The sequence below is a fragment of the Ailuropoda melanoleuca genome, chromosome 8, assembly GCF_002007445.2.
Source record: "Ailuropoda melanoleuca isolate Jingjing chromosome 8, ASM200744v2, whole genome shotgun sequence".
Lineage (NCBI taxonomy): Eukaryota > Metazoa > Chordata > Mammalia > Carnivora > Ursidae > Ailuropoda > Ailuropoda melanoleuca.
The window spans coordinates 54,644,717-54,771,932 of NC_048225.1; the positions used below are offsets into that span (position 1 = coordinate 54,644,717).

General features: G+C 40.4%; 3 protein-coding genes and 1 pseudogene across 11 annotated transcripts; 1 reads left to right on the forward strand and 3 right to left on the reverse strand.

The window, feature by feature from the left end:
• Nucleotides 1-726: 726 nt before the first annotated feature.
• On the reverse strand, nt 727-40,699 carry PAAF1 (proteasomal ATPase associated factor 1). 5 transcript variants are annotated; one of them, XM_002915314.4, is made up of 12 exons: nt 40,617-40,699; nt 38,815-38,855; nt 37,701-37,804; nt 34,008-34,097; nt 22,140-22,238; nt 21,328-21,478; nt 14,487-14,681; nt 10,354-10,445; nt 8,900-9,015; nt 7,108-7,190; nt 4,168-4,250; nt 727-1,153 (listed from the first exon to the last, which is right to left on the reverse strand). In XM_002915314.4, the coding sequence occupies exons 1-12, from the start codon at nt 40,661-40,663 to the stop codon at nt 1,076-1,078; spliced, it is 1,179 nt and encodes a 392-aa protein (XP_002915360.1). In that variant the 5' UTR covers nt 40,664-40,699; the 3' UTR covers nt 727-1,075. The 5 variants fall into 5 exon arrangements, with proteins under 5 accessions (XP_002915360.1, XP_011218157.1, XP_034522245.1 ...); XM_011219855.3 differs by having other exon boundaries at nt 40,584-40,693; XM_034666352.1 differs by lacking the exon at nt 727-1,153 and adding an exon at nt 1,187-2,380.
• LOC117803366 lies at nt 25,778-28,837 on the reverse strand (annotated as a pseudogene).
• A 97-nt stretch (nt 40,700-40,796) lies between the features above and the next one.
• On the forward strand, nt 40,797-43,457 carry LOC100474111 (cytochrome c oxidase assembly factor 4 homolog, mitochondrial). 3 transcript variants are annotated; one of them, XM_002915315.4, is made up of 2 exons: nt 40,797-40,927; nt 42,795-43,457. In XM_002915315.4, the coding sequence occupies exon 2, from the start codon at nt 42,807-42,809 to the stop codon at nt 43,059-43,061; it is 255 nt and encodes an 84-aa protein (XP_002915361.1). In that variant the 5' UTR covers nt 40,797-40,927; nt 42,795-42,806; the 3' UTR covers nt 43,062-43,457. The 3 variants fall into 3 exon arrangements, with proteins under 3 accessions (XP_002915361.1, XP_034522249.1, XP_011218161.1); XM_034666358.1 differs by having other exon boundaries at nt 40,824-40,956; XM_011219859.3 differs by lacking the exon at nt 40,797-40,927 and adding an exon at nt 40,979-41,117.
• Nucleotides 43,458-53,455: 9,998 nt separating this feature from the next.
• Nucleotides 53,456-107,885, reverse strand: MRPL48 (mitochondrial ribosomal protein L48). Of its 3 annotated transcripts, none has more exons than XM_002915316.4 (8): nt 107,746-107,885; nt 98,473-98,525; nt 91,959-91,996; nt 80,020-80,108; nt 67,150-67,319; nt 57,712-57,814; nt 54,752-54,841; nt 53,456-53,767 (listed from the first exon to the last, which is right to left on the reverse strand). In XM_002915316.4, exons 1-8 carry the CDS (start codon nt 107,764-107,766, stop codon nt 53,693-53,695), a joined length of 639 nt encoding a protein of 212 aa, XP_002915362.1. In that variant the 5' UTR covers nt 107,767-107,885; the 3' UTR covers nt 53,456-53,692. The 3 variants fall into 3 exon arrangements, with proteins under 3 accessions (XP_002915362.1, XP_034522250.1, XP_034522251.1); XM_034666359.1 differs by lacking the exon at nt 98,473-98,525 and adding an exon at nt 95,655-95,707 and having other exon boundaries at nt 107,746-107,857; XM_034666360.1 differs by lacking the exon at nt 54,752-54,841.
• Nucleotides 107,886-127,216: the final 19,331 nt, after the last annotated feature.

Sequence of the window (127,216 nt, forward strand, 5' to 3'; positions counted from 1 at the left end):
TAAAAATAAAACACGGAATACATGCATTATAACTCCCGTTTTATATTTAGGGGAAAAAAGAGTGACCATGTTAAAACCCTTGCTTAAAACTCTTCTGTGGGTTTCTTACCAACCAAATGAAATTCAAGCTCCTTACCTGGCACACAATCCCCTTCACTATTTGGGCCCTGCCAACCTCTCCAGCCTCATCTTCTATAGACCAGCCTCACCATCCAAAGAGCGCTGGGTTCCAGCTATTACTAAAGGGCCCTTTACTATCTCTTCCTCTAGGTCTCAAACTTAAGCATGCACCAGAATCACCTGGCTGGCTCTACCCACAGAATTTCTGATTTAGGGCTGAGGTGGGGCCCAGGAATTTCTAGTTCTAACAAGCTCCCAGGTGATACTGATACGGCTGTTAAGGGACCACGCTCGGATGGCCACAGCCTTTATAATGATAGGATTCAACTTCATCCCCTGTACATGGACCGATCAACCATATCAGTTTGCCTAGGACTGAAAGTCTCATGTAGCAGAAAATCGCTCAGTCCAAGGAAAACTGAGACAGTTGGCTTCCCTACCTGTATAAGAATCTTTCCCAGGTTGCTGCTTAAGGGACAGTTACTGCTAACGAGCAGTCTTTCTCTATGGACAGGCCAAAAGAAAGGGCCTGAGAAAGGAGTTCCATCAACCTGAATGGCTTTTTGCTGGAGTAAGAATATTTAACAAACTTTTTAAAATTCAGACTCCTCCAAACACATTCTCTTTATTTCCTTCAGAGCACAGGATTTAGTCCTCTGGTCCTTGTAAACATTTAACACAATGGTGTGAGATCAAACTAAGCATCCATACCCTTGCCCTGTGCTGCTGCGGTGAGTGTATATAGGGAGCACATGTGAGCTTCTTACTCCGTTCACAGTAGGTCTTGTCATGGAATGATACTTCCACATGGGCCAATGCAGCTGATTTTCTGTGACTTCCAAAGGGTGCCCAAAACAATAAAGGGCCATGGTCCTTGAGGAGGACTGATGATTATTTTGCTCTTTGTCGATTAGGGACAATCTTTTTCATTAACTGGGAATCCTTTTCCAAGGAGTCAGAGATCAGAGAGCTGATAGCGTCGCACAAGACCATCTCGACAGCATGTGTAGATCTGCTTCTCCCATGTGGCTACCTGCAACACAAGAGTTTCCAGCTCAGAGGAAGCCTGGGAGTCTTCCATTTCAAAAAGATAGAGCCACTGATCTCCATTAGTACAAGTGAGTCTAAGAAGGTCTACTGACTCCAAAGACAAGAGAAGAATTAGATCCATGATAGGGATTTTAAAAATAGCTGGCTAGGATCCAGGGCACTTATGACTACAGAACAGAGAAACGAATTAGCCAAGTAGAGAGCAAACCCACTAGCGTGGTGCATAATTGAGGGCAGAGGGTCTGGACCTGGGAAAGATGATCCATAGATGGGCTGGCGTATCTCTGAACCTTGTAAAATTATATTCAAAGAAGTTCTCAAAATGCGCCTGTCTGAGGCAGCAGCTGCATGGAGGAGCGAGGCACTGGCTGGGGCTGGAGCGGTGGCAGCAGCGGCTGAGGTGAGTGCTGCCCCAGCTACTAGGCTTCCAGTGCGGAGGCTCCACCGCCATTGCCACCATGCTTGGTGAGCGCATGGTGCCAGGAGGCTGCCAGCCCCACGGACGGTCCACTGCAGTATCACCTCCTCCACGACTTCTGGAGTTTCTCAACCAATCTTTGGGGTGGGAGGCAGCTGGCACCCTGGCATTTTAGGCTATGTGGGAGCGCATGACTTCATCACTTATGACAAGTACCACCACTTCTCTGAAGATGTGCACCCTCTCGTCCCTGCTCTAACAATCGTCACTGTGGAGCCCCACTTTTCATTTCTGGGCTGACTGGCGACTGTGCCACAATCAGGGAAAGCTGCTACAGACTTGCCATTTTTGCCATCATCCTACTCCTGGTTTTTGTCACAGAAGCTGTTGTAGTGGTTTGGGGATATGTTTACAGAGCAAAGGTGGAAAAAGGAAGTTGATCACAGCATTCAAAAAGTGTGTAAGACCTACAGTGGAACCAACCCTACAACGGAACCAACCAGTCAGACTGGAAAAATAGGGACTGGTTCAAAGAAACCAAAAACCACAGTGTCCCTCTCAGCTGCAGCAGAGACAGCCAGCAGCTCTACTGCTAGGTTGGCCCACTCCTCTGACCTTTATATTGAGGGACGTGATGCTCTCGGTGTGAAGAAGCTATAAAAAAATCACGGCACATGTTATCTGGGCAGCGCTGGCACGTGCAGCTCTTCAGCTGCTAGACATGCTCGGTGCACGCATCGTATTGTGCACGAGTAGAGATCCTGCTTATGAGCTCCTCACCACTGGTGGAACCTATGCAGAGTAGAAAATCCAAGTCTCAGCTTTTCAGTCTTACTCTGATTTGGAAGGTGAATCAAGCAGGTTTACTTTTAGTAGTTAAACCACATTTAGTTAAAACCACACATTACACAGGTGTTGGACAGAGCAACTTGGCTCTGCATGTGCCCACCCTATGATTTTCTTTTCCCTTGTTCTGACTCTCCATGTCTCTAAGTTTTAGGTACGACAGTGATTGTTCTCATCAGTGTGGGAGAATGAGAGGAGGACCTGGGCCTGCTTCTATTACCTCCACGCAGTCATAGGACAGCTGCCAAAGTATCACTGGTCTTTTCAGTCTTCACAATGGAGAACTCTTGGCCAAGGGATTTTGGGGAAAGAAGGAGGAAGCTGCCAACTAATGTTAAAGTTAATACGAGCTGGTACCCTTCATCAGTGTCCTTTTAAAAAGCATACATTGTAGTTCAACAACATAGCACTGTACAAAATGACCAAACAGATTTTAGAACCATACGGTGTACTTCGGTTCATCTTCAAAATCAGACTGATCTTTGAAACTAGAGGTTTTTAATCAAAACTGGCTTTATAGGAGCATAACATATGCACTACTCTTTTAAAGCAATTTCTGTGTATGTGTGTATGTTGTTATATGATTGAGCCCACTCATCATAAATCTGAACTCATTAGGATTAATGTACCCATACAGACTAGTAAAATGGTATGTAGATGAGATCTCAGTTGTAAACAGAAAAACCTAATTCAATAAGGTCTGTATCATCCCTCAAAAAAAAAAGAAAGAAAGAAAGAAAAGAAAAAGCCTGAGACTCAAAGGTTAAGAATCACTAATTTGGTGGAGGAAGCATGAATTCTGGAGGTAACTTAATCTCCGGTTTGCTAATGTGTAGCTACATGACTTATGGCAACTTTCTCAACCACTCTGGACTCCAGTTTCCTCACTTATAAAATGAAAATGGTACGCTAATTCACAATATAGAACACTATAAAGGAAATTTAAAAAATGAAGTGGATCTATATGCATTTATCTGAAAAGAGCTCTAAGATCTTAATAAAAAAAGTCATAGAATATAGAATGATTTCAGTTATGCACAAACTAAAGATAAAACTATATTATTTACATAGATACATAAACACAAAGATGTAAGTACAAATTCTCCAAAAACAGTCTTGAAAGATACATGCCAAACTGTTACTGCTCGTTACTTCTGGAAAGAAGAGTGGAACTAAAAAAGGTCTTAAAGGGGACTTTAAAGTCTGTATAATTTTGTATTGTTTGAATTGTTATAGGTATGTATTAACTGTATAACTTCTAAAAAATTATAAAAACAATAGAAATAATAATACCTATACCTCAAGAATAGTAACAACAAAATAAGATGATGCATGTAAAACATCCAGCACCATGTCTAGTCAATAAATATTATTTCCCCTTTTGTTTTTCTCTTTCTAACCAAATGAGATAACAAGTCTTTAACTTTAAATAATAATAATGATGACAGCTAATATTTATAGAAGATTTAAAATTTACAACTATTTTTCATATACATTATCTTATTAATACTTTCATTTTACAGAAGAATTGACAGACTGGGGAGGTGAAGTGATCTTTCAAGTTTCTAGAGCTAATAAGTAGTGAAATCACTTCTGACTCAAAATTCTCACTTTCTTTTATCTCATACATAAGTATTTTATCATCCAGAATGCCCACAAAATAGCTGGATTCAGTCCCCTCAAAAGCCCTAGATCCCAGGTAAGAATCACCCAGGCACGTCTCAGGCCTGTACCTTGAACACAGGGTCACAGTCAGCCCCAGTGAGTTCAATGAGATAGTCTAGGTCTTGCTGGACAATGAAACAGCTTCCATCACCTAAAAGGCAAAAAGAAAAATTTAGATAACTAAAGAAAAAGCTGTGCGCAAAGGAGCTTTAAAAAAAAAAAAATCAGTATTTTAGTTTATTTCTGTACATCACGAGCCTAAAGAAGATCATCCCAAGACCCAGAATGGCAAACAGGTCTCATTATGTGGGTCAAATATGAGGACCTACAGCGGCTGCCTAGAATGCTGGGTTAGAGGATTTGAAGGACAAGTGCAAGCTCAGTGAGAAGGGCTGTCTTTGATTAGCAATTCCTGCCAAGGGCACAGAGCAAGCAACTGCAGGCTTATGCATCTGATTGCAAACTTACCCTGGACAACGATTTTTTTTTTTTTTTAAGGTTCTACCTATTTATTTAACAGAGAGACAGACAGCCAGCGAGAGAGGGACCACAGGCAGGGCGAGTGGGAGAGGAAGAAGCAGGCTCCCAGCGGAGGAGCCTGATGTGGACCTTGATCCCAGAACGCCGGGATCACGCCCTGAGCCGAAGGCAGACGCTCAACGACTGAGACACCCAGGCGCCCCGGGACAATGATTTTTAACAGGGAATTGTCTATATAAATGTTTTAATGTGCTCCCAAATTATTCAATCAATAAACTTGACCAGATATACGAGGCAAAGGAGCAAAGTTATTATACCAAGAAAATAAAAGAATATTTATTTTTAAACTTAATTTTCTCAAAAGAGCATGGACAAATAAGACTTGGGATGATCTATAAACTGCTGAATAAGGTAAATTTTTTGGTTATTGTTTTACTTAATATGAAATTAGTATATGCTAATTGAAGAAAACTTAAAAACAAACAGAAGTAAAAAAAATCACTCATAATCTACAACTCAAAGATAACATTAACATTTTAATATTTTTCCAATCTTTTTTGTGCAAATTTTTATTTTACATGGTTGAGAACACACTGCATAAAAGAATATCTTTTGGGGCGCCTGGGTGGCACAGCGGTTAAGCGTCTGCCTTCAGCTCAGGGCGTGATCCCGGCGTTCTGGGATCGAGTCCCACATCAGGCTTCTCTGCTATGAGCCTGCTTCTTCCTCTCCCACTCCCCCTGCTTGTGTTCCCTCTCTTGCTGGCTGTCTCTATCTCTGTCAAATAAATAAATAAAATCTTTAAAAAAAGAAAAAGAATATCTTTTGCATTAAGTTATTCTGCATCAACATTGTGACTTTAAAAAATTTTTAATTTAATTAATCTTTTCAAGCTTTTTAAAATTTGAAAAACTGCTGTCCAAAACAACTGTTAATTAATTTTATTTTAATTTATCTGTTAATCTATATCCCAACTAGCAGCATACAGGAAGACCTTATCCTTTCTTGTATTATTAAAAAATCATCTTTTTTTAATGTAAATTTTATTAAATAATCTCTACACCGGTGCAACATGGGGCTCAAACTCACAACCCAAGATCAAGAGTTGCATGCTCTACCAACTGAGCCAGGCAGACACCCCAAAAATCATCTTTTCAATAAAAGAATTATTATTTTTTAGAGATACTTATATAAATATTGACAGGTGAAATAATACAATGTCTGTGGTATGTTTCAAAATACTACAAAGGTTGCGGATTGTAAGGGAATGTGTAAAACAATATGAAACAGGATTAGCCATAAATTGGTAAGAGCTGAAGCCAGATGATGGGTATGTCAAGTTCATTATGCTATTCTCTCTACCTCTGTATCTCTTTGACAATTTCCATAATAAAAAGTTTCAAAATTGTTTAATCTGACAATTTCAATCTCTTCTCTAGTGAAAGAGTCCCGAAGGACCTCAAAGATCATCTATACCCAACTTCTAAACTAGTACAGAATTCCCGTCACAACACCTTGCAGAGTAGCCAACCAGCCTATGCTTCTCCAATCCCCAGAGTCAGTGGTGCTTTCTACAATGCCAGCTTCTCTCTTACGAAATAGAACGTTTTCCTTATATTCAACTGAAATGTGGCTCCTGGTAACTTTCTTTTCTTGGTCTTAGTTTCGTCCTCTGAAAATAGTTATATTAAGATGAATAAGGCACAGTCACTACTTTCAAGGAACCCAGAGTACAGGGAGATACAGACAATCACGGTGTAGGGTGATAAACATAATATGATATATACAATACACCAAAGAATCATGGAGGACCATGCCCCTGGCCCCGCCATAGATCATGCATTTATTTTATTTTTTTTAAAGATTTTATTTATTTATTTGACAGAGAGAGAAAGAGCGAGAGAGGAACACAAGCAGGGGGAGTGGGAGAGGCAGAAGCAGGCCCCCTGCCAAGCAGGGAGCCCGACGCAGGGCTCGATACCAGGACCCCGGGATCATGACCTAAGCCGAAGGCAGACGCTTAACAACTGAGCCATCCAGGCGCCCCATAGATCATGCATTTAAACCTATGTTTATTTATTTATTTTTTAGAGAGAGAGAGGGCATGAATGGCACGGGAGTGGGAGTGGGGTGGGGGGTGAGGGGTAGGGGGTAGAGGGAAAATCTTTTTTTTTTTAAGGAGAGAGAGAGGAGGGACGGAGGGAGAGAGAATCTCAAACAGGCTCCACGCCCAGCATGGAGTCCAACGTGGGGCTCCTTCTCACAACCCCAAGATCATGACCTGAGCCGAAATCAAGAGTCAGACACTCAACCAACTGAGCCACCCATGCATCCCACGAGACAGAATCTTAAGTAGGCTCCACACAGCGTGGAGCCTGATGCGGGGCTCAATCTCATGACCCTAAGGATCATGACCTGAGCAGAAATCAAGAGTCAGATGCTTAACGGACTGAGCCACCCAGGCGCCCCAAACCTATCTTTAAATGAACTATAGGAAGCCATCTCTCTCAAGGGGCCCCTGGACCCACCTTGGCTAGCAATGAACCCATCTCTGAAATTCAGCAGGGACAGAACTGGTGCTCCGGATCTGTGGATGACTTGTACTGGAGCCCTGGAATTCAAAGAAGAAGGGCAATTGTACTTTTTTCTTCAAAAGCAACACTTAACTATATTCAACATATAGTACTAACCACACAAAAGCAAACAGGACAAATGTAGACAGAGATTAAACATTCATACAGTTTCTTTCCTGGCAAGCTCCTTAAATGGTAGATCAAGGTAATCCACTCAAAACCACCTTGGAGTGAATCTAAACATGTCTCTAACTAACACGTCATTGAGCTGAATGAACTAGGTCACCACCAATAACTCCAGTTTTTAGGGGAGGCCTGACATGAGTTTAAGATAACAATGTTAACAATATGTTAATTGTTTTGCTTACAGACAGAATTAAGACAGTTGTGAGAGATTAAAAAAAAAAGATAGTTGTGAGATATTACAAATGTCAGGACTCTTTGAAATGAAAGAGAGAGGTGAGAATCAATTTAATATATATGTAAAGCTTATTTTCTTTCTTTCTTTCTTTCCTTCTTTTAATCTTAAGTAGGCTCCACACCCAACGTGGGGCTCAAACTCATGACCTTGAGATCAAGAGTCACACACACTACCAACTGAGCCAGCCAGGCGCCCCTGTAAGGCTGATTTTCTAATAGTGATGAGATTCCCTACTCCACAGAGGCAAAAACAAGAACAAAAGTAATTTAAATTATGGAAGAAAAGGTCTAAGGTAGTCACTTTTCACTGGAATTTCTTTACTGCTCTTGGAATAATATCCAAACTCCTTCAGATGGTATGCAAGTTCTTTCTAAACAAACTCCTGCTTTCCGGTCTGGCATCACTTCTCACTGCTACCCTGTCTGAAGGGTATATATTTGTCGTATTAAACTACTCAGGGATCCCTGAAAGTGCCATACTTCCACACATCTTCATGCTTCTCTGTACACTCTTCTACCTAGGGCAGACCCCTCTCTTCATTTGGTAACTTCCTACTGGACAAGATCCAATTAAATCTTCATTTCCTTGGAGAAGCACTCCCACCTTCTTCTTTCTCCTTCTCAGTACTTTTTCAAATTCCTGTGTAGAGCCCTGTCAGCCCACTGATCACACTGTATCACTGACATCTTTACTGTTAGACTCCAAATGCCTCAAAGGCAGAATCTGTATCTTTTATTTCTGTTTTTCAGTGCCCTGCACAATGTTTGGTCCCCACAAAAGCCGTTCAGTAAATATCAACTGAACAAAAGGAAGGAAATGGGAGGAGGAAGGGACAGAATTGGAGAAATAGTTAAATCCTGGGATGGAGAGGTTGTGTGATTCTGGGTATCTTTAAGACCAGAATAAAGCCTGTTTCAGATAGGTTCTGATCAAAGCCAAACCAAGAAACACAGCTGGCTTACCTGAACTAAAAACGATCAATCTTAGGCCAGCCCAGATTTAATACCGCTGAGAAATTACTGAGCTCCTCAAAATTAAAAGTTCTATATAATCATTTTAAGCGAAATGTTAGTTCATTATTTAAGCTTAGATTCCAAAGTCATCACTACAATAGGACAATCATAACAGCATGAATCAAATTACCTTTTAATATGATTCCAGGAATAATAAGAACAATCAGACAACTCACACCGGAAAACCTTTATAAATGGAAAAATATACCCTTGATTCAACAGTCATCTACATGCTATGCTAAATCACTGTTAAAGCTAATAAAAATTTCCACTCTGTAGAAGACCTGCATCATGCAAATGAAGGGTGACTCACCTTGGACTCCTCACGTCCAGCTGATAAATGTTTCCATCCTGTGTCCCAGCCAGCAGCAAGAAGCCAGAGAGAAAAGTGCAGCAGTTGAAGGCATCTGAGCCAACAAAGAGGAACACCTGGGAACAAGCAGGAGCCAAAACTGCTGCTTAAAGATTAGTTTGTTCTCAGAAATAAACGGGCACCAAAAAAAAGAAAACTTTCCTATTTTTAGAGACATTTTCTTTCTTCTCTCTTTAAGCACTCTGCAACTAAACAAAGTACTCAGCAACGACCGAGGAGGAACCCCTGCCAGGATTTTGGGAACCTGAGGCTCGCCACGAACTTCAGCAGTGTATGTACTACCACCCCAGAGGCAGCAGTTTTCAGACTATTGCCCCTCAACACACTGACTCATAGGACCCTCAGTACCCAACATCTTTCTTCTCCCGCTTCTCATTACAACCCTCCATTTGAGAAACACCTGCAATTCACACATTTAAATTTTGCTTCATGTCACTTCTGACAACCTTTTAAAGGGAGACTCTATGTCGGAAAAGAAACAAGCTCAAATAAAGTGGCAATTTAAAGAATTATAATTCTCCCCACGTGCCTGAAAAAAAAGGAATTATCAGATTTTTATTTGTTCTCTACTATTAGCTCAATCTGATCATTTCTACCTCAAATGTTCTAAAAAGGAAAGAAAAAAAACCAAACCTGGCCAAACAAACAAAACCTGTGATTTCCCTTTGGGAGGAAAAGCAGTGCAGAGGCACTACGATCATAAAGAGTGATGGAAACATCACTAGAACAATGAAGCTAACAAGGAGAAATGAACTGTGGCCAACCCAAATCATTAAAGTTGTCTGGGTGAGGTTGACAGGAGCTGGAAAGAAATTTTAAAAATCAAATCCCAGGGAACTCCAGGCTTAATGGAGTACACTGTGCCCAGCAAATCCTCAGAGGCTGACGGAAGAAAATTCAACTACTTCTTCCATAAAAGACATTCTGGTCACTAACTGATCAAGAGCCCCAAATGCATGAATCCTTGACTCAGAACTCCTTCACATTACCTTGGATATGGAAGGGAATCTACACCTCAACATTTTATACATAGCACACTAAAGCCCAGACAGAAAGTGACTTAACAAAAGTCACAAAGCAGTAGAGCATTAAATCCTCATCATATAACCCTACAAGGTGAGTACTACTATGCCCAGGTTAGTGATGAGGAAACTGAGCCTCAGAATGGTTAAATAACCTATTAAATGTCACAGCCATTGTGGAAGAGCTAGGACGTGAATGTTGCCCTTACTCCAAATTCCATGCTCTTAACACTACCCTCTACTGCCCCTTACTCCTGCAGCTTTCTCAAAAGCTGAACACAGGGAGCAAGCGGAAATGTTTCCAAAACCGCTTTCCAAAAATCAGAGTGATCCAGGATGCCCCAGAGTTCCAGTCTTAGAGGAACCACTTGCCGGCTGCCTGCTCTGCAGTCCCAAGCACTGAAGTTTCTTATCTTCCCGTGCCAACAGCAGCATTTTCGACTCTGTTCCAACCTCCCGTTCACCTGCACGACAGATAAACCATGTCAACAATGGGCTGGGCCGATCAGCTGGCAGTGCCAGAAAGCACAGATCCCAATGACTGTTTATTGAATTACTGTTAGTGATTAAACTTTTATTATGTTCTGTATCTTGACTGTTTGTATTGTTTATATGACTGCACACATTTGTCAAAACTCACAGAACTGATCATTTAAAAGGGTGATTTTTGGGGCACCTGGCTGGCTCAGTTGCTAGTGCATGCAACTCTTGATCTCAGGGCCGTAAGTTCAAGCTCCATGTTAAGGGTAAAAGATTACTTAACAAAATAAGTGTTGTATTTTTTAGATCTTATTTATTTGAGAGAGAGAAAGAGTGCACATGGGGAAGGGGAGAGGGAGAGGGAGAAAGAATCTGAAGCAGACTCCACACTGAGTGCAGAGCCCAGTGTGGGGCTTGATCCCACGACCTCGAGATCATGACCTGAGCTGAAACCAAGAGTCAGATGGTCAACCGACCGAGCCACCCAGGCGCCCCTAAATAAGTTAATTAAAAAACATAAAATAAGATAAAACGGGTAACTTTTACTACATGTAAAATACATGCCAATAAACCCAACTTAAGAATATTAAGTCCTTTGCTATGTGACATGATACCATGTTAGGAGCAGGGGTACAATGTTGAACAAAACAGTCTCTGCCCTCAAAGCTCTTATGGTCTGGAGTAAATGAAATTTATTCATTCACTAAACAAATCTTTAATGAGGGTCTACTATATATTGGACACTATTCTAGGTACTAAGGAAACAGTCATATACAAACAGACAAGGTCCTTACTCTCAAGAATTCTAGTGGAAATAGGAAATAGTGGAATAGGTAAATAAACAAATAGGATATTCTCAGATAGTGATGACTTCTACAAAGGAAATAGAACAGGAAAATCAATAGTGAGTAGATGGTGGAAGGCTGAGTGAGGAAAGGTAATTTTAAATTTAAACTTCAACTGTAAAAAAACTCCATGGACGGGCACCTGGGTGGTGCAGTCAGTTAAGCATCTGACTCTTGGTTTCAACTTAGGTCGTGATCTCAGGGTCATGAGATTGTGCCCCGAGTCAGCTCTGCACTCAGCATGTAGTCTGCTTAAGATTCTCCCTCCCTCTGCCCGCCCTACCCTGCCCAGCCTCTCTAAAATAAATAAATAAATATTTTAAAAAACCCCATGGAGGCCACTTTTCAACTGAGACCTGAATGGTAACCAGAAACTAGTCATGCAAAAAGCTTTGCAAAGTATGGGCAGTATGACAGGAGGCTGGAAAGGAATGCAGAGGTCAGAGAGTGTGTTTGTGATAAGCCAAGTGAAGGGGATAGGATTTTAATATAGGTATAAAAGGAGGTCACTGGAGGAAAGCAGGGACAAAGGAGAGCAACATGACTTGATCTGTGTTTTTTTAAATGGCCACAAATAGTTGCTCTGAGGAGAATGGATTATAGGAGCTAATACAGGGGCACCTGGGTGGCTCAGTCAGTTAAGCATCTGCCTTCGGCTCGGGTCATGATCTCGGGGTCCTGGGATCAGGTCCCAAGTCAGGCTCTCTGCTCAGCAGGAAGTCTGCTTCTCCCCCTCACTCTACGTTCTCTCTCTCTCAAATAAATAAATAAAATCTTTAAAAAAATTTTTTTCATTTAAATTACTTTAAATCGGGATGCCTGGGTGGCTCAGTTGGTTGAGTGTCTGCCTTCAACTCGGGTCGTGATCCCAAGGTCCAGGGATCGAGCCCCGCATGGGGCTCCTTGCTCAGCAGGGAGCCTGCTTCTCCCTCTGCCTGCTGATCCCCCTGCTTGTGCTCTTTCTCTGACAAATAAATAAAATCTTTTTAAAAAATCACTTTAAATCAACAAATTTTAAAAATCTTAACCTTGTTTTAAGTAATATTCGTGGAATATCTTAGGTTTGAAGTAAAATGTGTGTGTATTAAATATATAACTATTAAAGATGTGTACTGCCTGAAATGATCTTGGTTATCACTAATGGCACGTGTATCACACTTTGGAAAAAAGACTCCTCCTATTAATTCCAAAGAGAGTTCAGGGAACATCTGGTGGTTAGCAGTAGTTTTAGTTCTTGGACCACAGTACATCTAAACAGAAAGTTTAAGACAGGAGAGTACCTACAGTGTGTCCAAAGAGAAGGGCAAAATTAACCCAAATCAGTTGAAAACATATGTCCACATAAAAACATGCACATAGATATTTATAGCAGCTTTGTTCATATTTGCCAAAACTTGGAAGCAACCAAGATGTCCTTTAGTAGGTGAATGGATAAATAATAAACTGAGGTATATCCAGACGATGGAATATTATTCAGTGCTAAAAAGCCATAAAAAGATATGGAGGAACCTTAAATGTTTATTACTAAATGAAAGAAACCAATCTGAAAAGACTACTACATAGTTTATGATTCCAACTGTGACATTCTGGAAAAGGCAAAATCATGGACACAGTAAAAATATCAGTGGTTGCCAAGGGTTTTAGGAGAGGAAGGGATGAATTGGTGGAACACAAAGGATTTTTTAGGCAGTGAATCTTCTGTACGATACTATAATAGATACGTCATTATACATTTGTCCAAATCCATAAAATATACAACACCAAGAATGAACCTAATATAAATTATTTGAGTGATAATGATATGTCAATGTAGGTTTATCATTTGTAACACATATACCACTCTGGTGAGGGATGTTGATAAAATGATAATCAGGGAGGATGTCTGGGGCAGAAGGTATACAAAAACTGTACTTTCTTTCTTTCTTTTAGATTATTTATTTATTAGAGAGAGAGAGTGTGTGTGTGTGCAAGTGTGGGCGGGAGGAGGGGAAGGGGGAGAGGGAGGCAGAGATTTCTTAAGCAGACTGCACTGAGCGTGGAGCCTGAAATGGGGCTCAATCTCACGACCCTGAGATCACAAACTGACCCAAAACTAAGAGTTGGATACTTAACCAACTGAGCCATCCATGCACCCCAAAAACTGCACTTGCTGCCCAATTTTGCTGTGAACCTAAAATTGCTCTAAATAATGAAGTGTTTTCTTGAAAATTTTATTTTTAAGTAATCCTTACACCCAATATGGGGCTTGAATCCACAACCCCAATATCAAGAGTCACATATTCCACTGACTGAGCCAGCCAGGTGCCCCCTAAAGATTTTTTTTAAAGATTTTATTTATTCATTTGAGAGAGAGAGAGAGAGAGAGAGACCAAGAGAGCACAAGCAGGGAGAGAGGCAGAGGGAGAGGGAGAAGCAGACTCCCCGCTAAGCTGGGAAACTGACGTAGGGCTCGAACTCAAACCTGGAGATCATGACCCAAGCCGAAGGCAGACACTTAACCATCTGAGCCACCCAGGAGCCCCTGCCCCTAAAGATTTTTTTAAACTAATCTCTACACCCAACATGGGGCTCAAACTTGTAACTCTGAGATCAAGAGTCACATACTCTACCAACTGACCCAGCCAGGTGCCCCCCACTACTAACTACTCTAATCCAACCTCTGACCCAGCCAAACATATCTTTCTACCCAACAGTCAATTTCACCTCCAAACTACTTTAATGTGAACTGCCCCCAGACTTACCCCCAGCTCCCATTCTCCCCCATCCTTCCCATTCTTGTCTATTCAACTCAAATTCATCCTCCAAGGTTCAAGTCAACTTCTTTGTGACGGCTTTCTCATCTATACTAACCTCAAAATATAAAATACTCTCTTCTTCCAAAAAACTATTTTATTTATATTAAGAATAATTAAGTTGTTTCAGCTAAATTTTTCTTGTTGTTTTATAGGCATCAGTTTCATCTGCTAAACTAGATTGAACTTACTCAAACGTAATTAACAATGACATATACTTCTTTTATCGATTCCAAAGCAACAGAAACATAGTAGGTATGCAATTATGCTGAAAATACAAATACCAGCCAAAAAGCAGGGAAAGATGAGGAAGAAAAGGAGAAGCTAAGGCAAACACTGAAGGTGCCTAAGGAAACAAAACAAGTTCAATATATCATTATCAACTTACTGGGCGACTGCTCGGGGGAGCCGAGGTTTATGGAGTTGTCAGCAGCGCCCACAGCCACTCCATTGATGGAAGAACCACAGTCTGCAATGACTCCCAGGCAGGCTGAGCGCCCACAATCCCAAAGTCGTGCTGTCCCATCTCGAGAACCAGACACCACATTCCTCCCCCGATCAACAATGGCTGTATCCAGAATACCTGGCAAGAGAAAAAAAAAAAAAGATCCTAAGATGGAGTGGGTCGTAAAGGAACTACAGGAGCAGAGAAGATGGATCTGCATCAATGACTCCATTGCCTCACAAACATGTACTGGATATGTACTACATGCTGGGCCAGTTCAAGTGCTAGAAAAACAGAAATAGAACAGAGTCCTTGCTTCCCAATGGTTCAAAGACTAGCCCTTAGAGACAGACATGGAAAAGGTTTAGACTTAATTCTTAGTGGAGTGTCCTAGAACAGTGGTTTTCAAGTTTTAATTTTGGCTTTAAAACATGTTTTTTAAATAAAAATTAAGAAGACATCTTAGTGCAGTTTGAAAATCACTGTCTTATTGCTTCCACTGAGAACTGAAAGGATTAATCTTCCTGTCTTAAAAAAAGATGTGACTTCTGGTCTGGCCAAGAGACAGCAGCCCCATTTCTCCCAGGTCCTTCCCCTTATAAATGAAAAAAATCTGGACATAAGACAGAAAGTATAAGAATACTGGAAAGATGGAAAGAAGGTCACCCAGGGATCTGAAGACTTAAGAACAACAGGGTAACAAATTCCCTGGATTTCCTTATTGTTTCCCATACATCCTGGATAGGATACTGCAGAAGCCTCCATCAAGGAATTGATTTTTTTTTTAAAGTGCACAAATTTAAAAAACAAAAACAAACAACCCAACTCCAAGAAATGTCTGTTGCAAAAGACTGGGAAAGAGGTGGCCTAACAGAAAATTTTGGCAATTTACTCAAATAGCAAGAGAAAAACTGCTACTTCCCCTTCCCCAAGGTCAGTGAGGCTAAACAGGGAGTGATCTTCTACCCTACTCCCACTGAAGCAGGAGGCAGCAGTCCAATTCCCTTGACCCTTGACAGTGATCAGGCCCAGCAGGGTACTGCCAGCAGGGGCCAGTGGTGAGCTGAGCCTCTACCCTGACCTGGCAACAAGTGGAAAAAGGAAAAACAAAGTTATGGGAAACAGCACTCTACTTTCCCCCAACGCCCCCCCTCATAATATGGTGGCAACTAGTATGGGTCTCTTCACTCTTAGATGACAAAAATAAAAGAAAGAGGAACCCTACAGGAGCTGGAACCTATGACAAATTACTCTAGAAAGAAGCTATGAAAATAGTAGGCAGCCCTTGAAAGAGAAGCAGCCAGAGCAAAGACCTACCAGAAGCCACAAAGGCTTTAGATATCAAACCAAACTGATAGAGTCCTCAACATAAAAACCAAGATGAAAAAGCATTTGCCTTCAAGAAAAGATTCAGCTGAATCACATATAAACATCCTAGCCAATGTCTGGGAAATAAGAATGCTAAGTGAAACTATGACCAAAATAAGCATTAGTTAAGAAGTAGAGCAACACTCACACATCTAGGCATGCTTTTAACAAGTTTACTCTATTAAAATTATCTCGTTTTACTATTACATTAAGCTGGTTTAATGTTGCTAGGAAGCAAACACACACATATGAGGGAAGGGGAAATGTATGCGTGTACACACGCACTTGTGTGTGTCTGTGTACATGGAAAGTAATGGCTGCGATTCAGATCTCAGAAAAAATGAGCTTTGAAGCACCTACTATTACTTGGAGGCAGAATATCCTATTTCAAAGAAAATTTGGAGAAGTTGAAAATAATGGCCCAAGTGCTGAAAATGCAACCTGACCTCCTAAAATTATTCCACAAATGTAAGCAGCGTTCCTACCATGGTGAGCAAAAAACTCAACCAATCAACTACCATGGTGTTTTATTTGGCCTCAACATTTTCATAGATTATGAATGATCTGGTGCTTATTAGAAAGAACTGTGATTATTAAGTTGTTATTATTCAAAGGATTGTATTATATATACCTCCAAATTCACCAACCTTAATTAAATGGCCTGGGCAATTTAAAAACTTCAAACTGAAGTATACCTTAGAGCTACATAGAAGACTCACATACAATAGTCTCCCCTTATCCACAGTGTCACTTTCTGTGGTCAAACACGGTCTGAAAATATTAAATGGAAAATTCCAGAAATAAATAATCATGTGTTTTAAATTGCAAGCTGTTCTGAGTAGCATGATGATGATAGACTTCCACTATCCCACACCATCATGCCCAGGACGTAAATCACATCACTTTACCCAGCATACCGACGCGGTATCCATTTGCCTGTCACATATCATAGGTTTGTACATACAGGAAAAGATAGTATATAAACACTTCAGTACTAGCCGCAGTTTCAGGCATCCACTGGAGGTCTTGGAAGGTATCCCCCATGGATAAAGGGGGACTACTATATTACAAAGACAAAACTACTTTCAGTTTATCTTTCATCAGAAAGATTTAAAAACATACACAAATCTCATCTCCACTTGTTAATTAAAGAACACGCTAATCCTTTATTTATATATAAAATATGTATCTAAAAATGTAGGGGAAAACCAATTACATATTAACTAGGATCATATTTGTTGCTACTGGAAAAATTCAATTAGAGCGAGTCTATTCTATTAGAAATAACTATTTCTGCTTTTCACATATAACAAGTATGTTAAAACATCACAAAGCTCACCCTCCCTGGCAGGGATTTAGCTTTATATTTTATATGAACAATAACATTTATTGTGCATTTTTATAATACCAGGGATTATGCTAAATTCTTCATATGTACCATCTCATTTAATATTGCTATTCCCATTTCACATGAGGAAACTAAGGCTCAGAATAGTTAAGCAACTTTCTGCAGTCATACAGATTATATATAGGTGGAAGAATTAAGATTTAAACCAAGATTTATACGTCTCCAAATCCCATGTTTAAATACTCTACATACTGCCTCACTTACTATCATATTTTCATATACTAGAAGCAATAAGCAAGCCAGGTACCTATTTAAACTAACAAAAGTTTATCCTTTACACAAGATCTTTATACAGAGCTACTTTGTTAGTGTCCTAATGGTTCTCTGCAATAAGCATCAGGCTATGTTCAGTCCGGTGTTCCTGGTGGTTTCTTTAATGTCTCGCTTGCCAAGACTTAACCTAGGCAATAAAAGACCATGTTCACTTTCAACACACACTATCTTCTTTTGGGGGGGGCAGGCAGCAAAACAAGGTTTATTGAGTGATAGCAAAGTGATCATACAAAGCTCCCGAAGAGGGAGGGGACCCCAGAGGGTTGCCCAACACTCACTATCTTCTGTTTCTCTTTAGTCACCACTCGTGAAACCACTAAAGATCACACATGCAGGTAATAATTCTTTTTTTTTTTTTTTAAATATGAGATCATTCTTTTTTTTTTTTTTATTTATTTATTTATTCGACAGAGATAAAGACAGCCAGCGAGAGAGGGAACACAAGCAGGGGGAGTGGGAGAGGAAGAAGCAGGCTCATATCAGAGGAGCCTGATGTGGGGCTCGATCCCATAACGCCAGGATCACGCCCTGAGCCGAAGGCAGATGCTTAACCGCTATGCCACCCAGGCGCCCCTGCAGGTAATAATTCTTTATTCTGTTTTTTATGTAGTTCATGGCCTCTGCTAATAAACATGCTTCAAAATCTTGTAACTAAAGAGATTAAAAAAGGAGCCATACAACACAATTGGAATTCATGTGGTTGGAGACAGTGAACCATATGCTGCTAAACTACCAGAGATTACTTTTGATTTTCGGTACTGTGGAAGAATGGGCAACACCAAATCTGGCCCTACTTTACAGAAATACCTGGGGAGGAGCATTCAAGACCTGACAGACATTAGCCTGGATCTGACTTCATGTCATTTCTCCCAGTTTATCACTTCTATTCAACCTAATAAAATTCCTCCTCTCAATTAAAAAAACAAACAAAAAACTTGAGAGTTGTTATATCCAGAGAAGCTCCCACCCCATCCCAGGACTTTCTCATAAGGCCAAAGAATGAATAAAAGATTTAATCAGATTAACAAACATTATGTAATTCATTCTAAGCTAAGTGACACCCATGTATTCTTAGGAAGAAATGAAGAACACTGGGCAATTGAGGACTCCCGTGGTGGGCACACTCAACTGCAGTTGCCCAAAGGAATTCCTAAGTTGCGTGTGCATTGACACTGAATACGCATTTTGTTAAGTTCATGAACAATCTGGGGCGCCTGGGTGGCACAGCGGTTGGGCATCTGCCTTCGGCTCAGGGCGTGATCCAGGCGTTATGGGATTGAGCCCCACATCAGGCTCCTCCGCTATGAGCCTGCTTCTTCCTCTCCTACTCCCCCTGCTTGTGTTCCCTCTCTCGCTGGCTGTCTCTATCTCTGTCAAATAAATAAATAAAATCTTTAAAAAAAAAAAAAAAAGTTCATGAACAATCATGTCTTGATCCACTGAAAACTTCCCCGTGCCTCACAAATTCAGAAGGATGGACAGATGTGAGGTGAGTACCTCAGGGTTCCTCTAGACCTATATGGCTCCTGGACTCCCCATCTATGCAGGCCACTTTGACTGCAGGTAATAATTCTTTATTCTGTTTTTTATGTAGTTCATGGCCTCTGCTAATAAACATGCTTCAAAATCTTGTAACTAAAGAGATTAAAAAAGGAGCCATACAACACAATTGGAATTCATGTGGTTGGAGACAGTGAACCATATGCTGCTAAACTACCAGAGATTACTTTTGATTTTCGGTACTGTGGAAGAATGGGCAACACCAAATCTGGCCCTACTTTACAGAAATACCTGGGGAGGAGCATTCAAGACCTGACAGACATTAGCCTGGATCTGACTTCATGTCATTTCTCCCAGTTTATCACTTCTATTCAACCTAATAAAATTCCTCCTCTCAATTAAAAAAACAAACAAAAAACTTGAGAGTTGTTATATCCAGAGAAGCTCCCACCCCATCCCAGGACTTTCTCATAAGGCCAAAGAATGAATAAAAGATTTAATCAGATTAACAAACATTATGTAATTCATTCTAAGCTAAGTGACACCCATGTATTCTTAGGAAGAAATGAAGAACACTGGGCAATTGAGGACTCCCGTGGTGGGCACACTCAACTGCAGTTGCCCAAAGGAATTCCTAAGTTGCGTGTGCATTGACACTGAATACGCATTTTGTTAAGTTCATGAACAATCTGGGGCGCCTGGGTGGCACAGCGGTTGGGCATCTGCCTTCGGCTCAGGGCGTGATCCAGGCGTTATGGGATTGAGCCCCACATCAGGCTCCTCCGCTATGAGCCTGCTTCTTCCTCTCCTACTCCCCCTGCTTGTGTTCCCTCTCTCGCTGGCTGTCTCTATCTCTGTCAAATAAATAAATAAAATCTTTAAAAAAAAAAAAAAAAGTTCATGAACAATCATGTCTTGATCCACTGAAAACTTCCCCGTGCCTCACAAATTCAGAAGGATGGACAGATGTGAGGTGAGTACCTCAGGGTTCCTCTAGACCTATATGGCTCCTGGACTCCCCATCTATGCAGGCCACTTTGACTCCTTAGACCAGTCAGTTCTTCAGGGTGAATGTGAGGAAGGCTCCAAATATCTTTACTACTATTCCTTCTCAGTGCACCTATGTACTGACAGTGTTAGAAATAACCTTGCTGGGGCGCCTGGGTGGCACAGCGGTTAAGCGTCTGCCTTCGGCTCAGGGCGTGATTCCGGCGTTATGGGATCGAGCCCCACATCAGGCTCCTCCGCTGGGAGCCTGCTTCTTCCTCTCTCTCCCCCTGCTTGTGTTCCCTCTCTCGCTGGCTGTCTCTATCCTCTGTCGAATAAATAAATAAAAATCTTTAAAAAAAAAAAAAAAAAAAAGAAATAACCTTGCTAAGGTTAACATATATTTGCTAGGTGATCTGTATGTAACCTAACAAATCACTATAAAGAAATATTAAAACTTAAAACTCAACCACAAGTTATTTGTAATATAGTCAGGTACACAGAGCAAAAGACTAGTTTAAACCGTAAGTATAGGGCAATGCATAATTACATGTCAAATGAGTGGCACAGATGATGTGTACTATGGTTCCAAAGGAGGGAACAAGGTAAGGAATTATTTGGGGTTGTTAATACTTTTTCAAAAATATCCAAACCTGTAAAATATGAATAACATTTATCACCTTTTTTAACCTTCTGATTAAAGAGAAAACATCTCTAAATCATAATTTTTTCTCACAAACCAACCAGTTACAAAGGGAAAATGTTCTCATTCTGTCTCTATAACCTGATATCAACTGGCTATATGGCTATTCCATTTTTAAAATCTGAACTGTGACTTAAATCCATAAGAACTCACAGTCAGTACCAAGCTCTATCTTTGATATCTAGTGATACAGCCATTTGCCACCCAGCTTCTACTATCACCTCAGTCAAAGGACTAATCATGAGAAAATGTTGGTACGCATCTCTCTCTCCTGGCACACTAGCAGATAACCTTCTGGGGAGGACCTTTTTTTCACTTATCAATTGTGGAAAACAACTATCTGTGTAAGGAAGTTAGTTCTAGATAGCAATAACAAGACTCAGTGTCAAAGGAATTTCTAATCCTTGAGGAAACAGCTCATTTAAATGGCCAGTTAGAGGAATTATTTGTGTTTTTAATAGATACGTAGCTTCTGTTTCTACCTTTTTGGTGATTTGTCTCTGGGGATCATTAGAGAAGCCTTTTGGAGAAATCACCCTTCATACCTCCTTTGTGACCTTTGAAGGTCACCACACAGCTAGCATCTTCAGCTGACCAGATCTTCAGCTGGGCATCCATTCCCCCACTCAGAACCACAAGGCCTGATGGGAAAAACCTGCAACAATTCACATCAAACACATGTCCTTCCAATACTCTCTGGAAAAACAAAAGAAAATTCCATGCTAGTTCTCTTGTCCATCCCCTGATATTCTCTTACCTCTCACATCCTTGGTCCCTTAAATGAAATATCTACATACTACCCCTACATGTCGGGTTTTAAAACTATGGAGGTCCAAAAGGATCTCTTTAGCTCATCTGTATACCAGGTAGTGTTCTAAGAGCTACCGACTCCCCTTCCTATAGCTCTGGCTACAGATGTTTGGATTTGAACTCCAAGGTTCTCACAGCCATCCTTAAGTCTAGTTCTACTTATAAGGAGCTGAGGAGGCTTGAGGACTCTTTTACTCACCTCTTCTTAAAATCTCTGTATAGATGAGAGGGGCTCAGCCATATAATGAGTATAACAGCCTAGCTAATCTGTCTTAGAAGCTGATCACTGAAGACAGTTCATACCAAGGGACCACCCACTTAGACATTCACTGGCCTGGCTTCCCCACTGTTCCAGCCCCAATCTGTTCTGGCAAATCACCAAGACTGAGGATAGTTTTAAGATTAACAAATGGGAGAACAAAGATCAATTGAAGTGCAGTGGTCCTATAAGTTTAGAATGCACCACTCTTCTTTCTGTGACCCAGTCTAAGGCTTCTCAGACCACCCTTCATGTATAAGACCCTAAAAGCATATCCAAAGCCTTTACTCTGAGCTCGCCATTGGAAGCTTGCCAGATCTTCATGCTCCCGTCAGTACTAGAAGACACACCAAGGCCACCTCCACTGGAAATGTCGAGGCATGTTATCTGTTCAAAAGACAAAATAACTAATGTTAAAATAATGAAATGCTCTCTTCCCCTGAAATATGTTAAAGATCTCCCCTGTTTCACACTGCTCCAAGACTTCTTCAAGTCTAGGCTTTCCAGCACCAAGGACATGTGTTTTCACATGAGGATTGAGGTGTCATCACCTATCTCCTAACAAGGCTAGCACCAACACCTTTTATTTCTCAAAACAAAAAGATGTTCTTGTAATCATCTATAGTCTCCTACTTCAACTAAAAAGTTTTTACTATCCCCATATCATGTCCATCGTTTCCATCTTTTGCTATTTTTTTTAATTCTTTAAGATTTTATTTATTTATTTGACAGAGAGAGAGAGCACAAGCGGGGGAGCGGCAAGCAGAGGGAGAGGAAGAAGCAGGCTCCCTACGGTGGAGGAGGGAGCTCAATGCGGGGCTCGATCCCAGGACCCTGGGATCATAACCCGAGCTAAAGGCAGACACTTAACCGACTGAGCCACGCAGGCACCCCTCTTTTGCTATTTTAAAATTAAGATACCTGATTCTTAGGAACCCATGTACACAAAAGACAGTCAACTAAAATATACCAGAAGGATTCAAGAAAAAGCAAAGATACTTCCAATTTACTACTTCACATTCCCTCTATAAAATCCTAATTGTGTGTATGTGTGTATTTCAGAATAAGTAACAAAAAATTCTGATTCATGTATGCAGTTTCAACATTAGCAATCACTTCATGCATAAGCAATGATCATACGCATGCATACATACATACCCTTTTTATTAAAAAACACCCAGCTGCAAATATTCCAGAAATGTAGGACTGAGATATATAATCCCAGACATATTCCCAGCAACAATGATTCCCATAAGACCTAAATTATTAAGGGAAAAGTAGGGTAGGCTTTAATTATCCAACTTTCCATTTTTCTTTGTTCTACGACATTTAAGCCATAATGAGTAAGTTTGGCAAGAACTAAAGGGATATATCTGTCACCTTTAATACTTCTAAGACTTCTTCTTATTTTGGTTCCTCAGAAGAAAAGTACTGTCTTTTTTTTTTTTTTAAGATTTATTTATTTATTTTAGAGAGAGCGAGAGCACGTGCATGCACAAGGGGAGAGGCAAAGGGAGAGAGAGAATCCTTAAGCAGACTCCCTGCTGAGCATGGAGCCTGATGTGAGCTTAATCTCACGACCCTGAAATCATGACCTGAGCCACAACCAAGAGCCGGATGTTTAGGCAACTGAGCCACCCAGGCGTCCCAGAATAAAAGTACTACTAATTTAATTGTGGATCCTTTAATTTTAAGGATTATGACAACAATTAACCTTTATATCATGTTTTATCACTTATAAAACATTTTCAAATACATTATATCACTTGATTTTCATATTAATCCTATTCTGCTCCTAGCTTCCTTCCCATTGCTAGGTACTGGAAACACGGCAGTAAATGTGACATAGCCCTGCCTTCACATTCTAGCACAGGAGTACCCATCTCTCAGATCTACCTTTCTTCTCCAAACCACTGCTACCACCCTTAATCCTGGGGCCTTAAGCTTGAATACTAGTATCATCAATTAACTTTTCAATTCTGTCTGGCTCCCCAACTACATAACAAGCTCTGTAAGTGTCAGAAAAATGTCCAGCACTTTTTTTTTGAAAGATCTATTTTTAAGTAATCTCTACACCCAACACAGGGCTCAAACTTACAACCCCAGGGGCGCCTGGGTGGCATAGCGGTTAAGCGTCTGCCTTCGGCTCAGGGCGTGATCCCAGCGTTGTGGGATCGAGCCCCACAAGGCTCCTCTGCTATGAGCCTGCTTCTTCCTCTCCCTCTCCCCCTGCTTGTGTTCCCTCTCTCGCTGGCTGTCTCTATCTCTGTNAAAAAAAATTTTAAAAAAAAAAAAAAAAAAAAAAAACTTACAACCCCAAGATCAAGAGTTGCATGCTCTACCGCTAGGCATCCCTGTCCAGCGCTTTCTTAACACAACCACAGACGACGTACATAGTAACTACTCAACAAATACCAAATGACAGCAGTTTGGTAATTAGGATGAGGTACCTTAACAATACTAGGTAGGTGAATAAAGCCATCTGACCCACAGCAATAAGTGCAACTACTGTCCCCATTTGCAGGACCCCAGAAACAAGATATTTGAACACTTTCCTGAAACACTCACTCTGAAACAGACTTAATCCCTAAAGCAAAATAGCTCAACTCCTCTCCTGACTCGGGTGTGATCTATTCAACTGCTAGCTAGGCACTACCTTTGGCTTTATAGTGGTCACCTCAAACTTAACATGTTCAGAACAGAACTCTCATTTCCCTCAGCTTCAAACCAATACAACTACTTGACCTCAATCAGTAAATGGCACCACAATTTACCCACTTCTTTGGAAAATTCTGGAATGATCCCAACTCCTCATTTCCTCTCACATTTCACATCCAAGTCATTAGCAAATCCCGTCTGGTCCCACACCCCCAAGAATGTAGGCGCTACACAACAGTTTTATTCATTGCTATAGTCCCAGTGCCCAGAGTACGTGGATTATAATAAGTGATTAATAAATGGATAAATCACCTAATAATGAACTGAAATAAGAGGAAAGGAGAATAAGAAATAGAAAAAGGGTGGGGCGCCTGGGTGGCACAGCGGTTAAGCATCTGCCTTCGGCTCAGGGCGTGATCCTGGCGTTATGGGATCGAGCCCCACATCAGGCTCCTCCGCTATGAGCCTGCTTCTTCCTCTCCCACTCCCCCTGCTTGTGGTTCCCTCTCTCACTGGCTGTCTCTATCTCTGTCGAATAAATAAATAAAATCTTAAAAAAAAAAAAAAGAAAGAAAGAAATAGAAAAAGGGCACAATTAGGGCGCCTGCGTGGCTAAGTCAGTTAAGCATCTTCCTTCGGCTCAGGTTATGATCCCAGGGTCCTGGGATCAATCCTTGTGTCAGGCTCCCTGCTCAGAGGGAAGTCTGCTTCTCTCTCTGACCCTCCCACCTGCTTATGCTGTCTCTCACTCTATCTCTTGAATAAATTTTTTTTTAAAAAAGGCACAATTAATAATTTTTTAAATGACCTATTTCTCTCAACTATACTCAAATAAGTAAATTTGGGGCGCCTGGCTGGCTCTGTCAATAGAGCAAGTGACTCTTGGGGTGCCCAGGTGGCTCAGTCGTTAAGCGTCTGCCTTCAGCTCAGGGTGTGATCCCGGCGTTCTGGGATCAAGCCCCACATCAGGCCTCTCTGCTGGGAGCCTGCTTCTTCCTCTCCCACTCCCCCTGCCTGTGTTCCCTCCCTCTCTGGCTGTCTCTATCTCTGTCAAATAAATAAATAAAATCTTTAAAAAAAAAAATAGAGCAAGTGACTCTTGACCTCAGGGTTGTGAGTTCAAGCTCCACTTTGGGCATAGAGCTTACTTAAAAATATATTAATAATTTAATTTAACTTAAAAATGTTTTTATGTTATATGTATTATATATACTGTATTCTTACAATAAAGTAAGCTGGAGAAAAGAAAAAAAAATGACCTATTTCTCAAAAGGTTTCCCCAATTCTGCCAAAAAGTTCATCACTTCCTCCCTACTTCCTAGTAGTCTTCAGCACTATATTCATATATTGTAGTGGTTGTCAACCAGGGGCAAATTAGCTCATCACATTTGATGATGTGGAAACATTTTTAGTTGTCACAACTGGGGAAGAGCCCCCTACAATAAAGAATTACCCAGCTCAAAATGTCAGTAGTACCATGACTGGGAAACTTTGATATATTCTATTGTATCCTCTCAGTTAATATATTGTCCCTGGAGGGGACAGAGATATTGTTACCTTATCTGTTTTACATATCTTTGGAGCCCTAGTTTCTAGGTCTAAAAAATAATGAAATCTGAACTATCCAGTTCTTCCAAAGTGACAGAACACTGAAGAGTAGATTATAGGTCATACCAGCTATCTCGTTTCTCCAAACTTGTATTAAAGAGAAAAGGAAACTAACAGTTATTGAATAGCTATTATATATCAGACAAGTAACAGACACTACCCTCATATAATACCCTCAAAAATCTATTAAGATAGGTATTCTTTCTATTTTTCAGTTGAGAAATCTGAGGTTTAAGAAGTGATTAAGTAATATCCCCAAGGTGACACAACAGAGCCAGGATGCAAACCTAGGTCAGAGTTTAAAGCTAAAGATCCATTTCTTAGTTCCAGCAAAAAACAGATCAACAAGATAATCCTAATTATAAGATAAATTTGACAATTCAAGAGAGTGAGATAAAGGATGGATTACTTTATAGTGCCTTGATATGCTAATCATTTAAAAAGAGTTAAGGTAGATCCCTATTTTAAACTAAGTAACAAAAATAAAGTTTGAAATATAAAAAAAATTAAACATAAAAATTCAAAGAAAATACTATATTTATAATTTTACTTAACACCTGTATCATGCTTATTATGTTTTACACCAAATTCTGTTTCAATCCTGTAACAACCCCATGACATATTACCTTTACCCCTATTTTACAAATAAAGAACCTGTGACACAGAGGGTAAGCACCTGCCTTAGGTCACAGTAAGAGGTCAAACCAAAATTCAAATCCAAAGAGTCAAATCCAATGAGTCTATCACTTGAGTCCGTGCTCTTACCTATTATGCTGTACAATTAAAAGTGAATATATATAAGGACACCTGGGTGGCTCAGTCAATTAACTGTCTGACTCTTGATTTTGGCTCAGGCCATGATCTCAGGGCTCTGAGACTGAGTCCCACATCAGGCTCCATGCTGGGCATGGAGCCTGCTTAAGATTTTCTCTCTCCCTGTGCCTTTCCCCCCACCTATCTCCCTCTCTTAGAAAAAAAAAAGTGAATATATATAAAATCATGGACTACTCTCAGCAGGACCCCAAAAGTAATTACCATAAAGGAATAAATCGATGGGCTTTATTATCTACAAATAGACCAAAATACACCCCAAATCTAGTATATTCCTCTGTTCTTTTCACCTGATATTTTTTTCTTCTTTTTTTGTTAAAGTTTTTTAAAATTTTCATTGTTACAGTTATATTCTATCCTTTCAATATATTTATTTTTGTATACAAATGAGTTTTTCTTTCTCTTTCTTTTTTCCTTTTTGAAACTAAATTTAAAATTTATTCCATCTTCATGGGTAAAGACACTACAGGGCAGGGTGGGTACACAAGGCAAAGAAAACAAACTCTTCTCCCATTTAGCCAGATGCAGCATTTTGGCAGTTTTATGATAATACAGGTTGGCTTCATTAATTGACTCGGGCTGAAAGCTGGCAATGGCAAATGTTTGCAATTTAGGATCTTCCTCCATTGTTACTCCAAGGATCTTAATTCCTAAACTACACTATTAGCTCTGAAATGGTGTATACTGTAACATTCTTCAAGCTCTCACATCTTATTCAGAATCTGACACTCTTCTTAAGGGAGAGAACTCTTAAAGCTGTCTTCCTCTTGGCTAACCCAGTCCACTAGCAATCCTAAAAATTATCATATGAAAATAAAACTGTTCTCCCAAGCATTGATTGAAACTGTTGTGCTGGGATCCTTTTTCAGAGCCTTAGCTCCTTGAGTGAAAAGAGAGATCCTAACCAATTGCTTCCATGAATAATAACCCTAGTTCAATGAACCTAATGTCCTTCGCAGCAAAACTCAAGAGGTCAGGCAAACCCTGATCATCCTGACAAGTTTATCAGTATTTACATACAAAGAATATTTAAAACTGATCCCAGACTAAGTATTGCAACCATAATCCCAAGAAATCTTTCAGTTTTAGCAAATGGAGCTCCTGCAAGATGCCAGAGCAAGTGAAAAATCATCTCAAAGCAAAGAGTGATGCATGCATCTTTTCCAAATGAGAGGAAATCAAGGAGGAAAGAAAAATCCTCCCTTCTAAACTCATCAAATCAATGGCTATTTTCACAGCCTTAACTGACAAAATCCAGTGTCCTCAATATCCTGATTGAGGGAGTCTCTTTTCAGGGTGACTGTCGAGGTCAAGAAGAGCTTTCAGGCTTTTTTTGCCATGGCCCATGAATTCCAGTCCTTCAATGGGAATCTCCTTCTCCTCTATTGCTTTCTGAACACACTGCTGATACTGCTTGAAGAGGCTGGTGCATGGGTCTTGGGAGCTGTCCCCCTTGAGGAACTTCTCGGCAAACAAGCGATTGAAGCACTTGGTCATACTCGCGCTTCATCTCAGTGCAGGCCTGCCCTATGCTATTCATGGCGGCAGGAGTTAAGTTTTTCATTCTTTACAATTTTGGGATATAGTTTCTTCCAATAAACAGACCAAAACACACCCAGAATATAATGTATTGCTCTGCTCTGTTCACCTGTCTGCTTATATTGCCTCTTTTTTTTTTTAGCTTTTAATTTTCATTTTTACAGTACATTCTAACCTTTCATTGTATTTCATTTTAGTTTTGTACATATATAAGTTTTTCTTTCTTTACAATTTTGGGATTTAGCTTTCTAACAAACAAACAAAATACATGCAGGATCCAGTATATTACTCTATTCTGTTCACCTGTCTGATTATATTGTTTTGTTTTTCGGTTTCAGGTCTCGTCTGATTTGTTTAGTGTATATTTCTCTGGGGTCTTTGTTGCCATTTTAGTATTTCATTCTCTCATTCATCTATTCTTCTCTGAAAAGAATGGAAAGGGAAAGAGGGAAAAGAGGGAAAAACTCACCTCAAAAAAGAGAATAAGAGGCAGTACTGACTGCCAGGGACCTAATCAGTATGGACTTAGGTAAGATGTCAGAACTAGAGTTCAGAATAACGATTATAAAGATCCTAGCTGGGCTTGTAAAAAGCATAGTAGACACAAGAGAATCCCTTTCTGGAGAAATAAAAGAACTAAAATCTAATCAAGTCTAAAAAAAAAGTCTATTAATGAGATACAATAAAAAATGGAGGCTGTAACTGCTAGGATAAATGAGGCAGAAGAGAGAATCAGTGATACAGAAGATGAAACGATGGAGAATAAAGAAGTTGAGAAAAAGAGAAAAACAACTACTGGATGGGGGGGAATTCGAGAGATAAGTGATACCATAAGGTGAAACAATATTAGAATAATTGGGAATCCCAGAAGAAGAGGAGAGACAGAAAGACAGGGCAGAAGGTATACTGGAGCATATTATACCAGAGAACTTCCCTAATCTGGAGAAGGAAACAGGCATTCAGTCCAGGAGGCACAGAGTACCCCCCTCAAAATCAATAAAAATAGGTCAACACCCCGACATATAATAGTGAAACTTGCATATCTAAGAAACAAAGAGAAAATCCTGAAAGCAGCTAGGGGACAAGAGGTCTGTAACGTACAAGGGTAGAAACATTAAAACACAGTTCTAGAAGTCCTAGCCTCAGCAATCAGACAACAAAAAAATAAAAGGCATCCTAATCACGAAAGAAGAAGTCAAACTCTCACTCTTTGCAGATGACATAATACTCTATGTGGAAAACCCAAAATACTCCACCTCAAATTGCTAGAAGTACTCATACAGGAATTCACCAAAGTAGAGGATAGAAAATCAATGCACATCAATCAGTTGCATTTCTATACACTAATAATTACACAGAAGAAAGAGAAATTAAGGAGTTGATCCCATTTACAATTGTGCCAAAAACCATAACATACCCAGGAATAAACTTAACCAAAGAGGCAAAGGATCTGTACTCAGAAAACTATTGAACACTCATGAAAGAAATTGAGGAAGACACAAAGAAATGAAAAAACATTCCACACGCTCATGGATTGGAAGAAATATCGTTAAAATGTCTATGCTACCTACAGCAATCTACATATTCAATATAATCCCTATCAAAACACCACATTTTCACAGAGCTGGAACAAATAATCCTAAAATTTGTATGAAACCAGAAAAGACCCCAAATAGACAAAGGAATGTTGAAAAAGAAAACCAAAGCTGGTGGCATCACAATTCCAGACTTCAACCTCTACTACAAAGTTGTAATCATCAAGACAGTATGGTGCTGGCACAAAAACCAACACACAGGTCAATGGAACAGAATAGAGAACCCAGAAATGGATCCTCAACTCTATGTTCAACTCATCTTTGACAAAGCAGGAAAGATTATCCAATGGAAAAAAAAAAAAAAAGAGTCTCTTTAACAAATGGTTTTGGGAAAATTGGACAGCCACATGCAGAAGAATGAAATTGGACCATTTCCCTACACCATACACAAAAATAAAATCAAAATGGATCGAAGATCTAAATGTGAGACAGGAATCCATCAAAATCCTAGAGGAGAACACAGGCAGCAATCTCTGTAAACTTGGCCACAGCTACTTCTTGCTAGACACGTCTCCAAAGGCAAGGGAAAAAAGGCAACAATGAACTGTTGGGACTTCATCAAGATAAAAAACTTTTGCACAGCAAAGGAAACAGTCAACAAAACCAAAACACAACCGACAGAATTGGAGAAGATATTTGCAAATGACATATCAGATAAAGGGATAGTCTCCAAAATCTATAAAGAATTTAATCAAACTCAATACCCTAAGAACAAATAATCCAGTCAAGAAACAGGCAGAAGACATGAACAGACATTCTCCAAAGAAGACATACAAATGGCCAAAAAACACATGAAAAATTGCTCAATATCACTCAGCATCAGGGAAATACAAATTAAAACCACAGTGAGGTACCACTTCACACTGGTCAGAATGGCTAAAACTAACAAGTCAGGAAACAACAGATGTTGGTGAGAATGTGGAGAAAGGGGAACCCTCCTACACTGTTGGTAGGAATGCAAGCTGGTACAGACATTCTGGAAAACACTACGGTGGTTCCTCAAAAAGTTAAAAATAGAGATAGCCTATGACTCAGCAATTGCACCACTAGGTATTTATCCAAAGGATACAAAAATGCTGATTCAAAAGGGCACATGCACCCCAATGTTTATAGCAGCAATGTCTGCAATTATCAAATAATCTTACTCATAAGTGGAATTTAAGAAACAAAACAGAGGATTATAGGAGAAGAGAGGGATAAATAGAACAACATGAAATCAGTGAGACAAACCATAAGAGACTTAATTAATCATAGGAAACAAACTGAGGCTTGCTGGAGAGGAGGGGATGGAGGGATGGGGTAACTGGGTGATGGACATTAGGAGGGCAAGATGTAATGAGCACCGGGTAGTATATAAGACTGATGAATCACTGAACTCTACCTCTGAAACTAATAATACATTATATGTTAATTAAATGAATTTAAAATTTAAAAATTGTAAAAATAAAGTATATACATTATATATATATGAAGTCAAAAAAGGAAGTTTCGGGGCGCCTGGGTGGCACAGCGGTTAAGCGTCTGCCTTCGGCTCAGGGCGTGATCCCAGCGTTACGGGATCGAGCCACATCAGGCTCCTCTGCTGTGAGCCTGCTTCTTCCTCTCCCACTCCCCCTGCTTGTGTTCCCCCTCTTGCTGGCTGTCTCTATCTCTGTCAAATAAATAAATAAAATCTTTAAAAAAAAAAAAAAAGGAAGTTTCACCTTGACATTCTTGTAATAAACTATTAATCAAAAGGCACAATTCATAACTTGATTCCTTTAAAGCAAGGCAAGCCTTTATTCACATTTATAAAGCAATCTAAGAGCAAAATTCACCTAGGATTTATTTTTTTAAAAAATCTTTTCCCTAACAGTTTGCATTTATCTTGCCCACACATACTACTGTAGCAGTTTTTTAAAATTTTATTTATTTTAGAGAGAGCATTAGCAGGGGAAGGGGCAGAGGGAGAGAGAGAATCTCAAGAGGACTCCCTGCTGAGTCAGGAGCCCAACATGGGGCTCAATTCCAAGACCCTGAGATTATGACCTGAGCCGAAATCAACAGCCGGACGCTGAACAAACTGAGCCACCCAGCTGCCTCTGTTATAGCAATTTTTTAAAAAAACTTCTCCCTTATCAAGTCTTCACAAAGCAATCAATTTAGTTTTCAAAGACATAATCACTCTGTCTTTTAATATTCATATTACATTGGTTTACTGTATTTAATTAACAAAACTTCAAAACAATATAACTGATACTGTAACTTATCCTTGGTAAGCATTCAACTCAACCGTAGTGTCGCAATATGCAGATCTGAGAGAAGAGCTTACAAGCTGTGAATGTGCTGCGAGCATCAGTCAGTACGTTTCTACACAGGAAATGCAGAGCAACAGTTAACTCAATACATTAGTTAAGTGGAAGTCAGTTAGAACATACCAAATGCCTTATAACTTGCATTCCCTGTGACTCAGCAACTCTATTTTATAAATGTATTCTAATTTCTTCCTATCTTTGTGAATAAAGGGTTAGCCAAATCATCAAAGTATAAAATCAGGAAATCAAAAATACCTGAAAGTCCATAATACAAGATTGGAAAAATGAACTGTAGTAAAATCGTACAGTAGGAATACTATGCAGCTCTTAAAAGAATATGCAGAGGGGCGCCTGGGTGGCACAGCGGTTAGGCTTCTGCCTTCGGCTCAGGGCGTGATCCCAGTGTTACGGGATCGAGCCCCACATCAGGGTCCTCCGCTATAAGCCTGCTTCTTCCTCTCCCACTCCCCCTGCTTGTGTTCCCTCTCTCGCTGGCTGTCTCTATCTCTGTCGAATAAATAAATAAAATCTTTATAAATAAATAAATAAAAGAATATGCAGAAAGATGACATACAATGATATACATCATATATTATAAGGAATAAAAAGCAAGTTATAAACAGCATGTGCTACAAAAACCTATTTGGTAAAATAGTTAAAGAAAAAAGACAGAGCAGGGTGCCTGGGTGTCTCAGTCGGTTAAGGGTCTGCCTTCGACTCAGGTCATGATCCTAGTGTTCTGGGATCAAGTCCATCATCAGGCTCCCTGTTCAGCACGGAGTCTGCTTTTCCCTCTCTCCCTGCCCTCCCCCCGTGCTCATGCGCTCTCTCTCTGTCACATAAATAAATAAAATCTTAAAAGAAAGAAAGAAAAAAAAAAGAAAAAAGACAGGGAGAATCAAGTGAAATAATACATAAGCTTAGCATGGTGCAGACACCTAGTAGGCAATCAATAAACGCTAGCTATTACTACTACAATTATTAATATAGACTTTGTAACTAAAGTTCACAGTAGTTATCTTTAGGTTGTAGAATGTGAATGATTTTCTACCTTTTTATATTTCCTAAATTTTTATCACTAAAACTATGTCTGTTTTATAATAAGGATTAAAAAATGGCTATTTTGTAAAATGTACCACACAATAAAATGGAAGGCTTTAATATAATCAGTTTATCCATATATTTCTCATTTATGTTTCCAAAAAGATCATGGTAGTAGAAAGGGCATTATCACAGAGACCTCTAAAAATTATTCCTCAATATGCTGTACTTGGAATTTTGAGAAAACATCCCTGTCCTGTAGGCAATGAGACAGAAATATGAGCAATGACGAATTATGCAAACACAGCTACTATCATTATCCAAAAGCCACGAAGCAGCTCTGCTAAAACACAAATAGGTAAACTTCAGACAATTCCACTCTCAAGATTACCAGTGAGTGGATTTGTATACATATTCTATGTGGATCCAAACACCAGTTTTCTCAAACATGTCACCCTTCAGCTATGGTACCTTAACAATACAGAGTAAATGAAAGACACATTATATGAATATGTTTATAGCACTCAAGCAGATAAAATGAAAAATTAACATGCTATTATAGTCTCTCCTCGTTTTATCAAAATACTTACACTCTTTGAATGAATTCTGGAAAAGGTAGTGTATGGTGCCAAAAACTTTGAGGATGCATTCTCCTTCGGACAAGAAATATGAATGCTTTTCTAAATAGAGAGAGAAAGATGGAATTCATCAGTGAAATTACTCCAGTGGAATGAAAGGCTCTTAAAGAAAATATTAGGATGATAAGAAATTCTCATTTTTTAAATGTACCCTCTCTAATCCTCCTTTGCCAGGTCACAACACTACCACTCCCCTACAGAACAGCAGCCCTTTTACCGCAGAGGGCTGCAATGTAATTTGGTATTGCTTAGCTGCCCTTTTCTTTTTATATTAAAGTAAACTCCCACAGAAGATAAACCAAAAGTAATGCCAAATATGAGAGCATTAATTTTTAAAAGAAAATCTAATACCAGCACTCTCAATTAGCAGTGGGGCAAGGAACAGGATTAACAGATGGAAACAGCACCAGACTGCAAGTCTAGCACCTAAAAGACTAGTCTAAAAGTTAACTTACTGCCTATAGAACTTTTAGAAAAAATGTTAAGACTACTGACATCTACACTTACCAGAGAAAATTGGTAAATTATGGTACCCTTATACAATCTGTAGGCCCTGGTCAGGCTTGCAGTGCCCATGCCTACCTAGGACTTAAACTGACCATCCATGTTCATAGGCGGCTGCTCTTCACCCCACAGCTGTATTAATTCCCCACGTGTTTTGCTAGTCATTAAAACATAGCTTTCAACCACTGTAGCAAGAAACACTGGTGACATAGTTGAATGGGGACGTTCAAATTATACCTAGAAAAAGATGTCAGGTTCAGGTGACATGACTTGCACAAGGCAGCCTTTGAAACCATGTAAGATTAAGTATGTTGGTGTTTCAAGGTAGCATGTATAGAGGCATAAAAGGCTTGGTAAACCCTTCAGGGATTCTTGCAATATGAAAGTCCTCTAATCTAACTGGCTGAATACCAACACCACCACCTAAGTGTGTATCTCCTACAGGGAGCTGAGGAGCTACGATCACCAAACGGCCCCTAACCTGTTACCTCTTCTGCGGCAGTACTTCAAAATTTCTGGAAATTCTGCTGAACAATGAAAATGTCTTCAAAAGTCAAGATTTTCTAAACCTCTTTCTAAGACTAATCGATATACACAGCAAACACAGGTCCTCACAGTTCTTTAGAAATAACAATTTCAAAGTAATAACATTCTCATCACTAAAAATCAAAATGCTCTTATTAAAGTCCTCTACTCCTTTAAAAAGACATTTAGAATATCTGTCTTTATAAACAGCACTTTCTTAGCCAGCATATCCATATGTGGCTGCCTGCAGGCTTTTCATTAAATGAGTTTTTGCTTCTAACCCCATGAGAAAGCCCATACAGCTGCAAGAGAGTTGACCTGGATTTGGAATTGCCTCCTATACCCAGAACTAAAGTGTCACCTAAACTGTCCTGGCTTAAATATTCCTACCAGCAAGGATTCAAGGAACTCTAAGAACTTAAGTGTTCAGGCATCTGTAAAAATTGAGTTTGTTCTCGGAAGACTTCATTTCCTTGGGACTAATTATGTAAAAGATTTCAAGAATTAGTAGTTTTCTCCTGCTTATCAATTGAGCAAATCAACCTTTAATCTATAAACAAATTATGAAGGAACAGAAATGTTGAACTACATTCCAACATCAGCGGTCACACTGTTAATGAAAATATTTTAATGAAAAGCTGCAGGAGATATCAAAACATAAAATTCAGGGCGTGGGTGGGGGTCGGAGGAGGAGTGTGGGCATTCCACACAAAGATAAAATTCAAAGTCAAACTTTTTTATCCTCCAGGATTAGGTATTTAAGTATAATCTACTGTTCAACAGAACAATGCAGCAACATCAAATAGCAAAGTGACTCGTGGCAATTAGGAAACAAATGATTGCTCAACCATAAGCACTTATTGTCTGACTCAGCAGGTAAAAGGCAGAAATCAGCAATGTTAAGAGATAAGGACTGTATTAGGGCCTAAGTATGAAGGGAAGAAAGGAAGTCAGCATAGACGGATACTGGCAAAACACCTGGGAAAAATGTAGGCTTGCAAGGTAGCGTTCCTACTTGGAAGTGTATAGAAGTGGTTTCAATTCTGGCACACAGTCTAACCAGCTTTGATTACTAGGGTTAATTAACCTCTCTGAGTCTGTTTGCTTATGTGCAAAATGGAAATTTAAAACGCCAACCCCACAGGATTGTTATGATGAACAACAACTCACTTGTAAGATTTTAATTTCCACATACGCAGTCTCACCCCCTGTTAATCAGTCTATAGGTAGAATATCATCTCCATTTTATAGATGAGGAAACTGAGGTTCAGAGAACTAAGTTATTTGTCCAAAATCATATTACTTGGGGCACCTGAGTGGCTCAGTTGGTTAAGTGACTGCCTTCGGCTCAGGTCACAATCCTGGAGCCCCGGGATCAAGTCCCGCATCAGGCTCCCTGCTCAGTGGGGAGTCTGCTTCTCCCTCTGACCCACCCCACCATGTGCATGCTCTCTCTCTCTCTCTCTCTCTCTCAAATAAATAAATAAAATCTTTTTTAAAAAATCATATTACTACTAAGTGTCAGAGTTAACTAAAACTTGAACTCAGCTCTTCTGACAGTTTCTATTATACCATAGCTGTTTATGAAAAACAAATGCAAAATATATATAATAACATATAGGCTATTACCTTGCACAGAGGGAAATAAATGAACATTTAAAGTCTTATGTAAAAAACAAAGTATCATCTATTCTTATCAGTACACCTGAAACTAAAACAAATTTAATCACACAGAGCATACTGACTGCAGAATGAGCAAGGAAAATCAGGTCATGGGTTCTGCAATACTTAGTTTGGCTATCCACTCACCTCAAAGACCAATGAGAAAAACTATTAAGTACTATTAATGTAGGTCTTCATCAAGGCCTAGCCAGATACATTATAAAGGCTGTGCTGTCCAATATGGTAAATACTGGCCACATGAGGTTATTGAGCATTTGAAATACAGCCAGTGCCTACGAAGAACTGCATTTTTTATTTTATTTAAAGCTTAATTTAAAAACGGATACTTCCCTCCGTTTTTGGAAAACTTTTAAAGTATATTTGGAACTACTTTGTTACGTAAATCTAGGTTCTCAACCGTAAATTTATACAACCTAAATACATTTATCAAATATTTTCGGTAAAATATTAGAGTCTGAATTGAGATGTGTGGTAAATGTAAAATATAGACAGGATCTCAAAAACTCAATAAGAAAAAAGGAATGTACCATATCTCACTAATAATTTTTAATATTAATTACAAGTTGAAATAATATTTTGGATTTATTGGATTAAAAAATACTATTAAAATTAATTTCACCTGTTTCTTATTAACCTTTTTTATGTGGCTCTTCGAAAATTTTAAGTTACATATGTGGCTTACTTTATTTATCTATTGGACAGCACTGATATAAGGGAAAAACAAGTATATGCAACTAAAAGTATCTCAAAGTATATGTAACTACAAAAGAAAAAAAAACTCTCGACATCCAAAGGCAGTAAAAATTGTGATTACTATACAAATAAAAAAAAGATGACACAGATATACAAATAATAGTATAAATATTTAAAGTAGATATATGGGTACTACCCCAGTTTTGGACCCAGTGTCATTTAGAAGACATAAAAACCTACCTTGTTTATCTCATTCACAATAAATCCTTCTGAAGCTGTAACTTCTGGAATGCCATCCTGGCCAATTCCTTGACAAGTTAGGCTGCCATACAAAGTTGGTTTCCCTACAAAGCACAAAAGAAGCATGTCTCAAGAAAATAGTAAGAATTTGGGGCGCCTGGATGGCACAGCGGTTAAGCGTCTGCCTTCGGCTCAGGGCGTGATCCCGGCATTATGGGATCGAGCCCCACATCGGGCTCCTCTGCTGTGGGCCTGCTTCTTCCTCTCCCACTCCCCCTGCTTGTGTTCCCTCTCTCGCTGGCTGTCTCTATCTCTGTCAAATAAATAAATAAAATGTTAAAAAAAAAAAAAAGAAAATAGTAAGAATTTAACATTGTTCTACTTGAAGACTCAATTCAAGATGAGATGGTATAGATGGTAGGAAATTGGTTCATGAAAGAAAAGAAGGTACTTGTGTAAAGTAAGGTGAAGTGGAAAAAGCCCTACCCTGGGTGAATGTAATTTGGGAGGGAATATGCTCAAGAGCTAAAAACTAGGTACAAAGATTTAAAGTTATAGCATTTGTGAGAAAGCTACTAGAGGGGTGCATGGGTGGCGCAGTCAGTTAAGCGCCCGACTCTTGATTTTGGCTCAGGTCGTGATCTCAGAGTCATGAGATCGAGCCCCACATCGTGCTCCGTACTCAGAGCAGTCTGCTTGAGTTTCTCTCCATTTCCCTCTGCTCCTGCCCCCACACTCTCTAAAATAAATAAATAAATCTTTAAAAAAAAAAAGTGATCTCAAACTCAGTTTTACTGACTGTGAAATGGAATTCCTACAGGATGAAAAATGAAGATCGACATGCATGTATGCATTTATCCACGGTATATACACATAATACACAGCAAAGAGTTAAGCTTCGATAATCTAGAAAATATGCTTAAGGAGAACACTGCTTTTGCAGTGATAGAAGCTAAATAAGATATCCTACACATAAACAGGTCAAAAACATTTGAAGACTACGAACATTGTGCAAGGAGTTCGAGCCAAGAGAAAGTATGAAGCTCTCTTCTATGAGTAGTAAATCCCCTATCTCTAAAAGGAAGGCATATCAATTTGGGCATATGGCTATTACCTGGGGGATGACAACTCAGCCAGGCTTCCCCTTCATCCTTCCTAAGAGAGACAAAAGACTAATTAGGCTCATTCAATGTTGAAAAGGATGCCACTGGTACAAGAGAGAAAGAAGATCATATAATTTTCAGTTTGGACAGTACTTAGGTATGATCTAGTCTAATATCTCATCCAGGCATAGATTATTGTAAGACAAGCTTTATTTATTAAAGAAATATTCATGGATTAAGTGTTTAATGCATACATGTCTATTGGTCAAATGAAAATTCAACTATTTCAACAATAGAGAGTTCACGATTCATTTATAAGCTACACAGCTTTGAAAAATCACGAATACTTTATATTTAGATATTTATTAGGATTATTGTAAGCCAAGCCCTGTGCTAGACACTTTGAAAACAATATCATTAATCTTCACAATTTAACAAAATGCCTTTTATTATCCCCATGTTAAAGATAAAACTGAAGCTCAGAGAAAAGTGACCTGCCCAAGGTCACCTAGCTATTTGGAAAGCAGGAACTGAAACATGGGACTAGTACACAATGTCTGCATTCTACCAGCTCACACTGGCTTTTTACATGTTTTAGAATGCACCTCCCCAATCAACCAAATCCTTATTTCATCACTCTAACATTTTTAGGGTATAGTGAAAAAGACCTACACTTTTAAGACAGAAAGATTTAGGGGCACCTGGGTGGCTCAGTCAGTCAAGCGTCTGCCTTCAGCTCAGGTCATGATGCCGGGGTCTTGGGATCGATCCCCGCATCGGGCTCCCTGCTCAGTGGGGTGTCTGCTTCTCCCTCTCCCTCTCCCCCTGCTCATGTTCTCTCTCTCTCAAATAAATAAATAAAATCTTTAACAAAAGGGAGAGAGAGAGAGAGAGATTTAGGTTGATAGTAACACTCTATCACTTATTGGCTGCAAAATCTTGGACAAGTTACTTCCTCTGATTCCTCTCCTGCATTCTCTCCTAGGCACTTGGTGGCCCTCAGTAAACGTCAGTGTTCTTCCTTTATTACTTATCACACATTCTGTGTGGTAGTAAGTAATGTGTATCTTATTTTAGTTCACACAGTAAAGTGTAATTTTCTTAATCGCAGAAAGCAATGTTTTCGTCTATACCATGGTTTCAATTTGAAAAGCCCTTATTAAAGTAGTAAGAGTTGCCATTCATGGCACTGCTATACTCATCCTGGTGCAGAGTAATAACTTGCACAGTATACGATCAATAAATAGGCTAAATTAATGATCTGCTGTGTATCCCCAATTAAGCTGTCAGCTTCTTGAAGGCAGGAGCCGCCCTTCAAATTTAGATTACTCATCTAAACTCCACACGCATAGAGCCTGGACATAGTGGGTGTTACACTGTTTGCTGAATAGAATTGTCCAATATGTCTAACAGCACTAGGGGTCCAAGGAAAATACAAAGATTTCATCATAAACTCAAAGACAACGTGGAGGTGGTTGAGTACTAGGACCTTTGCAAATACCTGACGATCAGTAAATATTTGCTAAATGACTATGACTTCTCGGCCTAGAGTCTTCCTGCCTCCCAATCTTCCTGTCTTTCTCCAACTCATTGATCTTAGTTTTGATACTGGAATCGCAGCACATACATGTTACCTTGGCCTCAGGACAGCTGTGCTGAGAATGAAAAAAAGAGGCCCATGTGGGTTTGCAACATCCAGTGTTCCCTCAACAAATGATGACGGTAATCCCTATCCTGGACTGGGTACAGCTCTCCTTAACGCAAAGACAACATGCGTTACCCTCCTCCGTCCCGGTTCTGGGCCTTCATTCACCTCAGGGCTTGAGCCCAGTCGCTCTGAATCCTCAAAGGCGCCGCCATCTTAACCCCGCCTCCACCTGCCCGCCTCTTCCGCTCTTTGCCGGAAGTGGGTCGCAAAATGGGCGCTACAAGGACTGGGGGCGGGATCTATACTGAGAGGCCACCAATGAATACGCGTGGCGGGTTCCTCTCCTCCCACTTCCGCGCTCAGGCTCCGCACCAGAGGATGGTTTTCGGCCTTCGGGTCGGAAGAGTTCCAACGCCTGCAAAACGGCCGCTGACGTGCTGGAAAGCGCGTCTGTTTTCTCGTGTCCGACGTGTTCGGTGAGCACTGCTTACCGCGTCCTTGCGCGGTAAGGCGTAGCGGGCACAGCGGGCTGCGGCTGGCTGCAGCGTGCGCGCATGCGTCCTTTCGCTAAAGTGGGAGAGACGCTGCCGGTGACTTGGACGGTTGAATTTCTCTGCTTTCCCGTGCCTTCCCAGTCCAGGCCATCTGTCCACCTGATCGCCAAGCGTGGGTCTTCCTCTTTTTACTCCAGGGAAGAGTGAAGCCGGGATGTGGTGGGGAAAAAGTACCGTGGCATTTACTGATAACTGAGCCCTGTCGTCGCCCGTGCACTTCTCGTTCATTATCATATTAATCCTTACATTAATTCTGTGAGTTAAATATTAAGGAGGAAGCTAAAAAGATTGTATGGTAAGACGTGGTGCTGGGATTCGAATCTAGATCTCTTAGCTTAGAAACCAGGGCACTTTTTCTGTACAGTAATAAAAACTCATTTATTGAACACTTCGGACGTGCCAGGCTTAACGTGCATTATCTCATTCAGCCTTCAACAATCCTGTGAGGTAGACGCTATCTCTGTTTTTCAAGAGAGATTATGAAGTGATTTTCTTAAGGACACCCAGTGAGTCGGTGACAACTAGGTTTCCAATCTCAGTCTGTTTTCAAAAGCCTATTTCCCCCTTCCTTCCTTAGGTTATACTGCCTCCAAAGCAAATGAGTTTTGGGTAAGGCTATGGAGTCTTTAAATCCTTGCAACTTATGCATTGCTTAACATGGCCAACAAGACCTTGCTATGATTACTTTCTCATAGCGCCAGTTTCATTTGTTTTTCAGTTCTCTTCATACCCTAGTCTCCAGTCATACCGAACTTTCAGTTCCTTTCCTGTGTCAAATCCTGTGACCCTCCTCTTCCATTGACTGGGAATATTCCTTCTCCCTATGTCGGGCTAACTCCTATTCATCCTTCAAGTCTCAGTTTAGAAATCACTTCCTCCAGGAAGCTTTCCCTGCCTGTTCCTGCCATGTCTGGATTAGGTATTCTTCCAGTGTGTTCCCAGTCTTAGATATCTGTGCACACTGCATTGTAATCTGTTTATTATCTAGACTGTACACCATTAAAGCAGGAACTAAATCAGTCTTTGTCACTCCTGTATCCTCTAGCATAGTGCCTCATACGTGATAGGTACTCCATGATCCTTTGTTGAATGAATCAGAGAGACACAGGAAAGGCATTAAAAAGTGCTAGTTCCTTTAAAGCCTGTCATGGTGAAATGTGTATAAAGGCTGAGGTTATTTCCCTTCAAACCTTTCTCAAGTTCTTTCTGTGGGCTACTTTCTGCCAAGTGCTCTGAAGCAGATGATCTTGGGAAGACAGTCTGGGCAAATCCACCTGACATTAAGCACTCTCACCTCACAGACCCATCTCTTGCCCAGCCACACTGAACTCTCCATTTCTCCTGTATGTCAAACCCTGGACATATTAGGGTACAAGTGTTAAACTGTGTTCTTTTCCAGTCATAGTTAAAGGCTAATAGAAAAGAAGAGAGATTAATTCTTTTGGGGTGGATCCAAGACAGCTGCTCCAAAAAGGTGACATTTCACCTAATTCAAATTCCATTAGCAGAATCCATTCAAGCTTATTTAGTGCTGTCCTAAACATTTTCATATACTTTATGTCATTCCATTGAGTTCAAACCATTTTGCAAATCTGTTCTCTTGCCAGGCCTAGTGCTGATGGCACCAAGGTGAATCAGGCCCAGTATCTGTTCTCAAATAAGCTTACAGTCTCCAAGGGACACAAATGCATAAATAGGCTATAACAGTGCAGTTTGGTCAGTGTTATTTATAATAGTGGAACCTCATACTCACATTCCTACTCTAACCTTGCCTCCACTGATGTTCTAGAGACTCCCAAAGATGTCAACTCAAGGCCATACCTGGGCCCGACAGGTGAAGAAGGAAGGTGAGGAAGAGGACCCGCTGGACCAGCTGATCTCCCGTTCTGGCTGTGCTGCTTCCCATTATGCAGTACAGGAGTGCATGGCCCAACACCAGGACTGGCGACAGTGTCAGCCACAGGTACAGGCCTTCAGGGACTGCATGAGTGAACAGCAGGCAAGGCGGCGGGAAGAGTTGCAGAGGAGGAAAGAGCAAGGCAGTGCCCACCACTGAGACCCCAAACCACCTATCCCCAGAGAATGGTCCTGCAGAAACTAGCACCCAGAGAGATCATGGGAAGAAGTCCTGAACAGCGAAAGTGTGGCCAAGAGATATAAAACTTGGGATTATCTTTGTCTAAGACTGACGTTGAGAGCCAGGCAGCCATGGATTTGGACATGACTGCTGTAAAGAGCTGTGATATTTTCATGGTGAGATGACACACATCCTTACCCATTATGTTCCACCAATATTAAATATTGACTGTCATTTGCCAAATAAAACAAAGCGTGGAGTTAAGGATGTTCTTCTGTCCTACATCTTGGGTCAGTGTGCCAAGTACTGAACTGATTACATGGATGTTTAATTTTAAAAATAAATTCACAATCTAAATGTAAATTGGTTACCTAATCAGGTCTTCATTTATTCAGTCGTTCAATACATGACTGACAAGTTTTTCTAAGACCTTTCCATGTGCCAGGTACTGTGTGAATGAATAATATGATCTGATGTGATGGATAATAGAATCTCTTCCTTCATGTTATTTAGTCTGGTTTGAGGGGTAGAAATAAAACAACATTAGAACAACTAATTACTAGCCATTGTTGAACTGCCTTTATCTTTCATTAGTTGATCTGGATGTTTCATTCAGTCTAGTGGAAGGAAGAAAACAAATGGGAGGGGCGCCTGGGTGGCTCAGTCATTAAGCATCTGCCTTCAGCTCATTGCGTGATCCCAGCGTCCTGGGATCAAGCCCAACATCGGGCTCCATGATCCGCTGGGAGCCTGCTTCTTCCTCTCCCACTCCCCCTGCTTGTGTTCCCTTGCTCTCTCTGGCTGTCTCTCTGTCAAATAAATAAATAAAATCTTTTTTTAAAAAAAGGAAGGAAGGGAAGAAAAGAAAAGAAAAGAAAGAAAACAAATGGAAAAATAAACATTGAGTGCCTCTTATATGCCAGACAGATGCAGAGTCTGACCTCAGCATGCTCACAACCCAGTGTTGGTGTGTTTAACAGGGTGCCTGGGTGGCTCGGTCAGTTCAGGTCATGATCCCAGAGTCCTGGGATCGAGCCCCATATCGGGTTCTCTGCTCAGCAGGGAGCCTGCTTCTTTCTCACTTACCCTCTGCGTGCCACTCTGCGTATTTGTACTCTCTCTCTGTCAAATAAACAAATAAAATCTTAAAAAAAAAAAAAGTGGCTGAATCCCATTTATGCTGTAAAAAAAAAAAGTCACGTTTAACATAAAATACAGATTTTTCAGCTCTTAAAAAATGTAGAAGCTATCATCATGGAGTTTATATTACTACTTGACAACAATTTGCTGGAACTGAGTAACAATTTCTCTTTTAGGTGGTTGTGTTCTCCAGTTAAATAACAATTGCCATCACTTCTCATTTTTCTTCCATGGAACTACATTGCCCGTTCTGTTTTCTGTCTAGCCCTGTAAGGCATTTGGGAGTGGGAAAGGAGTTGGAAGAGTAACTCCTGCCATAGAAGCTGGAATGCAAAGGGGCATATGCTCTCATCATCATCAGTAACATTTCTTGAGCATCTATGTATTAGAAGCACAAATCTGAAGTATAGTAGGCCCTAAAACTACTTTGAGTCTTTGTGTTGGTGATTGGGGAGGAGAAAGAGAAAAGGGGAAAAGGTGAGAGGAGTACCAGTTTAAAGAATAAGAAATCCTATTAGAATGGGATGACTATGTGGAGCCCTGTCTGCTCAGTGCTGTGGGTCACCAGAGAGAGCAGTGTGGACTGCAGCTGTCAGCAAGAATCTCAAAGAACGGGGCACCTGCGTGGCACAGTGGTTAAGCATCTGCCTTTGGCTCAGGGTGTGATCCCGGCGTTATGGGATCGAGCCCCACATCAGGCTCCTCTGCTGTGAGCCTGCTTCTTCCTCTCCCACTNCCCCCTGCTTGTGTTCCCTCTCTCGCTGGCTGTCTCTATCTCTGTCGAATAAATAAATAATAAAATCTTAAAAAAAAAAATGAATCTCAAAGAAGGGAGTTAGTTGAGTTGAACCTTTAATGATGAAGGAAACATAACCTCTTTGTAACATATGTGTAACAGAAAGGAATACCATCTACAACAAGTAAAAAGTACGTAGAAATCAGGGGCGCCTGGGTGGCTCAGTCAGTTAAGCATCCAACTCTTGATTTTAGCTCAGGTCATGATCTCACGCTGGGCGTGGAGCCTGCTTAAGATTCTCTCTCTCCTCTGCCTCTCCCCAGCTTGCTCTCTCTCATCTATCTCAAAAAAAAAAAAAAAAAAAAGACAGTACCTAGAAGTCAGTAAGAAGCAAACAGCCCAACTGAAAACTGAACAAAGTAGGGGAGCCTGGGTGGCACAGCGGTTAAGCATCTGCCTTCAGCTCAGGGCATGATCCCAGCGTTATGGGATCGAGCCCCACATCAGGCTCCTCCACTATGAGCCTGCTTCTTCCTCTCCCACTCCCCCTGCTTGTGTTCCCTCTCTCGCTGGCTGTCTCTATCTCTGTCGAATAAATAAATAATAAAATCTTAAAAAAAAAAAATGAATCTCAAAGAAGGGAGTTAGTTGAGTTGAACCTTTAATGATGAAGGAAACATAACCTCTTTGTAACATATGTGTAACAGAAAGGAATACCATCTACAACAAGTAAAAAGTACGTAGAAATCAGGGGCGCCTGGGTGGCTCAGTCAGTTAAGCATCCAACTCTTGATTTTAGCTCAGGTCATGATCTCACGCTGGGCGTGGAGCCTGCTTAAGATTCTCTCTCTCCTCTGCCTCTCCCCAGCTTGCTCTCTCTCATCTATCTCAAAAAAAAAAAAAAAAAAAGGACAGTACCTAGAAGTCAGTAAGAAGCAAACAGCCCAACTGAAAACTGAACAAAGTAGGGGAGCCTGGGTGGCACAGCGGTTAAGCATCTGCCTTCAGCTCAGGGCATGATCCCAGCGTTATGGGATCGAGCCCCACATCAGGCTCCTCCACTATGAGCCTGCTTCTTCCTCTCCCACTCCCCCTGCTTGTGTTCCCTCTCTTGCTGGCTGTCGCTATCTCTGTCGAATAAATAAATAATAAAATCTTTAAAAAAAAAAAAAAACCTGAACAAAGTTAAAGTAGTATTAGCTATTTCTATTGACAAAAATCAAAAGTATTTATAACAACTAATATTGGTGGGGATGAAGAACAGGCACAATCATACTATTGAAGGGATAATAAATTAATAAAGCTATTGGAAGACAATTTGATGGGATCTATAAATATTTTGTCTTTTTTTTTAAAGATTTGTTTATTTGAAAGAGGGAATGTGCACACATGCATGGGGGGAAGGGGAGAGGGAGTAGGAGAGAAGCAGACTCTGCTCGGCGTGGAGCCCCATGTGGGGTTTGATCTTATGACCTGAGCTGAAATCATGAGTCGGTCACTTAACTAACTGAGCCATCCAGGTGCCCCAGGATCTACAACTATTTTAAATATTTATATATTTACTGGCTGGGTCAGTCGGAAGAGTATGCAACTCTTGATCTCGGGGTCATGAGTTTGAGCCCCACATTGGGTTTAGCAATTACTTAAAATAAAAACTTAAAAAATTAAAAATATATATTTCAACAGCAATTCTTTTAGGAGCCCTCCTGAATATATTTTTATAAGATGTATATACTATTATGTTCACTGCAACATTGTTTATACAGAGAATAAATGGTCACAATATAAAACTCCATCAATAAGGACTATATTTGCTTATATATTCAAATCTTTTACAACAGGAATGTATCTATGCATTGGTTTGTGTAATTAAAATAGAAATAATAGGGGCGCCTGGGTGGCACAGCGGTTAAGCGTCTGCCTTTGGCTCAGGGCGTGATCCCGGCGTTATGGGATCGAGGGATTCTTGCAGAGAGGAAGGACAGAAGGACCTTCCCAGCAGGAGGAATAGCTTCCAAATTAGCTAAGTGCAAACTTTGTAGGACTCTACTTCAAACCTCTAACAGGGAGCTAGCACTGCATGGGTCACAGAATGCATTTGGGCAAAGAGGGCTCTGTTGCCACTCAAACCTGTTTCCTCAAGTAAATGGGGATAATTCCTATTTAATAGGCATAAAGAATTGACTATTTTTTTTGGCATAGAGAATTAAATGAGGGATAATACATAAATAGCAAATAATAAAGATTATTAGCATTCCTGAACTATTACAACTATTACAATATTTATATATAATGTATGTATATAATAAATATTGTTATACAATATCTATGAAGCATTTAACTCAGGCTGGTTCCAAAGTTTGCTCTCAATCTCTGACGTACTGCTTTCAAATCCCACTATGCCACTTACTAGCTGTTTGGTTTGGGGCAAATTACTTAACATCTCAGGATCTGTTTTTTCTTCTGTAAAAATGCATATAAATCCTTTCTCATAGGCCTTAAAACTAATAAATGTAGACCTTCCTCATAGACTTGTTGAATTAACCTTGGTAAAGAGCTTAGAAACAGTGTCTGGTACATAGTAAGCATTCACTAAATGTTGCCTATTAATGTGGTTATTATTGTGTGCTAGGCACTCTTCTGAGTTACGTTTTCTCATTAACTCCATTAACTCCCCTTTACAGAGGAGGAAATAGAGGTTAGATTGGGGGTTAGACTTGCAAGTGTGTCTTATTCTGAAGTCTATGCTGTTCTCTGTTCTGTGCTCTCGTAATCTTCCACTGCCTAGTATGATGCTTAACAAATAGTAAGTAACTACATTTACTATGTAAATATTACGGGTTTGTTTGGTTGGTTGGTTTTTTTAGTGTTTTACAAAAAGGAGGTTAACCAGTGCACATTGCCCACAGTGTTCTAGATTGGCACGTTTTTTAGTCTCTCAGCTCTGGAGCCCACAGCCACGGAGCTGTAATTTAAGGTGGTCCATGCTTGTCTGGAACAATCTATACCTACCTCTGTACAGAGGCTTGGTGCCAGGGATGAGTGGAGAGACCTCTTGGCTGGGTGCCTCCTGTGGCTCCTGAGTTGGCCCTTCCCTGCAAGGTCCTTGGCTGGGGACTTGGCCTGTGCTCAGTACAAAGTTGCACGGTAATGTGTTTTACTAGATGAGTAATAAGAGACGCCTTCCACTCTCCCTCCCTCAGGTAAAGTTGCCAGGCTAAGTCCTCGGGCTGCTGACTAGAAATCCAAGAGAACCGGAGCCAGTCCAGGATGGAGCCAGTATACTTTCCACTGTATAGAATGATAGGGCTTCCTACTCTGCTCCAGCAGAGACTTAACGCAGGCAGAAATGGGAGGGATTCTTTACTTCTTTAGCAGCTATCTTCTGAAGAGTTTTCATTCTTTGGACCTTGGGCATCTTTCAGAGCCTGGGCATTCTGTCTAAATGGTGAGCTAAACCTGAAATGACTGGGAATGAAAGTTATTCCAGGGGGATTTATAAGAACCAAATGAATCATTTCAGATTCTCCAGGGAGATCACACTTTTGAAGACAAAAATGGCACAAAGAGATTACAAAGTACAGATTAAACCAGCACAAGACACATTGGCCACCTCTGTCTGCAGTGCCTTTCCAGCAGGTCTAGTTCTAGACACACCCAATGCATGCTCAGAGAGCTTTCCTTCCGTAAGTACAGTTTACACCCTAGAAACGGGTCTCAGGGCATTGCTACAGTGTCTCAGTGGCCAAAATGTCCAGATTTCATTTCTTCCTTTGCAGCTAAAACTTACCCTTTCAGAGTCCACTGCTGGCAAGTTCCAGAAATTTCCAATTTCTACCACAGAAGGTGGCAGAACAAGGCATCCTTAGCCAGAGGAGGGGAACTAAAACATGAAGCCAAGGAATCTGTTGGCCTTAACTAGGAAGACTATCCATTCAACCCAGACATTCAGTCTTCTTGGAAGTTACTGATCTACATAAAGTCATTCCTCAAAATCTCAGTAACGTGCACTAACCCAGGAACTGAGTGAACTGGAGCAATCCCTGGCTGTCACCGGCTAACCTTGGAAAGGTCTGTTTCCCTCCTAGGCCAATGATCTCATCTGTAAAATGAAGACCAAAACATAATTTATCCCAAAGGTTGTGCGTTGATGGAGCCAAAACTAGCACCCAGCTGTTCTGAATCCCAATCCACTGACCTTCGCTCTCGTCTCTCCTGCCTACCCCTCGTGTTATCACAGCGATTCTAGGCACAGTTTAACCGTAACGGGAACATTCAAAACTACTTACGCTGAAGGAATGAACTACTGACAGGCACAACAACATGGGTAAAACAGGGTAAATGAAGTCAGACACAAAAGGGTATATATCGTATGGTATTTATATGCAGTACTAGGAGGGCAAAACTAATCTGTGGCACTAGAAATGAGATTAATGGTTGCTTCTAGGGGTGCCTGGGTGGCTCAGTCATTGAGCATCTGCCTTAGGCTCAGGGTGTGATCCCAGAGTCCTGGGATGGAGCCCCACATCGCGCTCCTTCGCTGAGAGCCTGCTTCTTCCTCTCCCACTCCCCCTGCCTGTGTTCCCTCCCTTGCTGGCTGTCTCTCTCTCTGTCAAATAAATAAATAATCTTTGAAAAAAAAAATGGTTGCTTCTGAAGAAGAATGACTGAAAGAATGTAAAGGAACTTTCTGGGGTTATGGAAGTATTATATTGATAGAAGTATAGGTTTCATGGGGCGCCTGGGTGGCACAGCGGTTAAGCGTCTGCCTTTGGCTCACTGCCTTCGGCTCAGGGCGTGATCCTGGCGTTACGGGATCGAGCCCCACATCGGGCTCCTCTGCTATGAGCGTGCTTCTTCCTCTCCCACTCCCCCTGCTTGTGTTCCCTCTCTCGCTGGCTGTCTCTATCTCTGTCAAATAAATAAAAAAAATAAAATCTTTAAAAAAAAAAAGTATAGGTTTCATGGGTGACTGCACTTTTTTAAAGATTTTATTTATTTATTTATTTATTTATTTATTTATTTATTTATTTATCTAAAGGTGTGGGGGTGGGAAGCAGAGGGAGAGGGACAAGCAGACCTGGGCTGAGTGCAGAGCCTGATGCGGGGCTCAATCCCAAGACCTGAGATCATGACCTGAGCAGAAATCAAGAGTTTGGACACTTGGGGTGCCTTGATGGCTCAGTGGGTTAAGTGTCTGCCTTCAGCTAAGGTCATGATCCCAGGGTCGTGGGATCAAGCCCCACACTGAGCCCCATATCGGGCTCCCTGCTTGGCAGGGAGCCTGCTTCTCCCTTTCCCTCTGCCTACAGCTCCCCTGGTTTGTACTCTCTGTCAAATAAATACAATCTTAAAAAAAAAAAAAAAAGAGTTGGACATTTAACTGACTGAGCCACCCAGGCACCCTGAGCATTTTTAAAATTGATCAAATACACACTTAAGATCTATTGTTTCACTATAAATATAAATTATATCTCAATTAAAAAAAACTTTTTAAGAAGTATGCTGAAGAAGTTTAGAAGGGAAGGTAATCCAACATTCACTGAACACTGGCGAGCCCATTTATATACATTATCTCCATCTCAAATTCCTAAAAAGGGATTATTCCCATTTTACAGATCAGAAAACTGAGGTTTATGAGGTTAAAATAACTCACCTGAGGCCTTAAGACCAGTAAGTGTAGAAACTAGGAATACCCCAGTTTTGTCTGACTCTTTACAGTAAGTTGTCTCAGGAAGGGTGGGAAAGTTATTTTCAACTTTGTGCAAGAAGACTTGCACTCCATTTGATTTCACTGCCATATGATTCTAGGAAAGTCCATTTCCTTCTGGACCTCACTCTAGAGAGTCAGATGAAGCTCATAATTGTTTTGTAACTCTGAGGTTCTAGCAATCAGAATATCTCCCATCCTTCTTGCCAGGATACAGCATTAGAGGCAATTTCCATTTATCTCAGGGCAGACTAGGGAGTAACAAAAGCTCTTTGACTCTGGCAAGAGGATAAATCATCAACTAGGTCAGTGACACAAGAGCTCCAAGGTGACAGAACACAGCTGCCTCCTATTTAAGAGCTAAACCTGACTCATCCCACAGTGATGTAATGGAAAGGGATGGACTGGGAATCAAGAGATCTGAATCCTGCTCCCAGCTGTGCCAATGAGGTGTGCCGTGACCTTGGGTAAAAGCACTCCCTTTCCTGGGCCCTTAACCTATACTTGCTAAAAGAGAGGGTTAGGCTGGCTTAATGTTCTTCAGCTCTAGTGTCTTGTCAATTTATGAAATCCTGTGTCCTACTTCCACAAATCACTAACAAGGAGAAGTGAGAAATGAAAAGAATATTATTCTCCCAGTTCCTAAATAGAGTCCATATGGTATGGGGGCCATGTATATGTATTTGTAAACATCTGTTTATTCATCTTTATCTATCTGTCACTATATATCCCCCAAAATTACACACATCCATTAGCAACATCTCTTTTATCTTCCCCAAAGGAGACTCAGCAACGAGTAATTCTACAACCAAAATACCAGTCCTCACCTGAAAAATTCTGCCCATGCTCCCATTGGACTTCACTTGCAAGTAGTGGCCTGCTGAACCTTCAGTGTCAATTGAGAGAAGTATTTTAATTGAAGGTTCCTGCTATCTTGACAGCTCTCCCTTAGTGTTACACCTTAGAAGGAAATCTGATTTCTTGTTGCCTTTAGAGACTGAGGCAAAGAAACCAAAATAACTTCGGGACTGAAACTGTTGAGTTTTAGAAAAGCACATACAATGCTAAAAATGCTCTGGGTTCCCACAGACCTCTATGTAGGGATACCCCATAGCAGCAGTGGAGTATGGGAGAGAAAGATCTGCCACTTACTAGTTATGTGACCGTTCAGGGGAAGGAAGTCATTTTATCTCTCCAAACCTCAGTTTTTCCATCATAAAACTGGGATAATACCATCAACCTCAAGGATAATTTTTAGAAAGTACATAGCATAATGAAGGCTCAGTAAATGTGAGATACATACTCAGATAACACACTCACACATAACCTTTTCACACACACAGATACCCATCCACAGGCACACTCATATATACACCCTAAAAGACTGGTGTAAAGATTAGAGCTCACGTAGTACCTTGCACAGGGTCTTGCTCAATAAATGATCACTATTACGTGCAAAAGTATGAACTCACCAATGCTCAAAATAGGAAAAACATGAGTGGTCCCTTAGACTAGTGGTTCTCAAAGAGGTAACCCTGGACCAGTCGCATGAGTATCAGCATCACCTGGGAACGTGTAAGAAACGCAAATTCTAGGCCCTCATTCAAGATCTACTAAATCAGAAAAAATGGGGGCAGAGTCCAACAATTTGTGTTTAAAAAGCCCCCCCAGGTGATTCTGATGCACACTTAAGCTGAGAACCAGTAACTTAGATCAGGGTTTGACAAACTATTTTTATAAAGGATGCATAACGAATGTTTTGGTTTTACAGTCTGTGTCACAACTACTCCGCCAGTGCGAAAACAGCCACAGACCATATGTAAATGAACAACCATGGCTCCATTCCAATAAACAGGCAATGGGGTCTTAGAACTAAATATAGGTGATGGTTGTGTAACATTGCGAATGTATTAAATACCACTGAATTGTCTGCTTTAAAATGGGTAATTTTGGGGGCGCCTGGGTGGCACAGCGGTTAAGCGTCTGCCTTCGGCTCAGGGTGTGATCCCGGCGTTATGGAATCGAGCCCCACATCGGGCTCCTCTGCTATGAGCCTGCTTCTTCCTCTCCCACTCCCCCTGCTTGTGTTCCCTCTCTCGCTGGCTGTCTCTATCTCTGTCAAATAAATAAATAAAAATCTTTAAAATAAAAAAAAATTAAAAAAAATAAAATGGTTAATTTTGTAGTTTGTGAATTTTATCCCAGTACATTACTTTAAAAAAAAAACAAGCAGGCAGTCAGTGGGACTTGGCTCACAAGCAGGAGTTTTCTGACCTCTGACCAAGATCAACCTTAATTCTTTGCTTAAACTCATTCCGGGTAACCCTAATTGCCAGTTATGTAACATCTGCCTCAATATGACGAGTCACTCACTACCCACAAAGCAATATTTTTTCACTATGGACAGACACTGAATCTATCTGGAGTTTTTTTCATATACAAAGCCAAAATCTCCATCCCTATGCCTTCTATCCAGAGGGGGTTTACTTATGTTATGATCCTCTGTTTGACCAAAAGATTCAATGCCAGATTGCTTGAAAGGATGGGATCACTCTAATTGGGGAAATACTGAAGGGAAACATGCTTCTGTGCTAAAGAGAAAATATAATCCCTTAAAGATACTCCACAGGGGCGCATGGCTGGCTCAGCTGGTGAAATATGACTCTTGATCTTGGGGTTGTGAGTTCAAGCCACACAATGGATGTAGAGATTACTCAAAAATAAAATCTTAAAATAAAATAAAAGACCTCCCACAGGCTGGACTGACTTCTCACATACACACACATGCCCACCAGCTGCAGATTTTTATTAGATGGAGGATGTGTTAGGTTGGCTCGAAGGAAAGTGGTAACAATTGGCAAGCACTCCTCCATACAAGAGAGGAGGCATTCCTGGCTAATGGGGATGGGTAGTTATGATATCTAAATAGGATCAGGGTCTTCTGCTTAACTTTGACCACCCAAGAAGATCTTCCACTTGGCACTCAATTATCACCCATCCTGACATGAAAGGGTCTGCAATGAGCTAGTTCAACTTGGCCAACAGTTCTTCCAGTTCTGGCCGAGCTTTGAACCTTCCCTTGAAGTCTTCTTCAGTGTGCTGGGGAGAAGAAAAAGAAAGTAAGGGGGAATTACTGCAGAGCTTTCAGTTACTCAAACATACACAGCATAAAAAAAAATATTTTAAATAAATAAACAAATAAATAAAATCCAGCCAGCTCTGCAGAGAATGATTCAGATTTGACTTCTATTGAGTATCTACTATACACCAGACTTGTATTAGGTACCAAGGATTCTGAATCGGGCTTCCTCCCTGCCTTAAGTGAATTTAGAGTCTGGTGAGAGAAGGTGAACATATAAAGAACGAATGTCAAATGCTATGAGTATCTCATTAGAAGCACTTAAAGAGAGAGAATGCCCAAATTTTCTGTCTGCAATCGGAAATAACAGAACCAGGGACTGGAATATTTAAGTCAGCATGACCAGCACATTTTCTCCTGTATACAGATCCATGTGAAACCCAAATAACAAGAAGAGGATTAATAAGCGTGGGCTCAGAACAAGGAGAGCCGGATGAAACAAATGGCATCAGTCTAAAACGACCGGATGGATCTGTCATAACAAGGCTTACCTAAGCAAATGGACCCAAATACTCAGTATTTAGGCTGAGGTTCTTAATGTTTTCCAAGTTTTCTATGCCAAACTTCCTTCTGATTGGCATTCTTTTCTCAGTCAGGCTACAGTCAAGCCTTGAAAATCCGGGAAACTCCTCTTTAAAGTACATTTCCGTATTTGTGTTCTGATTAATTATACTGTATATAATCTTAAATCATGTTCTTTCTATACACAATTAAGAGCTCACCCCTAACATCAGGATACTGTGATGGAGTTCAGCTCCTGTGGTCCATATGGCATCAGCCCTGATGCACTGGAAGGGCCAGGAAAATGATCACCGTAATACCGGTCTGCACAGCTTTCCTGTTTATTACCCACATTTCTGTCTTGTTTCTAAAGCCAGATGCTCTTATCCATATTTTGAGCACCGGTGGGCCACCAGGGGGCCTCTTCTCAAACTAGCACCTACCTCCTTCACTGACAATCTGACTCCTTCGGGAAGATTGCTTTGGATTATTTCCAAGAATATCTCTGCAAATGTAGCACTCAAACCGCTGATCTGCAAAAGGGAAGAAGATGCTCTGAGAGAGGGTACTGAAAACCAGGTGACTGGGCAGACCTGGCATGGGCTCAAATGTCAGCTTCAGCAGAGCTATAGGGCCTAACGTACAGAGCTGGCTTCAGGGCCCAGCCTCTACAGGATTCCTCTTGCCATCAGTCAAGGTGCCTGCATGCCGACATAGTCGTGGCCAATATCTGCCCCTGTAGACAATGGATGTCATAACTGGACCAAGAGGTTATCAAGTCCAGGATGACTTTCTGATTCAACTCGGATTTACCCACATAGACCTGACTGGTGTCAGACCCTGTGTGGAGAATCCAGAGGTGAATCAGATGTGTGGTAGAAGAGGGCATGCAGGGGGCTCTGCAGGAACCCACGAGAGAAATCGCTACCTGGGGGGGGGGGGTCAAAGACAGCCTCCAAAAAAGGTAACTTCTAGGTGGAGTCTTGAAGAAAAACAGGAGTAAACTGGGAGAATTCAGTAGTAGTATGGAGGGTTTTCAAGGCAGAGGAAACAATATTCAGTAAAATGTGGATGCATAGCACCACACTAGGAATTAAAACTAGTTCCATGTGTGGCTGCAATGAATGGGGTATAAAAAGGAAAAGCAGGAAGACAATCAGAAAGGTATTTAGGCACTAAAGAGCCCAAACTTTGTCCTATGGGCCTCAATGGCAAGTTAGATCTTTAAGAGCTATATCTCAAATAATTAATTTCTTTTTTTCAAATAATTTATTTCTGATAATATTTTTAAAAATAGATTTCGTTTGTTTGTTTATTTATTTAAAGTAGGTTTCCCGCTCCAAGGTGCCTGAGTGGCTCAGTGGGTTAAGAGTCTGCCTTCAGCTCAGGTCATAATCTAAGGGTCCTGAAATCAAGCCCCATCCCGGCGGGCGGGCTCCCTGCTCATTAGGGAGTTTGCTTCTCCCTCTCCCTCTGCCCCTCCCGCTACATGTACACACACACTCTCTCTCTCAAATAAATAAATAAAGTCTTAAAAAAAAAAAAAAGTAGGCTCCACACTCAGCGTGGAGCCAGATGCAGGGCTTAAACTCACAACCCCGAGATCAAGACGCAAGCTGAGGTCAAGAGCTTAGCATTTAACCGACTGAGTCACCCAGGCACCCCAGTACTTAATTATTTTTAAAGTTAGCATAGATGTAAGGTGTACTACCCTAACATTCCCTTCATATCTTGCTGATACACTTCTTGAGTGGATCTAAAAGGGGTGATGTCCATATGTTAGAGTATTATTTGTCAATGAAAGAGAGTGAAGCACTGACACATGCTACAACATGGATAAACCCTGAAAACATGCTAAGTGGAGGAAGTGAGACGTAAAAGGCCATATATTACACAATTCCATTTAAATGTCCCGAAAAGGTAAAACCATGAGGCAGAAAGAGATTAGTGGTTGTCAGGAGCTAGCGGAATGGGGAAAGAGGAGTGACTGTAAATGGGTAGTTTCTTTTTGGGGTGATGAAATTGTTCAAAAATTGATTGTGGTGGGGCGCCTGGGTGGCACAGCGGTTAAGCGTCTGCCTTCAGCTCAGGGCGTGATCCCAGCGATATGGGTTCGAGCCCCACATCAGGCTCCTCCACTGTGAGCCTGCTTCTTCCTCTCCCACTCCCCCTGCTTGTGTTCCCTCTCTCGCTGGCTGTCTCTATCTCTGTCGAATAAATAAATAAAATCTTTAAAAAAAAATAAAAAAATATAAAAATATAAAAAAACATTTAAAAAAAAAATTGATTGTGGTGATGGCTGCACAACTGTGAATATATTAAAACCCGTTTAATTTTACACTTTAANTAAAAATATAAAAAAACATTTAAAAAAAAATTGATTGTGGTGATGGCTGCACAACTGTGAATATATTAAAACCCGTTTAATTTTACACTTTAAAAGGATAAATTATATTTGAATAAAATTCTCAATAAAGCTGTTATAAAAAGGGGTCATATTAAGTGTGAATTTTTAATAACTCTGGGCACCCTCATGGTAGTGTGGTTGTCACCCATCCATCTCTGCAGTAAAACAACAGAAACCATGGCTAGATTTAAAGGGAAGCCACTGAGGAGTTTTGCTCTCAGCAGGAAAATGACATGATCACACTGGTAAGAGGGTAAAGCAAAGTGGATGGATCTGAAAGATTTTTAGGGGTGAAGCTACAGAATTTGGTGAATGAATGAATACCAGAGGACAAAGAGGGTTAAACATTAGGCTCAAAGGTGGGGAGGATTATAGAAAAAGAAAAATGTCAGATCTTCTACAATTAGTTTTTTTTTTTTAAGATTTTATTTATTTGATGGAGAGAGAGACAGCCAGCGAGAGAGGGAACACAGAGGGAGTGGGAGAGGCAGAAGCAGGCTCCCAGCGGAGGAGCCTGATGTGGGGCTCGATCCCAGGACTCTGGGATCACGCCCTGAGCCAAAGGCAGACGCTTAACGACTGAGCCACCCAGGCGCCCCTACAATTAGTTTTATATACGCTGAGTATAAGACACCTGTGGAATATGCCAGTAGAGAAGTCCAGTAAACAAGTGGATATCAGGTTTGAAGCTCGACGAAAAGGTCAGGACTGGAGATGTATAGCTAGAGGTTATCAGTATATAACCCATCAGGACTGGGAGATACGTGTCGGGGGGTTGTCAGAACATAATGATGGTCACTGAGGCCAGGGGAATGAATGAGACTGCATAGAGGGAAGGTATTCCATAAGGAGAGACAGAGGGATCAAGAACTAAGCCCTAAAGAACATCATCATTCAAGGGGCAGCCAAGAGGAAGAGAAGGACATGATAGGAGAAAAAAGGGGAAGAAGAACCGGGAGAAGCAAATACATTTCAAGGTTCTCCCACAGCACCTACCTGAACCACTCGTTCATGGATGCTAAGAACTGAGTCCAGGAGCATTTTCCGGCCTTGGTCCTGTAGCCGCAACACCTCCATGGTTTTGGTGGGCATAGCATAGCTGTGGGAAGGAAGCGTGGGCTATGAAGAAGGCTCCCTTAGATCGGCAGCGCCACTTCCGTCAGGAGAGTCCCTGAGGAGCCACTGCTGCAATGCAGTAGTTCCTGGAATCTAGGGCTCTTCGTCTGCAGCCAGGGGGGAGGTAACCAGCTCCTCCTAAACCTTCTCCAGAAGCCTCTAAGCTCCCTGAGGGGACAGGCCATGTCCAATGCCTTTCTGCATCCCTAGTTCTTGCCTGACACAACACTGAATAAAATCTGGTGGTTAATAACTTATTTGCTGCTACTAAAGAAAATCCAATTCTAAAAGAATCAATGTCATCACTTTGGAGGTTCACCTAGCATGTTTTACCTCTTCTGGAGAAATGAGGCATGAAACCCAACTGTTCTCAAAGAGCAAGACTTCTCAACCTCAGCACTATTAACATTTTAGACCAAATAATTCTTTGTTGTGGGGGGCTGGCCTATGTATTCCTAATCTCTACCCACAAGATGCCAGTAGTACCCTCTGAAGTGGTAAGTATACAAATTACCCCCAGGGGCGCCTGGGTGGCTCAGTCGGTTAAGTGTCTGACTTCAGCTCAGGTCATGATCGCAGGGTCCTGGGGTTGGACCTGCCTCGGGTTATGCACTCAGTGGGGAGGCTGCTTCTTCCCCTCCCTCTGCCCCTTCCCCTGCTCTTGCTCTCTCTGTCTCTCTCCCAAGTAAATAAATAAAATCTTTAAAAAAAAAATGGTCTCCAGACATTGTTAAATGTCCCTAGCTTGAGAAATACTATTGTAGAGACTGTGCTTGCTCTGATCAGCTTCCTAGCAGTGAAAAGAACACTGGAGTGGAGGTCAAATCTTGGCCCTGTGGCTTACTAGCAATATTTACTAAAGCAAGTTACATGTCTCTCTGGGCCTCAGGTTCTTCCAGAATAAAGAGGACTACAATCTAGGTCTATATCAATAGACGTGTGAAGATCAGGCATGGTGATGAGATAGGATCCCCGGCTACACAGAAATGTGGTACTAGTGCTGTGTTTGTCTTATCAAAAAGTTCACCAAAATGAAGATAAATGAAATAACGACAGTAGAATTCCTGAATTTTCATGTCACACGAAGGTTCATCAATTGATAGCAAGGTGCAAGGCCCTCTACAAAATGAATAATGGCAATAATGAAAATAGATCAGAGACACAACAGTCCGTCCTGGATTTAAATATTGGCTCTGCCACTTAACACCTATTTAACCCTGGACGAATTAATTCAGCTTCTGAGTCTCAGATTCTTCAGCTACAAAATGGAGATAATAAGGATAATACCTAGTTCATAAGGTTGTTGCAATAATTAAATGAGATTACATAAGCAATTTGCCTGGCATAATATGCCTACAGACGCCAGTGCCCTTGCTCTTACAAACAGTAAATGTTAGGTATTACAAGCTCTTCCAGGTAACCTCCCTAAATAACATTCCTTCCCACTTTCCAGCACAATCTCTCTGACCTCCTCTTCCAATTCAAATTTGGTAATAACTTCCCTATATAAATAAGGACACATTCATAGACTTGTTATGGAATAGCAAATAAAATAACTATGTAAAGCTTTCAGGAAAGTAAAAAGCACTCTAAAACACTATTTTTCCTTCTTGACCTTCTGCAGATAAGACTGACTGACTAAAGTGGGAGTTGTCCATTCCTGTCACTGAGCATGCATTTTATTCTTCACCACTTACTTTAGCAAGACGTCATTGATTTGTTCGTTCACTCATTCATTCATTCAACAAACATTTACTGAAAGCTTGTTCTGTCCTAGGCAGGCTGGTGGGCAATATGCAGCCTATGCTTTAAAGGAGCTTGCTAAGAATGTTTTAGAGAGGCAAACATCTTCACTACAGTAAGACAAAGGCAGTAATAGGCATGTACTGAATATTACAGTGACAAGAGAGAGAAGAGGGGCTCAGAGAAGAGGGGCTCAGGGAAGACTTCACAGGTGAGATAGGCTTTTATCAAGATGTTAAGAATAAACACATAGGTGTTTGCCTGGAGAGCATTCCAAAAAGTGAAGTTCTCTACAAAGGCACGAGAGGCCCTCAAAGGGAACAGAAAAGCCAGACATAGTTTGATAAAGAAATACTGGGAACTCTGTTCATTTCAAGGTAGAATAGGCCTTTAAGTAGTTAAGAATATAGGTAATTTTTCTTTAGTGTCTACACTTTTCTGTACTTTACAAATTTTCTGCAATAAACATTACTTGGATGATCAGACAGGAAAAACAGAAGGGAAGAAATGAAATAACTTGATGTCAAAAATCAATAATAATAATGCTACCTCCTGGGAGTACTACCTGGAACAGGACACAAGGGTTCCTGCTGGGGTGCTAGGGAACTTAGAATCTGTGGACTTGGGACACCTGAGTGGCTCAGTCGGTTAAGCGTCTGCCTTTGGCTAAGGTCATGATCCCAGGGTCCTCGGATTGAGTCCCATATCTGGCTTCTTGCTCAGTGGGGAGCCTGCCACTCCTCTGCTTATGTTTTCTCTCTCTCTCTCTCTCACAAATAAATAAAATCTTAAAAAAAAAAAGAATCTGTGGGCTCTACTAAATATTAATTATATCTCCATTTTACTTTTTTAAAGATTTATTTATTTATTTTTGAGAGAGAGAGACAGAGCATGCACATGCATGGGGGGGGTGGGGAAGGTCAGAGAGAGGGGGAGAGAGAGTGAGAGAGAGTCTCAAGCACACTCCCCCACTGAGTGCTGAGCATGGAGACCCATGCAGGGCTCCATCTCATGACCCCAGACCACAATCTGAGCCAAAATCAAGTGTCGGACGCTTAACCAACTGAGCCACCCAGGCGCCCCTGTACCTCCATTTTAAACAATGTAAGTGGACTTCCAGAAAAAGAAAAAAAAAAAACAGAGAGAGAAAGAGTAGCCTTACAGAAAATGACGCTGAGCGATGCTTTTACTCTCCACAAAGCACAGGAGCCTAGATCAGCTTCAGGCTTGGAAGCTGCTCCCAGATGAGTAAGATTTCCATCTCCAGGCAGCTGCTCAGCAAGGGAGGCAGGCAAATTAAGAGACCTGCCGGCTAGGCTTCCTCCTCTCCCCTCCTGGGTGAGTTACAGCTGCAGCAGTGCAGACCATTTATAGAACAAAAGCCAGCACACCACTCCCCTGCCCAATTCCATCTCAAGGTCAGAGCCCTACCTGGCACTCCCAGAGGAAAAATGGATCATGATGAAACGAAAATCAGAAGAAAAGAAAATCATTTCATCTCTGAAAAGCTGGGCAGCAAGAATGCCTAACAATACGATGGTCTGAAAACCTCAATCAATACAGGGCCATGAGCAGCTGAAAACGAACATCTCTCATGCCCTGTGCTATTTGGAGCAGAGAGCAGAAAAGAGGCAAAAAGCAGCACATCATTCATTCCGCTGTTCTAAGAATCATGTCCATGACTACTGGAACTCAATCCAAGTCAGTGAATATTTATTCAGTGCTCACTATGTGTCAGGTACCGGGCAAGCTCTTAGGGTTAAACTGTTAATGAAGACAGAAACAATCCTTGCCTTATAGATCTTAGAGTCTAAGAAGGAAGACCGGTAATAGTCAAGTAATTATGAGGGCAAAGAATGAGCGCTGTGAAAGGGAAATTATATAATCTTTACTTCTCCTAAATATGTAACATAAAGACCTAATTTAATGAGGTTCTCTGAAGAAGTGACATCCAATATGAAGCCTAAGAAAGAAGTAGGGGTTAGTTACGTAAAGGTGAAGAGTATTCTAAGCTTTAGAGAGCAAGCATATGTTTGAGGTGGAAAGGGATAAAAACAAAGCCCATGTTAATTGAAGGGAGAGGAAGAGGAAAGGGGAAATATGAGTTAAGGCCAGAGAAGCAATCCCAGGCTATAGGGCACCTAGCAAGCCATGTGAGGAACTTTAATTTTGATCCTAAAGGAATGGGAAGCCATAGAAAGATTTTCAGCATGGTAGTAACATGATCATATTTTCATTCTAGAAAGATCACAGTGAAAGCTGTGTGGAGAACCAATTATGAAGAATTGAGAATTTGAAAAAAAGTGGATTCAAATCCAGACCTTGCCATTTATTAGATGTATGACCACAGGCAAGCTTCTATTATATTAATAATAATTAATAATAATAATAGCAGCCAATTGTTGCTGGGAACAGTTGTAAGCACTTTAATATATTATCTCCCTTAATTTTTTTTTAAGATTTTATTTATTTATTTGACAGAGAGAGAGAGACAGTCAGCGAGAGAGGGAACACAAGCACGGGGAGTGGGAGAGGAAGAAGCAGTCTCCCAGCAGAGCAAGGAGCCCGATGTGGGGCTTGATGTGGGGCTCGATGTGGGGCTTGATGTGAGGCTCGATCCCAGGACACTGGGATCACGCCCTGAGCTGAAAGCAGACGCTTAAGGACTGAGCCACTCAGCCGCCCCCTCCCTTAATTTTCACTATAGCCTTTGCAGGCAGGAACTTTTAGCAACTTCATTTTACAGATGAGGAAACCAAGACACAGAGTGTAAGTAAAGTGCCCAACGCCACGCAAGAAGAATGCTGCAGAACGAAAGAAAAACCCAGCAGTCTGGCTACAGGGTCAGCGTTTTGATTTGTGAATGTGTGCAAGGTGCTTGTTTGAATTCATCACATTATACAAAAAAAGCCAGAGTAGTTGGCTGATAGTAGGTGCTCGACAAATGCTACTGCCTTCCTGCCTTTACCTAAATGAAGCCAGAGCTTTCCACAGCCAGGTTTTAAAAACGGCACCTTTTAAGAAGTCCTTCTGAAAATTTAAATCACTATTCCAGGGAGCTGACCGACTGTAGATATGATAATATTCTGTAAACGACATTTAATGCTTCTTTGCCACCATAAAAGCTACTCCTGATCCCTACCAGCTAAAAAAACAAAACAAAAAAACCCTTCTCATTAATTATTAATAACAATATTATTTACAGGGCATTTGCAATGTTCCAGTCTCTCTGCTACGTGCTATCATATACTGTCTTACTTAATTTTCAGAACTTAAAGGAATAAGAAAACTATCATCACCATTATATAGATGTGGAAACTGAAGTTCAGAATTTACCAAGGTCATGTTGCCACTACCTGGTAGAACTAGAACTAGAAATAGGCAGTTTGATTCCAGAGCCTGTACTCATAACCATTTGTTACTCAAAGTATGGTCCACAGACAAGCTGCTGGTGAACATACTGCTTGTTGTCAGTCCGTGACAAGGTAAGAAGCAGGCAACAGTCACTAAATATACTATTTAATTCAGCAGACTTTTTTTTTTCAATAGTGAGACTTTCTTGACAAAGGAAGCAAAGCACTAATGTACATTTTGGCATAAGCTTCTGATATCTTTGCAGAGTGGCACTTTGAGGAAGCACTGCTCTAAATTTTTATGCTATTCAGCCTCCTTGAACTGACATTGCACTTTATCCTTCATTTACCACCTTGCACATTATGCTGTATACACACACACACACACACACACACAGAGTCCCTGAAATCAGGGACACTCTCCTTAGACTCCTCCAGGCACATGTCTAGCTAGTACAATATCTACCACATGGCGGGAAAAGGCTCAATCAGTAGTTTTTTAATTGATTTTAATTAAAGCACTTTCATTAAACTTTAGGAAATGTATACCAGGTATACCACACAACTGGATTATGCAGTCATAGTCAAGAACCTGTCATTCTTTCAACGATGGTTTAATGTCTCCCATGTGGCAGGTCTTACGTTAGATGCTAAAGAAATAAAAAAGAACACAGTTCCCAGTAGTCAGTGGGGAGAGGAGCTGACACATGAATAGATTATTACAGCCCAGAGCACTAAGTGACATGACAGAAGTGTGTGTCAAGTGCTGAAAGAGCAACCAACTCTCTGGGGCATCAGAAAAAGATAAAGCACATCTTTAGTCCTAAAACAATTGAAGTACTATCAGCTGTGCGAGCTACAGTCACAGCTTATCATCCAATCTTCTAGACAGCATGTTTAGCACAGTTACACTAAGCTATAAAGGTTTAAAAGTTCAAATTTAGCTTAAGGACTTAAAATAAGACCCCATATACTTAAAAATACTGGATTCAGACAGAAATGGGTTAAATCTAGGCCACTTATTGGTTCTGTGTATTTGGGGCTTTGTGAGCCTTGATTTCCTCATCTGTAAAATGGGAATATACTGGTATCTAATGAGTAAGAAAGTGTAACTTTTGCCATATCCACATATTGTGCCATGTATTACCTTGCCACAGTGACAAACCACCCAAATGATTACTTATTAAATATTTTTTTTAATCAATTCACTTAAAAAGTAAATTTAAAAAACAAACTTTCTGTACAGCAACTGGAATACATGTTGCTGATGCGAAAGAAAACAGTATATGTAGCCACTTCGGAAAAAAAATTTGGCAGTTTCTTATAAATTTAAATATCCACCGCACTTAACCATTCGACCCAGCAATCACACAGAGAAATGAAAACTTACATTCTCACAAAAACCTGTACATGTTTATTGTGGCTTTATTTATAACTGTCAAAAACTGGAAATAACACAAATGTCCTTCAACCATTGAATGGATAAACAAACATATATCCAATCAATGAAATGCTAATCAGCAACAAAACGGAACAAACTACTTGATACAGGCAACAACAGAAGTGAGTCTCAAATACACTATCCTAAATGAAAGAAGCCAGACTCAAAAGGAAAAATACTGTATAATTCCACTTACATCGAATCCTGGAAAAGTCAAGACTATAGAAAACAGATCAGTAGTTGTGAGGGACTGGGGGTAAGGAGAGGGATTAACTACAAAGGCAGGAGGGAACTTCTTGGGATAGTGTAAATGTTTTATATCTTGAGTATGATGATATTTACTGTGTGCATTTGTGAAAACTCATAGAAAACTGTTCACTAAAAAGATGAATTTTACTAAATGTAAATTATATCTCAATAAGCCTGAGTTTATATCACTATTATAAATGGAAGACTAGTATCAGCTGCCATCAAGATAAATTTTTTTTTTTTTAAGTACAATGGGGGTGGCTGGCTGGCTCAGTCGGTAGAACACACGACTTGATCTCAGGGTCGTGCGTTCAAGCCCCACACTGGGCCTGGAGCTTACTTTAAAAAAAAGTACAACGAAAAGAAAACAAAATATTGTAAAATTCCAGCTAGATACTATGCTAGCCAAAGACTCTGAGTCTGAGGTCCCTCCTCTGTTAATGAAGATTAGGAAGTGCTAGAGTGGCGTTAAGGACGTACCAGAACCACACAAAGAATTCTCCTTGACATAATCAGGTTGAATGAGAGTTAAAAAGGGAAGAAATTTCTCACCATGTGATTTAATTTTTATTTAAAGCAAACTACAGGGCATCCCACACTTTCTGAAACACTGAGATAAGATATGTAAAGTGCCTGGATTGGAGTAGGTAGCCAGTAAGTGTTAGTTCTCCTCCCCCACAGTTTTCCAGCAAATTCAAGCAAATGAAAAGCAGAGCAGGCAAAGAAACCCTAAATAAATGGGGAGATATGCCTTTTTAATGGATCAGGGGAATCAAAAGCAATGTCAATTCTCTTCAAACTGACCTACAGATTCAACATAATCCCAATAAAATTCCATCAGGTTCCTTTATGTAGAAATCAAACTAATTCTAAAATTTTTATAGAAAGCCAAAGCACCTAGAATAGCCAATATAATTTCAAAAAAAAGAACAAAGTTGTAGTTTCAGTAATCAAGCTACAGTGATCAAGACAGTGTGGTATTGGTATAAGTGTAGATACGTAAATCACCATAACAGAATAGAGTCCAGAAATAGACCCACATAAACATGGTTGGTTGACTTTCAAAAAGTGCTAAGACAATTTGATAAAGATAGAAAATCTTTTTAAAAAATGGTGCTGGTGGGGCGCCTGCGTGGCTCAGTTGGTTAGGTGACTGCCTTCTGCTCAGGTCACCATCCTGGAGTCATGGGATCTGAGTCCCAAATCGGGCTCCCTGCTCAGCAGGGGAGTCAGTCTGCTTCTCCCTCTGACCCTCCCCCCTCTCGTGTTCTCTCTCAAATAAATAAATAAAATCTTTAAAAAAAAATGGTGCTGGAACAACTGGATATTTATATGAAGAAAAAAAAAAGAACTTTGACCCATATCTCATACCATATACAAAAAAAAAAAGGAAAAAAAACCTAAAAAAACTAAAACTGGATCATGGACCTAAATGCAAAACCTAAAACTATAAAACCTCTAGAGGAATATCTTTGTGATCTTGAGTTAGACAAAGTTGTCTTAGATATAACACCAAAAACATGAATGATAAAACTTAAAAGAAGTCTGCCCTCCAAAGAACTCAGCTAAGAAGATGACAAAATTAAGTCAAAAACAGGGAGAAAATATTTGCAAACACATACTGAAAAAAAACTGGTATCCAAAAATAGATAAAAGAATTTTCATAATTCAATAATAAGAGAACAAACAACCCAATTTTAAAAATGGACAAAAGATTTGGACAAGTCATCAAAGCAGATACACAGAAGGCAAATAAGCATATGAAAAGATATTCAAAATCATTATTTACTAGGGATATGAAAATTAAAAACTATTAGATACCACTATATATCTATTAGAATAGCTCTAGAAAAAAAATTGACAATACCAAGCGCTGACCAGGAAAAGGAATTACTGTAACTTTCATACATTGTCAGTGGGATAACAAAATGGTGCAGCCACTTTGGAAAACAGATGTCAGTTTTTTATAAAGTTAAAGATACAGTCACCATACAACCCCCAAATCTCAGGCTTAGGAGGCTATCCAGAAGAAAAGATATATGCCCCACAAAACATACATGAGAATGCTTATGACAGCTTGATTCATAATCACCAATAAACCGGAAGCAATGGAAATGTACTTCAACTGGTGAATAGATAAGACAATTAAGGTCCACCACTTAATGGAGTACTACTCAGCAATAAAATAGTTCCAAAAACATGGAAGAATCTTAAACACATTATGCTAAGTGAAAGAGGCCAGACACAAAAAGCTACACACTGTATGATTCCATTTACATGATGTTCTGGAAACTTAAAACAATAGGACAGAAAAACAATTGTTGGTTGCCAGGGATATGACTACACCTGGGCATTGGGGAAATTTGGGGGTTAATGGAACTGTTCTATATTCTGATCGTGGAAAACTATATGCCTAATAAGGGCGAATTTTACTAAATATAAATTATGTCTCAAAACCTCATTTAACAACAATGACAAAGCAGAGCATGCTACTCACACCAAGAACACCCCATGCAAAGGCATCCTTCATACCTTTCCTCAACTTTAAGGGAGAGATGGTTGCAGAGGTTGTGAACATACTGGGCATAACTCTCTGCCAGGGCCATGTCGTATGCAGTCAGGTGAATATTTAAAACCCCATATTCATAATCTGTCCCCAAATTAATGGGTCTCAATTCCACTTTTCCTTTCTTCTTCTTGGGCTGAACAGAAAACAAAAGGAGAAAGAAAATAAATCAAAGTATTATACAAAAAATTCTAATCATCCCATCTTGATATCAAAGAAATCAATCTTTCAAAATCAGTTTGTTTACCATTTTTCTCTTATGACCTTACTTTTTTTTTTAATAATTTTTATTATGTTATGTTAGTCACCATACAGTACATCCTTAGTTTTTGATGTAGTGTTCCATGATTCATTATTTGCGTATAACACCCAGTGCACCATGCAGTACGTGCCCTCCTTAATACCCATCACCAGCCTATCCCAATCCCCCAGTTGAAGCCCTCAGTTTGTTTCCCAGAGTCCATAGTCTCTCGTGGTTCATCCCCCCTTCTGTTTACCCCCGCTTCATTCTTCCCTTCCTTCTCCTACCGGTCTTCCTCTTATTTCTTATGTTTCATAAATGAGTGAAATCATATGATAATTCTTTCTCTGCTTGACTTATTTCACTTAGCATAATCTCCTCCAGTCCCATCCATGTTGCTACCAATGTTGGGTAATCGTTCTTTCTGACCGCTGAGTAATATTCCATTGTATATATGGACCACATCTTCTTAATCCATTCATCTGTTGAAGGGCATCTCCACTCCTTCCACAATTTAGTTACTGTAGGCAATGCTGCTGTGAACATTGGAGTGCATATGGCCCTTCTCTTCACTACATCGGTATCTTTGGGACAAATACCCAGTAGTGCAATTGCTAGATCATAGGGTAGCTCTATTTTTAGCTTTTTAAGGGACCTCCACACTGTTTTCCAAAGTGGCTATACCAACTGGCATCCCCACCAACAGTGTAAGAGGGATCCCCTTTCTCCACATCCTCTCCAACATTTGTTGTTTCTTGTCTTGTTATGACTTACTTTCAAACTGAAGTTCCCCTGGGAAGGAATGGGTAGCTTCCCTTGCCAGTCTGGGCTGCTATCAGCCAACAAAAGGAGAGGGAATATTGCTGGCATTACTTTAACACAAATACAAGTGACTATCTTATGCAATTAACTTAAGAGACTCACACCCTCCCTGGTCCTCAGCTTCCCAATTTTCTCAAATTGGTGAGGTTATGCTAGATAAGAGATTCTTAATCTAGAACCCAGTGAGGGATTTTAAGTGGTCTATCAACCCCAAAATTTATATGCAAAATTTTACATGTGTGCATATTTTTCTGGAAGAATTCTTAGCTTTTATCAGTATCTTAAAGAAATCAATTGCAAGGAAACTCATCATTAGATCTCTTCCAGCCCTCCTAGCTTTGAAATTCTGCAATCATTTAGTCTTCCTTTTAAGAATTGAGAAGTAGGGGCGCCTGGGTTGCACAGCCGTTAAGCGTCTGCCTTCGGCTCAGGGCGTGATCCCGGCGTTGTGTGATCGAGCCCCACATCAGGCTCCTCTGCTATAAGCCTGCTTCTTCCTCTCCCACTCCCCCTGCTTGTGTTCCCTCTCTCGCTGGCTGTCTCTATCTCTATCAAATATATAAATAAAATCTTTAAAAAACAAAAAAGAACTCATGAAAATGGAGTGATACACTATGTTCTCTTTTATGTCTTGTTTCTTTCATTCATTATATTTTCAGGATTCATCATGTATTAGCTGAAACAACAGTTCTTTCTTTCTCATTGCTCTAGTAGTCTATTGTATGAATATGCAACAATTTATTTATCTTTTTTTTACAGTTGATGAAAATTTGGGTTGTTGTTTCTACTGTGGGGCCATAACAAATAGTACTGCTCCCCATGTTCTTGTCCGTATCTTTCAGTGAACACGTGTATGCATTGCTATTAGGGATATACCTAGAACCTGAACTACTGACTTAGAGAGCATGCATATATTCGTCTTTAATAAGTACTCTAAAACAGTTTTACAGAGATGTTTCCGGTTTAGTCTCCCACCAGAATTAATGAGAGTTCTATGTGCTCTACATTCTTGCCAACACAAAACTTACTGTAGTCAAGTATTCTGGTCTGTTTTAGCCCTACTGTTTGGTATGAAGTGACAATGAATTCAGGTTTCAACTTGCAGTTCCTTTAAGTCAGTTGAGCCTGAGCACCTTTCCATTGGATACTCTCTTTTGTAACCTGCCTATTCAAGTATTTTGCCCATTTTTTAGATGGGTTGTCTGCCTTTCTCTTACTGATTTGTAGAGATTCTTTCTATATTCTAGATATGATCCTTTGTTAAATATATGTGCTGCAAATATCTTCTTCTTCCCTGTAGCTTCCCTCTTCATTTTTTCATGGTGCATCCTGATAAGCAGAAGTTCTTATTTTTAATGTAGTTCAATTTATTCATTCTTGTACGATTATAGTGATTTTTGTGTCCTGTTTAAGAAATCTTCGTGATCTTAAGATATTCTCATGTTATCTTCTAGTAGTATGACTATTTTAACACTTACATTTAGATCTACAATCCATTTTTAAGTGATGTTGGTGTATGATGTGAAAGAATCATTTTTATTCACATGATCATCCAGTCCAGTTGACTTAGCACCATTAGCACCATTGCATGGTAGTGTCACCTTTGTCATATAAGTGCCCACAGATATGTGGATCAGTTTCTGTCCTCTTTATTCTGTTCCTTTGGGCTCTTTGTCTATCCTTGAGCTAATACCACATGCCCTGCTTATTGGAGACTTATAATAAGTCTTGTTATTTGGTAGAAATAGTTCTTTTAAGAAAAAGGGCAAAAAACCTATTTTTATTTATTTTTTTTAAGATTTTTTATTTATTAATTTGACAGAGAGAGAGAGAGCACCAGCAGGGGGAGCAGCAGGCAGAGGGAGAAGCAGGCTCCCTGCCAAGCAAGGAACCCAATGTGGGGCTCGATCTCAGGACCCTGGGATCATGACCTGAGCTGAAGGCAGACGCTTAACCGACTGAGCCACCCAGGTGCCTCTCTATTTACATGTCTTAAGTCACTCCTATCTAACAGCCAACATTCTAGTGGTTGCCACAGAAGAATGTTCCTGGCAGAGCACCTGAAATGGTTCTCTCCCATCACTGCTCCTTAGGTCAGTCTAAGACAGCAGAGGCCCAATCTAGGGGAGCAGGAGGAGGACCAAGAAATGGTCCTTTCACAAGACCGGTAATACCAACAACAGACCCGGTCTCACAGGGATGTTCTGAGAACTGAACAAAACACTATGTAAAGTGGCTTATACAGTCCGTGTCACATAATTACTCTATGTATTAACTTTTATTTCTATTTTCATTTTTTAAAAAGAAACATGTTCTTTTTTTTTTAAGACTATATTTATTTATTTGACAGAGAGAAAGAGACAGAGCACAAGCAGCGGAAGTGGCAGGCAGAGGGAGAGGGAGAAGCAGGCTCCCCACCAAGCAGGGAGCCCAATGCGGGGCCCAACCCCAGGACCCCGGGATCACCACTTGAGCCAAAGGAAGACACCCAACCAACTGAGCCATCCAGGCACCCCTACTGCTATTTTCATTTTTATGTTCCTATCTAGCACAGGAACTGGCAAACAGAAAACATGCAATGAATCACAATTTTAGAATCTTAGAACTGGACAGCATTTAGAGATTATTTTGTCCCAGTTCTTCATCTTTGCCAGGGAAGAATATGAAGCCCAGAAAGATCAAACATGTCTCCCAGAGTGACACAACCAGACAAGACAGATCCTAGGAACTAAAACCCAGACCTTCCAACCCCCAACTGCAGCCTCTGCATTGCAAAACTTTTTATAGTCTTTATAGTTTCTGCATTTCTTATCTTTATGATGAATATCTTCCCCACTCCTTTATTAAGTATATGGTCTCTTATAGTTTCTCATTGCTAAAGTTCTTAACAGTGGTGGCCCCCCCAAGGGTCCTAGATTTTGCTATGAGTGAGAAGCCAAACCTCTAGAGACCAACTATCAAAGAACAAGGGCTTGGCTCTCTCTTTTTCAGAGCCTACCATGCTCCGTGGCCAAATGCAGCAATCCAGACTTCTCATCAAGACATTCAGCACTGCAGTCAGAGCTGTGAAGAATGCTAACATTGGAATGCAATGGGGAGCTGCTAAAATTTTCCAGCAGAGAGGGGAGGAGCCTCTCTAAAGCCTTTAGGAGGCTTTTATAACCAGGGAAAATGCCAGGGCTCTTCAAAGGTGTTGCTTTAGAGGAACAAAACAAAGCAAAAAAAGCGGATTCCAGTATCCCTCTTGGCATCTCACTTGCTTTTCTGTGTTGGCCTAGATATGCCTGGACCTCTCCACATTATCAGGAGCCCATTGTGACATTGTATTTCGGTTCTGAGCCAGGGCCAGCATAGCCAGCAAGAGCTTGGCTGCTTATAATACCAGTCACCAGTTCCTATAATTTTACCTGTACAGTCTTTCTCATATCCCTTCCCTCCTTTCTATCCCTACTGCCTGAGTTCATGCCCTTATAACCACCATGGGGAGTTATTAAAGATATCTGTGCAAAGCATGTATGTGACTAGAACTGTGTTTGGAGAAGGCCACCCTGACTGCATATGGAGGAGAATCAGGCAGGAAAGGAAGGAAAGCTAGGAGAAAGGCGGCGGGGACTATGGACTACTGTCCACCATCAAACTTTGGCACTCCTGTGACTGACCTGGATTCAGTGTGTGATGGCCCAGAGTGGCCATTCTTAGATCCCTGTGGGACTGCACTATGATCCTCCAAATAGGCCAGGGGATAAATTAATAAACCATTTTTGTAAAGAAATGTCCATATTATTATCCCTACTTTACAGAGAGAAAACTGAGGTCCTATGGAAGCACATTACTTGCCCAGGGTTACTGGGAAACTGCTGGGAAAGAGCAGAAAAAAGGATTAGACTCAGCCTGCTACAACTGCAAGGGCTCCTAGAGATAATATAGTCTCTCCTTCTTTCCCTCCCTAATTTTACCCAAGGGGAAAGTTGAAACCCAGAAGGGGGAAGTGACTTGTTTGCAGTCACAATAGTAAGGAAATGGCAAAGGTAACCACTTTATGTCTAGCCATGGCTGGAAGCTGGGTCTGTGGCCCCAAGCCCAGGCTCTCTCCTCTAGATTCTGTAGAAGTGATAGTGTCTGCCCGTCACCATAGGTGGCATTCTCCACAGTGGGAAAATTGGGAAGGAACAGTATCATCCTAATCTTCAAATGAAAAGGCAAATATGCCTGCAGCATATGTAGCTTCCAGAACTTCTGGTGATGAAAATTTAAAAACTGACACCCGGGGACCTGAATGATCTGATGATGGTACTCTGAACAGTCCATAATGAGCTATTAGGTACACAGAAATCAAGTGCCTATAACTCAGCGTGGCGCTCTCGGGAGACATCACCAGACAGAAGGCCTGGCCCTGACCGGCATGACCACAAGGCACAGCCTTGTACTGCACAGAGCACCATACTTAGATGGAAGCCAAAGGAAAGCCGACTTAAAGCCTGTCTGCTTAGTCACTAAATGACATTGAATGACCTCTCTACGTGTCAGTTTCTTCCCCTGTAACACCTAACATTCTTGTGAAGCTTGAAATAGTAAATTTATATGAAATGGAAACAGCATAGACATCAGATGGACTCTGACCACCCTTGGTTCAAATGTTGGCTCTGGAAATTACTAGCCATTTAGACAAGTCATTTAATCTCTCTGAGTCTTAGAGTCCTCAAACAGGGTCTTTAATAGCTAGGATATCTGAGGATTAAATAAAATATACTATTTATAATACTATAAATGGAATAATGTTTTTATTTTTTACTTTATTTTTTATTAAGTTTTTTTATTTCAATTCCAATATAGTCAACATACAGTGTTATATTAGTTTCAGGTGTACATTATAGTGATTCAACAATTCTAAATATTACCCAGTGCTCATTGTGATAAGTGTACTATAATACTTTAAAATGGAATAATGCTTTTAAAGCCTGGCACATTGTAGTTATGGCATTTGGTACATAGCAGTCACTCAATAAATGGTATCTTTAGAAAAGTCTGAGCAATGTACACAAACAGGACATTAGTATTACTATAAATTGGAGGTAATCGTGATCCTGGTATCCCATTGGCACGCTTTACAGAATGAAACACTTATGCAAAGTGCTGATTCAACCACTCAGGAAAGACACCAAAGAAACAGTCCCAGGCCTCAAGGAATTTATATTACAGTTCAGAGAGAGAGAGAGGAGACTCACATGAAAGAACAAATCTCAATTTAACCATAAAGAGCAGCCCACCTCCCATGGCCAAGTTCAACACAAGCTACCTTGTGGCACCACGATGCTTAACTCCCCAGCGGGAACCCAAAAGTGACCGCCTTAGGTGGGTGCAGCTGAAAGGGCAGTAAGCAGAGACACTTAAGGGTAGATAGTCATTACTTCATAAGTCAAGTGCCTGTGTTTATAACTCAGTATCTTTTAAAAAGGGTTGATCTAGACCTGCCTACTTCTCAGGTTTGATGGTCCCTCATCCCCTAGTACCAAACTTAAACTTCAGGATTAAAAAACTGCTAAAAGTTTCCCAATTGCATCTCCAGGGTCAGTGTCTCCCTACCTCCACCCAAAAGGTTCCCCCTCCTTGCAGAGCCAACTTTGACTCTTCACCCCACATGCTTAATGTGAGCAACTCCTATTTATTTTTAAGACTCAGCTCATGCTCATCCAAGAAGCCTTCCCTGATTTCTCAGCCTGAGTTAGGTACCACTCTTCTGTGTTCCCATAGCAAACCCTACTCCAGATACATCACTCTCAATCACCTGGATGCGTTTATGCAACAGATACTGACTGCTAGTGATGAGCAAGATCAGGGTTAAGATTAGGGATATGATAGGAAAGAAGACAGCCATTGTCTCTGATACTTAATGTTTACAGTCTCTCAGGAAAGGCATATAGAGAACAAGTAATTATAAAGAGATGCATGTTTTGAGGGAGGAAAATAGAACGCTATGGAATTGTGAAGAAAAAGACTATTGGCTATCATCACCATCAACACCACCTACGGGCTCTATGTTTCAGATGCTGTGCTAAGTTCTTAAAATTCTCTTAATCTACTTCTCACAACAACACTGGGAAATATAATTTCTATATAAAGTCAAGGAAACTGTGGCTTGGAAAAGTTAGGGAAGGTACCCAAGGACACAGAGCTAGTAATCATCAGAGCTGAATCTTTAATTCAGGTATGCCGAATTCCAAAACGTTTCTCTTAACCTCAGCCTTTCCTTTTAAGGAAAGTGTGCAGAGCCTGCCAGTTTTCTCAATATCTATTCCCCTTTTTTCCATTAATCACATAACTGCTGAAACGCAAATATGGATGGCAAACTTTACTCATGAAAGAATCATTAAAGAAATCAAAGTAAAAAAAAAATAGCAGAACTGCTGTATTTTAGCTGGGTGTATGACCATTCATAATAAAACTTACATTTCCCAAACAATCTTGCAGCTAGGTATGGTTATGTGACTAAGTTCTAAAACTTACATTTCCCAAACAATCTTGCAGCTAGGTATGGTTATGTGACTAAGTTCTGGCCGGTGAGGTAAGAGCTTATGCACACTACTTCCCCTTTCTCCATCCTGCTCGATGGAATGTGGACAAGACGGCTGAAGAGGGAGCAGCCATCTCAAAACTGTGAAAGAGAAGCAGTACGGTAAATGTGGCAAAGCCAAAAACTGGAATATCTACTTATACTTTTATGTGAAAGAGAAATAAGCTTCTATCTTTGTTTACGCCCCTTGATTAAGCGGGCCTCTCTGATGGCAGCCAAACTACCATCTCAAGTCCTATAAGAAGGTACTGCAACTCATTCATTTCTCTATTTCTCCACATTAAATGTTGAGTTGAACTGAACTGAACTCCAGCTCTGGTTCCATCATTCACTAGACATGTCAGAGAGAGATCATTTATGCCCCTCAATCCATTTCCTTTTCTACCCTATCTCACAGGATGGTGATAAATCAAATGGCATCGTTTTCAAATTTGTTGGTTGCAAAGGGTCTAACAAAATCATGTTTCTCTCTGTGAAACACCATAAAATACTCATCAGTATACTTTCATCATATACAACAAGAATGACTTCACTAGTAGAAAACATGGTTATACAATATAAATGGAGTTCTCTACATCTCAAAATATAAGAAAACATATCTGAGTCTCTCTGTTTGTATTTGTTTTCATCAAGTAAAACTGATGGGAGAAAAACCTGAAACTTAGAAAAGTCTATCCATTAACTTAATATCTTTCTAAAATGTGGAAGATTGCCCTTAATAAACCTGAGGAGAGGGGCGCCTGGGTGGCACAGCGGTTAAGCATCTGCCTTCAGCTCAGGGCGTGATCCCGGCGTTATGGGATCGAGCCCCACATCAGGCTCCTCCGCTGGGAGCCTGCTTCTTCCTCTCCCACTCCCCCTGCTTGTGTTCCCTCTCTCGCTGGCTGTCTCTCTCTGTGTCAAATAAATAAATAAAATTTTTAAAAAATAAAATAAAATAAACTTGAGGAGAGGTTCAGCTCTAGGATCACCACTGTTCCAAGGGTATATGGCTTAAGAGGCACTGAGATAAGGGATGTGAAAGCACTTTGAAAATGGAAAGGGGTCACTACTATTATTCTTATCAAACATGACTCCCTTACATAGTTGTAACTCAGCAGAACGGGCAGAATGAGACTGGTGGGCTGGAGACCAGGGCGCTCTAATGGTATAGGCTGAATGAGGTCATCACAGGAATCACTCTCTGTGTCTGGAAAGGTTCTGGGGAACTCTTTTATGTTCTTTACAGCCCCAGTGTTTCCCAGTGTACCCCAAGCAGCTGGATACTCCAAAGGTCAGTTCACTTTACATATTCAGTGAATGCAGGCGACATTTAGTAAATGTTTGTTGAGGTGACCTCCACAACACCTTCCTCAACCCATTCAGGGAGAATTGCTTCCTTAAGTTTGTTCTCTTGATATTTAAGTTCACTCCCCTAGTAAAGCACTTACCACGTGTAGTTAGTTACATTTTTGAGCACTATTTTTCCTAGCCCACTGTATGCTTTTGGTAGGAAAAGACTGTGTCCCATTCCCCTACGCATCATTTGTGCTCACACGGTGCCTGGCACATAGCAGATGCTCAATAACAGTTTTTCTTTTCAGTGAGTTACAGGAGATAGACTTGAGGAAAAACATGGATGCTAATCTAAAACAACTTCACTAAGTCAGTCCTATAATCCATGTCTAGCCCTACAGTCACTGCAAAAACCGATCTTTCCGTTCCCAGGAAGCTAGGACTGTCACCATAAAGTGATTTTGATCTGCTGATTTTTCTGGGAACGATGCCACAGTCTCCTCACAGACTTGTGGCTGTGGGAGCTAATCCATCTATGGGTGTTACAACAAACGAAACAGGTGTCATAAATGACAGACACCTCCTCTATGTCAACAGTGCAAACAGTTGCCAAGAGAAAAGACATCTCAACTCCTAGGGGGCCGTTCTATAAAGAGGAAGTAAAGTGCCTACGTTACAAAAGATACATATTACTCTCTTGCCCCAGGGCCTAGAAAATAGAACACAGAACAATTATAAACTGACAGCAATTTATGTTGCCTCCATTCCATCCTCCCACATCTTCCTCTTAGCAATTCTGTTTCTTGGATTGTTATTACCCCAAGATTGAAGGCAGGACAGCAGCTGAGGGCAAGAAAGTGGTCTGGGGAGAAATAACCTAGCACTCCACAAACACAAAGGACTACACATTTATTTCTATGAAATAAAAATCACTCCAAACAATCTGAAGCCTTTTAAATTCAACAGAGTGATTCAGGGCCCTTGAGGAAATAATGAGATCTATACACTGAGACACAGTGCTAGGTCTGGAGATGAGCTCTGAAACGTGATCCCTCACTGCCACAGTCAAGCTGGGTCATACGGCATGTAAGATCACACAAGCAGAAATGGAACAAGGTCTGGGCACTTGGTGCGTGAGAATTAACTCTTGTCTTAGGGATGTGGGGCTTAAGAGAGGAGAGGACCCAACCTGAGACCCAGAGAGGAAAAAAAGGAATCTGGCTGCTTATTGTTTTTTCTAGGATCTAAGCTTAGGGAGAGAAAGGGGGCCACAGAATGCCTTCCAGCATTTCTAGTCTGGTTTACCAGTGGGGAAGAAGAGACAGGGACCTGGGACAGAATCTCTGCAAGCTGGCAGATGAGAACTTTCATGTACTGTCCCATGCAGAAAGCAAGGAGCCTGCAGCAGCTTTCACTACTATCTGGGTAGCCACCCAGGGACAACGAATGACATCAGAGAAAAGCTTACACCTCTAACCAAAGACAGCATCACTCCCTTCAAGCAACCAAGGTCATCTGGAGCCAGCTGTCTGCAAACAGTGGGTTGTGTTTGCCAGTTCTGATTTATAAAACCTTGGGGAAGCTCCAATAACCATGTATCAGTTCAGCTCGATCAATATTTACTGTCCTCTACTTGATCCCAGGCTCTCTGCTGCAAACTGAGGATACAGAGACATGGCTTCTACTCTTCGAAAGCTCACCATCTAGAAGGGGAGATGGTCATCAAACAGACCATTAAACAGAGCAGTAAGTCATAGCACAGAGGAAGCACAAGGAACTCTAGCAGCTCATGGTAGGACAAGTAATCCAGTGCTGGGAATCCAGGAAGGTTTCTCAGAAGGGGAGCTTCATTTTCCCCCTCCTTACCCTGCTTCCTCACTAGAAGTTAAAGGTTGAGGATGTATTAGCCAAGTGAAAAGAGGGAGAAGATATTTTAAGTAGACAGAACAGCCTTGAAACAGTATGTGTTTCACAGAGAGATCTGTGAGGCCTTGAAACAGTATGATGATTTGGATAAGAAGCAAGAGGCTCAATGCGGTTAGAGCATGGTACCCCTGAGATGGGAGAAGAAAATAGGGAGAAAGACAGGGACAGATGGCATTAACATGGCATTAAACTTCCTTTTATACCGCACTACGAGGCAGGTCAGAGCATGGCATACACAGAAAATTATCTTTTAAGAGGAAGGATCCCTGGATGCCTGGGTGGCTCAGCTGGTTAAGCAGCTGCCTTCAGCTCAGGTCATGACCCCAGGGTCCTGGGATCGAGCCCCACATCAGGCTCCCTGCTCAGTGCGAAGCCTGCTTCTCCCTCTGTGTGCTCTCTCTCTCTCTCTGACAAATAAATAAAATAAAATCTTTGAAAAATAAATAAAAGATGGAGGATCCCAAGAAATTAGCAAAACCAAAGAACACACACCCAAACAAAATGAATTTATTTCCTACTAATTTATATGGGACTTTTAGAAGAGGGATATCCCAATATAAAACAACTTCAACAACTACTCTAAGGTGTCACAACTCAGAAAGGGTGTGAATCACTCCTTTTGAATTTTAATAGCACTTTGTATCTTCCTTTTGGCACCTGTCACTTTCTGCTGAGGAGAATAATTATGTGCGTCTTACCTCTAATAGTTTACCAGCTCTCTGAGCATGAACCAGGTCTTGTTCATTCATCCATCAAAATTTTATTACAACTCAGTCTGAATAGACAAGGCCTACCACATTAATAGATGCTCAATAAATGTTTCAGAGCATCACAGAGTTACATGATATCAGAGCTGAAAGACTCTTAAAGATATTCTAATCCAGTTTCTCAGCCTTTATGAAGATTTTATTAAAGCTATGGACTCTCTTCCCAGAAAAAAAAATCACACACAGAGAATATTTTACATGTAATTTCAGGGTCCACAATGCCCAGAGGGTTAAAATTAATTATCCAAAGTCATGAAGGTGTAATAAGTGGCATAACTAAGCCTACAAGTTTACTGGTTCCCAATTGTCCTCCTCCCACTACAAACTACAAATGAACAATTTTAGTTGGGCTGTTTCCTGCTGGGAGGCTGCCTAATATAAGCCTAAGATGTGGCAATGGTCCTCTCATGAAATTCCTTGCTGTAAGGAAGATGCTCAGGAGAACACGGCAAGTTCAGTGGCTTCTGAGACCCAAATACAATGGTACTGGACTTCTGCCAAGGAGAAAGAGGGGCAGTGGGAAACGTTCATGGTTACCTGGAACAATACAATAAACCAAAGAGCCAAAAGTGATGTTGAAGCCTCCCTAGGTAGACGAGCAAAATCCTTCTCAACTGTACTGTTTACAGGAAGTGGTAGAATCATGACTCAAAACCACACTTTCTGACTTTCAGGCCGGTGTTGTGTCCACCTCCCCACAAAATCCTCCGCACGTGCAGAGAAATCTAACCACCCCGGAAGCAATCCTGTAGCTCTGGGAATCCGAAGAAATGGGCTAAATAATCTTATAATGCTTAGAACTAACTCCCAGTTATCTGAGAGAATGGATTCAAGGAACATAAACATCTTCGAAATCTGCAAATACTATAAAACTATTTGGCTGAAAATCCCAATCCGCCTCCACTTGCCACAAACCATTCATTCAACTTCAGTGAATGTATCATTTATTGTGAGGTCCATGCTGAAGTCAGTACTAAGAAGATATTTTTTTAAAGTACCGCAAGTAATGAAACCAAATCATTGGCTTTTTGCTGCGATAACCTGGTGTAGGGACAAGATTGAGAGCTGGCAGAAACAGCTCACTGTAGATACTTCCAAACTAAATAACTGGAGAGGACTAAAGGGTGACCCCAGTATTATCTACTCCCAACGTTATCCGCCCTATGCAAATCTCATCTTCAGTCTTTGCAAAGCTGCACACTATCCTCTTCTAAAGGACCCTTGCTCCCTTTACCTCCTGTGCTTTCACTAGATGCTTGTATCTTCCAATGCCATGGGTAGGCTTTGTCTTGTAGTGTCGACTGGAACTCAGCAGAATGCCACCTAAAAGACAGAAAATAAAACAAACCTGTTTCAAAACTCCTGCAGGGCAGACAGATCACGCATGAGGAGATAAATCTACACCACAACACTGGGAACATTTGGGATAGCAGGCCTCTTGCTGGTTTAAAGAACCAGAGCTATGGGGCGCCTGGGTGGCACAGCGGTTAAGCGTCTGCCTTCGGCTCAGGGCGTGATCCCGGCGTTCTGGAATCGAGCCCCACATCAGGCTCTTCAGCTATGAGCCTGCTTCTTCCTCTCCCACTCCCCCTGCTTGTGTTCTCTCTCTCACTGGCTGTCTCTATCTCTGTCAAATAAATAAATAAAATCTTTAAAAAAAAGAAGAAGGAGAAGGAGAAGAAACCAGAGCTATTTCTTGATCCTGGGCTGACTCTCAGTTTACCCCCTTTTTTCTCCTTTGACCCCTGGACTATACCCACTCCCCACTACCTATCTTTCTTTGAGAAATTCTCTCCTGCTATAGCCACTGGTGATAAGAGGACAAAATACATTCTCACAGTGTTCTTGTTTTCACCTGTTCCTCCAATGCCAATAATCCTTTTGAAGTTTTCTAACGTGGATCATAGAGAGAAAGAGATGAGCGGCAAATACAACCAAGTAAGAGGACAATCACAGATTCCCACAAAGTTTTACAAACCATCTATTTGATTTATTTGTGCTAATATGGAACAACCTCCAACATACACTGCTGAGTAAATAACAATAAAAACAAAGACCTAAGGTACAGGACAGTGAGTATGTATACTACTACCAAGCATAAAGGATCTCCATACACATATCTATTGTAGTAAGCCCAGAGATGCACCACTTGGATCCACCTTCAAGGAAGGACTTTAATCTTCATTATTTTTTTATTTTTTTTAAAGATTTTATTTATTTATTTATTCGACAGAGATAGAGACAGCCAGCGAGAGAGGGAACACAAGCAGGGGGAGTGGGAGAGGAAGAAGCAGGCTCATAGCGGAAGAGCCTAACGTGGGGCTCGATCCCATAACGTCGGGATCACGCCCTGAGCCAAAGGCAGACGCTTAACCGCTGTGCCACCCAGGCGCCCCTAATCTTCATTATTTTTATCCTTGTTTACAAATAAAGAAACTGTAGGTCGACACATGAAAAGGTGCTCAACATCATTCATCGTCAGGGAAATGCAAATCAAAACCACAGTGAGATATCGCCTCACAGCTGTCAGAATGGGTAAAATAAAAAAAACACAAGAAACAGCAAGTGTTGGTGTGGATGTGGAGAGAAAGGAACCCTTGTGCACTGTTGGTGGGAATGCAAACTGGTGCAGCCACTGTGGAAAACAGTATGGAGGTTCCTCAAAAAGTTAAAAATAGAACTACTTAATGATCCAGTAACTGCAGTGCTGGGTATCTAGCCAAAAACTACAGAAACAGTAATTTAAAGAGAGACATGCACCGCTATGCTTACAGCAGCATTATTTACAATAGCCAAATGATGGAAACAGCCTAAGCATCCATCGAATGACGAATAAGATAAAGGACACGTGGGGCGTGTGTGTGCATGTGTGTGTACATATATATGTGTATATACATATGTATATTATCATATATTAATATTAATCAGCAATAAAGAAGAATGAAATCTTGCCATTAGCAATAACACTCATGAATCTAGAGAGTATTATGCTAAGTCAGAGAAAATAAATACCACATGATTTCACTCCAAAGGGAATTTAAGAAACAAAACAAATGAGCAAAGATAAAAGAGAGAGAGAGACAAACCAAGAAACAGACTCTTAACTATAGAGAACAAACTGCTGGTTATCAGAGGGGAGGTGAGTGGGGGCATGGGTTAAATAGGTGATGGGAATTAAAGGGTACACTTATCACGATGATCATCACCCAGTGATGATGTGTGGCACTGTTGAATGACAACACTGTACACCTGAAACTAATATAACACTGTATGTTAGCTATGCTGGAATTAAAATTAAAAACTTAATTAAAAAAAAAAGAAACTGTAGCTCCAAAAATATGGTGAAATGGCCAAGGTCATCCAGCAAGTTAAAGGCAGAACTGCAATTTAAACCCAGGTCTATCTGGCTGAATGGCCTGTGCTCAGGTGGATTCTCATGTCATGTGAATTTCTGGAATATAAAATCTAGCTAGATATGATCTTTCCTAGCTCAGATATCAGTTCCTTATCTCTACCCTTTCACTGGAACCAGCTCCACACAGTTCTTCTGTGTCTGTCTCTCTTGCTCACTCTCTACCTTCTGGAGAAGTATTTGTCCTAGGTTCTGCTCCCTTTCCTCCCAGCTCCTATGATCCTACCCTCATCTTCCCAGGGCCACCATTCTATGGGGAGGCTAAAGAGAAAATGGTGTGGAGAAGTGAAATGTTTCTTAGGCTTCTCTTTTCTAAAATGGGCTTTCAAGCAGGTCTGCTCTATGCCAGGCCAATCAAAGATTGGCTTCAGAGCCAATCCTGCATTTACAACCCACACTGTTTCATCAAGAACAATCCTGGCATCAGAGCCAATCCTACATTTATAATCCACACTATTTCATCAAGACAAACCCTGGATATCATGGATCCCTTCCATGATACGCATTAGTCCACATTTACTACTACATGCCAACAACTGTAGAGACACTGGGACAAAGATGACTAGAATATGCCACTTTCCCTGGAGACACAAAATGTGTACTAGGGAAGGATGATAGGAGAGCACATAATTACCTTACGGTGCACAAATTCCTTTAACAGAGATAGAGCAAAGTAGTGAGTGCCTGGAGGAAGGAACAATGAACCTGCCTTGGGGAGGGGAGGTGGTGGGAGTAAGGGAGGGTAAGGGGAATAGGTTCAGAAGAGGTAACAGATGCATTCTTGCAAGAGGAGTAAGAATTTACCATGCAAGGAAGAAGGAGGTATTTTTGGCAGAGGTTCCAAAAGAGCACTGAACACAACTGAGGTGTCTCCTTGGCTGCTATCCCAATTCTGTCTCTCTGAAACTAAGACCTGGGGCCCCTTGAGCATTCAGGTTCCAGCTCTGCAGCATGGAGCTGACAGTCTAGTGGGAGGAGGGAATCATTAACAGAACAGTCACGAAATAAATATAAAATTACAAACTGTGATAAATAAAAAGAAAAAGCACAGAAGGCTATGACAATACAATTGGTGGATCTATTTTCGACTGGAGTATCGGAGAAGGCCTGTCCAGAAAAAAAAAAAAAAAAAAGACGACATGTGAACTGAGACCAGAATTCAGAGGAAAATAGTGGTAATTCCCAGGGAGGGGAAGTGGCTAGAAGACAGGAGGAGAGGGAGACTTACTACTTATTTTATACTCTTTTGTATCATTAAAACTTGTTCCAAGTACACTTATTATTTATTCAAAAAAATAAATAAAACAAACCGAAACCTGAAAGGCAAACAGAAATTTATTAGGCAAAAAGATAGAGGATGAATGTTCCAGGCAGAGGGAACAGCAGTGCAAAGGCCACCACTTGGCATGTTCAAGGAAAAGAAAGGCTGTCAGTGTGGCAGAAGCAAAGTGAGAAGGGCACAGAGTACACCAGAGACCAGAGCAGTGAGTGGGAACACACCACCTAGGCCTTTTGAAGGGTTTGCATTTCAAGCTAAGCAGCCATAAGCAGGGAAAGTATATCCCTGACATGTTTTTAAAAGATCACTTTGGCTGGTGTATGGAAACAGGGAGAGAGGGGCGCCTGGGTGGCTCAGTCGTTAAGCGTCTGCCTTCGGCTCAGGGCGTGATCCCAGTGTTCTGGGATCGAGCCCCACATCAGGCTCCTTGGCTGGGAGCCTGCTTCTTCCTCTCCCACTCCCCCGCTTGTGCTCCCTCTTTCACTGGCTGTCTCTCTCTCTGTCAAATAAATAAATAAAACCTTTAAAAAAAATAGCTAAAATAATATAAAGTGCTTCGTATGTGCCAGGCACTGTACCAGGCACTACAGAGACACCAATTAATGAGGCAGGCAAGGTCTTTGCTGTATTTCAAAATGTTCACACTCCTTAGGTAAGCATTTAAGAAACTGGATTCTATAATCTAGTTCCAACAACTTCATCTCATTCCCCCACTACTCCAGGCCTTTAAAACCTTGCTCCTCGGCCACAGAGCTACACTTGCCATTCTGTACGAACCATGGAGTCGTCATGCCCCTGGGCCATGCTGGGTGGTACCCCCTGCGGCGACTGCACCTCTCTGACCAGGGAAATCCTAGCCAGCCTCCAGGGCCAGCTCAAACGTCACTGTCTCCGGGAAACTCTTCTACTGCCCTCGACAGTCAAAGATCATCAAGTTTACTTCGTGGTTATAGCTCTCCCATTCCTCCACTATTTAGCAGAACATTTTATATAAATAAAGAAAACTCAGATGCCAATCACCATCTTTAAGAACCAGAAACTCAATCACCCCCCAGGGGTCTCAAACAGCAGACCCAAAGGTGATCTTTGAGATGGTGACACATGTTAGGTGAAAGCACCAGACTACAAACCTCAGCCTCTCCTCTGACAGAACCCCTTGGCAAGGAAGCATTTTCAAGTTCAGTTTAGGGCAATTCCTATCATTAGAGCAGCTGGTTAATTAAGAAGCTGGTTCAAATTCCTGTTAAATTAACCATTTCCCCCCTTAAATGAAAGGTTTTGGTCAAATTACCAGTGTTTAAACTGCTTAATTAGCCAGTTGTTTACGTTATAAAATTTACCGGTTTGAAAGCCTCCGATTTCTACTAAATTCAACAGAATTCTTCCCCTGCTCCTTGTCATCAAACTGGGTTTCCTGCTGTCACATTAACATTGCAGCCTCCTTAGAGGAAAGGCAGCTCTTTTCACTGAAGACACAGAACCCCAGGGTTTCAAAGGGAGGCTCTGAAGATCTTTCGATTAGCACAATTATAGGATGTAATCACATATTGACTTCTCTCACATTACATCCCTTTACTTTATATATGCCAGAGCCAACGGTCCTTCAGTGTCCCTGTTTACTAAGCCAGGAACAAAACCCATCAATCCAGGTTGGGGGTAAACAACGTCACTTTAATTATTTCTCCTTCAAAATTAGACCAAGGATTTTTTAGCAGCGCTATGCTGGAGAAATAGGGGAAAACATTGGGGTAGCCCCAGTCAGAATTAATTACAGGATATCCTCTCCATTCAACAGACCGGAAGTCCCTTACACAGCATAAGGGTAGGTACACCCCAGCACCTGGCAAATAGTATGTACTCAGAAATTGCCTTTATGGGGCGCCTGGGTGGCTCAGTCAGTTGGGCATCTGGCTCTTGATGTCAGCCTGGGTCTTGAGCTCAGGGTTGTGAGTTCAGGCACCACATTAGGCTCCACACTGAAAGATTCTTAAGACATTTTACCAAGACAACCTGCAATGATTTGGCACTGGCAGCTACCCACTTTTTTCAAAATCTCTTTTCCAACTTTTTCCAGTTTTTCTTATTATAGTACACTGAACTACTTGGATTTGAATGTGCCATGTTTCTCTGATTCTACCTTTTTGCTCACACTTTAATGAGAGGACTCTGAGTTCTCTTCATTTAACCTCTTCAGACCTCTTTACATATATTTATTTCTACCTTTCTATGTATGTTTAAAACAGTAAGAAAAAGGCAGTCACTACAACCATACCCATCTTTTAGAGAGAGCAGGTAGAATGGTACCCATGCCCACAGAGAGTATGATGGGTGAAGGTCGGAACAGGGCACTGCTCTCCACTCTTCTTTTCTGAAAACCAATACAATTCAATCTTGGAATTTCTGACTTTAAGGATATCTCAAAGAACCCAAAAAAATGCCAACAAAACTATGTCCTTTCAAGTAGAATTATCTTGGCATGCCAACATTGGTGAGTCACCTTGGGCCTTCCAGGCACTGAGATTTCCTGACAACAAATGAAAAATGGGCAAAGGAAAAGATAAATGGCCAGTAAATGTATGAAAATGTGGTCAACCAACTAGTAATCAAAAACATGCCAATTACAAATAAAAGGGATGGCATTTTTTAACTTATAACATTAACAAATATTAAAAAAATAATAACGCTTAATGTTGATGAGTATATAAAAAGGGATTCTCAAATACCAAAGAGGAATAAAATAGTGCAATCTTTCTGGAGACTAATTTGGTAATACACATTAATAGCTTTAAAAATGTCCATTTCCTCAGACCCAACAGTTCGACTTTTTGAAATGTATGCTGAGTAAATAATCAGACAAGGGTACAAATACTGATGTATAAGGATGTTTATCATAGTGCTGTTTACATTGAAAAACCTTAGAGACAGCTTAAAATTCTCCAAAGAGAAAACCGTTTGAGGGGCACCTGGGTGGCTCAGTTGGTTGAACATCCAACTCTTGGTTTCAGCTCAGGTCGTTATCTCAGGGTCGTGGATCGAGCCCCATGTTGGGCCCTGCACTCAGTGTGGAGCCTGCTTGAGATTCTTTCTCCCTTTCTTTCCCTACCTCTCCGCACCCCCCAACCTGCTTGTTCTCTAAAATCTTTTTAAAAATTATAATAAAGAAAAAGAAAACTGTTTGGGTAAATTATATTATGATCCCCCCACCTCTCTTTTCAAAAGGACCCCTACTGGATTTCCATCAACAGGTTTTAACATGCCCTATTCGATCCCAGCTTTAAAAAAAACAAAACCAAAACAACCCTCAGATTTAAGTAACTCTCAAATACTAAAATATACTACAAAATTATAGTAACCAATGGTATTAAAAAAGGTTAGTAATGGCATCAAATATACAGACAAACAATGGAACAAAACAAAGCTAAAATAATCCCAGATCTATATGGAAACTTAGTATATGATAAAGGTGACTTTCTCAAACCTATGGGGAAAAGATGGATGTTTCAATAAAGCTAAAACACTTAACTACCCATTTAGGGGGAAAAACTGCATCCCTACTCACTTCTCATTCCAGATGCATCACATATATAAAGGAGAAAAAAATACCAGAAGGTAACATGAAGAGTTTGGTTTTTTTTTAAGATTTCATGTATTTATTTGACAGAGAGAGACACAGCAAGAGAGGAAACACAAGCAGGGGGAACAACAGGGAGAGGGAGAGGGAGAAGCAGCCTTCCCGCTGAGCAGGGAGCCAAAAGCAGGGCTCAATCCCAGGACCTTGGGACCATGATGGAGGCGAAGGCAGATGCTTAACAATAGAGCTACCCAGGTGCCTCAACATGAAGGATTTTTTAAACTAATCTTGGAATTGAGATCTTTCTAAGCAAGGAAAAAATCTAGAAATCAAAGACTAATAAACTTAGCTATATAAAAACGTAAAACTTTTTTTCAACAAAATACACAGAAAGTCAAGAGACAGATGACTAGAAGCAATGTAAAGCAGAGATGACAGAAAAATGCTAATTTCCCTAATATATAAAAACCATATAAAAATCCTGTAAATTAAAAATGAAGAAGCCAGCAACCCAATAGAAAAATGGGCAGAAAGTATAGATAGACAGTTCACAAGGAAAAAAAAGAAAATAGCCAATAAAAATGTGAAAAGATGATAAATTCTCTCAAGAAATGCAAATTATGAGACATAATTTTCTTTTACTACTAAAAAAAAAATAAGATGTTTTATAAAACCCAGTTTTCACCAGAAAATAGAAATGTAAATTAATACAACTATTCTGAAGGGCAATCAGATAATACTTACCAAAATTTTGAATCATAATCCATTGACTCAGCAATTTCAATTCCAGGAATTTATCTTATAAATGTACAGGAACAAGTTCACAAAGACGTATAAAGATGGTTGCTGCAGCATTTTTTGAAATAGCAAAAACTCAGAACAACCTAAATGTCTAGCATTAAGAATAGTCATACACACAGAGAATATATATATGTTCACATATGCATAAAACTTCTATCTATCTATCTACCTATTTATTTATTTGTCAGAGAGAGACCACGCACAAAGATGGGGAGCAGCAGGCAGAGGGAGAAGCAGGCTCCCAGCTGAGCAAGGAACGCAATGCGAAGCTCAATCCCAGGACCCCGGGACCGTGACCTGAGCCAAAGGCAGATGCTTAACTGACTGAGCCACCCAGGTGTCCCTGCATAAAACTTCTTGAAAAATGTTCAAGAAATTGCTATCAGTGGATATCACTGGGGAGTAAGACTGGGAAATAGAAAATTCAACTTTCATCATACACCTTTTTTGTACAGTTTATATTTATTTTTATCCTATGCATCCATATAAATACATTTACAATTCTTACAGTTGATAATTTTAATAATAATTTTAAAAAAAAGCTTTCCTCAGAATACATACCAGTTCAAAATGAACTTGCCTCTAGTTGAGGGTAAGGGATGAGACCAAAGCTACAGAATAAGTGCACTTGAACATAATCTCTTTTAAAAACGAAACAGGGACACCTGGGTGGCTCAGGCAGTTAAGCGTCTGCCTTCCGCTCAGGTCATGATCCCAGGGTCCTGGGATTGAGTCCTACATTGGGCTCCCTGCTCAGCGGGGAGCCTGCTTCTCCCTCTTCTCCTCCTCCCCACTTGTGCTCTCTCTCGCTCTCTCCCCGCCCCCCGCAAAAATAAATAAATAAAATCTTAAAAAAAAAAAAAAAAGGTCGTCTAGCAAAATGTTAGTAATTGCCAAATCCGGGTTTATTTGACATATTATCTTTTTTCAGGCTTAGGTATCTTTTTATCTTTCAAAATGAAAAGTGTAATTAAGAGAAAAAAACTGTAAAAGAAAACCTTTCCTAGACCCCACAGTCCTCTCCACCTCCTGCCAATTCTCTCCTCTCCCACTCAAACTTCATAAAAACGTTGTAACAGCTTTCTCTAGCTCCCAACTCCCATTCACTTGTCAATGCAAGATGACTTCCACAACTGACCCCACCCCACCTACACAAGACACAGCTTTCGTAAGGTCACCAGTGACCTCCACGTTGCTGAAACCAAAGAATGTTAGGTTCTCATCTTTGGGAATCTCTCAGCAGCACACAGTTGTAACTCCAACAAGGTTGACCACTCCTTCCTTCTTGAAACACTCTCCTTTTGACTGACATGAAATTGTACCATACTGGTTTTCTCCTACCATTTTGGCCTTCTTTTTTTCAACCTCATGAGCAATCTCTTTTACCCTCTACTCAGTTTTTTTTTTTTAAACAAAGATTTATTTATTTATTTGTAAGAGAGCATGTGCGCGCTCTAGCAGGGGAAGGGGCAGAGGGAGAGGGAGAGAGAGAATCCGAGCAGACTCCCCACTGAGCACGGAGACCCACTTGGGGCTCAATCCCAGGACCGTGACATCATGACCTGAGCTGAAATCAAGAGTTGGACACTTAACCCACAGAGCCACCAAGGTACCCCACCCTCCCCACCCTCTACCCAGTTTTTAAATGTCAGAGTTCCTAAGGGCCTGATCCTTGGGCCTCTTCTCTACTGGTTCTTCTCACATGACCTCATTCACTGCCATGACTTCAACGAAAATCGACAATATAATGGCTTCCAAATTTACAGTTTCACCCCAGACTTATGTTTGAATTCAAGATCAGTACATCCAGTGGGCCACTTACTATATCTTCCCCACAAGCACTCCAATTCAACATGTTCAAAGGCAGAATCAAAATCTTCCGCTTCAAACTGCTCCATTTAAGGCAGTACATTCAAAATAATTCTACAGATATTTATCTCTTCATTGTAGTAGAAACATATTCACCATGGATTAAGTAAAAAGAAAAAAAAAGATTATAAAACATTATATATCAGGGTGCCTGGGTGGCATAGTCAGTTAAGTGTCTGACTCTTGGTTTTGGCTCAGGTCGTGATCTCAGGGTCATGGGATCAAGCCCGCATTGGGCTCTGAGCTCAGAGAGGAGTCTGCCTGGGATTCTCTCTCCCTCTCCCTCTGCCCCACCCACTTGAGCGCACTCTCTCTCTCTCTAAAAAAAAGCTATAAAAAAAACACATTATGTATCATTTGTTCCCATTACCTCAAAACAAAAAGATCCACCTATCTATCTACCTACTTATCTATCTGTCGATGGAGGAATATAAATGCCTAAAAAAAGACCTGTTAGGATACACAACAAAATGTTAAACAATAATCTCTGGATGTTATGACTACAGGTGATTTTTATTTTCTGTCTTCTTCAGCTTCTTCTTCTGCGTGTGTGTTTATTTCCCATATTCTTAAAAATGAATGTTTTTCACTTTTATAATCAGATATTCATAGTTATTTTTTTTAATCTCCTGATAGGATACCATATGAAGTTCAGGCCATCAGTTACAAAACTTTCTCACTTAAATGGTTTAACATAAGTCTACTCAAGCTTTTAGCTCTAACTTTCAGGTTCTACAACACCACTAGGAAATAATCAAACAAATCAACAAGGAAGGACATTCTATAAGACAAATGGTCTGACCTAATCAAAAAGTCACTGTTAGAGGAAAAAACAAGTGGAACTGCTCTAGATTCAAGGCGACATAATAGCGAAATACAAAGTGTGAAACTTCATTGGATCTGGGTTATAAACAACACCCACAAAAGACATTTGGGGGGAAATTACAGAAATGGATAGAGTATTAGATGATATGGAAGCATTACTATTCATTTTCTTGAGTGAGATAATGGTATTGTGGTTCTTTAACAGAACATAGAGAAAGTCCTTATTTCTAGAAATGCATGCTGACATATTTAAAGGTGAGTGTCATGATGCCCAATAGAGAAAGCAAATGTCAACAACAGCTGAATCTAAGTGGTGGCTGCTCACGGTAGTGTTCTCGGGGAGAAAATTATTTTAAGACTGTAAGCTTCCAAAAGGCATGGACTGTATCCCCTCAGTTTTGTATCCCCAGCACCTAAAACACATTCTGGTATAATAAATGTTTGTTGGGAAAATGAATAAATAAAAAGAAGCTCATATTTTGAGATGCTGGGCTTTGGGGCTGGTAGAAACGGTGATGTTCTACGTACTGCTGCCATCTTCTAAAAGAATTAACACATGTGAAACCTCTTCTATACAGCCTGGCATATACGAGGAGCTCAGTAAACATTAATTCCCTTCTTGTTGCCCATTCCTTTCCTTGGATACACTTTTTTTTTTAAGATTTTATTTTTTATTTTAGAGAGAGAAAGAAAGCAAAAGTACAAATGGGGAGGAGGGGCAGAGGCAGAGGGAGAAGAAGAGCAAGAAGCGTGATGAGGGACTCAATCCCAGGACCCCAGAATCATGACCTGAGCGGAAGGTAGACGCTTAACCAACTGAGCCATCCAGGTGCCCCCCTCTGATACTCTTTAGGCAAATGACAGGTGTCATTAAAATCAAACAACTATTTTGAAATTTCTCACATAATAGACAAAGCAGAAAGGGCAAGTAACTGGGTTGAAACAGATTGAAATTCATGGAGTTAATCAGATTGAATGGATATTCATTTTGGACAAAATACTACATGAAAAGCCCTTGCCTGGTAGATGATGGACATAAAAGAGAGGTCTGAAATAGTAGCAATTATAACTATAATAACTGACTTAATGTGTTTTACCTCACTGAATCTTTAAATTCACTGTAGTTTGTACTATAATTATCCTCATTGTTTTAAGTGAGCAAAGGAAGGTATGGAGAGGTAGCCAAAGGTCACAGAGTTAAGTATGTGGTAGAGCTGGGAACCAAACTTACTAAAGAGCTCTTGCTCTTAACCACCACTTTATACTTTTGCCCTTGTCCTATTCCGTGTGAGGGGTGGAATGTGGTCCCAGCCACTCTTCTCAAAGATATGTTAGGAATCTTTCCAGACAAAATTATTACAGAGTATTAGAGGGTCACTTAAAGCAAGCAGACTATATCAGGAAATAACCACATACCTGCAGAACAGATGGGATTTTCTCCTGAAGTTCTGACCCTAAAAAGAGGGAAAGAGTATGTTGAATAAAATTAGAAACCCATATTTAATCTACCTAGTTACCAAAACTTGTATGCTTCTGATTAAGGATAAGTCAATACTAGATGTTTCCTTATTTCTTCCTACCCTTCTTTCCATAAACATTATTCAGTGCCTATTATGTGCCAGACATCCTGAGGATGCAAAAATAAGTAAAATGTCTCTACCTATGGTCTAGTTGGGAGGGAGATATGTAAACAAAGGTGATCCACAATGTAGTGCTGATCCAGAACAAGAACTTGTACGAGTTTGGGGGAACACAAAGTGAAGTGTGGTCATTTCCACCAGGGGAGTAAAACCATTTGACCTGACTTTTAAAAATGCAGAACTGTTCTCGATTATTGAGTCTTAAGGAAGAGCATTCTAGGCAGAGGCATGAAAGTGGTACGGTCGGAGAACAGCAACCAGTTGGATGTGAGCAGAACTTAAGAAGCAGGGAAAAGGGAGGTTGGTGAAAGAGGTAATCAAGGGCCAGGTTACGAAGAACTTCATACGCTGTGCTAAGGAGTTTAGTGTTTACTCTGTATAGGCAGTGGGAAGTGCCTAGCAGATTTTAAGCACAGGACTGCGATGATCAAGTTTAAGTTTTAGAAAGTTAACCCTGGCAGCAGGTGAGCAATGAATGGGAAGAGGTGAGACTGAGGCAAGAGAACCAGTGAGGTGGTTCTCGCCCGGAGGGTAGAGAGGAAAGAAGAGCAATGACAGCAATGAGAGCAATGAGAGCCAGACTGAATACAGAAGTCAAAGAATATGGAGGAGAGTAATATGGCTCTGTTTGGCTCACTAGGTTATCAGAGTATTTTTGTTCAGCATCCTGTGAAATTTTGAAACTAAACTGTGGCACAAGTTGGAGACAAGCAGATCTGTGATTAAATGCTGACTGTACCATTTCCAAACTGTGACCTTTGGCAAGTTCTTTCATATCTCTATAACTCAGTTATCTCATCTTTAAAATGCAGATAATAATAGTACAATCTCATGGGACTGAAAATCTATCTTAAACTCTCTGAGCCAGTTTCCTCTTTTGTAAAATGACGATATCTATATTTGTCCTGTAATATTTTTGTAAAAATTAGAGAGGACATGTAAAATGGTTCTATAGTAAGTAGGCATGGTGCTATAGTAAGTATTTATTGAATAGCTGACTGATCAATGATGGGAAAATAGATTAAGATAGAAAGGAATAATAGGAGAGAGGCTTCAATAAATGTAAAGGATTAAAGAAATGCAGACTCATGAGTGCCATGCAGTCCAGGGAGATATACAATTCACTGTTTTATATCATATGGCTGCCACATGTAAGACACTGATTATCTGCTGAATCGAGAAATAAACTACCAAATGCCATTCATTACCATTGAGAGAAAAAGAGTGGGGAGTAGCAACCTGTATATGCAAGGCAGTGGAAAAAAACTTGGGTTTGAATTCTAACTCCAACTCATATTAGCTATGTCATCTTAGAGCAATTAATTTACCTCTCTGGACCTCAGTTATTTATGTATAAAATTATACATGTATATTTATGTATATATACATATACAATATATATGTATATTTGTGTATAAAATTAAGACAATATGCTCTGTTTCACCAGGTCACTTTGAGGATCTATTCACTCATTAAACAAATAGTTATTAAATGCCTACTTTGTGCCAGGCACCATTCTAGGCTCTATGGATAGAGCAATAAACTTGACTAACTAAAATCCTTAGCTGCATGATGCTTATATTCTAGGGGGCAGGTAGGGAAGACAATTTAAGTAACTTTACATATACGTATGTCTATATAAAATGTGTGAGGTGGTGATACCTGCAGCAAAGAAAATAAAGCAAGGTAAGGTAATAAAGACTGATGGGGGGAGGCGGTACTATTTTACATAGAGTAGTCAGAGAAGACCTTTTTAATGAGGTGACATCTGGGCACAAACTTAAATGAAGTAAGGGGGGGGTCAAGCCATATGGATATCTTTTAACAAATTTTTTAAAGATTTATTTATTTATTTTAGAGAGAGACAGTGCACATGCACAAACAAGCATGTGGGGGCAGGAGCAGAGGTAGAGGGACACGCAGACTCCTTGCTAAGCATGGAACCCTGAGCGTGGAACCAGATGTGGGGCTCAATCTCATGACCCTGAGATCATAACCTGAGCCGAAATCAAGAGTCTGATGTTCAACTGACTAAGCCACCCAGGCACCCCTAAATTTTTTTTTAAGTAGGCTCCACCCCCAGTGTGGGCCTTGAACTAATGACCCTGAAATTAAGAGTTGCACGCTCTACTGACTGAGCCAGCCAGGCAACCCAAGCCATATGGGTATCTAAGGGACGAATGGGCAAAGATCCCGGGATAGGAGAGTGCTTAGATCCTCAAGGACTAGAAAGGGAGCCAGTGTGCTAAAGCTGAGTAAGTAGGGAACAGATTGTGTAAAGCCTTGTAGGATATGGTGAGGAGTGTAGATTTTATTTATTTTTTTTAAATTAGTTTCACAGGTAGAGTTCAGCGATTCATCAGTTGCATATAACACCCAGTGCTCATTACATCAAGTGCCCATCACCCAATTCCCCACGCCCCCCACCTCCCCTCCAGTAACCCTCAGTTTGTTTCCAAGAGTTCAGCATCTCTTATGGTTTGCCTCCCTCTCAATTTTCATCTTACTTTTTTTCTCTTTCTGTAGATTTTATTTTATTTTTTTTTAAAGATTTTACTTATTTATTTGACAGACAGACAGTGAGAGAGGGAACACAAGCAGGGGGAGTGGGAAAAGGAGATGCAGGCTTCCCGCTCAGCGGGAAGCCCGACCATACGGGACTTGATTCCAGGATCCTGGGATCATGGCCGAGCTGAAGGCAGACGCTTAACAACTGAGCCACAGAGGCGCCCTATAGATTTTATTCTGAGTAAGATGGGACACCACTGGAGAGTTGAGAGGAAAATGACATAAACTAACTTGGTTTTAAAAATAAATATNATAAATATTCCAGGGGCGCTTGGGTGGCTCAGTCAGTTAAGTGCTTGCTTTTGGCTCAAGCTGTGACCCAGGGTCCTGGGATTGAGCCCTGCATTGGGCTCCCTGCTCAGCGAGGAGTCTGCTTCTCCCTCTGCCTCTGCCCCTCCCCTGCTCGTGCTCTTGCTCTCTCTTTCTCTGTCTCAAATGAATAAGTAAAATCTTTTTAAAAGAATTTTTTTAAATAAGGTTTTAGTGTGAAGGACAGAAGAGAAAAGTAAAAGCAGGGGCATCAGTTAGGAGGCAGAATGATTAGAAGGAGTTAGTAGTCCCTAGTAGTTTAGCAAAACAGAAAACATGAGAGCTGAAACTAGAGCTAAGAAATGGTTTGATTCTGTATATATTTCAAAAGTAGAGCTGAGAGGATTTGTTGAAGAACTGGATGTAGACAGAGAAATAACAGTGTTAAGGATGACTCCAAGGACTTTGGCCTGGGCAACTAGATGAATGGAGTTGTCATTTACTGAGAATGGAGAAAGAGCAAGATGGCGGGGAGTTAATGCTTGAGATGCTTAGTAGACATGCAAGTGGAGATGATGAAAGAAAAATGCTGGGTGAACGACCTAGCAGAATGCAAATATTAGCTATATTTAACCATCGTTATTAATATGCTTACCTTAATAGAGAAAAGACTTGCTTAAAAATGGTATCATTCCTCAGACACAGCACCTACAGCAAAATAGCCATGTTAGGACAATTTTAATTATTCATAGCCTTCCAACCACCTCTTCAAAAAGAGCCTAGAAACCCAAAGTACACAAACCAAAAAAGACCCAAAGGCTCTTGTCCAGCAAAGAAGCCGTCCTTCAGTTAATACTGAACATGTAGGCAAACCAAGGTCATCTTTGTTCTTATTCCACCCACTACAGAAAATGCTAAAAAACAGAAGTCCCTCTTCCATGCTGCTTTTTTTGTTGTTTTTTTACCTTATCTTCCCTTTTGCACGTGATCTATTTTTTTCCTAATATCAACCAACAATTATGCATCTGCCAAGCACAGGCACCATGCAAGGGACTTTAACTCTTCCCTAATTCTCAAAACACTGCAAGACAATTTTACAGGTGAGACAACTGAGGCCCACAGAGTTTATATTCTGAGAAATTATATAAGAGGCTAAAAGGATTGTTTTACTCCAAAGGCTCTCCCTCTGTTACAGCGCAGTGTCTCAATAATAATAATGACACCAATATCAACAAAACAATAATGAGAGGAGGCAGTAGCAGTGGCACCTTCCCTTCCTAAGTTTCCCCCCTCCCGTTCTTTCAAACTCACTCTGCCTTTCTGGCACCCACTCAAAACATCAATGGTGTAGCTTTACTAAGGGAGTGTTCAACATAGAGATCTTTTTATAAAGCAACTAGATAATATATACTAAATGTCCTAAGGCCCCATAACATGATGAGAAAATCCTGTCCTCTCAGGGTAACAATTTAAATCCCTCAACACGTATCTGTTAAAATCCTATTACACAAAAACAAAAGAAAGTCTGAGGAACTGTCACAGACAACAGAAGCCTAAGGAGACATGATGACTAAATGTAATAGAATATCCTGGATGGAATCCTGGAACAGAAAAATGACATTAGATTTAAGAAAATGAAAGAAATATGAATAAAGTATGGGCTTTAATTAATAATAATATATCAATATCAGTTCATTAATTATGAAAAGTATACCATACTAATGTAAGATAATAATAGGGAAAACTAGATGTGAGGTATATGGGAATTCTCTGTACTATCTTTGCAACTTACCTGTAATTCTAAAACTATTCTAAAATAAATTTTATTTTTAAAAAGGCTATTATATGCCAACTGCTGTGCTGAATATTAAAGGGAGTATAAAAACAAAATGTAACAATATACACAAACTTTGAAAATATTATGCTAAGTGAAAGAAGCCAGTTACAAAGAGCCAAATATTGTATGACTCCATTTATATGAAAAACCCAGAACAGGCAAATCTATAGAGAAAGTAGATTAGTGGTTGCCTAGAGCTGGAGGGTGTGAGCTGGTGGGGATGACAACTAAGGGATATGGAGTTTCTTTTGGGGTGATGAAAATGTTCTAAAATTGACTGTAGTGATGGATGTACACTGAGTGTGTGTACATATATATTATATGTATATGTATATATTATATGTATTATATGTATATATTATATGTCATATGTATATATACATATATATTATATATATTTTAAGTAATTTCTAAGCCCGACGTGGGGCTCGAACACATGACCCTGAGATCAAGAGTCACATGCTCTCCCATACTTTATTGACTGAGCCAGCCAGGCGCCCCATACTCTGACCTTATTAAAAGTCATTGAACTGTATACCTTAAATGGGTTAATTGTACGGTATATGAATTGTATCTCAATAAAGCTGTTAAAAAATACAAGCACAATCCCTGNGCTGAAGGCAGACGCTTAACAACTGAGCCACAGAGGCGCCCTATAGATTTTATTCTGAGTAAGATGGGACACCACTGGAGAGTTGAGAGGAAAATGACATAAACTAACTTGGTTTTAAAAATAAATATTCCAGGGGCGCCTGGGTGGCACAGCGGTTAAGCATCTGCCTTCGGCTCAGGGCGTGATCCCAGAGTCCTGATTGAGCCCCACATCAGGCTCCTCCACTATGAGCCTGCTTCTTCCTCTCCCACTCCCCCTGCTTGTGTTTCCTCTCTCGCTGGCTGTCTCTATCTCTGTCGAATAAATAAATAAAATCTTTAAAAATAAATAAATAAATAAATAAATAAATAAATAAATAAAATAAAATAAAAATAAATATTCCAGGGGCGCTTGGGTGGCTCAGTCAGTTAAGTGCTTGCTTTTGGCTCAAGCTGTGACCCAGGGTCCTGGGATTGAGCCCTGCATTGGGCTCCCTGCTCAGCGAGGAGTCTGCTTCTCCCTCTGCCTCTGCCCCTCCCCTGCTCGTGCTCTTGCTCTCTCTTTCTCTGTCTCAAATGAATAAGTAAAATCTTTTTAAAAGAATTTTTTTAAATAAGGTTTTAGTGTGAAGGACAGAAGAGAAAAGTAAAAGCAGGGGCATCAGTTAGGAGGCAGAATGATTAGAAGGAGTTAGTAGTCCCTAGTAGTTTAGCAAAACAGAAAACATGAGAGCTGAAACTAGAGCTAAGAAATGGTTTGATTCTGTATATATTTCAAAAGTAGAGCTGAGAGGATTTGTTGAAGAACTGGATGTAGACAGAGAAATAACAGTGTTAAGGATGACTCCAAGGACTTTGGCCTGGGCAACTAGATGAATGGAGTTGTCATTTACTGAGAATGGAGAAAGAGCAAGATGGCGGGGAGTTAATGCTTGAGATGCTTAGTAGACATGCAAGTGGAGATGATGAAAGAAAAATGCTGGGTGAACGACCTAGCAGAATGCAAATATTAGCTATATTTAACCATCGTTATTAATATGCTTACCTTAATAGAGAAAAGACTTGCTTAAAAATGGTATCATTCCTCAGACACAGCACCTACAGCAAAATAGCCATGTTAGGACAATTTTAATTATTCATAGCCTTCCAACCACCTCTTCAAAAAGAGCCTAGAAACCCAAAGTACACAAACCAAAAAAGACCCAAAGGCTCTTGTCCAGCAAAGAAGCCGTCCTTCAGTTAATACTGAACATGTAGGCAAACCAAGGTCATCTTTGTTCTTATTCCACCCACTACAGAAAATGCTAAAAAACAGAAGTCCCTCTTCCATGCTGCTTTTTTTGTTGTTTTTTTACCTTATCTTCCCTTTTGCACGTGATCTATTTTTTTCCTAATATCAACCAACAATTATGCATCTGCCAAGCACAGGCACCATGCAAGGGACTTTAACTCTTCCCTAATTCTCAAAACACTGCAAGACAATTTTACAGGTGAGACAACTGAGGCCCACAGAGTTTATATTCTGAGAAATTATATAAGAGGCTAAAAGGATTGTTTTACTCCAAAGGCTCTCCCTCTGTTACAGCGCAGTGTCTCAATAATAATAATGACACCAATATCAACAAAACAATAATGAGAGGAGGCAGTAGCAGTGGCACCTTCCCTTCCTAAGTTTCCCCCCTCCCGTTCTTTCAAACTCACTCTGCCTTTCTGGCACCCACTCAAAACATCAATGGTGTAGCTTTACTAAGGGAGTGTTCAACATAGAGATCTTTTTATAAAGCAACTAGATAATATATACTAAATGTCCTAAGGCCCCATAACATGATGAGAAAATCCTGTCCTCTCAGGGTAACAATTTAAATCCCTCAACACGTATCTGTTAAAATCCTATTACACAAAAACAAAAGAAAGTCTGAGGAACTGTCACAGACAACAGAAGCCTAAGGAGACATGATGACTAAATGTAATAGAATATCCTGGATGGAATCCTGGAACAGAAAAATGACATTAGATTTAAGAAAATGAAAGAAATATGAATAAAGTATGGGCTTTAATTAATAATAATATATCAATATCAGTTCATTAATTATGAAAAGTATACCATACTAATGTAAGATAATAATAGGGAAAACTAGATGTGAGGTATATGGGAATTCTCTGTACTATCTTTGCAACTTACCTGTAATTCTAAAACTATTCTAAAATAAATTTTATTTTTAAAAAGGCTATTATATGCCAACTGCTGTGCTGAATATTAAAGGGAGTATAAAAACAAAATGTAACAATATACACAAACTTTGAAAATATTATGCTAAGTGAAAGAAGCCAGTTACAAAGAGCCAAATATTGTATGACTCCATTTATATGAAAAACCCAGAACAGGCAAATCTATAGAGAAAGTAGATTAGTGGTTGCCTAGAGCTGGAGGGTGTGAGCTGGTGGGGATGACAACTAAGGGATATGGAGTTTCTTTTGGGGTGATGAAAATGTTCTAAAATTGACTGTAGTGATGGATGTACACTGAGTGTGTGTACATATATATTATATGTATATGTATATATTATATGTATTATATGTATATATTATATGTCATATGTATATATACATATATATTATATATATTTTAAGTAATTTCTAAGCCCGACGTGGGGCTCGAACACATGACCCTGAGATCAAGAGTCACATGCTCTCCCATACTTTATTGACTGAGCCAGCCAGGCGCCCCATACTCTGACCTTATTAAAAGTCATTGAACTGTATACCTTAAATGGGTTAATTGTACGGTATATGAATTGTATCTCAATAAAGCTGTTAAAAAATACAAGCACAATCCCTGTCCTGCAGGAGTTTGAATGGCTGGAGATACAGACACATCTGTATTAAACAGCTAAGCAATTACCACAAGCATTATATGATTTAAGTCAAAATAGGTGGTATGAGTAACAAGCACCTCTGGCAGGAAATTCAGGTGGAGATGGCCAGGAGAAGTTCTTAGCTTTTGGGGAGTCACAAAGAATCTGTTCAAAGTCATGAACATTCTCCCCAGACAAAGACATATAAGCACGAATACACAAAAGTTTGCACTTAGGGAGATTCACTGAAACTCTTCACATCTCCCATACACCACTATGCTAAACTCCTCAGGGGCAAGGGTCGTGTTGTATTCCTCTCAGGCACATTGTAGACATTCAACCAACGTTAGTTTTTGTAAATAAATAAATAATTAGAAAGTGAATGAGTGCTAACCATGGCTACCATTTATTAAGCACCCACACCTATTTTGTTGAGTACATACCATGTACGTAAATCATAATTCCCTTACAAAATAAGTATTATTATCCCATTTTACAGTTGAAGAAATGGAGATTAAAAATTTACCCAAAGTCAAACAGCCACTATCAAAACTAGCATAGGATCTTAGGATTCACTGACTCCAAAGTCCATAATTTTCCTACTATTCTACACCCTCTCTCAAATGTGTTAGTGCTTAAGAAACCGGGCAGGTTGGGGCGCCTGGGTGGCACAGCGGTTAAGCGTCTGCCTTTGGCTCAGGGCGTGATCCCGGCGTTATGCGATCGAGCCCCCCATCAGGCTCCTCCGCTGGGAGCCTGCTTCTTCCTCTCCCACTCCCCCTGCTTGTGTTCCCTCTCTCGCTGGCTGTCTCTATCTCTGTCGAATAAATAAATAAAATTAAAAAAAAAAAAAAGAAGAAAGAAAGAAACCCGGGAAGGGGGAACCTGTGTGGCTCAAGTCAGTTAAGCAACTAACGCTTGGTTTTGGCTCAGGTCACAATCTCAGTGTCGTGAGATCAAGCCCTTCATCTGGCTCCGCACTCAGCACAGAATCTGATTGAGATTCTTTCTTTCCCTCTCCCTCTGCCCCTCCCCCCACCACACACCCGCTTGCTCTCTCTAAAATAAATAAATAAATCTTTAAATATATATATATACTCTGTTCACTCATCTCTATTCTCTTTGTCATGTTTGAGAGATCTTGAACCTGGAAGAACCTTAGACTCATCTGCTCGAACTCCCTAGAAGGGAAGTGCTGGCCAAGGTATGATAGCCAGTGGATGGAATTCCATCCCCCCGGGGCTCCTTGTTGCCTTCACTGCCTTTTATGCTGGCATAGGTTAAGCATATTGCATACATAATTATAATGTCTTTTAGTATTTGATTTAATTGCAGTTTTTAGGATCGTTTATGCATGTTGTCCTTCCTTCCATCTACTCATATCCTTTCCAATCTTCATGACCTCACATTCTCTGGGAGACTTTTCCTAAATTTGCTCAAACGTTCCCTTCCCTTGCCCCGATTTTTTAAAAAAGATTTATTTATTTATCTGAGATAGAGAGAGTGTGCATGTGAGTGGGGGGCAGGGCAGAGGGAGAGGGTCTGAGCCAAAACCAACTCTGCCATCCAGGCACCCCCAGAATATATTCTTAAGTGGGTCACTTCATAAAGAAGAGGAACTGAATAGGAAGAAAGATCTAGATGACACTAATTTTTTTCCCCACCTTAATCACTCAGATTTCTGAGTCTCTACAAAAGCAAAGGATTTAATTATCTAAAAGCCATGCTTAATGGTTGACAACTTTCTGGAAGACATTCAAATTGTGGTGCGAACTCTCCCTTACAGCTCTGGGAAATGTGCTTCCTCTCCCCTGCAATGCTTGGCATTATTTATCAGAACAAAAGTAATCTATTTTGGGACTATATCCACAAATACCCGCTCCTTCCAGTCAGCAAATGAAGAGTAGCTATAGCTCTGCAGCAAACAGAAGAGGAGGGCGGGGATGCTAGTGAATGAATGAATGAATGGATGAATGGGGACACAGCTGCTGCAATGGGTTACAAAAATACTTGTGCCATGAGCTCGGGAGTCAAGAACAGGGGGACTGCACAGCTACCAAAGACTGAAGTCATGGGGCCAAATCTCTAATGTATGACTAGTTCACACACCTGAGCCCCAGGTGAGTGGAGACAGTAGTGAGTCAGGGGCCCATGAGGCATGCAACTGAAAGCTGTTTGGTAAGTATTGAGTACATTTGTGTGTTAACAAATATTTAAAATAGCAGTTACTATCACTGATTGAGTGCATCCTTTGTGCTAATCACTTTACACATACTATTTCAGTTCATCTTTACACCGATCCTCTGATAGAGGCATAATTGAGATAACTGCCTCTATTTTAGAGAGGAAAAAACAGAGGCTTAGGAAAACTGCCCGAAGTTATAGGTTTGATAAGAGGTGCCAAAAATTCAAACCCAAGGCTGACTGAACCCAAAGCCCATGTCTTCCATTCTACCACACTACCTCTCAAAAGAGTAATACCAATTAGTGAAAATCATATGCTAATAACAATAGCATCAATAATACTATCATTTGTTGAGTACCTGCTATCTGCCAAAAATCATTTCCTTTAATCCTCACAACCATCCTGAGGTAGGTTTTTCTACCCCCATTTTACTGTGAGGAAACCAAAGCTCGGAAAGGTGAATTAATATGCCTAAGCACACAGTTGGCCAGTGGTGTTCTAGCTGACCTTTTCCTAAGTTCTTTCAAAATTGCTTTTGTTAATAGTTTTCCCTTTGGCCAAATCTCTTCTCAATATGTTTAATATGTTGACTGTCAAAGTGTGTCTTTGCACTGAGTCTTTATGGCACTTAGGAGCACAGGTTACAGACTCATACAAACCTGGGTTTGAATATCAAAACTTCCATTTTAATAGTTGTAATGATCTTTGGCAAGTCACTTAAGAAATACTTGCCCTCACAAACATATCACTTAATTTACATGAAATGCAGAACAAACAACAAAAAGCAGATTAATGGTTACGTGGGGATGGGCAGAGGGGTGAATGAGGAATGACTGCTTATGGGTACAGGGTTTCTTTTTGGAGTAAAGAAAATGTTCTGGAATTAGATAGTGATGATAGCTGCACAACTTTGTGAATATACCAAAACCCACCAAACTGTCCATCTTCAAAGGGTAAATATGGTATGCAAATTATATCTCAATTCTTTAAAAAAGAAAGAAAAGAAAGAAATATCTGGCCTTCTAGCACAACTCCTGGATTACATTTCTGGACAACAGTTGAGCTTTGTTAAGCCCTATATCCTACCTTCCTCCAGGGCTAACTTGTTTCAAAATATCTGTGGTTACCTAAAATGTGAAGTCCAATTACCTACCATCTCCCCAAGTCTCATCCCCATATTTCTCTGCACACTCTCCCTTGATCCAAGCCCCACCACTTCTCTCCCTCCCAATTTCTTCTGGAACCTCTGGAACTTCAAATATGTTCTCATTTCAGGGCCTTTGCACATACTCTCTCTGTTTAAATTCTATCATTCTTTAAGTCTTAGTCATTTGCGTAACATCTTTAAGAAAACTTTCCTCACTGGGGCGCCTGGGTGGCTCAGTCATTAAGGGTCTGCCTTCAGCTCAGGGCATGATCCCAGGGTTCTGGGATCAAGCCCCACATCAGGCTCCTCCGCTGGGACCCTGCTTCTTCCTCTCCCACTCCCCCTGCTTGTGTTCCCTCTCTAGCTGGCTGTCTCTCTCTCTGTCAAATAAATAAATAGAATCTTAAAAAAAAAAAAAGAAAGAAAACTTTCCTTACTGCTCAGACTTACTTGGGTCCTGCTGTTATACACTCACATAGCACTCAGAATATTTCTTTTGTAGCATTCATCGCAATCAGTTAAGTAGTTATAGTCTCTTTGGCTAAAAATACAAGCTCCATAAAGCTCCATAAAGACAGGAAACTGCTACATCCCAACATCTACCATACTCTCTGGCACACTGTGGGTAGTCAGTAAGTATCTGCTGATTGAATTATCCCACCAAACCTCACTTCCTTATCTTTTTTTTTTTTTTAAGATTTATTCATTTACTCTGGGTGGGGGCAGAGAGAGAGGGAGAGAAGCCCAAGCTGACTCTCACGCCAAGTGTAGAGCCTGACGTGGGGCTCGATCCCACAACCCCGAGATCATGACCAGAGCCAAAACCAAGAGTCGGACACTCAACCAACTGAGCCAGCCAGGTGCCCCCCCCTTATCTTTAAAGAGGTTATAAAAATATTTACCTTATAGAGTTGTTGATACAATTATATTAGTTAATATATGAAAAGGACTTAGCAAGTGCAAGGCACATCATTAATGATCAAACTGGTGGCAGTGATGATAATGGTGGTGATCATTCAGCTCCAAATTTATTACACAATATATACCCTTGTGTGACAGGTGCTGAAGATAAAACCATGAGCAAAATAGTAAACTATCCCTGTCCTGCAGAACCTACATCTAATAGTAACCAGGAACTAGCCAAGTTCTTGGCCATTTTCCTGGGCTTTTGGACTCTCTGCCCTTTTAGGCACCCTCAAATTTGTGTCCAATTTCGCATCTTACATCCTCCTAATTCATGTCTGTTGGCCTGTCATTTGCTTCAGTCCTCACCGCTATTTGTTCATATGAACTCTGCTCCGTGTTAGCCTTCAATGTCTTCACTTGAAAACATCTTTCTGAGATCAGTCTCCAAGGTTGCTCCTTCTGGCATACCTTTTGTGATCTGCTCTAACTCCAGAGAGGGGAAGTACTGGCCAAGGTATGAAGGCTAGTGGCAGGAGCTCCTACCTCCTGGGGCTCCTTGTTGCCTTCCCTGCCTTTAATGCTGGCCAATATTAGGTTAAGTATATTGCACACATAATTACAAAGTCTTTTCGTATCTGATTTTATTGCAGATTAAATTGTATTTCTAAACCACAGTTGAGCTCCCCTCCCCTTAACTATATCCTGTGGTTCAGAGGTATGGTAATCCCTGAGGGAAGAACAGTAATCTCAGGGTGAGTGACATCCAGACCTAAGCTAGATACTCCAGGACCATCTATTTTCTGTGCAAAGTAACTCAGCAGGTGAGTCATTACTCATTCCCTGCTGCATTCTGACTTCCATAGACATCATCCTGCCATCTTGATTGATCCGTATGTTTTCTGGGGTTTGACGAATATCAGCGTTATGGTCTTAACGCTGCTTCTACTTACTACTTCCACTGAGCCAAAGAAGTATGTGATTCCACCCAGTTTTATCCCAGTAAAGCTGGGCTTTTCACTCATCTAAAATGCGAGAGGACTGTAAGTAAAAACTTCTTGGGCTCCCAAGGAAAGAGTACTGAGCTAAGAGTTTGAAGTTCTAGTCCCAGCTCCAGTATGTACTTACATGTAATGTTAACTTTTGTTCACTTAGTCACTCAATATTTATCAGGTACCTACTTTAGGCCAAGTACATCGTAGGCTGGGTACGTATGCACATAAAGAAAATATAGTTGCCTACCCTCCAATCTTTGTAGAGAAGACGGTACATGAGGGAATTATTTATTACACTGCAACGTGAGATCAGTGTAATGGGCTGTATAGGGAAAGGAAGGATTGGCAACTTGGAAGGTCAACAAGGAAGGTTTTCATTCTTCATTTCACAGACGAGGAAAACCAAGATTACCAAATTAGGGAGATGTGAAATACTCAAAAAAAGGAAAGGCAGTGGGGTCTTGGGAGAGGTAGAAACAATGGGCTCCAGTCTCAGCTCTATGGCTCATTTAAATGGCTGTTGACCTATTAAAAAAAGCATTCATTAATTCAGGCATTCAGTAGGACATCTAAGAACCTATTATATACCAGGCACTGTGCCAGTGGCTTCCATTTCCTCATTTGTTGTGCCTGTGAAAATCAAATAAATTATGAAAATGAAAGCAGTATATAAACTGCAGAATATTAGCAATATTCCTACATATCTAGTCCTTCACACCTTACAAGGACTCTGATTTACATCACCTTCTACGATCTTTACGATTCTGTGGGGTGGGCATTATCGTCTGCATTTTACAGGTAAGAAATTTAAGCACAGAGAGGTCAAATAACCCACATAAAGTCATATACAGAGCAAGATATAGAACCCAGGTCTGATGCAAATCCCCTGGGTTTTTCTTATAAATGTTAAGTATTAACACTTCCAGACAGGCCGAGACAAAGATGGTCACAAGACTACATATGATTAGATGCCAAGAGATAATACCAGCTAGTTCAGAAAATAAACAGTCATTTTAGCCAGAGTAGTCTTTTACGGAAAAGATGAGACCTGAGCTGGGTGTTGAAGGATGGAACATTTGGATAGTGGTGAGAAGGGTGAGGGCACTCCAAGTGAGACTCTGGCCAAAGCAGTAGGGCAAAGTGGAAGAGTAAAATCAGTATCAAAGGCATCTGGAAGGTAGCAGGGACATCAGACTTGGAGATGCCCTATCTGCCCTTTTATATTTAGGTGATGCCCTAATGACAGGTTTACGTGGGCTCTCCTGTAGTATAGAATGGTAGGAAACAGTATTCCTTGAAAACTTATGCCTCCCTTTCAGCAGTCCTCAGAATCAAAGCAAATAGAGCAGGAGCGTGGAGTCACCAGTCTGACAATCTTTAACAGTGGAATTTTGAAACTTTCTGATTTTTTTCTATTATCCTTTCACCAGATCTGGCCAAATTCTCACAATTAGCTTAAGGTGAATATTAGTGAGTTATTTCATAAAGAAGTAAGGCTTGAGCCGTTAAGGAAACAAGCCTAAAGACATTCAAGGACCACCCCAAGATAACTACTGGTGGATCCATGAGCAGCAAAGATCATGCTCATAAAATGGACATAAAATTTCTCCAAATAATGCCTAAAATAAAATTTTAACGTAAATTGCTAAAAGTCATCATTCTAAGCAGCATTATACAACTAAAAGAACACAATTGAAACCTGTTAAGAGGGCAAGGGAAGACTAAGGAATGCATTTATCATGATTCAGACGGTTTTACTGTAGTCATTCAAATAAGGTTTTAAAAGTAAAAATTTAGTTTATTACCCTTTTCCTATCGCTAAGTAGCCTCACATCGCAATCAGGTCACCAAGTCAAACGGTATACTTAGAAACACTACGGAAGTGCAAAAATAAAATGACCTGCTCAAGGTCACACAGATTATCGGAATTGATCCTGGTTCCGAGATTCCCACTGTGGGGCTCCTCTCTTTCCAGGCCAATGGGCGGAAAGGGTGGCTGGCCGGTAGAGGGGGCGTGGCCCACGGGTAAGCGCCTCCGAGCGAGCCCGGGAAGAAGAGGAGGGAACACAACCCTTTGACTACAAGGCGCCGCGTGTGCTGCCGGGAGAACCTTGTTCTCGCCGGTGTCTCATACCCGGATGTCGGCAGAGGCGGTGATAGCCCGGCCGCCACCTCCCAGCTCTACTCTCCCCACCACCTCCGCCGCGCCCAGCGTGCGTGAAACCTACGTTACCTTTCCCAGAGCTCCGGTCATCCTTTGCGGCTGTGGCCGGTAACTGCGTAAGCTGAAGACCGGCCCAACCTGCAGCGATCCCCGGGCGTCTGAAAACACTGACGGAACGCCTCGACGTGTCCAGTAACAATATGCGACCGAGACTCACTCAGTCCCCGCAGCACCTTGGTTCCGGTAGCTTCTGAGACCCAGTAGCTCGAAAATTCTCCAGACTCCGCCCTCGCTACAGGTTAAGTGTCACCTTCACTGCAGTTCTTTCAGGCAGAATTAATTGCCACCTTTGTGTTGTCCCAATGCTTTGCACACGATTCTGCTATGTCATCCACCATACTGTGTATTATTAGCTACTGTCTCTTTCACATATTTGATTGTGAGTTGCTTAAAGACTGAGATCCTGATTAATTCATTCCAGTGGCTAACACAGGACATGGAGATCTGACTTCTAACCTTGATTTAAAAGCGGATTGGCCCTAAGTGAGCTTTTCTGACATTCAATTGCCTCATGATAATTGATAATAACTACTTTCTATTGACTTACCATTATGGGCAATGCATTATGCTCAGAGCATCACTTAATTTATTCCTCACAAGTCTGTTAGTGAAATATGATCACTTGATTTTACATATAAAGATATTCCGAGAGGTTAAGAGCTGGTCTGGGGCCAACCAACTGAAGCAGAGCTGAGTTTCAAACTCAGTCTAGTTTATGCAAAGTGTTTTCCCTCTGACACACCCCTTCTCACATGAGATAATAATGTCACTGCACATTCATCTACTTACTTTACGCACATTAACCATTTACTTAGCATGACTTTGTACCAGTCCTTTGATTGAATCTTGGGAATACAGAGATGAATAATACATGTCCCTGCCCTTAAGCAACTCATAGAGAATTTCATCAAACTAAAAAGCTTCTGTGCAGAAAAGGAAACAATCGACAGAGTGAAGAGACAACCTACAGAAAGGGAGAAAACAGTTGCAAGCCATACATCTGTTAAGGGGTTAAGTATATAAGGAATTCAACTCAATAGCAAGAAAACAAGTAACTCGATGGGCAAAGGCATTTGCCACAATGTGGATGGACCTAGAGGATATTATGCTAAGTGAAATTAGAAAGAGAAATACAAATACCATATGATTTCACTTATATGTGGAATCTAAAAAACAAAACAGACTCTTAAATACGGAGAACAAGGTGTTATACGCAACTAATGGAGCATCGAACTTTACATCGGAATCCGGGGATGTACTGTATGGTGACTAACATAATAATAAAAAATCATTTAATAAATAAATAAATAAATAAATAAGGAGAACAAATTGGTGGTCCAGAGGGGAGGTGGGTGGGGATGGGCAAAATAGGTGAAAGGAATTAAGAGGTACAAATTTAAGTTATAAAATAAGTCACAGAAGGTCACCTGGGTGGCTCAGTCGGTTAAGTGTCTGCCTTCCACTCAGGTCATGATCCCAGGGTCCTGGGACCGAGTCCTGCATCTGGTTCCTTGTTCAGCAGGGAGCCTGCTTCTCCCTCTGCCTGCCACCTCTCTCTTTCCCTCTGAAAAATAAAATCTTTTTTTTTTTAAGCTTTTTTATTTATTTATTTGACAGAGATAGAGACAGCCAGCGACAGAGGGAACACAAGCAGGGGGAGTGGGAGAGGAAGAAGCAGGCCCATAGCAGAGGAGCCTGATGTGGGGCTCCATCCCATAACGCCAGTATCACGCCCTGAGCCTAAGGCAGACGCTTAACCGCTGTGCCACCCAGGCGCCCCTGAAAAATAAAATCTTTAAAAAATAAATAAAATAAGTATCAGAGATGAAATGTACAGCATAGGGAACATAGTAATATTCTAATAACCTTGTGTGGTGACCGATGGTGATTACACTTACCATAATGAGCACTGAGTAATGTATAGAAGTGCCAAATCCATATGTTGTACACCTGAAACTAATATATCATGGTATGTCGATTATAAGTCAGTAACTTTTTAAAATGGGCAAAGGACCTGAATAGTCATTTCTCAAAAGAAGACACACAAATGGCCAACAATGTATAAAAAGATGCTCAATATCGCTCGTCATCAGGGAAATGGAAAACAAAACCACAATGAGATATCACCTCACACCTGTTAGAACGGCTATTATCAAAAAAGACAAAAGCTAAGTTTTGGCAAGGATGCGGAGAAAAGGAAACCTTTGAACACTGTTGGTGGGAATATAAATTGTTATCACTGCAATGGAAAACAGCATAAATAGTAAATGTATAATAGAATATTATGGCAGCCTTTTTTTTTTTTTTAAAGATTTTATTTATTCGACAGAGATAGAGACAGCCAGCGAGAGAGGGAACTCAAGCAGGGGGAGTGGGAGAGGAAGAAGCAGGCTCACAGCAGAGGAGCCCGATGTGGGGCTCGATCCCATAACGCAGGGATCACGCCCTGAGCCGAAGGCAGACGCTTAACCGCTGTGCCACCCAGGCGCCCCAAAGCCTTTATTTTTTTTTTTAAGTTTTTTTTTTTATTATTTACTTTATAGGGTTGGGGGAGCGCAGCAGGCAGAGGGAGAGGGAGAAGCAGGCTTCCCGCTGAGCAGGGAGCCCATCTCGGTGCTCGATCCCAGGAAGATCACGACCAGAGCCGAAGGTAGACGCTTAACCAACTGAGCCACCCAGGCGCCCCTATACCAGCCTTTAAAAACAAGGAAATCCTGTCATTTGTGACACCATAGATAAAACTGGAGGATATTATGCGAAATGAAATAAGACAGGCACAGAGAAATAGATATTATATAGAGAGAGAAAGAGGGAATGAGGGCATGAGTTGGGGGGGAGGGGCAGAGGGAGAGAGATAATTTTAAGCAGGCTCCACGAGGGGCGCCATCTCACAACCCTGAGATCGTGACCTGAGCCAAAATCAGACGCTTAACCAACTGAGCCACCCAGACACCTCACTTATACATGAAATTTAAAGTAGCTGGACTTAGAAGTGCCTGGGTGGCTCAGTCCGTTAAGTATCTACCTTCAGTTCAGGTCATGATCTCAGGGTTCTGGGATCAAGTTCCGCATTGGGCTCCTTGCTCAGCAAGGAGGCTGCTTCTCCCTCTGCCTGCTGCTCCCCCTGCTTGCGCTCTCTTTCTGTCAAATAAATAAATAAAATATTTTTAAAAATTTTTAATTTTTAAATAAAATAAAATAGTTGGACTCATAGAAGCAGCGTATAGATTGGTGGTTACCAGGCATTTGAGTGGGAGTTGGGAGCAGAATGGGGAAGTGTTGGTCAAAGGGTAAAAAATTCCAGTTATGCAGGATAAATTAAGCTTAGAGATCTAATGTACAGCATGATGACTACAGCTAATAATACTGTATTGAATACTGGAAATATGCTAAGAGAGTAAATTTAGGTGCTCTCATCACAGAAGATAACTGTATGAGGAAATGATATGTTAACTAGCTTAACCATAATTAATCATTTCACTATGTATGTGTATATCAAATCATCATATTGTACACCTTAAATATATACAATTTTTAAATGGCTGATAGAGATCAGTAGGGAAGCCAAGTCATAAACACTTATAAAGCAATAATGAATTATAATTACAGAGATATACTCATAAACTCTGTGTATGAAGGGAGTACCTGGTCACATAAAGTCAACATCAAATGAAATAACAAATATGCAGTTATTGTTATTGTTGCTGTTATTATTATTGCTGCTACTGTTTTGATGTTATTATTGTTGTTCTAAGCAAGGCAAAGATGTAAAACCTGGTAAATATAAATGGGGCTTCAGTGATAGGGAGTTTGCTTTGTTGTCAGAAACCCTGTCAAGATCCCTTATCCTATTGGGGCACCTGGGTGGCTCAGTAAGTTGAGCGTCTGACTCTTGATTTCAGCTCAGGTCATGATCTTGGGGTTGTAGGATCAGCACACATCAGGCTCCTTGCTCAGTGGGGGATCTGCTGGAGATTCTCCCTCTCCCTCCCCTTCTGCCCCTCTCCCTCTCTCTCTCTCCCCTCCCCATGCTCTCACTCTCCCATAAATCAATCAATCAATCATTTTTTTTTAAATCCCTTATCCTATTGTTTTATCAATTTTTCCCATGACGAAATTCCAAGGAGCTACAAAGGACTATGTAGGTAAATCTATGTCCCCCAAAGGTAGCCCTTAACCCTTTTGGGGCAGAGTTGTTAAGAGATCATCTAAACAGACAAATTCACATTTAAGTGATGCTCTGAGCATAATGCATTGCACATACTGGTCAGTCAACAGAAAGTAGTTATTTTCAATTATTATGAGGCAGCTGAATGTCAGAAAGGCTCACTTAGAGTCAATCAGCTTTTTTTTTTTAAGTTTACTTATTTCTTTCAGTAATCTCTACACCCAACATGGGGCTCAAACTCACAACCCCAAGATCAAGAGTTGCAGGCTCTATCGACTGAGCCAGCCAGGTGCCCCTCAATCAGCTTTTATATCAAGGTTAGAAGACAGATCTCCATGTCCTGTGCTAGCCACTGAAATAAATTAATCAGATAGGATTTCAGTCCTTGAGGAACTCACAATAAAATATGTGAAAGAGATACTAATAAATAATTAATACATAGTGTAGTAAATGAAATAGCAGAATTGTGTGCAAACTATTAGGACAACAAAGAGATGGCAATTACTTCTGCCTGGACAAATAGCAGACAAGTCGTACCTCCTCCACCACAGTGACTTGTTTTTGCCTGCGTGGGTATCTAAGAGCTGTTGAGATTTTAGAAGTGAATTTTTAAATAGAAAAAAAAAAATCTGTCGAGTGCCTAGTTTGTGTCAGGTCAGGTCTTTTCAGGCATATAGGTTCATTCAACCCTCCCAATAACTGTGTGAAGCTGAGAATCACTCATTCATTTCATAGGTGAGGAACAGAGGCACGAAGAAGTTACCTAGTTAACGTAAGTAACCCTGCAAGTGATGACCTGTCTGATTTCAGTGCCTGTGTTCCTTCTGTTATACGGGACTGCAACTGTAGGTTTCCGAAAGGGCAGACTGGCTAGGCCAGAGAGTTTCTTTCCTTGTCTAGTCCGGATAAATGCAACCTGACACAAACCCATTTTTGTGTTGTTCATATACTCTGAAGATGGAGAAAGCTGAGGGGAAGAGGAATAAGAAGGAAGAAAAGGACAATTAATTCTGTTAGCAAAGCACAGGGATTCTCAAGACAACTAGAATACTTTAAAAGGTCAGGAATCTAGGACCCAGAAGAGAGGTGAAATCAGCATACATGGATGTAAAGACACCATAGCAATATCCTTTAATGTTTCAGAATGGATATTATTGTTGCCAAGCTCTGCTGATGATGTCATGTGTTACAAGGGAATATGAGCTTACTGAGGTTCCCAGAAAGACACTTTCTTACAGTTGTGGCCAGCAATCCTTGCATATCCATTATTCTGTACTTTCTCTGGCTTATTTTGTCTCCAGCCTTTAAAAACTAAGCCTCCCATGGAGAAATCAAGACAGCTCAATACAGGGCACTTTCTAGGTACCAAGGCTCCTGCTTTCTTGCTTTATCCTTCTATATGAGCTGCCCAAGATAAAGGATGTACCTTATTCATCTTTGTATCTCCAACATCTACTCCAGAGCCTGGCCCATGGTAATACGCATCTGGTGAACTGAATTGAAAGCTTCCTATTCTTCTTTCCCTTTTGTCTCCTACCTCTATGATGGCATTCTTGTCTGCACATCCATTAGTGGCATAGTAGACACATAAGGATGGGAGAATGCGTAAAGAATATGGGCTCAGATCCAGCCCTGCTTCCACCATTTACTCACTGTGTGATTTTGAATGTTTGAGGAACTTCAAGTTTGACTGAAATGTATATATAGAGGGAAAAATAGTGGTGAGAAAAGAGACTAGAGAGGCAGAATACAGTCAAAGTGTTAAATTCCAGGCCATAGGGTTGGGGAGGCTTTGGCCAGTCAAGAATCAGTAAGGAGTAGAATAGTGGAGGAGAGAATGGAGCCAGGGAGTCTGCCAGAAGACCAGGGGAGCCATTTAAGTGAGAAAGAGGAGGGCCCAAATTAAGGGCCTAACAGAGCTGAAGAATCAATGTTAAGGAGGTAGAATGGGCAGGGTTTGGTTAAATGGTTAGGATTGATTAGACATGTATAGTAAAGAACATTTTGAGTTATAATCTGAGACAGGTCCTATAAATAGGAGGTACATAGGCCAGTTTCCCATTCTCCCAGGCATGTGACCTGCTGCTGCCCCTCTCTTTATCTTCCTGGAAGCCCCTTGGGCCATCATCCTAGAGTGGGAAATAGATTGAGGCTCACCAAATCCCTCCTGACCTCCCCAGTGGAAGAAATAGAAGAAAAGGGGTAGAACATCTGAGTGCCATCTGTAAACGGTGCCTGAAGCAAATCCTTTGTATTTACATTCTTCAGTTTTGCCTTGATGATGAGTGGATGTTAGAAGAGAGGCAGCTAAGATAGCAGGGCTAAGGAAGAGAGAACTGAATAGTAAATTGTGATGACTTCACTTTGACTATGGTTGACAAATCCCTCTCCCTCTCCTCCAAAACATTCTTAATGCTGCCATGAGAGTAATATTGCTAAATACACATATAACCATGTCACTTACCTGCCCAAGAACATTTAATGCCCCCCGCACCCTGACTATTGCAGTGGTGTCCAACAAAACTTTCTACAAATATGTAAATGTTCGATATCTGCTCTGTGCAATATGGCAGCTACTAACCACATGTGGCATTTGAGCACTTGAACTTGAAATGTGACTAGCGCAATGTAGGAACTGGATTTTAATTTAATTTTTATTTAAATTTTATCTTAAATAGCCATTCATGGATAGTGGCTCCCTACAGGATCAAGTCCAAACTCTTGAATAAGACCTACTGAGGGGCGCCTGGCTGGCTCAGTCAAAGGAGTATGCAACTCTTGATCTCAGGGTCGTGGGCTTGAGCCCCACGTTGGGTGCTGAGATTACTTAAAATAAATAAATAAGATTAAAAAAAAAAAAGACTAACAATGAGGATAATCTTAAAAAAAAAAAAAAACATACTAGGATCTTTACTCCCTACTCCTACCTACCTATCCAGCTTCATTTCCCACTCTTTTCAACAGAAATATTAGTCCCAGTCAAAACAAATTTCTATAATTCTTTAATCCTGACATACTCTATCATATCTTCATATCTCCCTGCCTTTGTACCTCAATTCTTTCTGCTGAAATGACCTTTCTTTCCTTACTCACCTGGCAAATCCCAACTCTTCTTTCAAGATACAAGTCAAATGTTACCTTTTTTATTTATCCTCTTGCATCTACTTCACAGAAATGGTGTGGTCCCTGTGGTCCCTCCATTGTGCTTACACAGCCCCCTTTCCATGCCCTCAACACAGTGTATTATAACTATTTGCTTACATATCTTGCCCACTAGATTGTGAGCATTTTTAAAGGAGTGATTTTTTTTTCACTTCAAAGATTGACCACAGATACTATTGTGTTTTGTTGTTTTATACCTTTCAAACAACTTACATGAACATTACGCAATTTTTTTTTAAAGATTTTATTTATTTATTTGACAGAGAGAGAGAGACAGCCAGCAAGAGAGGGAACACAAGCAGGGGGAGTGGGAGAGGAAGCAGCAGGCATCCCAGTGGAGCAGGGAGCCCGATGCAGGGCTCCATCCCAGGACTCTGGGATCACACCCTGAGCCAAAGGCAGACACTTAATGACGGAGCCACCCAGGTGCCCCGAACATTACGCAATTTTAGCAAAGTTACAATAGGTAAGTTTTCTCACTTTGTAGATAAAAAAAAACCAAAGGGAAGAAGATAGGTGGCTTGCCTAAGCTTAAACAATTTGTACATGGCAAAAAACAGAGTAATGTATCTTTCTAGCTCTGGATGTTCCTTCTTTTTTTTTTTTTTTTTAAGATTTTATTTATTTATTTGACAGAGAGAGACAGCCAGCATGAGGGAACACAGGCAGGGGGAGTGGGAGAGGAAGAAGCAGGCTCCCAGTGGAGGACCCTGATGTGGGGCTCATCCCATCATGACCTGAGCTGAAGGAAGACACTTAACCGACTGAGCTACCCAGGCACCCCAAGATTTTTTTTAAGTAGTTTCTACACCCAGTGTGGGGCTGGAACTCACAACCCTGAGATCAAGAGTCACATGTTCTACCAACTGAGCCAGCCAGGTGCCCCAACTTTATCTTATACTTAGTCCTGAGCGACGTATTCTTGAAGGAGTATTCTTCATTTTTCTTTGTATCCCAATAATTTGGCACAGGTCATAGAACATAATGAGGCTCCAATAAATATTGGATGAAGTAATGAATGAAAGAATATTTAAACGTTCTTAGAGGTAATTATGGAGTTTAGATTTCTCCAAGATCTTGCACCATCAAAAAAGCCTGGAGGAACTTTGCCTTTCTGGCTTTATTTTTACAAGTCAACCTTCTACAAAAGTTTTAAAAAAAAAAAAAAACCTGATCCAGTCCACAGCACAACCACATCAGAGAAAGTCTTAGGGAAGAAGAGAGAATAAAGGGAGGCCCTTTTGAAGAACATGTTTGATCTCAGATTAAACTTCCTTTAAAGTAATAATTCTATGGTCCCCTGTCATAAAAAGTTTCCCAAAGGTGCCAAATAGTTCTAGTTTATGACTAAAGTAAAAATATATGCAGTAAGCTCACTTCAATTGAGAACTATTTTAGCTTCAGTAGAACTTTTCTGCTTCTATTTTTTGGTATGGTTTTGGTACAAAGAAAATCATACTTACAAGGAAAAAAAAAAAATAAAAAGATAAAGGGCCAAAGGTGAAAGAGCAGGCTACCAGAGAAAAGCCAGAAAGGAATGATGCTGACGCCCCAGCCTATACTTTACAAGGAGTTCTCTGCTTGTGCAGGGTTGGGCCCAGAGAGCAGGGATTGCCTAACCCTGGAGAAAGGGCAAATGGATGATGAAAGAGGCTGCAAGAGGGAAGCTCAAGTGGTTAGTGAGATCACAGAAGGCTGTAAGAAGGGAGGTTACAAAAAACCACCTAGGCAGCTAGGTATGCAACTCAGTCAGTCTTTCCAGAAGCCCAGAACCTGTGTTCAGGTGGGTTCAACCCAGCCTCTAGCACAGGGATACTGGGAAAGCACCTGCCGCACAAAGCTCCTCCAGCACAGGGAGGATACTTGGACACTGGGAGGCTATCCTCCTCCCCCTCCTTCTATAGCTGGCACCATTACTTGCCATTAGAAAAACTTTTCTTAGGGTGTAGGAAGAATCTTTTGTGTTGCTGCTATCTGAGCCCCAGATACCGAATGTATACTGGAAAAAAAAAAAAAACCCAACAACAGAAAAAACATTATTTCACTCTAGTTAACTACTCAGAGCCTCTAGTGTAATTCTCCTGCTTGGCATCTTGGGATTAGGAGACACAGGTGCAGATTTTACAAGATCATGATGTTGGGGGGGGAGATCATGATGTGGAGGCAAATTTTGAAATAAATTATTCAGAAGAGTGTACTACCTCCTTGACCTACTGGGATAGGATTTCTAACTTTCATCTTCTCCAAGTCTTTTTTTTTTTTTTAAGACTTTATTTATTTGAGACCACAAGAGCAAGCGCGTGCATGTGAGTGGGGGGCAGGTGGGCAGGCAGAGGGACAAGCAAACTCCCTGCTGAGCAGGGGGGTTCCATCCCAGGATACAGGGATCATGACCTGACACTTAACAGACTGAGCCACCCAGGCGCCCCTCTTCTCTATGTCTTTATTTGAATGCCTTATCCTTTTTACCTCTACTTTCACAGTCTTCTACCTGAACTACTGTGCTGGCCTTCTAATCTACAAACTTTCAGTCTCATCCCCATTCCAGTTCATTTCCAAAAGCACATATCATAAGCATTGTGATTTAACAAATAAAATAAATCAAATCAAACAACACCTTCCGTAACTACTTACAGCCCTCTAATTTAACAACACATTCCTTACCTTGGCATTCATTGCTCTCATGATCCATCTCCAATTTACCATTCTAACCACTTCTATCACATACCCATTGCTCCTACTACACTGATAACTCTGTTCAACATATTTTCCTATACTGCAGATTATACTAAATGTTCATATTTAGGATTACTTTCCTATGGTAGCTATCATGAAAAGCAAAATTCATTCTTTATTTCAGGGGCACCAAATCCTGTTTTTGTCACATCTTCACAAGCATTGAATATTGATATGTTTGAAAAATTTCCAGATTTGGTAAGTAAAAAATTGTATATAAAAAATCTTTGTGAATGGATGAAGAAAATGTGAGAGAGATATATAATTATATTATATAAATATAATATTCAGCCATAAAATTATAATTATAATATTCAGCCATAAAAAAAGAAGGAAATCCTGCCATTTGTGGTAACAGATTAACTACTCAGTGAAATAAGTCAGACAGAGAAAGACAAATACTGTTATGATCTCACTTATACAGAGAATCTTAAAAAAAAAAAAACAAACCTGAAAAACAAGCTCATAAATACAGAGAACAGATTGGTGGTTTCCAGAGGCAAGGGTGGGTAGGGGGATGGACGAAATGGGTAAAAGTGGTCAAAAGATACAAACTTCCAGTTAACAAAGTAAGTCCTGGGGATGTAATGTATAACCTGGTGACTATAGTTAATATTACTGTCTGTATATTTGGAAGTTGCTAAGAGAGTGTATCTTAAAAGTTTTAATCATAAGGAAAAACATTTATAATTATGTGTGGTAATGGACGTTAACTAAACTTATTGTGGTGATCATTTCACAATATATACATATATTGAATCATTGTTATATACCTGAAACTAATGTTTTATATCAATTTTATCTCAAAAAAAATCTTTGCGACTTGGTAGTTCATAAATTCTGTTTTCTGTTTTGGTTTGTAGTATGGTTGAACCTTTCCCCCATGCTTTGTTATCCAATTGTATTTCCTCTGTGAATTGCCTGTTCATGTCTGTTACCTATTTATCCTTTGTGGTCTTAATACTTTTATTCCTGCAATCTCAGCCTTTTACACACACTCTTATATTTTAGGAAGCAGCTTATGTTCAGGGAAAGAGCACCATACTAGAGATCATGAAAAACTACCATTATTTGACACGGAGTAAGTCATTACTATTTTATACACCTCAAATCTGTACCCAAATCTACAAAATGAGGGTGATGCAACAGAAGCTCCAAGATCAAGGAAAAGTTTCAGTGAATGGGGCTACCCTCCAAAACTCCTGATTTCTGCTTTATCTAGAAGAGCTTCCTTTTTATCCATTGTCATATATGTGTGTGTGTATATACATAAAATATAGATATATAATTATAAACAATATAATAAATATGTTAATTATATAAATATATAACTATATATAGTATATGTATAAATTACATATATAATTTATGTATGTATATATATAAATTCCTAAAGCCCTTCCATCTCTAATGGCCATGGATTCCTTTATTCTGCCATAGATAGACTGTAACCAGTTAAAGAGCAATTCTGTGGTTGTTATTTCCGTTTTATAGATACAGAAACTAAGGTTCAGTCCAAGTGAATAAAGTATTCAAGTCTGGCTAGGAGAACCTTCCAACTCTGGATACTTTTACCTTCGGTGAAAGTTTGGATTTGTTTCTTCAGCATTCTTACCACTCCAAGATATAATGATTCTGAGTTTCTCAAGACTGTAGAACCTTAAGACTGTAAAGTCTCTGAAGGCTCTAAAATCTTCTAATTCTTGTGGAATAATTAGCAGAGGGAGGATGAAGTTGTGGAATAGTCAGCTCTTAGCTAGCTCCCCTCCACTTAAATTCCAAATGTTTAAATGACCATGGGGGAAATATGAAAATTAGAGCTCATTCATTCACCCATGGAATAGTTTATACTATGCATATAATTAAAATGATAAAGAAAAATATTTAGTATGTAACAAACAATAGATAACTTTATGCAGCATTGTCCCAATTGTGTTAAAATAGATACACAGTGAAAAAAATAAAAGGGAAGAATGACAAACGGTAATCTTGATTGATTCTGGTTGGTGGGATAAGTCATTTTTTAAAAATGTTATCCCAATCTTTTATATTATTTTTTATTTTTATAATCAGGAAAAAAATGTTTTAAGTTCAAACGTGTGAGGCCACACCTGGAGCCGTCAATTTGTCTCAGAGTTGGGATGTAAAGATGAGTCATCTTAAAAGGAGAGGGAGGGGACAGCTGGGCTTTGAATAGGGCTGCCTTTGAAGGGGAGGGACAAGCACTGGATAGGGTGAGGACTGATCAACCCAGCTGGAGTTCAAACCGGAAGTGATGACGGTGGCACCCTACCGGGCAAAATCCTGCCGCAAGAGCCGGGAATAACGTGGCAGCCGCAACTCGCCCTCAAGGCCTGCCAGACCTAAGTTACCCCCAAGGCCCTCCAGCCGACGCCCGAGCTATTCCCGCCCCTTGCCTCTCCCCATTGGTCCGCTGAAGCTCTTTGGTTTCCGGGGCCCGCCGCTCTGGGGCCTGCGAGAGGTGGGACGCTCCCTCCCCCACTTCCACCGCTTCCACAGGGGCAGCCATGCTGTGAGTGGCGGGCGGAGGAGGGTGGAGCCGTTGGTTCTTTGCACCACCGCCGCGGCCTCTCCCAGTGTTTCACCGCCGCGGCCTCTCCCAGTGTTTCTCCGCCGCGCGCTATGGGAATCCAATGGAAAGAGTGATTTACCACTTGGGAGCTGGGCGTTTGTATGAAGTGCCGATGTTTCCTGCACTGTCTCCAGTTCCCTGGAGGCCGGTGGGATTTAGTTTTCTAGAGGTGATGTCATCACAAAACCTTTCCAAGGTCCTAATGCCCGTGGTTAGGATCTCAGAGCCATTGAAAATCAGAGATCCTTAGAGATAGGATGACCATATAACTTATTGTCCAAACTAAACAGCTTTGAGACCGTAAGAGGATGCTATTAATAATTACGGTTGGCACAACAGTCATAATTGTGGGCTGTTCTGGAACTTAAATAGCCACCCTACTTAGAGATCACCTGGTCCCAGGCCCAGCTCTTTTATTTTGTTAAATTGTGGTAAAAGGTATATAACATAAAATTTTCCATCTTAACCATTTTTAGGTGTACAATTCAGTGGCATTAATTTCATTCACAGTGTTGTGCAACCTTTACCATTACCTATATCCAAAATTTTTCATCACCCTAAATGGAAACTACTCATTAAGTGATAACTACCCATTACCCACTCTTATTAGCCCCTGATACTCTTTATTCTGTTTTGTGCCTTCAATTCACCTATTCTTGATAGTTCACATGTCCTAAGTGGAATTATGCACTTTCGTCCTTTTCTGTTTACCTTCTTTTAGATGGTGTTTTCAAGGTTCGTGCATATTGTAGCTTATATCAGTACTCCATTCTGAATTATGGTTGAGTAATACTACATTGTACAGATAGTACACGTTTGTTTATTCATTCATTAGTTGATGGACACTTGAGTTGTTTCTACCTTTTGACTGTTATGAATGCAACTATAAATACCTTCATTCAAGTACTTGACTCTGCTTTCAGTTCTTTTGAGTATACACTTAGGAGTGGAATTGTTGGATCATATGGTAATTCTGTGTTGTAACCTTTTGAGGAACTGCTTTACTGTTTTTCACTGTACCTGGACCATTTTATATTACCACTAGCGATGTATGAGGGTTCCAATTTCTCCACATCTTCACCAACACTTGTTACTTTCCATTTTTTGTCTTTAGTTTTTATGGCTATCCTGGTAGGTGTAAAATGTTACCTCATTGTAGTTTTGGTTTGCATTTACCTTATGACTAATGATGTTGAGCACCTTTTCTTGTGCTTATTGGTCATTTTTGTATCTTGAGAAATTTTCATTCAAGTCTTTTGCGCGTTTTTGAACTGTTGAGTTGTAGGAGTTTTTTATTTTTTGATTTTTAAAAACTTTGTTATTGCTATTAAAGTGTATGTAAGACTTCTTTATATATCTGGATATTAAACCCTTCCTGGTTATATAGTTAGCAAATATTTTCTCTCATTTTGTGGCTTGTCTATTCACTCATTTTATAGTGTCCTTTGATGCACAAAAGTTTTTAATTTTAGTCAAGTCCAATTTATCTATAATTTCTTTTGTTGTCTGTGCTTTTAGTGTCATATTTAAGAAACTATTGCCAAATGCAAAGTCATGTGGCCCATCTCATTTTACAGATGGAGAAATTGAAGTGTACAGGGGGAAAAGCCTGAGCACTCAAGGTCACTGTAAGTTAATAACAGCTGGGACTAAAATCTGAGTTCTGTTCACAACCAGTGATAAATATAAGAAAACACACACTTAAAAAAAATCGTTGAGTAGAGTTTTACCTTCAATAATAAAATAATAGAATATAATCTTTAGAACAACTTTGCTCCTAGACTAAATAGAAAAGGCTGTATATAGTTCAAATTATTATGATAGTAGATAACTCTGACTGGATAATTTGGGGGTCAGTATTAAACAAACTAATGAAAATTGATGTCTTCGATAAAGAAACAAACAGGATCCTGGCTTACTTCAGGACATAACGTCTAGAGAATGGCACTTTAATTCATAGCCTAGGAAACTAGGATTTAGAAATCTAAATCTGGGGCACCTGGGTGGCTCAGTGGGTTAAGCATCTGCATTTAGTTCAGGTCATGATCCCAGGGTCCTGGGATTGAGCCCCACATCGGGCTCCCTGCTCAGCGGGGAGTCTGCTTCTCCCTCTCACTCTGCCCCCTTACCCCTCTCATGCTTGCTCTTTCTCTCTCTCTCTCTCTCTCTCAAATAAATAAATAAAATCTTTTTTTAAAAATCTAAAAAAGAATGAAAGAAAGAAAGAAAAGAAAAGAAATCAAATCTACATCTTTCCTGGCTGAGTTACCTAAGGAACTTCCTACTGAAGCCAAGGGTCAAAATGTCAATTTCACTTTAACTTTTTTAACCAGTGCATATTAATAGAAATTCCTTTCCAAAAGTTGGCTTTTTTTTTTTAAGATTTTATTTATTTATTTGACAGAGATAGAGACACCCAGCGAGAGAGGGAACACAAGCAGGGGGAGTAGGAGAGGAAGAAGCAGGCTCATAGCAGAGGAGCCTGATGTGGGACTCGATCCTATAACGCCGTGATCACGCCCTGAGCCAAAGGCAGACGCTTAACTGCTGTGCCACCCAGGCGCCCCCAAAAGTTGGCTTTTTAAAAATATTGGGCACACATGTCTGAAGTTTAAAATCCTCTTATTCAGCAAATTTCTATAGAGAACTTTAAGTCCTTTAGGGTCTTTATTCTTATATTTCCACTGATTTGTAAATACTGGGAATTTCTCTTTCTCTGACATTTACATGGTATACTCTGTTAGGACTTAAATAAGGCTAGTCCTTCTATCATGTATCCAACTCAGCACAAATGTGGTGTATATGTAATGACAATTCTTCCCCACCACATTCATTTCTGGACATTTAAAAAGAAATGTATTTATTTAAGTAATCTCTATGCCTAATGTGGGACTCAAACTCATGACCTGGAGATCAAAAGTCGCATTCGCTTCCGACAGCCAGCCAGCTGCCCCCATTTCTGGACATTTTTAAATAACTTCATTTTTTCCCCTTCAAGACTATATAAGGTTTGTGAGAGAGAACAATTAATTAGAAATCACAAGGTAGGAGAGAGGAATTCCCAGACTTTGTCTTAATCAAAGTAAGTGGTAATGGTTGTGGGGTCATTGATATATTATCTTGTGCTTTTAAAAAGAATATGGAAGCTTACACGTTTGGAAATTTAAAAAATATTTCTCTCCAGAACAGAAGCTGCGTTCACTCAGCATTTAATTTTATAAGTAGAGAAATTGCCAATAATATCTTCCTCTTTCAAATCTTTCCACCAACTTTCCCACCCCTTGACCCAATCTTCTATCAGAATCAGCTTTAAAAATAAACAAGGGGCGCCTGGGTAGCGCAGTCCTTAAGCGTCTGCCTTCGGCTCAGGGCGTGATTCCGGCGTTATGGGATCAAGTCCCACATCGGGCTCCTCCGCTGGGAGCCTGCTTCTTCCTCTCCCGCTCCCCCTGCTGTGTTCCCTCTCTCACTGGCTGTCTATCTCTGTCACAAAAATAAATAAAATCTTTAAAAAAAAAATAAAAATAAACAAATCTGAAAGAAAAGTGGGTATAAATATGATTTTTGTACCTGCAGAGAATATCTCTTCTCAGGAACATAAAAAAGCATCATAATTATCTCCTTTGCTCCTTCCCAAAATTTCTGCAAAGAATTATAGTTAGTATTTTACTTTATTCTCCCCAAAAATGAGACCATTATAGTACAACATGTTTTCTAGTTCAATCTCTCTGATGAGCATATGAGATCCCTTGGTTTTCGGACTAGAATAGTTTCACTTCAGTCTGTGGGGCTACAAGATCTGATATCTTACCAAAGGTTTGTTAAAAACAGGATAACAGGCCCCAGTGGAGTCACTTATCCTAAGCCCTATGTGACCAAACTTAAGTGTTGGCTCCCCCAGAAATCGAATCTTAAATCAGTCAGTCAGACATAGCTTAATCAGCAATAGTCAAGTCATCTACTTTGATAGACCCTTGCCATCCCCTAAGGGAAAATGATCTTGCCATAATCAGTCCTCTTTTTTGTCTAGTATAACTTCCTTGTTACCTCTCCTATAAAAGTCTTTCACTTTGTACAGCTCCTTAGAGCTGCTCTCTGTCTGCTAGATTGGATGCTGCCTGATTAATGAATATTGAATAAAGTCAATAAGATCCTTAAAATTTACTCAGTGGAATTTTGTTCCTTTGCAAGTTACTCATATTTAGAGTTGCCAGAATTAGCAAAATAAAAATAAGGATACCCAGTTAAATCTGAATATAAAATTTTAAGTGAAACTTAATTTGGCATCCTAAATATTTTTTTTTAAAGATTTTATTTATTTATTTGACAGAGAGAGAGAGACAGCCAGCGAGAGAGGGAACACAAGCAGGGGGAGTGGGAGAGGAAGAAGCAGGCTCATAGTGGAGGAGCCTGATGTGGGGCTCGATCCCATAACGCCGGGATCACGCCCTGAGCCGAAGGCAGATGCTTAACCGCTGTGCCACCCAGTCGCCCCTGGCATCCTAAATATTTTTTAAGGATTTTATTTACTTATTTATTTATTTGAGAGAGAGAGAGAGAGAACTTGTGTGTGTGGGGGGGGGTTTGAGGCGGGAGCAGAGGGAGAGAGGGAAAAGGACAAGCAGATTCTGCACTGAGCATGGAGCCCAACACAGGACTCAACTGGGAGCCCAGTCCCATGACCCTGAGATCATGACCTGAGCCAAAATCAAGAGTTGGAGGCCCAACTCATGAGCCACCCTGGCATCCTATATTTTATCTGGCAACCCAGTCCATAATACAACAATATTTTACATTTATTATTTCAATGTCTTTACTGAATGCCACTAGACTAAAACATTGGGCTAGGCTTTGTAGGTCAAATGAAGGTAAAATTTGTGTCCTCAAAAATTTATAATTATTGGCAGATACAAGGTAGGACACTGAAATCATATATAAACAAATAAAAACTACACATGTAATAATATTTCTACAAAGTGTTGTCAATCTGTGTGTAGTTTGTTTCTTTGAATTTTGAATATTGATCCCTTCCAGTATATTTGTATTCCTAAGAGCAAGAGAGTACTTCCTGTATAGTAAAACTCTGTCTTGGAATCAGTATGGCTTTTGCCTGTTCCTTGCCACCAAAGAGTAAATACATGGTATTGAACAGGACTGTCCATTATTTTAACTCCCTATATAGTAAAATGAAAAATTAGAGAACTAGACACTCAAATGTTCTTTTTTCATTAAATTTTCAAATGTGCTTTTTCTTAATTTGTAATTGCTATTTAATTAATAGTAGTTTGTTGTACTTGAGCTTTTGGTAGGAATTTAATGTAATTTTATGGTCCCTAAACAATTACTTAAGAAAATGGTGCTTAAAGAAATCTTGTTAAAACATCTTTTAAAAAGGTGGGAGGGCATCTAGCTGGTTTAGCCCTTAGATCATGTGACTTAATCTCAGGGTTGTGAGTTTGAGCCCCATTTTGGGTGTAGAGATTACTTAAAAATAAAATCTTTAGGGGGTGGATCAGTCAGTTAAGTGTCTGTCTTCAGCTCAGGTCATGATCCCAGTGTGCTGGGATCAAGTCCCACGCAGGCTCTCCGCTCAGCGGGGAGTCTGCTTCTTCCTTTCCCTCTGCCTGGTGCTCTCCCTGCTTGTGCTTTCTCTCTGTCAAATAAAAAAATAAAATCCTTTAAAAAAATAAAATTAAAAAAAAAGAAAGAAACCTTGTAACCTTTTTGCAACCGATGAACTGTTTTGCAGTGTGATTTCATTCCGTATGAGTTTATAAGGAAAATGGCTTAGTAGTTCCGATACTAATGTTAAGTTTTTCATAAAATACTATAAAAGGGGTGGTATTCTAAGGGGGGGAGAGAGTGACACCTCTAAAAATTTTTTTCATTATTTTTTCATCTCTCTCCTTCCAAATGATAGTAACTGTTGAGTTTTTTCTCTGTATAGGCAATGTGCAAAATGCTCTACAGGCATTACTTAATTTAATTCTTATGGAGAAACCAAGGGTAAAGAAATTAGAGATGTGATTCAATATTTTTGGAGGATTGCTGGTGACCTTGTAAACACTGACAACAGAAAGCACAACAACATACTTTTTTTTTTCTTAGATGAACAGTTTTAAACCACTCAATTATGAAAGCAGAGATTTGGGTTAAATATTAGGAAAAACTTCCTGGTACTGAGGAACTGGAATTTTCTTCACTATATATACTGAAGAATCAGTTGATATTTATATGTCTGCAAGCTGATAGAGATAAAAAAAAAAACCCTATAGATAGTCTCTCAGGTCAGTAATTCTGAGAAAAGGAGTTCGCCGAGAGACCAAAGAGGGGAACTTTACCTGCTTTGTGTGTTGCTTTCTTTATGGCTTCAGCCCCACCTCCACTTACTGTGGAACTTTGTACTAAGCAATCTGCTTCAATGTCTACTTCTAAGATAAACTGGTAATTATTTATCTCTAGTTATTTGGGTTCTTACTTCAAATGGAATATGTCTACAACTAAACTCACTATCTTCCTCTTTTTCTTGACCTGTATGCCTCTAGTTGCTACCTTTTTATTTTCTTTCCTTCTCTTAAAAAGCTTAAAATTCCTTAAATGAGTCTTCACTTCTTTCTTCTATTACTTAATCTCCCAGTTCCTCCTAAATTCAAATCTGGCTTTTGTCTTCCTCACTCCATTGAAAGTTTTCTGACTCAGGCCACTGGTGACCCTTAAAAAAAGCCCTTTTATTAAGGGATGCCTGGGTGGTTCAATTGGTTAAACGTCTACCTTCAGCTTGGGTCTTGATCCCAGAGTTCTGGGATCTAACCACCCCCCCC

Bases quoted from the DNA above. Each gene is read 5' to 3' on its own strand.
- PAAF1 (XM_002915314.4), bottom strand. From the start codon at position 40,663: ATGGCGGCGCCTTTGAGGATTCAGAGCGACTGGGCTCAAGCCCTGAG. The intron at 21,479-22,139 runs GTAAAGGCTTTG...TTGTTTTTCCAG, and splicing joins CTTCCAATGGCGAGCTCAGA to AGAGTATTGGAAGGACATGT. The intron at 14,682-21,327 runs GTATGAAGGGTG...TTCTCTTGCCAG, and splicing joins CTTCAAAGGTCACAAAGGAG to GTATTCTGGATACAGCCATT.
- LOC100474111 (XM_002915315.4), top strand. From the start codon at position 42,807: ATGTCAACTCAAGGCCATACCTGGGCCCGACAGGTGAAGAAGGAAGGT.
- MRPL48 (XM_002915316.4), bottom strand. From the start codon at position 107,766: ATGACCGGAGCTCTGGGAAAG. The intron at 67,320-80,019 runs GTAAAGGGAGCA...TTTTCTGTTCAG, and splicing joins ATCTAGTGAAAGCACAGGAG to CCCAAGAAGAAGAAAGGAAA. The intron at 57,815-67,149 runs GTATGAAGGATG...TCCTTCCCACAG, and splicing joins TCCCTTAAAGTTGAGGAAAG to CTATGCTATGCCCACCAAAA.